Below are 134,749 nucleotides of genomic sequence, written 5' to 3'. Positions count from 1 at the left end.
ACCTATATCTACTTTGCACCCCACACTTATTGTTGCCCTTTATGACACAATTTGCAGTGCAGAATCTGCAAATGTGTGTTGCACAGAATGGAAACACAGGTGTCATAACATGTCATACATGAATGGCATTGTGATATTGGTCTTGATTCATAAAAGGTTTAGTTGGCAACAAAAATGGCCGCTATTCCTGCTGAGCTCATTCTGCAGCACTTCCAGTCCTCTCCTGGCAAGAAACTCATTCAGTTGGGGTGGTTTTTTGTGTAGTGTGCAATTCAGCAGTGTTCACACTGCCAAGTTTGTGTTTGTGTTTAATTCCTATAAAAGCAGAACCATTTTTACACAAATGTAGTACTGTAAAGGAACACAACTTTGAACACTAGATGAAGACTGAATTTTGTTAAGTTTGGTTGTGACATCTAATTGTAATTATCTTGAAGTGGTATAGCTTAATTTTTTTTAAAGTTATTAGAACAGATAACAAACAGAAGGAAAGCTGAATATACTGTTTGTAGAATTACCTAAAAAAAACATCAACACTTTCCCTTAAAAAATGAATTAAATTTGCTCTAGTAGCATTTTTCACATCTAGTTCTACAGGAAGTGAGAATCAAAGTGTTACCCACTATAGAGGAGTCTTAGCAAATATTTTAAGAAATCATTAGGAAAGGTGCAATCCGGTTGTACCAACAGTTGTAGCAGTCTGGGACTTGGCTACAGTGGTGATGTTATCAAATCAGCAGCATGCAAGCTTACACAATTTCACTTCCAATTTATTCAAGCAGAACATAACACCCTTCCAAAAATGACTCTTGTACATGGTTGGAAACATCACACATGGGATCATCAGAAGCTGGCAGCAAATGCTTTCCAATGAAAGAATATTGCAATATGCCTGTGGTTTGATGGAACAGAGCAAGGCACTAGGAATAGCCCAAATAATTCCACAAGGTATTTGCGGCAACCCTGTTAATTCATCATTCAATCTAATTACAATGCCACTTCCTTGTGACTTTCCCCAATGCAAAAGTATTTATCCTGTAGAAGAGTTATGATTTTAAATAGCAGGCAGAAAAATATTCTAAAAATCTTCAAAGAATTTGGCCTATTATCTATAATTAATATAATATTCATTTATATAATATTCATATATTAATATTCATTTGTTCCACAGTAATCATATGTAAAGGACAGGATTAGGTCTTCTAATTTGTCTCTAAGCAATTAGATGGAATGAAAGTGCAAAGAACAAATAGTTCAACATGGACAGCATAATAATACCACAAAAAATGGAAGTTTTTTTTTAAACTTTGAAACCACACATCTGAGGATATTTCTTCCTGTATCCAGTTCCAGCTTCTTTTTTGAATTATCAGCTTGAAATTTCCTGAAAACATGCACTGAAACAATGGCATAATGCCGATTTTCAATGCAAAAAAATCGAGGAATTTCAAGCGTAAGTGACTTATCCCTTTTATCATGCTACGCCCAATTTCCTCGATTTTTTACATTGATTCCATAAAACTTACACCAAACCCCCGTGCTGCTGATTAACATAGCTCCGCCCATCCATGCAAAAGTGCTGGTTAACAATGCAAATCAGGGTCCTCGCCGGTTGTAGGACCCCAATTGCAAAATTCCCCGTGCACACTCCACCTAGTTGTATCAGGCAATGAGCAGCCTAATCAGCCATCCTTAGAACGATCGCTGGAGGCAGCTGAAAAAAAGCCCATGAAATTTTCAGTTTTTATTTTTGTGGGCCCTAGAGAAGCAGAAGTGTCTAGCACCCATTTGGCGGCATTTAAATGAGGCCTGAAACTGAATTTGTCTTGGGCCTCAGGCATGCAGAACAGTCGCTCCGTCAGTTTATGCCTGTTTTGGGCGCAAGTCAAATTTGTCCCCAGGCTTATTTATGGACAAGAGGCTTGAAACTTTTGGATATTTTATTTATACTTGGGTTGTTTTGGGATACTTGCAATATTTTTAGATGCAGACAAGAGAGACTGAAAATAAATGCAATCAGTAAAGGTGTTTTTGTGAGCATGTGTATGAAAGAGTGAAGAGGAGAAAAGAGGACAGAGAGAGTAAGCAAAAGCAAGCAGTGATCCTTCAGTAATAAAAACAGGCAATGCTGGAAACACTCAGTGAGTCAGTCAGCATCTGTGGAGAGAACAGAGGAATTAACATTTCAGGTGTAGATTCTTTGATGTTAACTCAACTCCAAAAATGTTCCATATTTAAATTAATATTTTAATGCTGAATCTTCATCACTGACATTTCAATTTTCTTTCATCTGCATTCAAATCTAAATTGCTAGCGTGCCTGTGCAAGAGTCAGAAGATAACAGACTTATAAGAGACATGAAACAGCAGATTTAAGAAGGGTTAATCAGATTACCATTTTACACAGCTTCCTGTGTCCTTAGCGGGCTGCAATCCACTCTGAATCCCAGACCAGAAACATAGAGTAGAAAAAATCACATTAAAATGAATTTATATTTTCTCATAAAAGCATAATTGAATAGTAGTAACAGGCAGAAGGTCAGAGGGAAAGTTATCACTGAGGGTAGGTGAGGACTTGACCTGATGGAGCATTCTCCCACATGGCCATTATTTCTCAATTTTAAATTAAACAATGAGGGAGCACAGTAGAGCATTAGGAATGTGAAAGAGGCCATGCAGATTGGCAATGTAGTGACAACATAATTTGGTTCAGGCATTATGGTCATTGCCTGCCTGGAGATTTTCATTACTGTCTCTCATTTCTACTGAGCTTCATAATGGCCTCAGAAATTATGTCAATGCATCATACTAGTGGGACTATGATAAGGGAGCAGTCACACAATAAATGCAGAATGAAACAAATCTCAACCACAGAATGTTTTTATCTTCAGTTAGTATGCATAGTACAACATTCAGCTAGAGTAGGATATTATATATACTAAAAATGTATGGTGAACTTATGATAGGCAAATTGATCTGTAACACATGACACAGTAGGACGTTTGTTTATATCTAAGGTTCCTCACACATTTAGTGGCTGATCTCAACCATCCTGTTGTGGGGAAGCAAAGCATTTCCAACAAGGAGAGAGAGAAAATAGAAATGCTGATTCCCTTGGGTTACTCCCACTCACCTCTGAGCCATTTAAAGAAGGGGAAAAGGCGAATCTGCTATCCTGTTTGTCATGTGACATTATTTAGAATAAAAGGGCAGAAGTTTTTGTTTCCATTGCATCGCACCCCATAGGAATTTACACACTTTGAACCAATTTAGTACAGAATTTGAAATGTAACCAAATCAATTCTACTTTCACTTGCTTACATAAGTTTACTTTAACCAACTTAACTTAATGGTAATCTTCTCAAAAATGAAGCCGAATGTTTATTTTACATGAATTTACATATAATTAAATTTAGTGTCAGTTAAATCCTCCTAAACCTAAAGCAGTTTCAAGACCCAAGTACCTAAGCTGCTTTGTAGACATTTACTCAGTATATGCATTCACTAGGACTCTGATGAATGTTCATTTTTTTAAAAAATGTTGTTGCTTCATATCTGATGTATTTTCCCTCTTTTATTTAATTCCTTCCTTTTTCTACCATTCCCCCCTACCCCCCCCACCACCGCCCTTCCACCTCTCCTAAAGGCACTGACTTCTTGCTAGGATACAGTTCCACTGGGGCTATGCACCTTCTGCAATCTTGCCTAAGCAGCCATTCTTCATATGTGAGCTATCACTATTCCTCACATCCTACATCCGAGGGTTCTAAAAGAGGTGGCTGCAGAGATAGTGAATGCATTGGTTGTGATCTTCCAAAATTCCCGAGATTCTAGAACGGTCCCAGTGGATTGGAAGGTAGCAAAAGTAACACCACTATTCAAGAAAGAAGGGAGAGAGAAAACAGGGAACTACAGGTCAGTTAGCCTGACATCAGTCGTCGGGAAAATGCTGGAATCTATTATTAAGAATGTGGTAACGGGGCACTTAGAAAATCATAATATGATTAGGCAGAGTCAGCATGGTTTTATGAAAGGGAAATCGTGTTTGACAATTTTTAGAGTTTTTAGAGGATGTAACTAGCAGGGTAGATAAAGGGGAACCAGTGGATGTAGTATATTTGGATTTTCAAAAGGCATTTGATAAGGTGCCACACAAAAGGTTGTTACACAAGATAAGGGCTCATGGGGTTGGGGGTAATATGTTAGCATGGATAGAGGATTGGTTAATGAACAGAAAACAGTAGGAAAAGAAATAAAAACAGAAAATGCTGGAGAAGCTCATCAAGTCAGGCAGTATCTGTGGAGAAAGAAACAGAGTTAACGTTTCAGGGCAAAGACCTTTCGTCAGAACTGGAAGATGTGAAAGAGTTAAAGTTTTTAAGCAAGTACAGAGCCAGGGAAAGTTGGGGGGGAAGGGAGGGGAGGGGAGGAAAGAACAAAAGGGAAGGTCTGTGATAGGGTAGAGGGCAAGAGTGCAAGGGAATATGGTGCAAGGCAAGGAAGGTGGTAATGGAACAGGTTAAGAAACAAAAGATTCGTCAGGAGTAGCTGTAAATGGCAACAGCAGAACCATTACCAGCACTTGCTATCCAGAAAAATGGGAGCAGTGGTTATGATCTGAAGTTATTGAAATCAATGTTGAGTCCGGAATGTTGTAAAGTGCCTAAACGAAAGCTGAGGTGCTGTTCCTCGAGCTTTCATTGAGCTTCACTGGAACAGTGTAAGAGGCCGAAGACAGAGAGGTCAGAGCAGGAGTGGAAAAGAGTAGGAATAAACAGGTCATTCTCAGGTTGCCATGCTGTAACTAGTGGGACACCGCAAGGATCAGTGCTTGGGGCTCAGCTATTTACAATTTATATTAATGACTTAGATGAAGGGACCAAGTGTAATGTATCCAAGTTTGCTGATGATACAAAGCTAAGTAGGAAAGTAAGCTGTGAGGAGGACACAAAAGGGTCGATTTTGCAATGGTGGCGGGTTGGCAGTGGGGGGGTGAAGGTGCACGTGGCAAAACCTGCATGAACAAAACTTACCATTTCCGACGCGATTGCGTGGTGATTGCTGGTGATTAACGTCCTCTCCGGGTTTCGGGCCCGGCAGCCAGCCTGATTGACAGGCTGGCTGCCGTCAGGAGCTGCAATGCAAGGTTGGGGGAGAGAGAAAGAGAGAGAGCGAGATGTCATCCGGCACTGGAATGGAAGACTGGGAGGGGGGGGGGTGAAGTGGAAGATTGGGGGGTGGGGGAGAGGGTAAGGTCAGTGGGGGGGAGAGGTGAAGATCAGGGGTGAAGACGGGAAGATCGGGGGGAGAGGGAAAGATCGGGGAGGAGAGGGGGACATTGGGAGGACATCGGGGGGTGAAGAGGGAGACATCGGGAGGACATCGGGGGGTGAAGAGGGGGACATCGGGAGGACATTGGGGGGGTGAAGAGGGAGACATCGGACATCGGAGCAGGGCGCAAAGGTAGTTTCATTTTGTGTTTTAACTTCCTTCTATTATGTTTTATGTAATTTATTTAGTTTATTTTTCCCTGATCCAGCCCTTCACGCCTGGTAAGTGGTGGGCAAGCCACCCAGGTAAGTTAAAAATCGTTACAATTACTTCATCTGTCACAGGTAAAGTGCCTTAAGTACTACATTTGGCTCTTTAACTGACATCTAGCCGGCTTTAATTGGCAGCGGGACTTCCGTTTTCGGGTCGCCCGCGCGCACACAGGTGGGTCCCTGGGAAACTCAGAAGTCAGCTAGTTGGCCAAGTGAGTGGGCAAGACAATGGCAGATGGAGTATAATGTGGGGAGGTGAAGTTATTCACTTTGGTAGGAAGAATAGAAAAACAGAATATTTTCTAAATGGTGAGAATCTATTAAACGTTGGTGTTCAGAGGGATTTGGGTATCCTTGTACACGAAACACAGAAAGTTAACATGCAGGTACAGCAAGCAATTAGGAAGGCAAATGGTCTGTTGGCCTTTATTGCAAGGAGGTTGGAGTACAAAAGTAAGGAAGTCTTGCTGCAATTGTACAGGGCCTTGGTGAGACCACACCTGGAGTACTGTGTACAGTTTTGGTCTCCTTATCTAAGGAAGTATATACTTGCCATAGAGGCGGTGCAATGAAGGTTCACTAGATTGATTCCTGGGATGAGAGGGTTGTCTTATGAGGAGAGATTGAGTAGAATGGGCCTATACTCTCTGAAGTTTAGAAGAATGAGAGGTGATCTCATTGAAACATATAAGATTCTGAGAGGGCTTGACAGGGTAGATGCTAAAAGGCTGTTCCCCTGGCTAGAGAGTCTAAAACTAGGGGGCATAGTCTCGGGATCAGGGGTTGGCCATTTTGGACTGAGATGAGGAGAAATTTCTTCACTCAGAGGGTTGTGAATCTTTGGAATTCTCTACCTCAGAGGGCTGTGGATGCTGAGTCGTTGAGTATATTCAAGATTGAGATCGATAGATTTTTGGATACTAAGGGAATCAAGGGATATGGGGATCGAGTGGGAAAGTGGAGTTGAGGTTGAAGATCAGCCATGATCTTATTGAATGGCGGAGCAGGCTTGAGGGGCCGTATAGCCTACTCCTGCTCCTACTTCTTATGTTCTTATGTTCTCACCTGCCCCCTCAGTGACATCATCCACAGGCACAGGGTCAGCTTTACCTTCCCACCACCTCTCTTGACCCCTGGATTGCCCCTGTACTGTTAGACTGCTTGTTCAAATCCAATCTTAGATAAATCTCAACTCCTTCCAGCTCAACATGGGAAGAACGAAGCCTTCCTCTTTGACTCCTGCCGTAAACTTCACTCTCAATGGCATTTTTAAAAATTTAGTCAAACTCATTACCAGTCCAACCCCCTCCCCATTTTATTTTGAAACCTCCAACAATTTTACAAGTTTAGTGACAGGAAGGCTCAAATAACATGAGTTAATGCATTCACATCAAAGAACATCCTCCTTAGTTCAAAAAGTAGCTGCAACCACTCTTTAAGAAAATAAACCATCAAATAAGACAGTAGTCCAGAAAAATTTGCAAAGCTTCATGTTAGCAGCTTATTCATTATATGCATCTTCTTTGGGAATAAACACTGAAAAAACACAGCTAACTATAACTTTATGAAACCAACAGCTCATTTTTAATTTTTCTGCCTCAAGTTTGTGCGTAGCAAACAATGGGAGAAAGTACAGCCTGATTTATTGATTCCAATCCTGCCTTACAACCGATCTGAGTACTTCAAACAGCTTTCGGTCCCACCTTCCAATCTATCTGATTGATGCTGCTTACCTCCATTCCTGCTCTCCAATTATCTGGTTCTAATAGCCTTCCGTGCCATACTGAAGCTGATCTCATTGGTTCTGACAAACTTCTCTCCTACCTTTTAAACAATCAGGTTAATGGTGACAACCTCCAATCCCAGTGAAAAAAGTTGAGGGGCGATTTTAACCTTGCCCGCTCGTAGAAACCTAATGGGTAGGCAGTTAAAATGGCCTGTGGGACTCACCCACTGAGGTCCCACATTGATCCTGCAGGTTCCGATTTTACTGCTCACAATGTGGTCTCCTCTACATTGGGAGACCAAACACACAATCTGCTTTGCTGAACACTTCCGCTCAGTCCGCAAGCGTGACCCTGATCTGCCGGTCGTTTGCCATTTTAATTCCCCGTCCCACTCCCACTCTGACCTCTCCATCCTCGGCCTCTTACACTGTTCCAATGAAGCTCAACGGAAGCTCGAGGAACAGCACCTCATCTTTCGATTAGGCACTTTACAATCTTCTGGACTCAACACTGATTTCAATAACTTCAGATCATAACCACTGCTCCCATTTTTTCGAACAGCAGGTGCTGATAATGGTTCTGATTTTGCTATTTACAGCTCTTCTAGACCCATCTTTTGTTTCTTTATTTGTCCCTTTACCACCCTCCTTGCTTTGCACCATCATCCCTTTTGTCATTTAATCACTCCTGCCCTCCACCCTATCAGAGACCTTCCTCTCCCCCTTTCCCTGGCTCTGTACTTGCTTAAAAACTGTTTAATCTACAACTTCTCCCAGTTCTGACGAAGGGTCATCGACCTGAAATATTAACTCTTTCTTTCTCCACAGATATTGCCTGATTTGCTGAGTATTTCAAGCATTTTCTGTTTTCATTTCTGATTTTAACCTGCACTTCTGAGCAGGCGAGAGGGACATCCACCAGAAACTGGCAGAGTTCTTGTTTAAATATGCAGATCAGGTTGCGATGACGTCATCAGGTATCCGACTGCTATTTTAACCATGGGCCAGTGCGGGGAAGCCATTGTGCCTTTCCCGCCAGGCCAACCCAGTGGGAAGAGGAGTTGGGCCCAAAAAAGTAAGTGTTTATAATTTTTTTTGGCTCCTCTTGTGGCGGCAGGAGGAGCAGGAGTGCTCCTCTGGGCCCCACAAGGAAAGTTCAAGCCTCCCCTGCCCCGAGCTTCTCTCCCCTCTCCCGATTGCGATGTGCTCCCAAACCCACTCTCTGTGACTTACCTGAGTGCCGGGGACCAGTCCTTTGGTATCCAGCGCCGGCCTCCTTATGCCTGACATTGTGTCAGCAGCCGCCTCCTGCCGGTTTCGGGCAAGAGACCGACTGAAGATATGCAGAGGAGGTCTGGGAGTTAAAACCTCCTGGGCTTCACGCTGCTGAGGTCAGGACGGTTTGTTGGTTGCCTCAGTCCCTGCCGCCTGACTCCCGCCACCAGTTAAAATCGGGGCTCTGATTTTTCAGGTGAAAAGCAGATGAACTGTCACATGGGTTAAAACTTTGATAGTTGGCATGTATGCAAAACTTAAAAGAAAATCTCAAGTCTATTATAATAGAAATAGAGAGATTTGGCAGGAAGCAGTAAACATATCAACTTTACATAGGTTACATAATACATAGTTCAGTTTAGAACCTTTGACAACATTTTTAGAAAAATATTGGGTTGACTTGAACCATGCGATCTTGTTCAAATTCTGACAAAATACTGCAAAATAAATAAAATTAGAAGTAGCTTTTAAACAGAGGATTATGATGCCTTAACAATTGTAAACCAAAATTAAATGAATTTTTTGATACTATAATCCGGTTAGTTTTTTACCACAAGCTCATTAAAATGAGGAATGGCTGAAATGATTTAATACAGTGAGATTTAGGATGCCAATTAAATTAAGTGTAATACAACAACATATCTGATCAAAAGCAAAATACTGTGGATGCTGGAAATCTGAAATAAAAACAGAAAATGCTGGAAATACTCAGCAGGTCAGACAGCATCTGTGGAGAGAGAAACAGAGTTAACAATTCAGATCGATGACCTTTCGTTAGAACTGAAAGAAGTAACTATAACTTCTTCCAGTTCTAACGAAAGGTCATTGACCTGGGACATATCTGACCAGTTTATTTTTAATGTTTTTGTAATATTGTGGCATTTATTAGTCAATCAAAAAAGCAAGCATCTAGTTTAATGATACAATTTTAGCTGCATACATTTTTTCCTTCATCTGTCATACTTAATTTATGATTTTTTTAAAATTAGAACAGTAAGTTCATTTATAAAGGCTTTCCTCTGTTCTGCTTTCAATCTGTGTTGATATAAGTGCCCTGTAACCGTAGCTCTACTTGTCTATGTTAATTTTATAGATCTGTGATACATACTTCTATTTCAACCGTTGCTGGCACCAAATAGTTTGTTACTTTCTTAAGGCTCAGGTCTACTCTTATTTCAATTCCTACTTTTTCTAGCTGACTAGCATAATCATGACTAGAGATAGATTTTTTTTAAGCTTTATAGCTTGACTGGTCCTACTTTTCATCAGGATTGGTATGAATTGTAATATTTTGCAGTCTGTCTTTGGTGTTCAGGATGCCAAATTTATTTGCCAGCTCAGTTCAGCATTGATGAACGTTGCCTCATGTCAGAAAATAATAGCATCTTTCATACCATCTTTCTGATGTTAAAATATGGCTACAATCGTTACAATAATAGTTACTAATTTGTACGTACACTGCACCCACACAAATACAAATTAGTGCTCAGTATGATGACTGGCAATGGTCATAAGATCTATGGCTATTTTATTACTTTGTTAAAGACAGGAACCAGGTGAAACATTTTTAAGAAGTGAAAGAATGTCACATATAGAACTGGATTCCACCTTCCTCTCTGAGCACCGTTGATGAGTTTGACTCATTGGGCACGGTCACGTTGGAGAGACTTTAACAAGTATACTCGATAACAGCAGCCCTTTCAGCTGTGATGCATTTTTATGTGTCGAAAATTGACCGGGTCACATTGATGACACATTATCAGGTGAGTGTTCAGAATCTGGGCTTTTTATTGGCTAGAAACTGAGGCTTTAAATTCTTTTAGTCTAAAAAAAACTCCGAGGTATACATAGGAACAGGAGTAGGCCATTCAGCCCCTGAAGCCTTTTCCGCCATTTGGTAAGATCATGGCTGATCTGCACCTCAACTCCATTTATCCGCCTTTGTTCCATTTCCCTTGATACCTTACCTAACAAAAATCTATTGGTTTCAGTCCTGAAAATTTCAATTGACCCAGCATCCACAGCCTTTAGGGGGAGCGAGTTCCAGATTTCAACTACCCTTTGTGTGAAAAAGTGCTTCCTAATTTCACACCTAAATGGCCTAGCTCTAATTTTAAGATTAGGCCCTCTTGTCCTGGATTCCCCCACCAGAGGAAATAGTTTCTCTTTACCTAGCCTATCAAATCTCTTAATTATTTTAAATATCTCGATTAGATCACCCCTCAACCTTCTAAACTCAAGGGAAATACAAACCAAATTTCTGCCTCATAATTTAACCCCTTAAGCCCTGGTATCATTCTGGTGAATCTGCGCTGTACCCCTTCCAAGGCCAACATATCTTTCCTGAGGTTCGGTGCTCAAAACTGAACGCAGTACTCCAGATTGGGTCTGACCAAAGCTCTGTACAACTGAAGCCTCACTTTTGAATTCCAATCCCGTTGAGATAAAAGCCAACATTCCATTAGACTTTTTGATTATTTTTTGTATCAGTGCACTAGCTTTTGGTGATTTGTGTACATGGACAGCTAAATCCCTTTGATCCTCCACAGCTCCTAGTCTTTGTGATCTACTATGGAAATATATTATATAAGATTACTAGTCCTTTAACAAAAACTACATTTCTTTATTTTACTTTAAGAATGTAGAAACATAAATATTGCAGTGCTGTAATAAATACTACAGAATTACAATTAAGTCGCCAAGTACTTGCCCTCACATAATTTTCTGCTTTCATTTTATTTAACAAACAGTTAAACAACGCTGCCCTCTACTGTAATATATTTATCTGCACTTCAAAAATAACATGCAATAATGGTGCCATCTACAGTATCATACCATGTTATGGCATTCTTCCATTTACCTACAAAAAAATTACTATTAGCTAACACTTGGTGTATATATAAGCACTTTGTGCTGAAACCTAGATCAAATTTAAATCTGCTAACCTAGTTAGTTCCTGATGTCTACTTAAAATGTAATGATCTGGACTTTGCTTGGGACAGTAAATTTATTTTTCTCTCTCTTTACCAATTTTCTCAGCAAATTCTCTTCCATCCGCTCCTCTCCTGAAGGCATTGACCCCCTGCTTGGGGTGTGATTCTATAGGTACTGATTGTGCTCTGATACGTTGTCCGAATAATCATTCTTAATATGAGTCTTCGCAGTAAAAAGAAACACTTGCGTTTATGTAGCACCTTTCACAACTTCAGGACATCCCAAAACGCTTTACAGCCAATTAAGTACTTTTGAAGTGTAGGCACTATTGTAAGGTAGGAAACGCGGCAGCCAATTTGCACATAACAAAGTCCCACAAACAACAATGTAATAATGACCAGATAATCTGTTTTAGTGATATTGGTTGAAGACTGGGAGAACTTCCCTTTTCTTCTTTGAATAGTGTCATGGGATTTTTTACATCCACGTGAGAGGGCAGATGGGGACTCAGATTAACGTCTCATCCGAAGGAGGTCAATGAGTGCCAACAGGCTATCAAATTTGTCCAAAACTGTTCTTACCTCAAATGCATATATGCACACTCCTAGCAGGGGTCACTGGACAGAAGTCAGATCAGGATCCTAACCCAGAGTGTGAAAGTCAACTGTAGCACTTCCAGCACCACCTCAACTGAATCAGCTATCCTGGTATAGATCAGAGAACTGAATCATTAATTTTAGAGCACAGAAGCAGGCTATTCAGCCCATCCTGGCCGTGCTAGCTCACTAAGAACTATCCAGTTAGTCTCATTTCCCTGCCCTTTACCAATACACTTTTAAATTGTTCTTTTTCAAATATTTATCTATTTCCCTTTTAAAAGTTGTTGTGTTTCAAACACTGTTTATGGTAGGGTATTCTGGGGGAAAAATTGGATAGGACCTGTTTTTGGGCGGGGGTAGCATGATCCGCTATTACCCCGCGTCCGATGGCCCCTGCGCAGGCAGGACAAGACTTTGGTCACGCCTGAGGACTTACCTGCAATCTGTGTTGGAAATCAGCATTGAACTAGGATTCAATGCAATTTACACTTTCCACCAGCAGAGGGAGCTCCAAACTCTTAAAGGCAGGCTGCCTGTTAGAAATCTCTTAAAGGTGGCTGGTGCCTGTTATTTGCTGAAAATAACAGTCTGCTGTCTGCACGGAGTCTGAACGGAGATCAGACATCGCACATGTAAAACACAGATGCAGGTCCCGTCCCTATGTTTACACACTGATGAGTTATGTTAAAACATTGAATAAAGATTGCGCACCACTAAATCCCACATCCTCCAATCTGCACGCCAGACCTCACCAATCTGCCGATCTGAGTTTGTAGCAGGCCTGCGAGAGTGCGTGCACCAAAGTTCTCTGCTGATGCACCAGAGGCATTGGTGCAAGAGGTGGACAGAAAGAGGGACATCCTATATCCGCAGTGGGGGGGGGGGGGGGCAAGAGGCCCTCCAGACATATACCCAAAAGGCAGTGGGAGGCAGTAGGGGATGAAGTCAATGCCAGGCGCACAGCATCATGAACATGGATTCAGTGCAGGAAGAAGTTCAATGCTTTGACATGAGTGGTCAAGGTGAGCGAGGACAACTGTCAAGTGGCGTCTCCTACCAACTGAACCAAGTACTACACACCCCCATCCCCCACATACCAACAAACTCCTTCCATCAGTACTCAACTCTTCCAACCAGATGCTTCCTCTCACCCTTACACATTACCACTGTTTCAAGCCGCCCACCCACAACTCACAGGCCACACACACTGGCAGCTATTCAACCATGACCGGCACATCATCCAGACACACATCCTGCTTTCTTGCAGAAGGTGGCGCATATCAAGAGGCAAGAGGCAGTGGCATTTTGCCCCTCGAGCCTGTTCTACCAGTCAATGAGATCATGTGACCTAACTCCATATAGCCACCTTAGCCCCATATCCCTTCATACCCTTAGTTCACAGAAATCTATCAATCTCATGTTTAACTTTCACAAGGGAGCTAGCATCAACTGCCATCTCAGAAGAGTGTTCCAAACGTCTCTCACCCTTTGCGTGTTGAAGCATTTTCTAACTTCACTCCTGCACGTCCTGGCTCTAAATGTTAGGCTATGTCCCCGCGTCCTAGTATTGAAGTCTAGGAGACCTCCAAAAACAGTTACAAATATCTCGACAGCCAGAAGCAATAAACCAGCCACTAATCTGTAAATCCTGCATGGTCCCTTTAAATAGCACCGGTGGGGGTTCCTCCAGGCACTCTAAGACACGTTCACATGGTCGGGGTTATGACTGTGTGTTGAGTTGAGCGTTAAGTCCCAAAATGGGGTCTATCACTTTAAATCAGCATTGCACACTGATTGAAGCCATTTTCTCCCTACTTGACATGATTTCAGGGTGCGTTATCTTCGCCTGCGCCAAGTCCTATACCAAGATGGCATCTGGGGCACGTCACACTGGAAATGTGCGTACGCATCCAAGACACTATCTTGGATGTCGGAAAGGCCTTGTAGCGTGGAAACAACGGGCGCTACATGGCCCAATTTAACACCCTTTATGTCCTAACAACCCTGGGTGTAAAAAATAAAATTCTCCCAATCCCTTCTTTTGTTCTTTGGTGATGGTCTTAAATTTATGCCCTCCAGTTATCGACTCACTGATTAGTGGAAAGTTTTTGCTGATTCACCTTATCATAATATGATTAGGCAGAGTCAACACCGTTTTCTGAAAGGGAAATCGTGTTTGACAAATCTATTAGCGTTTTTTTGAGGGTCTAATTAGCAGGGTAGATAAAGGGCAACCAGTGGATGTAGTATATTTGGATTTTCAAAAGGCATTCAATAAGGTGCCACACAAGAGGTTGTTACATAAGATTAGGGCTCACGGGATTGGGGGTACTATATTAGCATGGATTGAGGATTGTTTAACAAACAGAAAACGGAGAATAGGAATAAATGGGTCATTTTCGGGTTAGCAGGTTGTAACTAGTGAGCTGCCGCAAGGATCAGTGCTTGAGCCTCAGCTGTTTATGATATGTATCAATGACTTAGATGAGGGGACTGAGTGAAATGTATCCAAGTTTGCTGACGATACAAAGCTAGGTGAGAAAGTAAGCCGTAAGAAGGACACAAAGAGGCTGCAAGGGGATATGGACAGGTTACGCGATTGGGCGAAAAGGTGGCAGATGGAGTGTAATGTGGGGAAATGTGAAATTATCCACTTTGGTAGGAAGAATAGAAAAGCAGAATATTTTTTAAAAAGTGAGAGACTAAGAAATGTTGGTATTCAGAGGGATTTGGGGGGTCTTTGTACACGAATCACAGAAAGTTGATATGCAGGTACAGCAAGCAATTAGGAAGGCAAATGGTACGTTAGCCTTTATTGCGAGGGGGTTGGAGTATAAGAGTAAAGACGTCTTGCTGCAATTATATGTGGCTCTGGTGAAACCACACCTGGAGAACTGTGTACAGTTTTGGTGTCCTTATCTAAGAAGGATATACTTGCCTTAGAGGAGTTGCAACGAAGGTTCATTTGATTAATTCCTGGGATGAGAGGATTGTCCTTTAAGGAGAGATTGAGTAGAATGAGCCTATATTCTCTGGAATTTAGAAGAATCAGAGGTGATCTCATTAAAACGTATAAAATTCTTAGAGGGCTTGACAGAGTAGATGCGGAGAGGCTGTTTCCCCTGGCTGGAGAGTGTAAAATTAGGGGTCATACTCTCAAATTTCTTCACTCAGAGGGTTGTGAATATTTGGAATTCTCTACCCCAGAGGGCAGTGGATGCTGAGTCGTTGAGTATATTCAAGACTGAGATCAATAGATTTTTAGACACTAAGGAAATCAAGCGATATGGGGATAGGGCGGGAAAGTGAAGTTGAGGTCGAAGACCAGCTATGATCTTATTGAACGGCAGGCCAGGCTCAAGGGGCTGTATGGCCTACTCCTGCTCCTATTTCTTATGTTCTTATCAAATCTGCAGCTTTCCTGGTCTGTGTAACGCAATTGTTTACTTGATAAATGCAGCCACTGTGGGATCTTCTAGGCAGTAGGTTCACCACCCTGATTTTTTACAGATATTTAGGTGGTATTAATGGATACCATTCGGTAAAATGACTCATTCCCCTCCCCTTTCCCAACAATAATGGATTACCAGTGAAAGGCAAATGTAAATTACGGTTATTGAGGGAAGAATTACCTGCATCACCATTGCCTGCTAATTTTCTAGTGTTAAATTATTTGCTGTAGATATGGCCAGTCATAGGTAGGCTTCAATTCCAAAAGCCAATTTTTGATTTATTCACTTTTTTAAAAAAAAACACCTCTCCCCTTAGATTTACTTTTTCATTTTCACAATGCACCAGGATTATTCATGTTTATCTTTCTTTCATGATTCATTTGACTGTGTTATGCCAGATGCAGAATTGTAATCTCACAACTAAAACATCTGACTGGCCTGCAACAATGAGAGAGAATTTTGAAAACATCCACATAATCTTTGAATGTGGCAGTTTTGTAGATTTGCACACAAACACTGGTAGCACATGGTGTAAAAAATGACCAAAAAGGAATTATGTGTTGAATGGATAAGTGATACAGTGCACCACTACTACTATTATTACTACTACTATAACAATAAGCATTTATATGATATTACTAATGTAGAAAAACATCCCAAGGCACTTCATAGAGGCACAATCAGACAAAAATGGACGCCAAGCCAAAGAAGGAGATATTAGGAGGGGTGACTATAAGCTTGGTCAAAGAGGTGTGAACAGGCTGGTTCCACCTGAGACAGTAGCCAGGGAGAAGGATGGAATTGATAGCAAGGATATAGAGTGTGTGGCAGGGGCTAAAGATGATGGCTTCAGACTTCTCAGTGTTTAAGTGGAGGAAATTGAAGCTCAACCAAGACTGGCTGTCGAACAAGCAACATGACAGCACAGAGGCAGTGGAAGGGTCAAGCGAGGTGGTGGAGAGGTAGATTTGGGTGTAAAAAGCATGTATGTGAAAGCTGACCCCACGTGAATCACTAGAATTAGCAATCCAATATAAACAATATTTTTACACAGTGAATTGTTACGATCTAGAATGCACTGCCTGAAAGGGTGGTGGAAGCAAATTCAACAGTAACTCTGAAAAGGGAATTGGATATATGCGTGAAAATGAAAAATTTGCAGGGCTATGGAGAAAGAGCAGGGGAGTGGGACTCATTGAATAGTGCTTTCAAAGAGCCAGCACAGACATGATGGGCTGAATGACTGCCTTCTGTGCTGTATGATTCTTTAATTCTATGAAGATATTGAATTGCATCAGCAGAGGGATAGATTACGAATCAAAAGCTGCTTTCATTTGGGTTTAATGGGGTGTGGGGTCACTGGCTCCCAATATGCAGGTCTTGTGCATGTAGCCAGTAACAATTCCAAATAAAACTTTCCAGATTCACTAGAGCCAACTGTCATGAAGATCCATTTTTATCGCCTGGCTTCAGCAAATCCTGTAAATTTACGCTGGGTTGCCACTGGCTATGCAAGACCTACACTTTGGGAGGCAGTGGCCCATAGATTCCACGACATGAAGTATAAAGGCATATTTTACTTCTACTTGCAAGTTATTTGAGAACTTCTGGCAGATTAAACTGGCTGAACCTGTTTCACTGGAATTGCAAACATATTTTCAGTCTCCAGCAGACAGTTTTTATAAATGGAACCATGCAAAATTAATGTATTTTTAGAAGTCTGAAATTGCTGGTTGGTCTTATAATCAATGGAAATATTGCCTATGAGTTATATAACAATAGTTGACACTCAACATTACTAGTGGCTGCCAAAAATCAGAAGTTCCATTGTCAATTAAAAAACTTTTAGCCCAAAATTTCAGAATTCTGAACCTCTCTCAGAAGCCAATTTCAACTGCCTCCACCAGCCAGGAATAGGGCAGTAGTGCTCTGTAATTCATGGTGCTGCACTTACTTCTACTCCCACCCGATCCGCCGTCATTTTGATGGGAGCTTTCATAGGCGGGTGCCCTATTAATGTATTTAAATCGGGGGGGGGGGGGCGGGAGAGGAGTGGCCAGGCGGAGGGAGAGGAGAGGGGGAGGAGAGAGGTTGGGGATGGAGGGAAGGAGAGGGGAGGAGAGAGGTTGGGGATGGAGGGAAGGAGAGGGGAGGAGAGAGGTTGGGGATGGATGGAAGGAGAGGGGAGGAGAGAGGTTGGGGATGGAGGGAAGGAGAGGAGAGGAGGAACGAGGAGGGGAGGGGAAGAGCAGGGGGAGGGAGGGAGGGAGAAGGAGGGGAGAGGGGGTGGGCGAGGGGAGGAGAGAGGTTGGGGAGGGAGGGGGAGGGGGAAGGCGGGGAGAGAAGGAGAGGGGAGCGCAGGGCGGGGTAAGGGAGGAGGGAGGGACTACACAGTACTCAATAGTGCCATCCTGGTCACTCTGATTGGAAACAATTTTACAACACCAAGTTATAGTCCAACAATTTTATTTGAAATTCACAAGCTTTCGGAGGCTTCCTCCTTCCTCAGGTGAATGTGGAAATGAAATAGAGTCATAGAGTCATAGAAGTTTACAACATGGAAACAGGCCCTTCGGCCCAACATGTCCATGTCACCCAGTTTATACCACTAAGCTAGTCCCAATTGCCTGCACTTGGCCCATATCCCTCTATACCCATCTTACCCATGTAACTGTCCAAATGCTTTTTAAAATACATAATTGTACCCACCTCTACTGCTGCCTCTGGCAGCTCATTCCAGACACTCACCACCCTTTGAGTGAAAAAATTGCCCCTCTGGACCCTTTTGTATCTCTCCCCTCTCACCTTAAACCTATGTCCCCTCGTTATAGACTCCCCTACCTTTGGGAAAAGATTTTGAATATCTACCTTATCTATGCCCCTCATTATTTTATAGACTTCTATAAGATCACCCCTTAACCTCCTACTCTCCAGGGAAAAAAGTCCCAGTCTATCCAACCTCTCCCTATAAGTCAAACCATCAAGTCCCGGTAGCATCCTAGTAAATCTTTTCTGCACTCTTTCTAGTTTAATAATATCCTTTCTATAATAGGGTGACCAGAACTGTACACAGTATTCCAAGTGTGGCCTTACTAATGTCTTGTACAACTTCAACAAAACATCCCAACTCCTGTATTCAATGTTCTGACCAATGAAACCAAGCATGCCGAATGCCTTCTTCACCACCCTATCCACCTGTGACTCCACTTTCAAGGAGCTATGAACCTGTACTCCTAGATCTCTTTGTTCTATAACTCTCCCCAACGCCCTACCATTAACGGAGTAGGTCCTGGCCCGATTCGATCTACCAAAATGCATCACCTCACATTTATCTAAATTAAACTCCATCTGCCATTCATCGGCCCACTGGCCCAATTTATCAAGATCCCGTTGCAATCCTAAATAACCTTCTTCACTGTCCACAATGCCACCAATCTTGGTGTCATCTGCAAACTTACTAACCATGCCTCCTAAATTCTCATCCAAATCATTAATATAAATAACAAATAACAGCGGACCCAGCACCGATCCCTGAGGCACACCGCTGGTCACAGGCCTCCAGTTTGAAAAACAACCCTCTGCAACCACCCTCTGTCTTCTGTCGTCAAGCCAATTTTGTATCCAATTGGCTTCCTCACCTTGGATCCCGTGAGATTTAACCTTATGAAACAACCTAGCATGCGGTACCTTGTCAAGGGCTTTGCTGAAGTCCATGTAGACCACGTCTACTGCACAGCCCTCATCTATCTTCTTGGTTACCCCTTCAAAAAACTCAATCAAATTCGTGAGACATGATTTTCCTCTCACAAAACCATGCTGACTGTTCCTAATCAGTCCCTGCCTCTCCAAATGCCTGTAAATCCTGTCTCTCAGAATACCCTCTAACAACTTACCCACGACAGATGTCAGGCTCACTGGTCTGTAGTTCCCAGGCTTTTCCCTGCCGCCCTTCTTAAACAAAGGCACATTTGCTACCCTCCAATCTTCAGGCACCTCCCATAACGTCCTGGGATACATTTCATCAGGTCCCGGAGATTTATCTACCTTGATGCACGTTAAGACGTCCAGCACCTCCCTCTCTGTAATATGTACACTCCTCAAGACGTCACTATTTATTTCCCCAAGTTCCTGAACATCCATGCCTTTCTCAACCGTAAATACCGATGTGAAATATTCATTCAGGATCTCACCCATCTCTCGTGGTTCCGCACATAGATGACCTTGTTGATCCTTGAACCCTTCGCATTTATAAATCACAGAACAATACCTGGTGATTACAGATAGTCTTTTCAACTGCCCGTTGCCAAGGCAATTACAGTGTGCAGACAGAGAGGTGTTACCTACAAGGCCACCGAATATACAAACAACCAAAAAAAAACAGAGAGAGAGGCAGAAACATAGAAACATCCGGAAGGAAGAGAAAGACAGCAAATGACCCGTTATATTAAAAACAGATAACATTTGTTCACTGGTGGGGTTATGTGTAGCGTGACATGAACCCAAGATCCCAGTTGAGGCCGTCCTCATGGGTGCGGAACTTGGCTATCAATTTCTGCTCGACGATTTTGCGTTGTCGTGTGTCTCGAAGGCCGCCTTGGAGTACGCTTACCCGAAGGTCGGTGGCTGAATGTCCTTGACTGCTGAAGTGTTCCCCGACTGGGAGGGAACCCTCCTGTCTGGCGATTGTTGCGCGGTGTCCGTTCATCCATTGTCGCAGCGTCTGCATGGTCTTGCCAATATACCATGCTCTGGTGCATCCTTTCCTGCAATGTATGAGGTAGACAACGTTGGCCGAGTCACAGGAGTATGAACCATGCACCTGGTGGGTGGTGTCCTCTCTTGTGATGGTGGTATCTGTGTCGATGATCTGGCATGTCTTGCAGAGGTTACCGTGGCAGGGTTGTGTGGTGTCGTGGACGCTGTTCTCCTGAAAGCTGGGTAATTTGCTGCGAACGATGGTCTGTTTGAGGTTGGGTGGCTGTTTAAAGGCGAGTAGTGGAGGTGTGGGGATGGCCATAGCGAGGTGTTCGTCGTCATTGATGACATGTTGAAGGCTGCGGAGAACATGGCGTAGTTTCTCCGCTCCGGGGAAGTACTGGACGACGAAGGGTACTCTGTTGGTTGCGTCCTGTGTTAGTCTTCTGAGGAGGTCTATGCGATTTTTCGCTGTGGCCCGTCGGAACTGTCGATCGATGAGTCGAGCGTCATATCCCGTTCTTACGAGGGCGTCTTTCAGCGTCTGTAGGTGTCCATCGCGTTCCTCCTCGTCTGAGCAGACCCTGTGTATTCGCAGGGCCTGTCCATAGGGGATAGCCTCTTTGACATGGTTAGGGTGGAAGCTGGAAAAGTGGAGCATCGTGAGGTTGTCCGTGGGCTTGCGGTAGAGTGAGGTGCTGAGGTGCCCGTCTTTGATGGAGATTCGTGTGTCCAAGAAAGAAACTGATTCTGAGGAGTAGTCCATGGTGAGCTTGATGGTGGGATGGAACTTGTTGATGTTGTCGTGTAGTCTCTTTAGTGATTCTTCGCCGTGGGTCCATAGAAAGAAAATGTCGTCGATGTATCTGGTGTATAGTGTTGGTTGGAGGTCCTGTGCAGTGAAGAAGTCCTGCTCGAACTTGTGCATGAAAATGTTGGCATATTGGGGTGCGAATTTGGTCCCCATGGCTGTTCCGTGTGTTTGGGTAAAGAACTGTTTTTCGAAGGTGAAGACATTGTGATCCAGGATGAAGCGGATGAGTTGTAGGATGGCGTCTGGAGATTGGCTGTTGTTGGTGTTGAGTATTGATGCTGTCGCAGCGATGCCGTCATCGTGGGGGATACTGGTGTAGAGTGCCGAGACGTCCATCGTGGTGAGAAGTGTTCCTGGTTCAACTGGTCCGTGGGTACTGAGTTTTTGTAGGAAGTCTGTAGTGTCGCGACAGAAGCTGGGGGTTCCCTGTACGATGGGTTTCAGGATGCCCTCGATGTATCCGGAGAGGTTCTCACACAGGGTTCCGTTGCCTGATACGATAGGACGTCCGGGTGTGTTGGCTTTGTGTATCTTTGGGAGGCAGTAGAAGTCTCCCACGCAGGGAGTACGTGGGATGAGAGCGCGTAGGATGCTTTGAAGGTCTGGATCGAAGGTCTTGATCAGTTTGTTGAGCTGGTGGGTGTGTTCTTTGGTCGGATCTGCGGGTAACCGTCTGTAGTGTTCCTGGTTGTCCAGTTGTCGGTATGCTTCTTTGCAATAGTCCGTTCTGTTCTGTATGACGATGGCTCCTCCTTTGTCTGCTGGTTTGATGACGATGTTGCGGTTGGTCTTGAGAGCGTTGATGGCGTTGTGTTGTGCTCGGGTGACATTCTGGACTGTCTTCTGAGTGCGGCTGATGAATCTGGCATTGATGTATTTCCTGACAGCTTGAGCATACATGTCAAGCTGAGGGCAGCGACCCTCCGGAGGAATCCAGTTTGACTCTTTCCTCTTCGGAGGAAGCCTCCGAAAGCTTGTGAATTTCAAATAAAATTGTTGGACTATAACTTGGTGTTGTAAAATTGTTTACAATTGTCAACCCCAGTCCATCACCGGCATCTCCACATCACTCTGATTGGAAGAAGAGCAGTAGCATCAGAGAAACAGTTTCGGCCAACCTCAGAGAGCTGCAGTTGTGGATCTGTGGAGATCACAAAGGAGGAGGGCTGCTCACACGTGTCCTTACTCTGCCCATAGGGTCTATAGGACCAGAGTCACCCACCTCTAGCTTTCCAAGGAGCAGTGTGTCAGGAGTCTGCATTTCTCCAGAGAGGCTGTCACAGACTATTGCAGTCTCTTACAGCAAGACCTGAAACCTACTCTCCCAGTCTGTGGCAATAAAAGTAACTATGGCCTTCAATTCTTTCACCTTGGGCTCTTTTCCAGGATGCAGCAGGTGACTGATGCCCTCTTGGCCAAGGCCGACCAATTTATAACATTCCCCAATGAGCGAGCAGCCTTCATGAACAGAAAAGGCATCCAGTCTGTTAATGTTCACTTGGTGAGTGATCACCACCAGTGCATTATACGGGTCTGTGCCCACTTTCCTGTTTAACCACATACTGCGCTAGTCCTCCACCCCCTCACTCTTTAACCCAGCTCAGCTCAGAGATTGACTGCTTGGGAACAGGGCTATCCACTTTACACCTGGCTCATGACACCTTTACGAAACCCATGCTCGCAGGCTGAAAGGAGATACAACCTGAGCCATGGGAACACTGGAACCATCATTGAGCAGTCCATTGGAATGCTGAGGGCAGATCATTTGGGAGGAAAAGGTCAGAGGGGATAGTGAAAATATAACAAGGAGTGAGATTGGAGGGAGGGATGGGGTCAGAAGAAAGTGAAGAGAAAGAGGGATCAGGAGAGGCATTGGCATCCAAGACTCATTGGAGCTAAAGATCCTTGAAAATCAGGTCCCTCTCCTCTACTCTGAGCATCCTGCACTAATGGGAGAGTTTTCAGAAGCTGGGCTCCTAAAATTGGCAGCTGTGTCCTTTCCAGTAAACCCTGCTCCTGCTTACTTGCGCTCCATGTGCAGACCCTTCTCCCTCTATATCACCTGTTTCTGTGCTGGCTCTTGGGAGGGATGGATCAAGCTGTGAAGCCGTGAAAGGTGCTATATAAATGCAAGTTCTTTATTTCCCCCTCTCCCCTCCCCCAGTGCTGTTGCTGGTAATGGAAGTGATTGTGGTAACTGCATACTATAGACAGGAACTCCTGACCACAGTATGCCTTTTCTAATAAAACCGTAAGGGGATCTTGGGTTGCTCCAGTCTCATCAAATGAAAGTGCCCCCTTTTTAGATGGGCACAACTAATAAGATACTAAAAGCATAAAACAAAGGATAAGCAGCGGCTGAAAACTCTCCCATTCGTGCAAGATTCTCAGAGAGGAGATGGCCCTAATTTGCAGGATTTTTTTTTGTCAGTTAAAAAGCTGATGGTTGTGTGCAAAGCATTTTTTCTTTTTATTTGTGCTACTGAAAGTTTCTGAGACCTGTGCGACGATGCTGTATAAATGTAAGTCTTTCTTCCATCGACTGCAACTTGGCGTGCAGTTTGTTGTAAGCTCACACATGTTATAAACGCGCACTCTGTCCGGTTCGGGCTGTCAGTCGGGGACACTTTAATCCCTCCCCCAGCTGCTGGAGGGTTTGTTTCAGGCGAGGCACCAGCTTCCTGTCGGAACCTCCAACATGGCAAGTGGGGAGGGCGCTGAGCGGCGGCGGCGGGGCGACAAGTACTCGGTGCTGCTGCCCACCTACAACGAGAGGGACAACCTGCCGCTCATCGTCTGGCTGCTGGTCCGATACTTCGATCAAAGGTACCCGGCTGCGCAGTAACCCGGCGGTGGAAGGGACAGCGAGCGACGAGCTTTAGCCTAATCCGGGGCCCAGCAGGGGACAGGCGGGACAGGCTGTTGGAAAGCAGGGTGCGTGTGACGGGCCTGGGCCTGGGAGGGGAGAGGGGGAGAGAGAGAGAGAGACCCTGGAGACCGACCGACCGACCGCTGCCTGTCACAGACAGGGACAGGCCCTGGGGACTGCTGGCACAGGGTGTTGAGGGTAAATACAGTCAGAGACCGTCCAGTAGGAGAGGGAGAAGGAAAACTGCTTCAAATAAAATCAGAAAAAAATGCTGCAAATAGACAGCAGGCCGATTGGGAGAGAAATATCTTTTAACGTTTGGGGTGTGATCCTTCCACCAAGATCTTTCTGAGGTGGGTCCCATCCAAAATGTTCAACTATTTTTCTCTTTTAGATGCCGACTGATATTAATGGCCTTTCTTTTTATTGAATCTTGGAAATGCCTTGTCATGGAAGTCAAATGGTCACGGGTGGAAAATATATGCTGTCAGGTTAGTCAAGTACTGTATCGCGGATTGCTGGTTGATTTACTTTTGATGCGAGGCAGGGAGACAATTTGTAGGGTAAATTTCCTGTGCCTTAAATGCTCACCCCAAAAGATCGCCTATTGGAAAATGTCCCATAAATGGGTTGTAGGGTCCATGACAGAGTGGATTGTACATGTACAGTGGAAGGAACAGACTTGCCTTGATGGGTTAATTGGGTTTTCTTATTCCGTTTTCTTATATGTGATCAAAAAGGTTGACCGATTGCAAGCCCATTTAAACGCATGAAGCAGTGTTTATTTCTCTGACTGATATACACGAAAATAGATTGCATTTGTAATTTGAGAGTCTTGCTCTAAATGAACAATGCTTGGCAAATCCATAAAATATTTTCTAGACCAAGAAGATGCAAAGATGGTAAGTACATACCAGAGAGGCCATTTAATCTATCTTGCTCAATGTTCTATAGAAACCTATGATTCCCCCATCACAGCATCTAATTGCTTCTACTACACTACCCAAAAGACCATCCCAGGTATTTCCTGTTATCAGTACTGAACTTGCCTTTCACCAGTTTGTACCTATGTTTTCTCTGTCCTGCAGTTGTAGTTTAACTTGTCTCTCTCCTCATTAAGACACTCCTTAAAACCTACCTCTTTGACCAAGCTTTTATCTCCTTATGTGGCTTGGTGTCAAATTTTGTCTGAGCCCTCCTGTGAAGTACCTTGGGACATTTTACTATGTTAAAGGTACTATATTAATGCAAGTTACTGTTGTTGTTGATTAACCTTTTCTATTTCACGTAGTATCTTGTATACCTATGTAATAGCCCCCCTCATTTGCCTCCTTTCAGGGCTGGAGTGCAAGGTTTTCTAACCTTTCCTCATGACTCAGTTCTCTGACAATAATGATTAGCTTCATGGCTGTTCTCTGCACCACTTCCAGGCTTGGATGCTTTCCTTATGCTTTGCTGATCAGAACCAAAAGGATCTAAATGGGAGCTGCTGTTGAGTATTTTATAGTGGCTGCTATCAGGTTTACATTCTATAGTGTCCTTTCCAGACATTACTGATTTTGATTTCCATATCTCAACAGTTAGTCCTCTACCAGTGTCTTGATTCAAAATTGTAAAGTGATAGCATTTCAAAAATTTAGTTTTCAATTTCAGTTGCTCTACCAATATCATTGGACTTTTGCTGTAGAAAGAACAGTATTTAGTACCTTACGTGTTAATATATTTCAGAAGCACAGGGATGTTAGCAAGAAGTAATCTTAGTACCGATCACCAATCTCAGCCATGATAATGCATGCTGTACTCTAACCTTGTGTGCCATGTGACCTAAAAAATCTGATAACCTTGCCGCTCCCATAAGGTCCACAGACTCTGGTTTTGTGGCATTCATTGAGGGAAGAATTTTGCCCAGGACACTGGATGAGTTCCCTGCTCTTCTTACTTGTAGTGGGAACATTGCAGCAAAATAGCATTAGTGTCAAGATTATTTATTTTAAAAAGGAAGAAATAACACAGTATCATTGGGTCATATAGTCGTACCTCTTTACAAGAAAAACCTACCATCAACCGTATCACATGATGTATCTTTTTTTCTAGCTGTAAAAGTAAGAATTGTGAGTCAGTTTTTGTATTGTTCCTCCAAAGTTGTTTAACAGGACTGTTATGAAAGAACTGGAGGACTGTTTAAAAAAATTGTTGAAATTGCATAACCTCAACATATGTGTACATGACATGTATTTTGATTTTCTCTAGTAATATTTTAAAATATTTGTATATAAACATTCTGAAAGTCCTCCCTTAGTCTTTTCAAAAGAATTTATGATGTTCAGTGGTTTCTTTGTATAGTGTGTCGTCACTAGGACTTTAATAAAGTGCAACGGCTGCTGTGTGACATTTTTATACTTTAACTGCAAAGTATCATAGAAACAGGAGTAGGCGATAAAGCCCTCGAGCCTGTACCACCATTCAGTTAGATCTTGGCTGATCTGTAGCTCAACTTCATTTTTCTGCCTTTGCTCCATATCCCTTGATGCCCTTATCTAACAAAAATAAATATAGATTTTGCCCTTTCAAATATGGCTTGTGTCAGAAGAGAGCATTTTGAGCTGAGTAACATTAGGGTGGAGTACTGATGGGTGCAGGTCTGTATCACAGAATAAAGGTATTGGCACAACATTAAAGTCTACTTGCTTTTCCTCCTCTAAACCTAATAGTTGCTTGATTTTTTTTAAAAAAATCTTTGTACTCAACAAGGTGATCAAGGATCTTAGTGCTGGAAAATGGAACACCTTCAATTTTGTCAGCAATGAGCACTCCCAGGCCAGTAAGACTTCCTGTGCTGCAGCCCAAACCTCAAGTGAGCACTCCCCACAGCACCAGTTTTTCATTTGCTATTCTCTGAGTTAGTCCTGCTTTAATGCTGACCTATATTCACATAGGAACCTTTACAGCCAACAGAGAAGACACTTTCATCCCATTAGTCAGGGCTGGATTTGAACCCAGGTCCCAACAATTCAAAGCTAGTGGCTAACCCACTGCACCACCCAGTTCCCCATATACACTGTTTTTTATATTTGCAATTTCATGTGAAAGGAGTATCAAACCTCTGCTAGTATGATGTTGCCAATGTAAACCATCCACGAATAAAATTTATAAAATTAATCTGTAAAGATTTGGCTTTAAAATGGCTTCCTACTGGTTTTGTACTACTGCAAGCAGCGGGTGGCCGTATATTGTTTTTCTTTTCCCAATAAACGCGTAAGAAAGTATGGCAAAGGCAACCTTTTTCCAAATGCAATGCTCAAAATAAATTTACAAAAGTGTCAACTCTATTTAGATGGTAACAATCTCACCTCCTGAGATTAAAAAAAAGTTATGGTTCCAAGCCCCACGCCAGGATTTGAGCACTTGATCTAGACGGAGACCTCAGTGTAGTACTGAGGAAGTGCTGCATTGTTGGAGATGCAGTCCTTTAGATGAGATGTTAAACAGAGGCCCCATCTACTTATTCTGTTTGTTTAATATGTATGTTAAAGATCTCATGGCACTATTTCAAGAAGAGCAGGCAGTTCATCCATTATCCTGAGCAACACTTCCCTAAATGAACGCCACCAAAAACAGATTAACTGGTTAATTATCTCATTGCTATGTGATTTTGCTGTACATCAGTGGTTCTCAAAATTTGTGTATGAGGGACCCCCTGGGAATATTGACACTTCTAGATGCCTTTTCCTTAACTTCTGAAAAACATTGTTTTCCACTGAGTAGCAAACAATGCTATCATTGCAGGAAATGTTTTATTAGTAAATAGCAACAGAATTAAGTCAACAAAAACAGGAAAAAAATATAGAAGTTTCATGACACTGTGTGTGTGATATGCCCAGCCCCAGATAGAGCGAAATCTAATAACCTTGCAGATTCCCTAAGGTCCACAGACCCCAGTTTGAAAATCTATGAAAATAGTTTCCATGTTTGCCTACATAATATTCATTACACTCAAAGGAATTCATAATGTCAAGGCTTTGATAGCTTCAGAAACATCATAAAGGAATATATAAATGCAAATTTTTCTTACTTAAGAATGTGAAAATTCATGCAAAAAGAAAACATTAAAATCTTAAATTTATGTGCTTAGGAAGAACTGCTACAGTGATTGAAGTAGCGCCATTCGTGTGTGTTTTTTTGTGTAAACAGTGTTGTTATTCAAACTATTGTGGTGGAATTAGATTGTTTACAATTACATTGTCGCAATTAGATTGTTTACATATGGGTTTCTCTCTTTCTCTCACCTCCTTGTTAAAGTTCTGTCACTTGCTGGTGTAAATAACTTTTAATACTTTATCATTAGTATATGTCAGTCTTAGCTCTGATTCAGAAGATTGTGGGTTCAAGCCCCACTTCAGAGACTTGAGCATTTATTGCTACTCTCTGTTTCCTGTCTGTTAACCAATTTTCAATCCATGCCAGTATATTACCCCCCATCCCATGCGCTTTAATTTTGCACACTAACCTCTTGTGTGGGACTTTATCAAAGGCTTCTAAAAATCCAAATAAACCACATCCACTGGTTCTCCCTTATCTATTCTACCAGTTACATCCTCAAAAAACTTCAGTAGGTTTGTCAAACATGATTTCCCTTTCATAAATCCATGTTGACTTTGTCTAATCCTGTTGCTATTTTCTAAATGCCCTGTTATCACATCCTTTATGATAGACTCTAACATTTTCCCTACTACTGATGTTACGCTAACCGGTCTGTAGTTCCATGTTTTCTCTCTTCCTTTTTTAAATAGTGGGGTTACATTTGCCACCCTCCAATCTGCAGGAACTGTTCCATAATCTATAGAATTTTGGAAGATGACAACTAATGCATCCACTATTTCCATGGCTACCTCTTTTAGTACTCTGGGATGCAGATTATCAGGCCCTGGGGATTTATTGGCTTTCAGTCCCATTAATTTCTCCAGCACTTTTTTTTTACTAATACTAATTTCCTTTAATTCCTCCTTCTCACTAGTCCCTTGGTTCCCTAGTATTTCTGGGAAGTTATTTGTGTCCTCTTCTATGAAGACAGAACCAAAGTATTTGTTTAATTGCTCTGCCATTTCCCTGTTCCCCATTATAAATTCTCCTATTTTTGACTGTAAGGGACCTACACTTGTCTTCACTAATCTTTTTCTTTTTACATACTTGTAGAAGCTTTTATCGTCCACTTTTATGTTCCTTGCAAGTTTACTCTCATACTCTTATTTTTCCCGTCTGAACCAATCTCATGGTCCTTTTTTCCTGAATTCTAAACTGCTCCCAATCCTCAGGCTTGCTACTTTTTCTGGCAACTTTATGTGACTCCTCTTTGGATCTAATACTATCCTTAATTTCTTTTGTTAGCCTTGGTTGGGAAGAGAAGTGGAGTTCTCCCAGGCAACATTTATCCCTCAATCCACACTACCAAAACACATTACCTGGTCATTCATCTCATTGCCATTGCCTATATAGCAACAGTGACTACACTTCCTTAGCTTGGGATGTCCTGAGGACATGAAAGGCACATGTAAATGTACGTTCTTTCTTATAAGAGTAAGTGTAGTCTTCAGGTGAAGTAGGGTTAGATGGCAATAATGGGATGAGGGCATGCAGATGTAAACCAGTCCACATTTAAAAGACATGCATTCTGACTTCATTTTTATTTTTCTGTTATAAATTCCTATGTCCACATTTATAATGCAAACTATAAATTTGTCACACCAATTACACCCTCCCAAAAGTTTACATAGGCAGTTTCCATCATAAATGTGGACATACGAATATATAATGGAAAAAACTAGCTGGAAATGCATGCAGACATAAGATTTTTATATTATTATATTAATATTTGGTTTCTCATGACATTGCTCATGGTAAGTCAGAGAATACACTATTTTATAAGGACAGGACTATTATAGCATGTAATGCATAATGTATTATTTTGATGTTATTATGATCTGTCCCTTTTAAGGCCACAAAATCTAATAGGATTAAATAGACACGACCTGAGGTTAATTAGAAGTTAATTGCTGTTGGCTTGTCTTTTGAGTCACAGGAATTTGTAAATTGCTGATTCCTTGGAGGAACAAGTTTGTGAAGGTCATAAGTGGATTTCCTTTTTCAATACTTCTTTGTTCAGTTAAGATTCAAATTCCAAATTTCCTCTCTTCGGCTGCCAGCGGAATGAGCTGGACCACCATTTCTCTAGAACTATGATTAACTCCATTCTCCAATTACATGAGTCTGATCCTGCCAGTTTTTCTTTCCAATCCTCTTGCACGAGATCTATAGGTGCAACTACATTCTCATAAAAAACTGATAAAACTTGCCCAAATTTGGATAAAACTTGCCCACTGAGAACAGAATGAGTTCAAATGACAGTCAAGAACTTGAACTCTGGTTGGGAAACTTTAAGAGTTATGAGGCTATTTCAGGATGATCTGAATTTTAATGTACAATATCCAAAGAGTCCCATCACGAATAGAAACTCTTCCTGACTGAACACACTGCTGCTATGGACTGCACACATTCCCACAATGCAACATTACACTAAGCACAACAAACAAAGTTAATATCTATCATAAAGGCTGCAAATCCAATTTGTCATTCCAAAGGATAAGCAGAGAATAGTAATCATGTGCCTTGGAGATGTTAGTGACAGAGAACTAATAGCATTAGAGTTAAACTAATGCAAATAATGGAAGGATTTGTTTCTTACCTGGGCTGAAGATACCATCTCTTCCTATCTAGCCTAAATCTCCCTCATCACCTTTAATACAGCTTCTTCCACGAGTATGAATCTCCATATGTATAGCTACACTGGCGATAACGAATAAGAGTGCAAAACAGAATAGTATTCAATAAGGGAAAGAACACTTGTGTTTGCTTTTCAGTCCTATTTCAAATTGTAAAAACAAAAAACATCTTCACATAATTTTGCCAGATCTGTAAACACAGGAAAGTAATCCATGTTATTCTAATGTCTCTCTCACTGATCCCTTCCACCCTGCTGAATTGACTATCTTTAAGAACACCAAAGTGATGCAGCAATTCACAACAGAGCATATAGGCATCTCCTACAGTGCATTGTTACCATTAGTATTCAACTGGCAAATGTTCAGTAGAGCTTTCGACATGGGCAATTCCCCAGTGCTCCAGGATTGCAGCTGATTTGAGATGTCTGACATAGCATACCTGATATTAGACACCTGATATTTCCATGCTTAATGATCCCAATCTGATTCAATCCCTCTATTGTTACAGTTACTGGCAGCTGTACATTTTCTGCTTGCATCAAACATAAGTGCAACAAAATCACACCTGATTCTACTCCAGTACATCAGCAACGAGAAAGGGAAAAAAAAAGCCACCTGTGATTAAGCATACTGCTGATTCACCACTAAACAAAACAACAATCATGATTCCCATATTGCAACATTTCCAGAAAATTGGCTTCAATTTCAAACACTAGCTCCTCACCTGAAATTTAGAAACGAGGAAGCCGAAAGTTGTAAATTTGCCCTTTATCTCACCATGATATGTCTTTTTTTAAATGGATTTTTAGGTGGAAACAAAGTGATGTTAAATATTAAATTAAATACAATTGTTCTGGGTGTTAAAATTAAAACCCACACTTGGCTTTCTAGCAAAAATATTAATACATAGGTGGTGGAGGAGAGAGCGTATGGCAGACTAAACCTGTACTTTTTGAAACAGACTTCCACAAAAATACGAACAATATGCCAAATATGAAAACTGTATATGACAAAAAAAGTATGATTAAATGTGACAACAGAAAGTGAAGTAGTGCAGACAGAAAGTGTGCACAAATGTAAGACCTTCAACATATTAGATAGAAAGATGAGCAAACTTCATAATTGACTTCCCCATACCAGACAGTGACTGTCTTTCACAGATACATATTGGGTTTTGTTTTGATGGTAAATCCCTAGCAATTAGAAGGTTGATTAACACCTACAAATAATTTGGCCTAAAACCCAGTTGGGACACTTTTTTAAACTTATTGTTACAAATTAATTATAGCTATTGACAAAAATACTTTTTTGATTGGTAAACCATACTGCTATCCTGTTTTTTCTGAGACATTGTTCTGACTCTTTCTGTCATAATATAGTCTCAGTTACAGCAACACTTTTTTCTACATCAGTCCACTGTCTTTAGCTACTGATACCGTTGCTATTGCTGCATATATGCAATACAACTATGCTGATGGGCAGCAGCCAGCAGTACTTTTAATTGTGTAATAAAAATGGCAGGCATTGGTTGTTGTGTTGCTATGGTCCCAACATAGCAACCAGTTAGAGCATACACATCTCCAGATGTGGTAAAGCTGAATAATAGCAAGCACTAAGTCTGTTTAAACAAAGAGAATGACTAAATGGATCCAGGCACAGGTATATGAACAAATTTCTCCAGACATCATTTTCAGTTTTCTTGTTATTTTTAAAACCCTTTTGAATATTCTGTTTCAGACCTGTGAAGTGTATTCCTGTATGCATAGACGTTTATTTAAACATTTTAAATCATTAGTAATAATGTAATGATAAGCTTTTTAAAAGTTAATCATTTTTTAAATTCAGTTTTTAAAATCTTATTTTTTGAGGGTGACTTTATCAAAGCGATAGATGTAAAGTGCTTGAAAATGGAATGCTACTCCATTTTGGCCACCCACTGTCACATCAAGTGCTCTCCGTTCAGGTACAGCACAGGTTAGATGCAGGGCAAAACTCCCCATACTCTTCCACAACCTCAGAAGAGCGCCTCAACTGCACCAGTGTGGCATTTCCACCACACCCTGACATCTTTGAGGTTTTTCTGAATGAAGCTGTCAATTAGACCCGTTGTGGATCCACATGCATCACCCTAATTCAATGGATAGGTTGGGGAAGGGGGAGAGATAGACAGACGCATACACACAGATTATAGAAGGGAAAAAAACTTTAATACGGGGTCTTAGAGGTGGAAGGACACTGCCTCAGAGCACAATGTCATTGAGTTGTGCTGTTTTCAACAAATTTGAATTAACTTTCACACCAATTTCCATCTTTGCCTGCAACCCCATGTGATCAAATAGTAGATGGATGCTCAAAATATCCAATTAAATGCACCTTCTGAAAATTGGAATACTACATGTCTGAGGTTTGTCACTACAATTTTTCTGTGATATAGTCAACTCTTAATTCAAAGTTGTTTTTTCCTCACAAAAAAAAATAGAATTAGCCATAGTACAAATTAACCAATTTTAATGAAACAGCACACCAAATAACTAAAAACTGCCATTAAACATCAAAGCAACTATATTTGAATTTACATAATTAGAACTTGAGCACTGTACAAGATGCACAATAATAGTTCAGTCACTTTGTAAGAGTTCTGTGTTTGTAGTTTGCTTCCTGCCGATAGCGATAGCATGTTCATCCACAAAATTTTCCACTTAGTGCTGAGAAAAACTCCATCTGGATATTTGGCTTAATTTCAGTCACCAGCCCCAACCATAACCATCAGCATTCACTTATTAATTGGAAGGCATGGTTGTGGTGAGAGTTGGTTTCTCTTCCTTTATCTGCTTACTGGATCCACTCATTTGGGCTTCTTCCTCACTCTCAATCCCACATCTACGAGCATATCCTCCCGCACAGCATCAAAAGTTTCCATGTTGGTCAGCAATCTGGCCCTCAGGATTTTGTTATCAGTATTGAAATGAATTCAAAACTTGCGTCTGCCGGCAGTCGCAACAGCACTCAAAAAGGTTCTCTGCTTCAGTCAGTCGTCGGTGCCTATGTGGAATCCTCGGCTGTCGTATGCAGTTGCTTCAACTGCTGCTGGGATGAATTTACAGTGCTAAAAACAATTTGCAATGATTCTACTTTCAGCTCCTCCCAAGATGAGTGGACCATGTGGACTGCCTGCAGAATATCCAATGAAAATGGCAAACCAGCATCATGCATGGCAATCACTTTTTGCACCAAACATTTCTTTTAGTACTGTTTCATATTATGAATCACAACAGCATCCATCGGCTGGATCACGAATATCACGTTGGCATGAAAAGTACTAGCTCTGGAGCGTTTGCACATGAATCCCACACTTGTCAGCTGTCAGAAAGATGACTTTCTTGCCTTGTGATACCATGCTTCGCAGCCATTCCTGTCAAAGAGCACCAATCATCTTAGCCTTTTTGTAGTTAAAGTAAGTTACAGGCAGAGCGACAACACCACAAAAACATGGGGAGGGCGTGGTTTGCATCCCTGATCACCAGTAGTGTTCTTTCTTCCTCAGGTATGCTACCTCAAACCATAACTGTACTTTGCTACTTATCTTTTTTTTCCCCCACCTGAGCAATTTTCATCAATGAAGCTAGGAGAAAGGGTGTGGTTCACCAGCAGTAAAGATGTCTTCAGGCTTATGATGAAATACAATTTCAGGAATTTTATTACACGCCCAGATGTTTACATGGGAACATCCTGTAGACCTGGACTTGATCGCGTGATGGTTTTTGAAGCAGCTGATCCATGATGCAGGAGCAGGGCCAGTTTAAAATTCTTTGGTGAATCAATTTGCCTTTGACATTAGGACAAGTTGCAGTGTGCAGCCTCTTCCTTTGGTTGAAAAATTCTTCTGGTAGATCAGCGGCAATGCTCTTGTTTTCGTGTGATGGGAGGGATATTAAATTTTTGTGCCACAACTTTCTTCATTTCTCCAGGTTGCTCCTCCACATATTTGATCTTGTATTCTTCCTCAATGGTAAGGGGATGGTACTTCTCGCTAACCATCTTCTCAAATTCCTCTCTTGATTTGACAATGCATTGCGCAGAGGTGGCAAGTGCTGTCAATCTTAAACACCTAATATTGATCATGGGGTTGAATTCGAATTAAACAGTGCATTTCACCGATGAGGTCCTATTTGAATTTGGAAGTTGAATTAAAGTTAACCAATAATTAAAATTAAGAGGCACAAATTAAATTATAAACTTCAATAGATTTTTAATGAGAGGAATATATGTGATTTTGATTCAAATTAACAGACAAGTTGAATTAAGAGTAGATTATTAGTTTTAGGACATCAATTAAAATGGCACCAGTTCTACTTGATCGTAATTTCCATAACTGTTATACTGATTAGAATAGGAGGAGCTGAGGTTTGTCACTTATATAGAAATATAGTGTTGGAACAAGCAAGTCTATTAAAATGACTTCAGACTCAGTTGGTTGACAGTTTTGTTAAATGTCCTTTTATGCAGCTGTCCAGCTGTGTGTTTTCTTGTTGGAAGTGGCAAGGCAGTGACAGAAGTTTCAAATCTTTTATCAGTTCTTATCATGTGTTTTTGTCCTAAAATAAGCTTCTGATTCAAATATTACTTACAATGATACATAGCTGTTATAATTAGTGTCACTGTGTATAAATGTAGTTTCTGTAACTCAGCATACTACAAATTACACTAATCCATTTCTGTGATGCATACAATGCCATTACATGTTGTGGGATAGCATTTCTCAGACTGCAATGCCGAGTTTCATCATAAAAGTTGTTCACATTTATTCCACTAGATTGACAATATTAAACCATTTTGCAACAGAGATCAGTTATGTACCTCAGATTTTCTTTGGCTGGGTACTAGCAGATGGGAATAATATTTTCCACACTTGCCATGCACAGAGATGAGGGCAGTTTAATCCAGTTGGGTTCTCTTATGGAAAAAATAAACCATACTTGGTTTTATTTTCAAATTTTAGTTGCAAAATTCAGTGTTTTGATTCCGTCACCTTGGAGAGGGTGCAGAAGAGATTTACTAGAATGATACCGGGGATGAGGGACTTCAGTTATGCGGAGAGACTGGAGAAGCTGGGATTGTTCTCCTTGGAGCAAAGAAGGTTAAGGGGCGATTTAATAGAAATGGTCAAAATTATGAAGAGTTTTGATAAAGTAGAGAGGGAGACACTGTTTCCACTGGTAGGAGGGTTGATAACCAAAGTGAACAGATTTAAGATAATTGGCAAAAGAATCAGGGGGGAGATGAGGTGAATTTTTTTTAGGCAGCGAGTTGTTATGAACAGAATGTACTGCCTGAAAAGGTGGTGGAAGCAGATTCGATAGTAACTTTCAAAAGGGAATTGGATATATACTTGAAAAGGAAAGATATGCAGGGCTATAGAGAAATAAGAACATAAGAAATAGGTGCAGGAGTAGGCCAATCGGCACCGCGAGTCTGCTCCGCCATTCAATAAGATCATGGCTGATCTGATCCCAACCACAAATCTAAAGAACACAAGAAGTAGGAGCAGGACCCGGCCACTCAGCCCCTGGGCCCACTCCGCCACCCACAGGGCCTTGACCGATCCGAACTCAGCTTCATGTCCAATTTCCTGCCCGCTCCCCGTAACCCCTAATTCCCTTTACTTCTAGGAAACTGTCTATTTCTGTTTTAAATCTATTTAATGACGTAGCTTCCACAGCTTCCTGGGGCAGCAAATTCCACAGACCTACTACCCTCTGAGTGAAGAAGTTTCTCCTCATCTCAGTTTTGAAAGAGCAGCCCCTTATTCTAAGATTATGCCCCCTAGTTCTAGTTTCACCCATCCTTGGGAACATCCTCACCGCATCCACCCGATCAAGCCCCTTCACAATCTTATATGTTTCAATAAGATCGCCTCTCATTCTTCTGAACTCCAATGAGTAGAGTCCCAATCTACTCAACCTCTCCTCATATGTCCACCCCCTCATCCCCGGGATTAGCCGAGTGAACCTTCTTTGTACTGCCTCGAGAGCAAGTATGTCTTTTCTTAAGTATGGAGACCAAAACTGTATGCAGTATTCCAGGTGCGGTCTCACCAATACCTTATATAACTGCAGCAATACCTCCCTGAATGGCAGGGGAATCCGACTAATTGGATTGCTCTTTCAAAGAGCTGGCACGAGCACAATGGGCTGAATGGCCTCCTTCTCTGCTGTAACATTCGATAATTCCCGGTGACATTCTTTAGGGGCTTTTATATCAAAAGTTCCCCAACAGGAAGGAAGTGCTGCACGTTCGCCACTACTTTTTGATGGCTGCTTGGAACTCAGGAAAAATCAGGACCTGGATGGGTAAAGTTTGCCTCCTTTATACTGTTAGATGCTGGGGGCAACTATACTCTTCAATCCTGTTCTCTTCTCTACCTCTTTTGCTGGCCCCCCCCCCCTCCCCCCTCCCCCCTCCCACTCCCAATTTCCTTGTACAAATGCAAAGGCTGGAATGCTGGAAGTAGCACCAGAGATGAGATTAAAAACTTATGTCTGAACTGCAAATCAACACGAAGTTCAGGGCTTCCAGCCTGAAGGCAATGTGATGTGGCAACAGATCAAAATTCTGATCGGCATCGCAGCATGAATACAATAATTTAAATTAGAAAATACAATTGTTGCTCATTATAGCATTTCCATAGTGTACCTTCCTCCTACGTCCTGTATTATACTAAACTAGTTACTGTGCTTTCAGAACCCCAATTCATGTACTCAAATTACTGTAATACAAATTAAATCTTGATGTGATAAAAAGGTGATAGGTTCTGGCTATCACTCAAAGATAACATCTAAAAAATCATGTAATGACAAAGTTTAAACATGTACTATATTAATCTGCAGTATGTGAAATTTGATCTTGATTCACAATTTGAGCCCAGGGATTTTTTTAAAAAAGAAATTTATTAGCCCCATGGTCATTGAAACATGCCTACTGAAAAATGCAATATGATTAGTCATTGGCAAACTTTAAGTATTGTGAGCTGGGGTTTTAAGATTTTTTTTTAAAAGAGAGGGATCAACTTTGAGTTGTTAATTGCATAGCTCCTGACCGTTACATATACTGTAGATCTCCAGACAGTTTAGTTAATATTCTGCCACACACACAATGTCTAAATCCATTGAAACTCCTCTTTTCAACTTGATTTTCTATCATTAACGTGTTTTCATGCAAAACTTCTGCTATTGAAAGATGGTTTCAAATCGTGAACCCAAATACAAAGTCTGGGATCTGCACATTTGTGGTGCAGTGTAGAATACCAACTCTACTGAACTGAATATGTGCGAGTCTGCACCAAAAATCTCCATTTCCAAATTATTTTTGATATCCACTTTGTTAAAACCTGAAAAGATGTAGCTTAAAGGAACTCTATTCCTTAATTTGGCATTGCTGGCAGTAGACTGTTAATATTACAATAATGTACTGAATAAATATTTAACATTACCTTGTAATGCTACACAGGATTCACTCAATTTTCCCTAACTGACTCCTGTTACTTTTCAACCACCCTGTCTAAGATGTACTTTGTTATAACATGCCATTTGGCTGGTTCCCAAATAGCATGTTCCAGCAGGAGTCTACTGTAGTTAGTTGCACAAACAGTTAGATCACTCCATTATATGAGCCCCATTCTTTCTATTGCTAACATGTGCTAAAAACCTACATTAGAAATAGTGTACATCCCAATAAAAATGTCATGCTACCTGAATATTCAGAGTAGCATTCAGGATTTTGAAAAGCAGCTGGTTTGTATTAAGACAAATATATATTAGCAGTTAGTCATCTGACAGCATTAAACCACGAACTACAGTTTTGCTGTCTGTGTTTTCTGTAAGTTAAAATATTGAAACCCATGGCATAATGGGTGAAAACTGTGTGCTTTTGCTTTCTGAAAAGTGACAGATGCACTTTCTTTTATTGGCCACATGTGCTCCTGCCAAACTCTCAATTAATTGTCTTTGTCTTTGTAGTGAAAGTGGGCTGCACAGAGGGGAGGCATTACGGTATACGATGTGGGCAGTCAGAAAGATGGAGTCTGCGGACTAATTTGTTTCATATCAGAGCCACGCAGATACGTCAAACTGTGTACACTTCACTGTATTTAACTCGTTTCCATATGGGGTATGACAGTATAATACAGTGCAGTTTTTAAGTCTGATAAAACTTGACTCGAAATTGCTACATAACTGTAAACATAGAACTTTAAAAGTTTTAACTGTTTCATCTCTTTAATTATCATGTCTGTTTAGCCTTTGAATATAGCATCTTTTAAATGCAGACTGGTTTGAGTCCACAACTCCCCATAGGAGGAGCCCTGGTTGCAACTTAGCACTGGTAGAGGCATTGCCTGGAGCTGACGCACTTTGTCAAAGTGAGGTAGCGAAAATTGAAGGGCAGGTAACCCAGCAACTCTGATGAGCATTCCAGCCTTTAGTTACGTGGCAAAATTGACCAAGCCCTGAAAGCAACTTGGCTATCTGCCATCTTAGTCAGAAAACGTGGGACCTAAAATGGAGGAAGGAAAACCATGGGAGGAAAGTAGTTTTTTAAAAATAAACTGATAGGGTCTGAATCTCAGTTGTGTTCAGATCTAATTGTTTAGATTCTTGTAGATTGAGTAAACGTGTACCCCGAGAATATATAATGTGGCAGAAAGAGAAAGATGAATTACAAATAGAGACCTATAGTGTTAGTATTGGGATGAGATTCACTCTGTGTTACATCTATGTAACTGGTTACATTTTCGCATCCATAATCCTTCTCAGCTGTATTATACTTTTGTTCCTTAAAAAATAAATTTACCACCATCTAGATGGGGTGCAGATTCACAGGCACCAAAAGCCTTCTACTACTACCCAAGTAACCATTGTTTGTTTGTGAGCCTAGACAGAAAGTGTCAGCAAGCTATTGTACTGTGGAGAGTACTGCAGTCAAAAATGCCATCACCGGATGTTCACACAAGAACTTTCCACCAGGCAGACACTGGCAAGCAATTAGGAGTAGCAACTGTATTTTATTTCTCCTTCCCTCCCTCCTCCCAGGCATGGAACACTAAAGCTAGTTGGAACAACCCACCCCCCCCTCCCCTCTCCACACTATTTCTACTGAGGTCAGCTAACCAAGGACTTTAATGGTCTACAAGGTTCAGTAACAGTTGTGTTACATTTACGCACTTTGTTACTGCAGTGGTGAATTTTTGTAAGCTTGTACGGTTGAAAGATTATTGAGCTTAATTTATGCGTCTCACATTTGTAATCTATTATAAGTAGAAAGAAGGAACTTGAGTTTTATCATGTGTTCATGATTTTTTTTGAAGTGCAGTCACTATTGTTGGGTTGGAAAATGTGTAAGCTAATTTGTGCACAACCAAGTCTTACAAACAGCAAATGAATGGATGAATGAACAGATAATCTGTGGTTGGTACAGTTGTTTGAGGGAACACTGTTGACCAGGACACAAGACAAACTACCTGCTTTTCAAAGAGTGATTTTTTACAAACATCTGAGCTTGCAAACAGGGCCTTGATTTAGCATCTGTTCCGAAAGATGCCACTTCCAGCTTTGCAGCATTCCCTCAGTACTACATTGGAGTGTCAGCTTAGATTATATGCTGGTCCAAAGTGTGTCTTGAACCCACAACCTTCTGGCTCTGAGGCAAGAGTGCTACCAAATGAACAAAGCTGACACTTGGGTAGAATCAAGTAGTGCTTTGCTTTTTAAAAAGAAAGTCAGCAAAAGGGAACAGTTTGAAATCAAAATGTAAGTAAGGAGGATTGATGCATGTGCTGGAGGTAGATGAGAATAGGTTAATTCAGATCCGTTTGTTCAGCTTCCTGATACAGTACATGAAGTCCATTCATTATGATCCAACATTTTTTTGTAAACTTTGACGATATCTTCCCAATTTTGTTCCATTGATATGTGCCACAATAAAAACCATTGTCATTTATTCAGCTCCTTTAACGTAGTAAACATCCCAAGGTGCTACACAGAAAAGAAACAGATGTCTAGCAGTGTAGAGTTGGAGGAGATGACCGAAAGTACGGTCAAACAGAGGTTTGAGGAAACTTTTAAAGGTGGGGAGAGAGACAACAAAGTGCAGGTGTTTGGAGAGGGAGAGTCGGGTAATGAAGGTTGAAAACTCCCTGGTTGATGATGGAGTGGAGGAAAGCACAAGAAGCCAGAGTCAGAAGACTGAAAGGCATGGTCTGGGCTGTAGGAGTTAAGGTTGCAGAGGTAGGATAGGTCAAGGCCATGGAGTGAATTGTAAAGGAGGACGAGTATTTTTAATTCAATGCATTGGGGAATAGGGAGCCAGTAGAGATGACAGGTGGTGGACGAGTGGGACTTAGTGTGCAACAGAATGTGGACAGTGGACTTTTAAATGAGTTTGACTTTATGTAGGGTGGAGCTAGAGAGCCTGAAAGCAGACCATGAAAGAGAGGCAGTGACAGAGGTTGGAGTGGTCAACACTGAGAGGCTGAGGGGGACAAGAATAATGCATCACAGTGCAGCCACGAAGGATATCATTGATGGCATAAGATCTGAAATGGGGATGTTCACTGATGATTGCACAGTGTTCAGTTCCATTTGCAACCCCTCAGATAATGAAGCGGTCTGTGCCCGCATGCAGCAAGACCTGGACAACATCCAGGCTCGGACTGATAATTGGCAAGTAACATTCACACCAGACAAGTGCCAGGCAATGACCATCTCCAACAAGAGAGAGTCTAACCACCTCCCCTTGACATTCAACGGCATTACCATCGCCGAATTGTCCACCATCGACACCCTGGGGGTCACCATTGACCAGAAACTTAACTGGACCAGCCACATAAATACTGTGGCGACAAGAGCAGGTCAGAGGCTGGGTATTCTGCGGTGAGTGACTCACCTCCTGACTCCCTAAAGCCTTTCCACCATACAAGGCACAAGTCAGGAATGTGATGGAATACTGCCCACTTGCCTGGAAGAGTGCAGCTCCACTAACACTCAAGAAGCTCAACACCATCCAGGACAAAGCTGCCCACTTGATTGTCACCCCATCCACGACCCTAAACATTCACTCCCTTCACCACCAGCGCACCGTGGCTGCAGTGTGTACCATCTACAGGATGCACTACAGCAACTCGTTAAGGCTTCTTCGACAGCACCTCCCAAACTCGGGACCTCTACCACCTGGAAGGACAAGGGCAGCAGGCACATGGGAACAACACCATCTGCATGTTCCCCTCCAAGTCACACACCATCCCCACTTGGAAATATATCTCCATTCCTTCATCGTTGCTGGGTCAATATCCTGGAACTCCCTATCTAACAGCACTGTGGGAGAACCTTCACCACATGGACTGTAACAGTTCAAGAAAGCGGCTCACCACCACCTCAAGGGCAATTGGGGATGGGCAATAAATGCTGGCCTTGCCAGCGGTGCCCACATCCCATGAACAAATTTAAAAAAACATTGACCAGAGCAGGTGAGAGCATAGAAACTGGGCTGAAGGGAGTAGTGGGAGAGGTGAGCATGGAACTGAGTGGCAACATTGTGTTCAAAGACCTTAAGAGGGGAGAGAGAAGCTAAGGTGCACAGCGTATTGTGTGGGAGAAGATAGTTTAAATGCTGTACAGTTGTTTTCAAAAATGTAGTATTCAGCCTGCTGAAATACTGTATTTTTCTGGTCTGACCAAAACGTTTGTAAACAATTCTTAGTTAGTTCTAATCACAGGGAATGAGGCAATTTATGTAAGGGAATCCATGTGAGGAAAGCAAGGAAGTTCTTAAAATGCTTGTGTAAATGATGGAAGTATTAAAAACACATGCTTCAATGGAGGAGTTAGACTTAAATACCTCTGAAATGTGGTTGGATCCTAAGGATGGTTCTGAAGTTTAGTTGAAAGCGTTCAGGGGGTTCTGAAAGGAAAGGTTAGGTCAAAAAGGAAAGTGAAGCTGTATTTGTAAAGACCATGTAGTTACAGTAAAGAGGGAGGATATTAGTCAATAGGAAGGAGCTGAAATGTTCTGGTGTAGCTGGTCCAAAGTTGATCCTTGGCACCTATAGTAGATGCAGTAGCAATGGTAAAGCTTTTTGCAGTTCTGTCAAAAGCAGAAAATGATTAAGGACCACCTAGGTCCTTCTGAGAATTTTAGCAGGGCAGGATATGGTTGAAATGCTGAAAGTTACTTTGCATCTGTTTTCACTATTGAAAATGGTACTGGATAAGAGCGACTCTATAGAGATAAGTGTAGAAATGGTCTTAGCTACAATTAATGGTTGATGGACATGATACCATTTAGCCCAAGGTGCTGAAGGAAAGGGAGAGATATGTGAGCCAAATGGTTCATACATTCAATAGCTCCTTGAGGTCTGGGCTAGTTCCAAAGGACCCGGGAATTACAGACCTATTAGCTCGCCCTTGATGGTAGGGTAGATGCTGGAAGGCGTTATAAGGGTTATTACTTATGATCATCTGAAGAGTTTGGCAGTTACTAAGGAATCTCAGCATGGTTTTCAAAAATCGAGATCCTACCTGATTGAATTTTTTGAGGCAGTGGCCAAATTAGTGGAAGATGAACTACACCTTGATTTCCAGAAAGTTTTACTTTTTCTTTAGATGTGGGCAATGTTGGCAAAGCAGCATTTATTGTCCATTCCTAGTTGCACTGAGAAAACGGTGGTGGGCTTTCTCCTTGAACCACTGCAGTCCTTGGTGTAAAAGTGCTCATGCGATGGTGTTAGTTAGGGAATGCCAGGATACTGACCCAGTGACAATGAAGGAACGGCATTTTATGTTCAAGTTAGAATGGTGCATGACTTGGAGGAGATGGTGTTCCCATGACATTGCTGTTCTTGACCTTTTTAGTGGTGACGGTTGTGGGTGAAAGAGGAGCTGTCAAAGTGACCTCAGTGAGTTGCTGCAGTGCTTCCTGTAAATAGTACTTACTGCAGCTTTAATGCCCTGATGATGGAGTGGATCAATATTAGTGGCAGGGATGCTAATGAATTGCTGTGTTCTGGGTGGTTTTGACTTCTTGAGTGCTGTGTTATCCAGGCAAGTAGTGAGTATTCTATCACACTCCTGATTGGGATTGGTGGTCAGATATTATGTTAGATAGGAAAATGGTTGCAAACTTGTGAGCAGAGGGTCATTATCAATGGGAGTAGTTCTACATAGGCCAGGTCAAGAACAGAGTTATGTACGAGTTTACGATGGGGCCTTTGTTGTTTATAATCTTTATTAATGATTTGGATAAGCACATTAATGGAATCATCCACAGATTTGCAGATGACACAAAAATGTGCACGGGAATTGGGATTTAGACCAAATAAATAGGTTGCAGGCCAACTTAGATAAGGTAAGGTAATAGGCCCATGTGCAGCAGATGTTCTTCATTGTGGATCAGTGCAATATTATGCATTTGGAGTTGGGATAATCAAGGTACATGCACACAATGCAGGGGTACTTGCTAAAAATTACAGAACAGGAGAAGCATCTGGAGGTCATAGTTCATAATCATTGAAGGCCTATAAACAATGTGACGAGGCCATTGGGAAAGAAAATAAGGTTTTGGGTTATATTGCTAAGACTATACAATATAAAACTACTATACTTGAGCTGTACAAAGCCTTGTTCCAGCATCAGTTGGCGTATTGTGTCTAGTTTTGGTCCCCACACTTAGCGGGCAGTATTGAGTCTGCGGAGAAAAATGGAGAGGAGAGCAACTAAAATTATACCCAGTCTTGAGGCTTGCTTATCAAGGTAGGTTCAAAGAGTCGGGGCTATTTTCATAGAGAAACATAGTCATGGAGAAGATAAGATTAAGGTTTTTATAATGAGAAAGGGATTAGAATCCGTTGAGATGGATTCTTTTGAGACGACGGGAGAAATAGAGATGCATGTATAAAACGTAGATAAAGAGTTAGGTTAGACATTAGGAAGTATTTCTTTTCACATCGTCACTGCGCTCTGGAACAGATTACCAGAGCATACGGTGAGTATGGATTCTCTGCGGTCCTTCAAAAAAGGAGCTAGACATCCTCCTGAAAGAGGAGGACATTTTCAGATATCGAAGGTAAGTTGCAGGTTGGTTGGGTATTGTAGGATTTATGCATTACCATGGTTTCCTGGCGCTTTGCTTGATTGCCTTAGAGAGTTGGAGAGGAATTTTCCAGAGTTTTTCCTAAATTGGCCTCATGTTTTTTTGCCTCTCCCAAGAGATTGCATGACTAATGGGGTGGATAAATGATGTATGTGGCTGTACCTTGTCTGGATTGGATGGACTTGATGGGCCAGATATTTTTTTTGTAAGATCTTACAACATTATATATGCTAAACATTTATAATCGGCAAAATATATATAACTATAATTATTACAATTCCACTTATAAAAATTGTTCATTTTGATTTTAATGAAACCTAAGTTTCAATTTCATGACCATTTCAAACAATACACAGACCCTGATTCTAACTCCAGGCAGATTTTGGGATGGTGGGTGTTGAGGTGAGTTGGAAACTCACCTCCTGATCCAGAAATGAGGATGGGTTATTTTAACTTTTTTTGCTGGGGGTCTCGCTTTTGGGAAGGGGAGAGTCCGGGGCATGGGTAGCGTAAGCTATCTTTGTGGGGCCCAGAGGAGCATCCCAGCACCCCCTGGTCCCATAAAAGAAAGAAAAAAATATACCTTTTTTTGCCCTCTTCTGGGGTTGATCTGCTGCGATTGGTTCAGCCTGGTGGAAAAGCCGCTGTAGCTTCCCTGCTCGAGCCTAGGTCAAAATTGCAGTTGGTTCTCAATGATGTCATCGAGACCCGACATGCAAATGTAAAGAGGAATCCCTCCAGCTTTTTACAGTTGAAAAAATCTCTTGTCTGACTGATTGATAAAAATTGCTTTTTTGCTATGCACTACATTATTAGTGATGTGTGTTTTGTTCTTGTTTGCAGTGGATTTGACTATGAAATTATTGTGATTGATGATGGAAGTCCTGATGGGACACTTGAGGTTGCCAAACAGTTGGAACAGATTTATGGATCCGATAAAATTGTAAGTATTTGGGTAAATCTGTAAAATAGCCATATATGCTGAGTCTTTTTCTTCTGGAAACTGAATGGTCTGTTGGTTGGTACAATCCTTTCACCTCTGGGACTTTTCTGAAATCAGTGCAAACTTAAATTGATGGGATAAAAATCACCTGTCTGGCAGCTGCTAAAGGTCCTAAGGGAACTGAGTTTGTGGCCAGAGTCGCTAGAGCAGAATATCCCATAATTTGGCACTGACTGGGCAGTTTTACTGAGAGAGCCCATAAGGATGGCTCTTATGGGAAATGGAAATATTATACTGTAGCAGTAAGAACTTAAGAATTTAAGGAATGAAACAAGGCGACTCAGCTATTCAAGGCCATCAAGCGAGTTCCATCTGATGTTTTTGTGGTGCTGTAGTTAGTCTCCATATACAGTTCCCTCTGAATCCTTCAACCCCAAACCACAGCACCTATCACCATTCTGTCCTAGATTTAAACTGTGTTTTCAGAACCAAAACATGTCTAGTTCTCTTTTGAAAGAATCTACTGCTTCATCATTCACTGGACAAAATGACAGCTTTTTCAACACTACATTCCTACTTTTCTATGTTATTTATATTGCTTAATTCAAATTACCGGATAATTCAATTTTCTAGTGCAAAAAATGACACAGTTATCAGTGAGTAGACTGTATATTTCCCTCGTCAGTTTCAAATCTTGAATCTTGTCTTGTTCCATTGTTTATATTTCTAAAAAGAATCATCTTAATTCCCTAAAATTATCCTCATAATAGTGTTCCAAGTCAGGAAATTATATCCTTTCTAGTACATAGATGTCTGATTCAAAGTATGATGACCAAAACTGAATTCAATATTTTAAGTAAACTAAAGTTTAGTATAGAGTTAATGCTTCTGACCGTGCAAGAGTTTTGCCTTATTAATCATTTTCTACTGCAGAAACATGTTTAAAGGTTACCTTGCATCTCTTGTAGGGCTTCTTCAATTCTTCATGCATGTAGTCAAAGTTAATGATATCCATATTATCTTTCCCATATAAACATTAAATATCTGGTGTTGGAATTCTCCTGAGTGGTCTAGGAAGAAGAGGGGCAGAGGCTGGGCAGATGGGAAAAATGCTGAGATGGAGGATTAATGGACGGGGAAGCAGAAATTATATAATATGATTGATTTGTTGTACAACAAAGTTAGCATAGAAAATGCCAGCATGGACCAATCAGCAACTTTACACACTCAATGTTGTATTATGGATACACAGCCACAAAACTTGAATATAGATAGATCATTCTTTGGATTCTTCTTTATTCAATTTGGCCCTGATATTGTACTTACCCTTTCGCCTTGCAGTAGTATAAACTTAATTGATCATCATCTAACTTTTCTTTGAAAATATTCCATTTGTTTTTCTGTAACTGTAATTGTCCTTTCCTTCGTAGTCTCAGTCTTTCCTGGCGTGACACTTGCCACATTAAATTTTCCACTAATCATCAGCATGTCTAATCTAATAATATTATGATTGCTTATGCCTAAATGTTCTTCTGCCTCCAGGTTACTGATTCCCTGTTCACCATTAAATCTAATGTATCATTCACAATGGCGTATGCAAAAGCAGTCCTAAACTGCCCAAATTTATTTAATTCCTCCCCAGTCCAACTACTTTATGGATGATTGAAATTGCCCATGATCCCTGCCCTCTGTCTTTCAATAGCATCTTCTACTTGTCCAAATTGTTCAATGGCAGCTTGTTCACTTTGGCCTCACAAAAGGCCGCTAGTTGTAGGATAATTAACTTACAGTTCAGTGTTTCAGTCACATTTGTAAACCAAGGATGTGATTTGAGCAGGGCAATGCATTTTGTGTGACTTTTGGCAGCTACTGTAAAAATCTCACATTTCATGCCTACAATGGTGCAAGTGATACACTTGATTTTATGGAATCTATAATAATATTTCTACCATTGGTTAGCCCTGAGTTACCCCCAGCTTGATTCTGATGGTTTGCTTTCCAGGGAGAAGCTGTTTTTTTTAATACACTATCAACACAACTGGAACAATAAAGTTATCCTCTGCCATTCTATTAATCCTTTCTGAACATTCTAAAACCCACGACATGCACCTAATTAGTAGGTCAACTTTTGAGTCTGTGATTAAGGTGTATTGTTAGAGGAGTGTACCACATTCTCTGAATAACATCTACCTTAAGCAATGCCTGATATGGAAGTACTTAATCTTGACACTGATTTCAGGGAGGGAAACAAACTTCTCTTTCCTGGTGCTTTGTCGTTTTTACCCTGATGGGTCTACATAGACTTGAGGTTGGAAACCGGACCAAAACCCCAAAAAAGCATTCCTGTTTTACATAAAATCAACGGAGCTTTCAGGATTCATGTTTTTCCTCCTCCACCGCACAAAAAACTGCAACAGCATTTTGAGTTTCATACTCACTGTATTTTTTACCTCGGCAGAACTAGTGTTGATGGAGCACAGTGATTTCAAAAAAAGACCTAATGAGAGATCCTGCATTGCCAGCAAGGAGCCAAACACTCAGGGTGCACAGATGGGAGAATTGGGGATACAGTGTTGTTATTCATTCTGTGACCCTCGTTTCTTCCAAGTGTTGCTCACTGCTGGGAGCTTGGGATCATGGAGTTACCCCAGCACTCAAAAAAAAAGGAAGTGCACGAGTCCTTTTTAAACTGAATTCTGCAATCCCTAAAAATGAAATAAATCCTCCCTTGAAAAACTAGGGCATCCAAGTATACCCCAACACCATAAATAAAATAAGAGTAGCACATGAAATCCATTTTCTATAGTTACCTGTGCTTCTACAGTATACATCCTTTCTGTCATCTCCAGCCGTACCATTAAAATAAATCTCTTGTAACATATGTTCATTAAACCAGCCTTTCTGAAATCAATCCTTTTATTGTCCACAGTGGGAGGGGGCATATTTAGGTAGTTAAATGCTTTACAGCTGTGCCTTTATTTCATTACAGCCTTGGTCCAAACATGGACAAAAGAGCTGAATTCCAGAGGTGAGGTGAGAGTGACATCAAGGCAGCATTTGACCGAGTATGGCACCAAGGAGCTCTAGTAAAATTGAAGTCAATGGGAGTTAGGGGGAAAACTCTTCACTGACTGGAGTCATACCTAGCACAAAGGAAGATGGTAGCGCTTGTTGGAGGCCAATCATCTCAGCCCCAGGACATTGTTGCAGGAGTTCCTCAGGACATTGTTGCAGGAGTTCCTCAGGGCAGTGTCCCTCCCGCCATCATAAGGTCAGAAATGGGGATGTTCGCTAATGATTGCAGTGTTCAGTTCCATTTGCAACCCCTCAGATAATGAAGCAGTCTGTGCCTGCATGCAGCAAGACCTGGACAACATCCAGGCTTGGGCTGATAAGTGGCAAGTAACAGTCGCGCCATACAAGTGCCAGGCAATGACCATTTCCAACAAGAGAGAGTCTAACCACCTCCCCTTGACATTCAACTGCATTACCATCGCCAAATCCCTCACCATCAACATCCTTGGGGTCACCATTGACCAGAAACTTAACTGGACCAGCCACATAAATACTGTGGCGACAAGAGCAGGTCAGAGGCTGGGTATTCTGCGGTGAGTGACTCACCTCCTGACTCCCCAAAGCCTTTGCACCATCTACAAGGCACAAGTCAGGAGTGTGATGGAATACTGTCCACTTGCCTGGATGAGTGCAGCTCCAACAACACTCTAAGCTCAACACCATCCAGGACAAAGCAGCCCGCTTAATTGGCACCCCATCCACCACCCTAAACATTCACTCCCTTCACCACCAGCGCACTGTGGCTGCAGTTGTACCATCCACAGGATGCACTGCAGCAATTCGCCAAGGCTTCTTCGACAGCACCTCCCAAACCTGCGACCTCTACCACCTAGAAGGACAAGGGCAGCAGGCACATGGGAACAACACCATCTGCAAGTTCCTCTCCAAGTCGCACACCATTCCGACTTAGAAATATATCGCCGTTCCTTCACTATCGCTGGGTCAAAGTCCTGGAACTCTACCTAACAACACTGTGGGAGAACCTTCTCCACGTGGACTGCAGCGGTTCAAGAAGGCGGCTCACCGCCACCTTCTCAAGGGCAATTAGGGATGGGCAATAAATGCTGGCCTTGCCAGCGGCACCCACATCCCATGAACGAATAAAAAAAATAATAGGTCATTTGTGGACCAACTCTCTGATTAGAAACTCGTGGCAAACTTCAGTGAATTAATGGTTGTCTGTTCGTTCTTATGCTTTTGAACATTAATATCATTATTGGAATTGACTAACCTTGATTTTTCTTTTTAATAAAAGCTGAAAGGTATTTAATAAATACTGAAAAGTTTAGAGAGAAACAAATAAAGGCAGAGAAGAGGAAGATGGAGTCAATGTACTCTGATACAATGCTGTTGCCCAAATCTTTCCCAAGTGCATTTGAAACAAGCAATGTACCCATGAAAGGGCAGAATGCTCACCAGCTTCAGGCTGCTGCATGCCTTGTGTGCCACTTCAGGTTCTGTACTCTGACCTTTCATGATTTGATTCCTCTGTTATTTGGCATATGAGTGATGCCTTAGCTGTAGTTAATGCTGAAACCCCATTTTCTAGGATCTGAGAAAACTCTGGATCTTCATTTCAACTTTCTACACTGTATTTCTCTGTTCCTGTGCTCTCACTTTTTTTTAAAAAAGGATGCTCACACAGACAGACATTGATTGACCAGGCCGCACAGCTTCAACTACCAGAAACACACCTTCAATTCCCACCATTGCCACTACTCAAGCCCAAATCCAGGACCCCCCTCACTGCTTTCTATTATCCAAGACTGGGCCCTGAGTCACTGCAGCTGCTGTGCTATTTGAGATATATAGACCTGTATCAGTGGTGATTTAACCTAACACGCCAGGCAGGAAACCCACAGGATCGGGTACAATGCTGGTTTTACACCCTGCCCGATTTTACTCTCTGTTGAAGCAGTGTTGCTCCGGATCTCGTCAGTTTTCCGACAGGCGGATTAGGTTAAAATTGCCCCCCAAGACTGTTTAGAAGGAGAGGAAAGAGACGTTAGGGCTGCTTTTAACACTGCCCGCACAGCGGAAAACGGGCGGGCAGTCTAAATGGCCCGTGCGACTTACCCTCTCCGATCCCGCTGCCTTCCCAGTGGTTGCAATCTTCTGAGCAGGCGAGAGGGACAGCTGCTGGAAGGCAACAGGTTCCTTCTTTAAATATGCAGGCCGGCTGTGACAACTGTTCCATCAAATCCCTAGCAGTGTCCTACTGCTGCCCGACATTCTGCTCCCGTCCGCTGCCAGCTACCACTTCCCGCCAGGTTAGAGTGGAAGACTGACAGGGACTATACAGATGAGGCCCAGGAATTAAAATCTTCCAGGCCTCACGCTGTGAAGGGCCAGGCGGTTTGACGTCTGCCTCGGCCTCTCGCCTATAGGACTCGCAGTCGGAAGTGAAAATCGGGGCTTTTGTGTTTGGATGAGGAGAGAGAGATTCTGTGGTGGGGAAGAAGATTGAAAGAGAAATTGTTCGGAGAGAGTGAGAGATTGTGTGGAGGGCGAGGAGCATCAAGAGAGAGCCTGTTGCTTGGGGATGAGGGGAGACAGAGCAACTGTGTTGAGAGGGAGAGAGACCTTGTTTGGAGGAGCAAGAGAGACTTTTCTTTGCAGGAGGAGAGAGGAAAAGATGGAGATAGAAAGGAGGAAGACACCTTGTTAATGGGAGGAAAAGAGAATTAGAGAAATCCTTTTGAGAGAAGGTGTGTACAAAGAAGGAAAAACGCTTGTTGAGGAAGGAGGAGGGGAGAGATCCTGTTTTTGGGAGGAATATGGAGAGTGACCCGGTTCAGGAGGTGGGTGACACAGACACACACAGTGTTCTTTTCTTTTTTGGGGGGGCGTGGGCATGGTTGTATATATTCAAGTTATGATTGGACTTGGTAATATCTATCGCTGAGTCAGACAATTGTGTGTTCAAGCCCCACTCCAGGACTTGACCACATAATCTAGGCTGACACTAAGAGAATATTGCATTGTCAGAGGTGCATGAGATGTTAAACCGAGGCACCATGTGAACATTAAAAATTCTGAAGCACTGTTTGAAGAAGAGCAGCATATTCTTCCAGTGCCGTGGCCAATATCTATTCTCAGCTAACACCACCAAAAATCCATTGACTGGTAATTCACTTCATTGCTGTTTGTGGGATATTGCTATTGCAAAATGGCTGCCACATTCGTCGTTTTTAACAAGGGCTGTACTTCAAAGTAATTAATTGATAATGAAGGGCTCGGGAACACTTCTGACAGATGTGATAAGTTGTTATGTAAATACAAGTTTGTTTCTTTTTTAAAAAGCTCTGAATTTAAGTGTTTCTTAAGCAAAACCTTTTAGTAATACTAAAAATTGTTTTAGAGCTATTTGGTAAAGGGGGAAGATGCAAATAGTTTAATATCTTTTTAAAAATTCAAATATTGCTTGGCTTTTGCCATAAGAACCCACATAGTAAACAGATGAACAGTAAAGGCTTTCCCCTGTTACATGCAGAGATTAATTCATATAACAGTGATGTGTGAGGGGAACACATTTATTTATCTATCTACTTGCAGTGGGTAAGGAAAGCACTATTTATTTTCCAGGAACCAATTTAAATAAACATTTACTCCACTGTTTTGGAGCTGATCTATTACTAACTTCTTTCTAAATCCTTTTAGTGGAGATGTGAATCGTTTATTTCCGCATCACAGCATCCCCTCTCCTTGTGACAGTGTAGCCTCTGACTCACTTTGAGCAATGCCATGGAGGATCTGCCAGTATTGAAAATAATGAGTGTAATCTCTGTGTAATACACAAAGTTGCCTATAGCTTTCTAGTAGCTTAAGAACAATGGCCTCTCTATAAACTGTGCCTTACTGTAGCATGTGGCTTCCAAGTGGAATTCTTAGGGATTTTGCTATAATTACTGTTTAATGTTTTCACAGCTGTTGAGACCTAGAGCAAAGAAGCTGGGATTAGGTAAGAGCTATGCTGTCCTCCTGTGTGGACATACAAAAGCTATTTTAATCAGCAGTTTGTATATCAGGTTACTTGATTTATGTATAGTGATCTGTAATGAAAATAATTTATTGAAAATTCAATTTATCATTTACTAATTTCAACATTCTAAATGTTCTGATCATTGCTAATACTCAAAATGGGACAACACTGCTGTATTGTACAGTCTTTTAAATCCTTTTAAGCAGGGCTTAGTGCTTTTTTTTGTATTTCGGGTGCTGTAGTGTAGTGGTTACGTTACTGGACTAGTAATCCAGAGGCCTAGATTAATAATCCAGAGAAGCCCAACTGGTTCAGTAATGACCTTTAGAGACTGGTCTATAAGTGACTCTTAACTGTCCTTTGAAGTGGCCTGGCGAACCACTCAAGGAGGGAATGAACAATAAATGTTGCCATTCACATTAAGGTTTTTTGCAAGCCTTTATTATCTCTCCAAATTAATAATGAATTGTCACCAATTACTTTTTTTTAAATGGATTAGTTGCTAGGATATGAATGCTGCATTTTTTAAAGCACTATTTAGGGCCTATGGTGTGTGTTCATAGATGGCACAATAATATCTTTCTATACAAACTAGAAAAATATGCAAGAAAACATTTGATGCTAGCTATGGAAAAGCAACAGTGTTAACATTCAGGTCGCTGACCCTTTGTCAGAAATGGAAGAAGTTGATGATTAAAAAGTTTTTAAGCAAGTACAGAACCAGGGAAAAGGAGGGGGGTGGGGGGGAGGAAAGAAAGGAGTGATTATGGTAATGGGACAAGTAAAGAAACAAAAGCTGGGTCTAGAAGAGCAGTAAAAGGCAACATCAGAATCATTCTCAGCACCTGCTGTCTGAAACCACTGAGGAAGGAGGAAGCCTCCGAAAGCTTGTGAATTTTAAATAAAATTGTTGGACTATAACTTGGTGTTGTAAAATTGTTTACAATTGAAAAAAGGGAGCAGTGGTTATGATCTGAAGTTATTGAAATCAATGTAGAGTTCCAGAAGGTTGTAGCTTCATTGGAACAGTGCAAGGGGCCAAGGACAGAGAGGTCAGAGTAGGAATGGGACGGGGAATTAAAATGGCAATCTGCGTTTGGGTGATCGCTTTGCTGAGCACCTCTGCTCAGTCTGCAAGCGTGACCCTGACCTGCCGGTCGCTTGCCATTTTAATTCCCGGTCCCACACCCCCTCTGACCTCTCCAGCCTTAGCCTCCTATACTGTTCCAATGAAGCTCGAGGAACAGCGTCAGATCTTTCGACTAGGCACTTTACAACCTTCCAGACTCGACGTTGATTTCAATAACTTCAGATCATAACCACTGCTCCCATTTTTTCAGACAGCAGGTGCTGAGAATGATTCTGATGTTGCCATTTACAGCTCTTTTAGACCCAGCTTTTGTTTCTTTACTTGTCCTATTACCACCATCATCCCTTTTGTCATTTAATCACTCTTGCCCTCTACCCTATCAGAGACCTTCCCTTGTGTTCTTTCCTCCCCCACTTTCCCTGGCTCTGTACTTGCTTAAAAACTATTTAATCTTCAACTTCTTCATTTCTGACGAAGGGTCATCAACCTGAAATATTAACTCTGTTTCTTTCTCCACAGATGCTCCCTGACTTGCTGAGTATTTCCAGCATTTTCTGTTTTTATGTTGGTTTTGATTTGATGCTATCTGTTTGGTGTGGCAAAAGTTCTCCTGTTTATGTACAAATCTGAATTCTACCAATTCCAATATTTATTATATATAAGACACTTAAAAATCCCATTTGGCTCTCAGACTCAAGCTTGACAATCAGACCAACTGAGTTTGTGTTAGGAAATGTATCTACTCGGCTCACTCTGCAATCCTGAATAGCTTAAGAAAAATGCCCCAATTCTTTTCTCTCATCTTTCCATAGTCAGCTTGGACTCTTGCACAGCAGTTTTTTTTTTTCTCCAGTTGACTTTGGCTGCTATACAGAGCAGACTGAAGAAATCTAGAGTTAGAAAGAGCTTTAAGGAACATATATCCACAAATATTGTTCATACAAAGTAGTTATAGAAGCACACAATTTTTTTTTTCTCTCCCCTGTTCAAGTTTTCTTCAGCTGGTTTGCCAACCCCCTTCTACTTGACCAGGAAAGTGTTGGAGGAGGATTGTAAACTGGCTTTAGTAGGGTTGGAGCTGCTGGGAAAGTGGATGTCTTTTACTGCAACTGAGAATTGCTCTAATCCACTTGGCAAGACCACTAACATCTAATTCATCCTTGAATGTCATCAAAGGAGATTACAAAATTAAATTATATTCTATACTTAACTCAGCACTACTTGATATTGACTGGGTACAAAAACTGGGAAACATTTCACTCCCAAAATTTATGCCACCTACTTTGATTAATACAAAAAAAGCTATCTATTAAAATACTTGATGGGTTGCAACATTCCATTTCAAATGCATTTGAAATTCCTATGTCAAGCTTGGATGTCTATGGCACAGTCCATTTTAAAAATGTCAACATTTGGGTGTAACATACCTATAATGCCTGTAGGTGGCAACATGATAGGACTTTTAATATTGTAAAGTCCTATCACGTAACGTTAGCGGCTATAAAATTAACTTAAATTGTGTACTGGTGATTTGAGTTAGCAGTGGAGAACCATAGAAGTTTATACCACAGAATAAGACTGTTTAGCCCAGTGTCTGTATTGGCTATTTACTAGCACAATTCAAAACAAACCTTAATACCCTGCTCTCTACCCATAGCCTTGTATTTCCACCTGCTTCAAATTTATAGAACCATAGAAGTAAATATATTCCGCAGGGTGGCTCGACAACTATGTGTGCTGTATTTTAGAAGATTATTATTTGGATTGATTTTTCTTTGAATTGTAGGTATTCATTGTGATGTAATTATACTAAAATTAACACTTTCAGCACCTCAAACTGTTGTTTACTGGGCCTGTGGTCCTGAACCCGTAGCTTGTGCTCTTCACAGGCACCAGTCGTGTTATCGCTGCCCATCTCTGAAGTCTCCTGGCCTGTCAATCATTGGTGATTGATCCTTTAATTAGACTACTCCCAGCTTCACAAATGCGCAAAAGAAATTTAACAGCAACGAGGCTACCTGTTAGCCTACTCGATTGCCTGATCAGAGCTCAGAGCACATACCAGTAGAAGTGTAGAGAAACATACTATGCAACCATCCTCACACCATTGACCAGTGAGAGCTCGCTCACTCCCCTCATCCCTCTCCTCCTCCCCCTCCCTGACACAGCTTTAACTATTCAGTGTAAGAACATTAGAAATTAAATAGTGTTAGTGAACACTTTAAGTTTTAAAATATTAGGCTTAAAATCAGATTATGCACCCACTACACTTAATGCTGCATATCATCTGCAGTATAACAGTTGGTGTTCCTATAGAAGACTAACATTTGATTTTGCAAAATCAGCAATGTTGTATTCTTGAACCAGTGGTAGATGTGCAGTATAACTACAAGAATGGATCATTATGGTGTACCATAGCTATAAATGCAAAAACAAATTTGTAAATAAAATAAAACCTCTTCTTACTCATTTCTGTATCAGATTGGAGCTGCAGTAACAAAAAAAGTGATGCAAACGTTGTTAAGCACGAACTGCTGCAATCCATCTTGTTCTTCAAGGAATTGTATAGTTTTGTTTTAAAAAGCATCCAGTAGGCTGAAGTTAACCATCAATGGAATACTTTGCAATAGCATTTTCTTGTAGCAAGATCCATTTTTCAGCAACTTGGTAAATTGTGATTTTAAAAGAAACTATAGACTACTGTGTTGTTGCACTTCATGTTCAATGGGAGAGCACAGCTATTTGGAGATCTGACTTCAAAATGGTGGTCCTGGGAATGTTGGCAAACAATCAGTTTTATTTTTTCCTAATAAAGAAATACTACTATTAAAATACAATGTTCAGACTGAACAACATCAAAAAAGTTTGTGAATGTACTTCATTTTTAGTGGGCTACCCTCTAAAACTGGTTGATAAAACCTGCTTTGTATATTAAACTGCTTTTTTAAAAAAGTAGATTTTGTTGTAACCATTTTTAAATGGATCCTGGAAAATCAACAAATTAACTGTGCTCAACATATTTATTCTGGGTATTTGTTTTACTTTAGGAACGGCATACATCCATGGGATGCAACATGCCACTGGTAACTTTGTCTTTATAATGGATGCTGATCTTTCGCACCATGTAAGTTTATTTTCATTTTATTAGTGAATTTTTATATTTAATATTTAAGTAACCAATTCCTTTTTCTTTCAATTTTAGCCAAAATTTATCCCTGAATTCATAAAGTGAGTATTTTTCTTTCTGCTTTTGTAACCAACTTATTACTTATCAGTTATACCACAGGTGATAAGGTAATCTTCTCAAATATTTGGTTCTTCATGGACATAGTATAATTGATGAATAACTCAGTTCATGACAACATCAGTATGTTTCCAATTACATTAGTGTAATTTTATGCCTGTGATATTTGGTTCACAACAATTATAAAAATAGTAACTTATCACAAAAAAGAGATGAGACATGAAATAAATAAATCCTGGCTCCCATACAACTATTTACAGAGTTATTCAAAACTGCCCTCCCATCCATCTTCAACACAAAAGCATCACCATCATACACGCCTCCCATGCAAAATAGGAGTGCTGCATTTCAGCTAACTAGGAATAGTTTAATATTGTAAAACAGTATTCTCAATGATATTAATTGCACTATAACTCAGAGTTCAGAAGGTCACAAGATATGAAACTACTGCTTATTCAACATGGAAGGAAGTTAGTACCTCCTGAACATTTTAATCTACTAAAATTATGTTACATCTAACACACTACTTTTTTTATGTACTTCCAACTTAATTTTTCTTAGTAAACTGTTCGTTAAATTTATCATGTGACTACACAGCTTACATTCTTTAATTAGAAAGTACCCTCCCAACTGTTAAAATTGGATAGCTACGTGGTGAAAGATAGAATACTAGAGCCTGGTCTTGAGTTGTTTCCAAGCCTTTATTCAGAGATTCCTCTTACACGCATGCACCACACCCTAGCTAAGCTCTCTTATGAAAAGGATACAAGAAAGCCCCCAATTGATACTCACCACCTGAATACAATTAACACTAATTGATATAAATCGTACAATTAACTGATTCTCTTTTTAAAAAAAAATTAAACTTTATATACACACACAAATATAAACAAAAATTTCAAAAATCGAAAACTTCCATACTCTTTACAACTTATACTATTCACAGCATTACATTGTGAGGTGACCCTTCTCCAGGATCCCTAATAATTTCTTTGTACATGTACCTCCTAGTAAAACAATCTGACACTTGATGGCTTGAATGCAGCCATTTAATTTTAGAGATTTCCTTTCTCTCCATTTGTTTCAAGCCAGCAAGGTCACTCACATTTTTCGTAGAGTGTAAATTATCCCACAATGATAGATAGTATACCCATTGAATGTTATGTAGACAATCTCCAGTACTCCCATTATATAGGATGTCACTCAAAATATTTGCCAAATAGAATCCCATATCCACTGAGTCGACAAGAGCCAGTATTTCAGCAGCCAGAATACTTTTAACAACCCTTTTTGCTTTTAGCTTCCCAAGCTAAAAAGGACAACATTTCCCATTCTCACCTATAAGAAACACTATGAAACCAGCTACACTAGAATACCCATTAGGAAGATTAGCATGTGAAGCATCACTAAAGATAACTAGCTTCATTTTCTTTGGGTCACCCAAGGATGGGAACTTAAGTACACATTTATCGATGTTTAATTTTCGTAATTTTTTATTTGCCGGTAAAACATTCTCTACTATGGGGTGTTTCATCGAAGTACTTAACTCCAACATGTCAAAACTAGCATTTGGTCCAGAGTGCACAACCAGTTCAACTGATCAGTCAAGCTATATAATTGCTCTGTTTCTTCTTTTAGATATAACATCACCTTTCTGTGATGATGTAATATGATTCACTGGGATGGGAGTAACTCTCTAAATAGGACTCTGATTTAAAGTTATACCAGACCCACTCTGCTTAATACCTAAACCAATATATTTAATGACTAATTTCTCAAATTCTGCAGTACCACCCCATGAGAAATCATCAACATGCATCATGAAGATGCCTGAAAGTTTTCCGGAATGGTACCAATAAAACATGGTGGGATCTGCTTTTAGCTGAACACAATCTACTTTCAGCAAAATAGATCTCACCGAAAAATACTATACCCTGGAAGCAGGGCCATAGATGCATTTGTTTAGTTTCCATAGTTTTCCTTCCGCATCTGTGCCTCTTTAGGCGGTTTCAGAAACACTTCTCTCTGAAAAGTATTGCCCTGCAGGAATGCGGCTTTTATGTCAATTGACCTACTGTCCCGTGAATATGTTGCCAAAAGAGCCAAAAATATTTTTAAGATTACCTTTCCAGCAGTGGGAGAATCCACTTGAACATTTGTATCACCCAGTTTCTCTTCAAAACCCCTAGCTACCAACCTCGCGTTAGCCTTAAGTCCCATCGGCAAGGACTTTTTCAGTACAAATCCATCTATGCGACAAAGCTGGTTGACCCTTATCTGTTACCTCAGAATAAACTCAATTCTTTCCAACTATCCAACTCCCTTTGTTTTGCTTCTCTTACTCGTTTATCCTCAAGTTTATTGGCACCCACCAAAACGTCATGATCATGAGGACTTCTGCTTCTAGTTCTGTTACAGGACTGTTCTGTGGTCTTTGTTTCATTGTCTGACCTAGTCAAGCTACATCCTCTACTTCCACTTTTGTGTCTGTAGGGACTACTACTGCAAGACCTCCTTCTTTCATCTCTAATTCGTGATAGTTTTCCGACGTGAAATTCATTTTCACTACTTGTACTCCGCTTTCGGACTCTCCACTCTTTACCCCATTCTGCCAGTCCATCGACCTCAACATTCAACCAAAATTCAAACCTACCAATAGCTTCGCCTGCATGTCCCAAAATTGTTGCATCCCTCCATTCATTAGTCTCTTCTGGAATATATGTCACTCATGTCCCCACTTTGGGTAATTATTCTGTGGATGTGATAGCTCTGTCATGTGTTTCTTGATCACTGACGTAAGAACTTAAGAAATAGGAGCAGGAGAAGGCCATACGGCCTCTGAAGTCTGATCTTCAACCTCAGCTCCACTTTCCCACCCAATCCCCATATCCTTTGATTCCCCCTAGAGTCCAAAAATCTATCCATATCAGCCTTGAATATATTCAATGACTGAGCATCCACAACCCTCTGGGGTAGAGAATTCCAAAGATTCACAACCCTCTGCGTGAAGAAATTCCTCATTGTCTCAGTCTTGAATGGCCGACCCTTTATCCTACGACTATGCCCCCTAGTTCTAGACTCTATCCAGGGGAAACAGTCTCTCTGCATCTACCCTGTCAAGCTCCCTCAGAATCTTATGTTTCAATGAGATCACCTCCATTCTTCTAAACTCGAGAATTTTGGCCCATTCTACTCAACCTATCTTCATAGGACTGCCCTCTCATCCCTGGGATTAACGTAATGAATCTTCGTTGCACCGCCTCCAAGGCAAGTATATCCTTCCTTAGATAAGGAGACCAAAACTGTAAGCAGCACTTCAGATGAGGTCTCACTAAAGCCCAGTACAACTGTAGTAAGACTTCCTTACTCTTGTGCTTTGTTTTAAAAAAAATTGTTTATGGGATGTGGGCGTCGCTGGCAAGGCCAGCATTTATTGCCCATCCCTAATTGCCCTTGAGAAGGCAGTGGTGAGCTGTCTTCTTGAATGCCACAGTCCGTGTGGTGAAGGTTCTCCCAGTGTTGTTAGATTGGGAGTTCCAGGATTTTGACCCAGCGACGATATATTTCCATGTCGGGATGGTGTGTGACTTGGAGGGGAACGTGCAGGTAGTGTTGTTCCCATGTGCCTGCTGCCTTTGTCCATCTTGGTGGTCGAGGTCGCGAGTTTGGGAGGTGCTGTCAAAAGAAGCCTTGGCGAGTTGCTGCAGTGCATCCTGTGGATGGTACACATTGCAGCCACTGTGCGCCGGTGGTGAAGGGAGTGAATGTTTAGGTGGATGTGGTGCCAATCAAGCAGGCTGCTTTGTCCTGGATGGTGTTGAGCTTCTTGAGTGTTGGGGCTGCACTCATCCAGGCAAGTGGAGAGTATTCCATCACATTCCTGATTTGTGCCTTGTAGATGGTGGAAAGGCTTTGGGGAGTCAGGAGGTGAGTCACTCGTCGCAGAATACCCAGCCTCTGACCTGCTCTTGTACCCACAGTATTTATGTGGCTGATCCAGTTAAGTTTCTGGTCAGTGGTGACCCCCAGGATGTTGGAGGGGGGATTCAGCGATGGTAATGCCGTTGAATGTTAAGGGAAGGTGGTTAGACTCTCTCTTGTCGGAGATGGTCATTGCCTGGCACCTGTATGGCACGAATGTTACTTGCCACTTATCAGTCCAAGCCTGGATGTTGTCCAGGTCTTGCTGCATGCAGGCACGGACTGCTTCATTATTTGAGGGGTTGCGAATGGAACCGAACACTGTGCAGTCATCAGCGAACATCCCCATTTCTGACCTTATGATGGAGGGAAGGTCATTGGTGAAGCAGCTGAAGATAGTTGGGCCCAGGACACTGCCTTGAGGAACTCCTGCAGCAATGTTCTGGGGCTGAGATGATTGGCCTCCAACCACCACTACCATCTTCCTTTGTGCTAGGTATGACTCCAGCCACTGGAGAGTTTTCCCCGATTCCCATTGACTTCAATTTTACTAGGGCTCCTTGGTGCCACACTCGGTCAAATGCTGCCTTGATGTCAAGGGCAGTCACTCTCACCTCACCTCTGGAATTCAGCTCTTTTGTCTATGTTTGGACCAAGGGTGAAATGAGGTCTGGAGCTTAATGGTCCTGGCAGAACCCAAACTGAGCATCAATGAGCAGGTTATTTGTGAATAAGTGGGCTTGATAGCACTGTCAACAACACCTTCCATCACTTTGCTGATGATTGAGAGTAGGCTGATGGGGCAGTGATTGGCTAGATTGAATTTGTTCTGCTTTTTGTGGACAGGACATACCTGGGCAATTTTCCACATTGTCTGGTAGATGCCAGTGTTGTAGCTGTTCTGGAACATTTTGGCTAGAGCCGCGGCTAGTTCTGGAGCACAAATCTTCAGCACTACAGCCGGGATGTTGTCGGGGCCCATAGCCTTTGCTGTATCCAGTGCACTCAGCCGTTTCTTGCTATCACGTGGAGTGAATTGAATTGGCTGAAGACTGGCTTCTGTGATGGTGGAGATATCGGGTGGCAGCCAAGATGGATCATCCACTCGGCACTTCTGGCTGAAGATGGTTGCAAACGCTTCAGCTTTGTTTTTGCACTCACGTGCTGGACTCTGCCATCATTGAGGATGGGGATGTTTCCTCCTCCCGTTAGTTGTTTAATTGTCCAACACCATTCACGACTGCAGAGCTTTGATCTGATCTGTTGGTTGTGGAAACACTTAGCTCTGTCTATAGGATGTTGCTTTCGCTGTTTAGCATGCATGTAGTCCTGAGTTGCAGCTTCACCAGGTTGGCACCTCATTTTTAGGTATGCCTTGTGCTGCTCCTGGCATGCTCTTCTACACTCCTCATTGAACCAGGGTTGATCCCCTGGCGTGTTGGTAATGGTAGAGTGAGGAATATGCCGGGTTACAGAGGTTACAAATGGTGCTGGAATATAATTCTGCTGTTGCTGATGGTGCACACGCCTCATGGATGCCCAGATTTGAGCTGCTAGATCTGTTCTGAATCTATTCCATTTAGCACGGTGATCGTGCCGCACAACACCTTGGATGGTGTCCTCAGTGTAAAGACCGGACTTTGTCTCCATGAGGACAGTGCGGTGGTCACTCCTACCAATACTGTCATGGACAGATGCATCTGCGACAGGTAGATTGGTGAGGACGAGGTCAAGTAGGTTTTTCCCTCGTGTTGGTTCGCTCACCACCTGTCGCAGGCCCAGTCTGGCAGCTATGTCCTTCAGGACTTGTCCAGCTTGGTCATTAGTGGTGCTACTGAGCCACTCTTGGTGATGGACAGTGAAGTCCCCCACCCAGAGTAAGTTCTGCGCCCTTGCTACCCTCAGTGCTTCCTCCAAGTGGTGCTGAACACCACTTGGAGGAAGTGGTTTACTCTAACCCCGTTCCAATAAAGGCCAACATGCCATTACCATTGCCCAGCTCTTGATCTACCTCATTCTGTATCTCAGGTACCTCATCCAAAAAACATGAATATCGGAGGCACAAGGTGCCTCATTTACTTCTATCCACTGCTCAGAGTCTGAGATTTTATAATTATTTTCAGTTAATCGTGAGGATTGATCCTTAACAGTTTGATTGCCATGTTGGACAAATACTGTCCTACCATCACGACCTTTCCACTCTGTGACCCTCTCTTTTGTAGTATACCAAATCTCCTGAATTCAACTTTTTCAGATGGTCTAATATGATGCCTCAGTGCTCTCTGAATTTTCTCAGATACCTCAGCCTTAATAAAAGCCTGTCTCCCTGCATGCATAGCATTTAAACACTCAGAGAAAAAAAATGGCACTAATTGTAGTACCTTCTAGAACAGGAGGATTATCACAAAGAACAGAAGGTAATTTGGGATTGCGCCCATAGGCTAATTGGTAAGGGCTATATCCTCCAACCAGCTGAAGAGAATTCTTTGCATGTACTGCTTATGCTAGGGCAGCTGACAATTTACACTCTGTCCGATCAGCCAAAATTTTATGTACCGTGCTATCAATCACAGCATGATTCCTGTCACAATGACTTGCTAAAAGTGCACTCAGCTGCTGTATTCATTGCAATTATAGTCATATTCTCACACATATCTTTGAACTCAGCATTAGCGAATTCATCTCAATTATCGGTCAAAATCTTTGCTGGTGTCCCAAGTCCAGTCCCTATCCATTTTTCCATAATTTTATCTATAATAACCTTCTTCTCCTTACTATATATGTTAGTATAGAAATCTCGTAGCCAGGTCAATAAAATGTATGATGAAAACATTTCTATCTTTGTCCCATACTTTTAGATCCATGGCAACTACCTCGTTAAAGTCATGTGCTAATGGAACGCTTACAATAGGATGTGAGGGGCGTCTGTCTATACTACTTACAGATTTCACAGTTCTCACTAATCTCAGCCTCGTATAGTCCTCATCAACTACACCTGCATCTTTTAGCAAGATCTTTAAACATAGACAATTTGCTCACCCTACTTGTCAATGTAACTTTAAGCCAATTTTTTTTCTCTCTCATCCTTATCGCCTGATGCCGTTAATACTTGCCTAACACGTTGATGAGAAACATCAGGTTTTATTAAAGGGATACAATAATGCCCTGACTGGGTAAACTACAAATCAACAGATTTCCCAAAAATGATTGCCTCATCGTGTTCCATGTCAAGTTTCACTTTTGCCTTTTTCATGGAAGGTTTACCCAAAAGCATTGGTTTCTCACTAGAGACTACACCATACTTATAAAATGGCTTACTTCAGCTATCGTACATGGAATTACCACTCGAGTGACCTCAAGGTGTTGTCATCTCCAAACCTAAGACATGTAAAACTTTTATATTCCTTAACCTTGCATCGATCCTCATTACTTAGTGAATCAAGATGACAATTTAACCAATCTACCCCACATACAGTTGAAACATAAGCATTAACATCTCACAATTAAAGGAATCTGCGACTAATACATTCATCACAGCATTAAAACTCCTTGTGACCAGTATAATCTGTTAATGTTCATCATTATCTTCATAGTCTTCCTCAGAACTACTTTCTTCATGTCAGTTCAAAGACATCTTTGCCCTGGGCAATTTGCCTCAATGATACTTCATCACATCTAAAGCATCTCCTGATTTTTCCTTGGGCATTCCTGGAATTCATTCGCCCGTTATTACTACCCCAATTTTGTCTTCTGTTGATATAACTGGATTTGCTGTACCTGATTTCATCACCAATCTGGCTGTCTTTAATCCTTCAATCATATTGACGCCTGCGTCCGGTCTCTTAAATTTTGAAAGCTGGACTGGCGCCTGCGTTTCGTATCTGGAACTTTTTGAAACCTGGTAACAATCAAATCTTCCATTCTTTGTGTCACAGCAGAAGACCCCATTTGTCCCATGAAGGCTGAAGGGAGTGACTGTTTCCCCAGGAATTTCTTTAAGGCAGCAGACATTTGATTCAACAGCGTCTCTTTTTCCGAGAACTGGACACCAGTTAGGACCATTTGCCTGTACATATGAGAAACCTTAGCACAATCTAGCAATTTAAACGCTAGTACCGATCCAGGGATTCCCAGTTTGTGCTTTGTCAACCTTTTGTACAATTTGTTAAAGTCCATGATACACACTTCTATTGAATGATCACCTGTTTTCCAAAATCTATCAAATACTGACCAGGCCTCTTAGGCACTTAACAGTTCATCTTTCTTGTAGATTTTATCCAAAAATTCTTTTAGAAAGGTAAAACTTATATCATTATCCAAAAGATCTGCATCCATCTCAGAAAATACCTTCTGATTTTACTTCGTTCAGGAAGCGACAATGCCGAGGCTATGCCGTGTTTTCTCTTTGGTGGTGTAGTAACCCGTGTACACATATCAACCTCATTCTTCCACTGGTCATAAGGTTCAAACTCAGAACATCAGAGGGAAATCATACCTTGACGATTTAAACAAATATAAAAAATAGGAGCAGGAGTAGGCTACACGGGCCCCTCGAGCCTGCTCCACCATTCATTCAGATCATGACTGATCTTCAACCTCAACTCCACTTTCCTGCCCAATTCCCATATCCCTTGATTCCCCTAGAGTCCAAAAATCTATCAAAGTCTTGAATATACTCGACTCAGCATCCACAGCTCTCTGGGGTAGAGAATTCCAAAGATTCACAACCCTCAGTGAAGAAATTCCTCCTCATCTCAGTCTTAAATGGCTGACCCCAGATCCTGTGACTATGCTCTCTAAGTTCTAGACTCTCCAGCCTGGGGAAACAGTCTCTCAGTATCTATTCTATCAAGCCCTCTCAGAATCTTAAATGTTTCAATGAGATCACCTCTCATTCTTCTAAACTCCAAAGCGTATAGGCCCATTCTACTCAACCTTTCCTCATAGGACAACCCTCTCATCCCAGGAATTAATCGAGTGAACCTCCGTTGCACCGCCTCTAAGGCAAATATATCCTTACTTAGATAAGGAGACCAAAACTGTACACAGTACTCCAGGTGTGGTCTCACCAAAGCCCTGTACAATTGTAATGTGGAGATGCCGGTGATGGACTGGGGTTGACAATTGTAAACAATTTTACAACACCAAGTTATAGTCCAGCAATTTTATTTTAAATTCACAAGCTTTCGGAGGCTACCTCCTTCCTCAGGTGAACGATGTGGAAAATCGTTCCACATCGTTCACCTGAGGAAGGAGGTAGCCTCCGAAAGCTTGTGAATTTAAAATAAAATTGCTGGACTATAACTTGGTGTTGTAAAATTGTTTACAATTGTACAATTGTAGTAAGACTTCCTTACTCTTGTACTCCAACCCCCTTGCAATAACGGCCAACATGTCATTTGCTTTCCTATTTGCCTGCATGCTAACTTTTTGTATTTCTTGTACCAGGACAACCAAGTATCTCTGGACACCAACAGTTAATAGTTTCTCACCATTTAAAAAATATTCTGTTTTTTTTATTCTTCCTAACAAGGTGAATAAGCTCACATTTCCCCACATTATACTCTTTCTGCCACCTTCTTGCCTACTCATTTAATCTATCTATATCCCTTTGCAGACTCTGAGCCCTCCTCACTGTTTACTTTCCCACCTAGCTTTGTATGGTCAGCAAACTTGGATACAATACACTCGGTCCCTTCATCCAAGTCATTAATGTAGATTGTAAATAGCTGAGGCCCAAGCACCAATCCTTGCAGTACCCCACTAGTTATAGCCTGTCAACCTGAAAATGACCCGTTTATCCCTACTCTCTGTTTTTGTCCATTAACCAATCCTCTATCCATGCTAATATGTTACTCCCAACCCCATGAGCCCTTATCTTGCACAACAATCTTTTATGTGGCCTTTTGAAAATCCAAATATACTACATCCACAGGTTCCCCTTTATCTACCCTGCTTGTTACATCCTCAAAAAACTCATAAATTTGTCAAATACTATTTCCCTTTCATAAAACCATGTTGACTCTGCCTAAGCATATCATGATGTTCTATGTGCCCTGTTCCCACTTCCTTCATAATGGATTCCAGTATTTTCCCGCCAACTCATGTCAGGCTAACTGGCCTGTAGTTCTCTGTTTCATCTCTCCCTCCTTTCTTAAACTTGCTTTCTGCTGTTTCCCTCCCTTCCCCTAGCCCACCAAGTCAACCTTCCCTTATGGTTTCCCCCTACCCTAGCCCTGAACTCACATCTTTCTCTAGTTTCTCTCCAATCTCCCCTCATGCCCTCTCCGAGCTCATCTTAACCATGAGACCCACCTCTTGCTCCCTGGACCCCATTCCATATGAACTGCCAACCAACCAACTTCCCTTCCTGGCCCCCACATTAGCTGATGGTGTTAACGGTTCCCTCTCCTCAGGTACTGTCGCCATCATCACCAAGCCCCCTCCCCCCCAAAAAAAACCCACCCTTGACCCCTCTGTCCTTGCAAACTACCGCCACATCTCCAACTTCCCTTTCCTTTCCAATGTCCTTGAACTTGTTGTCGTGTCCCAAATCTGTGTCCACCTTACTCACAACTCCATGTTTGAATCGCACCAATCAGGTTTCCGCCCCTTCCACTGTACTGAAACGGCCTTTATCAAAGTCACAAATGACATCCTGCGCGACTGTGACGATGGTAAACTAGCCCTCCTCATCCTTCTCGACCTGTCTGCAGCCTTTGACACGGTTGACCACACCATCCTACTCCAACGCCTCCTCCATCGTCCAGCTGGGTGGGACTGCGCTCGCCTGGTTCCATTCTTACCTATTGTCTTTGGTCCCAGTCACAAACTCTGTTCCCTAGCCACCTACTCCACGCCTCTCCATAACCACCGTCTGTGGCTGAACCAAACCGTTTGCAAACTTGATGTCCTATTTGACCGAGGTGAGCTTCTGACCACGTATCCGCTCCATCACCAAGACCACCTACTTCCACCTCCGTAACATCACCCATCTCTGCCTCTGCTAATCTGCAGCTGAAACCCTCATCTATGCTTTTGTTACCTCCAGACTGGACTATTCCAGTGGTCTCCTGGCTGGCCTCCCATCTTCCACTCCCCATAATCTTGAGCTCATCCAAAACTCTGCTGCCCGTATCCTAACACGCACCAAGTCCAGTTCTCCCATCACCCCGGTGCTTGCTGACCTACGTTGGCTTCTGGTCCTGGAACGCCTTGATTTTAAAATTCTCATCATTGTTTTCAAATCCCTCTAGCCCCACAACTCTGAGATCCCTGCACATCCCCAATTTTAATCTCTCCACCATTGGCAGCTATGCCTTCAGTTGCTTCGCCTCTCTGCCTTTCTACCTCTTCCTTTAAGACGCTCCTTAAAACCTACCTCTTTTGGTCATCTGTCCTAATACCTCCTTATGTGGCTCATTGTGAAATTTTATTTGATAACACCCCATGAAGCACCTTGGGCCATTAAACACACTATATAAATGTAAGCTGTTGTTTACACACACCACACCCGAACTAAACTCTCCTATAAAAAGGATACAAGATAGTCCCCAATTGATACCCATCACCTGAATACAATTAACACTAATTGATATAAATCATACAATTAACACCAAGGCTGCCTCCAAGTCCCTTTAATTATAGAAATGCTGTTGTGTTTCTACATTATTTCTTTAGTTCTAGTGATCAGTTCATCCCAGAGTTGTGACTAAGACCGTTGGTTGTCATCTGGAGTGTGTAAACTTCATCCTGCCCATGTGTCTGAGGGACCATGATGAATCTACACAAGTGCAACAAACATTTACCAAACTCGGTGAAATCTTTAAAAAGTGGGACTGAAAAACCTTCACCTGCTTATACAGACAGCCTTAAAAAAACCTTTAGTGAGGGCATAGTTTTGACTAATCTATTAAATAGAGAGCCTAAGGCACAATGGGCCACCTGCCACTGATTGCACCAACTAACTTGTTGGCTTGCTTGCAAAAATAAGTGAGTCTGTGGTATGATGTGTTGTCATTGTGGAATGATGGCTTGTTAACTTTTCAAATGCTACATGTTTCAATGGATTAATACTAAAAGTAGAAAAGATTTGCTTTTAATAGTTTTCTGGATGAGTTACCTGTGCCCTCGTGCTATTTTGGCATGCATATAGAGTCATATATGTAAGATGGCAGCTTTATATTACTTTGAAAGATACATTTTTTCACTAGATTCAGATTAATTGCCATACATTGATTTCTTTAGATGTATCTTAGTTGAACTTGCTAGCTCATCAAATGCTTGACTTTTTGTTTTGTGCAAAGTGATTTAGTGGATTGCTTTGGAAATATGACTTATGTTTTATCATGCTATAACTTGACAGCATCTGGAATTAGGTGTAGTCACATACTTTTCAAATTAAGTCAAGTGCTGTCGACGAATATGGTTGCCCTTTCTTCTGCTTATGTTAAAAATCCACTTTAAATGAAATTCTTCATCTTTAGTTATTAATATATACGAGATATACTGAAAATACATTTTAAATGAATCTTTTCTCAACCAAAACACTTATACTTTCATTGTTTTTCAGTGCAATTTGAGAAGGTACTTTTTTGGGGAAGTGAAGAGCATAGCTAATGAGCAGTTTGGAAATGAAAACCTACTAATGTATTGCCCATAGAATGACATTGTTATTAGCTTTCTGTTTCAGAAACCTTAAGTTATTCTGTAAATTTAGTTGTAATTATGGTTTTATAATACATAAACATTACAGAAAACAAAAGGAAGGAAATTATGATGTAGTGTCTGGCACCCGCTATAGAGGGGACGGAGGAGTATTTGGCTGGGATCTGAGAAGAAAACTCATCAGGTATGAAGCAGTACTTCATGAATACCATGGACATCTATCTAAAAGAGTGATTGCAGCATTAGTAAAACAGCATTGTAATTTAGTTAGAAGATCATTCTCTTAATTAGGCTTTATTTTATTTTTTGATCCCAGCAGTTTCCACAGAAAATAGTTTTGGAGTCTTCTGTTTCAGTTCTGCTTTTGATCAACCTCAGCTGCCCAAAACTGGAAGTGACATGGGTCAAGGGGGGACTCCTGGCTAAACTGTGTAGTCTGCCTATAGAAATGTAGTAATCCTGAATATGAGTGTAACAGTGCTGATATTTGTTCTTCTGAGTTATTACAAATTACATTTTTTCTGAAGTCCCGTTAGTATTATCAGTTACTGGAAGATGCCTCCCTCCAATTCTGTATGATCAAGATTACCGCAGTGATGATGTTTTGGTTGTCTCAGATGGGTTTTACGTAGAATTACATAGAATGTACAGCACAAGAACAAGCCATTTGGCCCAACTGGTCCATGTCAGTGTTTATGCTCCACACTAGCCTTCTCCCACCCATCTTCATCTGACCCTATCAGCGTAACCTTCTAAATCTTTCTCCCTCATGTGCTTTTCTAGCTTCTATCTATTCTCCTCAACTACTCCTTGTGGTAATGAGTTCCACATTCTAACCACTCTCTGGGTAAAGAAGTTTCTCCTGAATTCCCTATTGGATTTATTAATGACTATCTTATATTTATGGCCCCTAGTTTTGGTCTCCCTCACAAGTGGAAACATCTCTACGACTACCCGATCAGACCCTTTCATAATCTTAAGGACTTCTGTTAGGTCACCCCCAGCCTTCTCTTTTATAAAGAAAAGATCCCCAGCCTGTTCATCCCTGATAGATATAACCTCTCAGTTCTGGTATCGTCCTTGTAAATCTTTTCTGAACCTTCTTCAGTGCCTCTATATTTGTTTCATAATATGGAGACCAGAACTGTGCACGGCCTGAGGGCTTGAAGGATAGTTGGAGGGGAGTGAACTTTGAGGACAGGGATTTTAACTTCTGCTCTTCTATAGATGACCTCTACTCTTGATTAGATATGTTACTGATTCCTGAAAGTCTTTATAGAGAACAAGCAAGCAATAGGAGCTACACTACAGTTCTTTTTCAGCTTCCTCAATTTACAAATTCCTGCAGACTGTAGGAAGGGGAGACACACAACCATCAAGTTACACAAAATATTCCTTGAGTGGATCATGATCAAGGAACCTCATATTGACTTGGAAACATAACTGTAATATACTGATATCCTAGGAAGTTAGGTTGTGTTGTGCTAGCAGATCTTTCATGGTGTGTTGCACTAAAGATACTATCCTGTCTGTCTTTGCCCAGAGGACCATAACGGCAAAGGTTTGCGATAATTGTACGTGTGCCAATAAGAAACATCAGTTAGACGTTGGGACTGAGGCCACTGTCTTCAGCACCGGTCACGAACTTTGTTCCCTCGCCACCAATTCCGTCCCTCTCCTTGGCCACTGTCTCAAGACTGTTCTCAACCTCGGCATCCTATTTGACCCTAAGCTGAGCTCTCGACCACATATCTACTTCATCTCAAAGACCACCTACTTCCATCTCTAACAGTATCCATCTCCGCTCCTGCCTCAATTCATCTGCTGCTGAAACTCTCATCCATCGTTTTGTTACCTCCATGCTTGACTACTGTAATGCTCTCTGGCCAGCTTCCCATTTTCCAGGTTCCATAAACTTGAGCTCACCTTAAACTCTGCTGCCTGTATCCTAACCTGCACCAAGTCCCTCTCACCCATCACCCCTGTACTTGCTGACGTACGTTGGATTCTGGCCCACCAAAGCCTCTGTTTCAAAAATTCTCATCCTCGTGTTCAAACCTCTCCCTATCACTGTAACCTCCACCAGCCCTACAACATCTCTGTGTTCTTCCAACTCTGGCCTCTTTTGCATTCCCCAATCCCTTCGCCCCACCATTGGCGGCCGTGCCTTCATCCGTCTAGGCCCTAAGCTGTGGTATACCCTCCCTAACTCTCTCCATCTCTCCACCTCTCTCTGCTCCTTTAAGATGATCCTTAAAACCTAGCTCTTTGACCAAGCTTTTAGTCACCCCCCCTAATATCTCCTCCTTTGGCTTGCTGTCAATATCTGTTAAATTATGCTGCTGTGAAGCGCCCTGAGATGTTTTCCTTCGTTAAAAGTGGTATATAAATGCAGGTTGTTGTTGTTGATTCTGTCTAAAGGTTTCTGATGGTGATTTGAAGTGTGCCTGGGTGTGCTTGGTATCATTTAGATTGTAATCTGTTCTGAATGCTTGAGTGCTGTTTGGCATTCTGTTGGTGCATTTCTGTCTTGATTCCATATTTAAAGAACTGTGGAAGTGACTTCTGCAGGCCGTTGGTAGCTGTAGACTGATGTCTTTTGCTTCATTTAACCCATTAAAGCATTTTCTCTTGTTCTCCCATTGGAAAACAACATGGTTATATTAGAAGAATTCAGAGCTTTAATTGAGTTAATCCTGATGTTGCTTTTAAAGTTAAAATCAATGTGTTTTTGTTCGGAACAAGTATTGGGCTTCCTGTAAGTCATTCAAATTAAACACACAAATCTTTATCTAAAGCTAAGAAGTACATCTTCTCAAAAGTTTGTTTTTCTCCATCAAGTTGCTTTACTGTATTGTATGGAAGGCTGAAACGAGAAAAACATTGATCCAATGTGCTCCCAAAAAAGTACCAGATGGAATGCATTCCAAGAGAATATAATATAAAAATAATAACTTTATTATATCTATCAGATTATGCCTCCAGCTTTCTGATCTTTTTAACCTGCCAGATACTGTGAAAAAGAAAATTCCAGCTCCCTTTCAGCCATCCTAATGGTTTATGTTTCAATGTCCATAGCCAGGCCTTCAAAGATAGGAAAATGTAGGTCATACTACAGGCTGAACTACCTACACTCTCCCTCTGAAGCCCTCCAGCTTCCTGAACCTTTCATCATCAGTACTGTCTCAGTTGTAACTCTTTCACTTGTTCTCCAGGCCTCAAGGTTTCTGGACCTTAGTCTTTGCATGCTACCCTTCCTTGGATTGTTCTTTCACTTGTTCCTGGGCCTCTGCTCCTCGACCTACAAGCAACACTCCAGAAGATGTACAAGAATATGTATTTTTTTATAGTCTGTCAAAAATAAAGATAACTGCCGTGGGAACTTATAGCAACTCATTGGCACATGATCGAAAATAACTGTTGTTCCAGTCCTTTAAAAAGGATCAGAAACACAGTGCTAAAACTTGAAGGCCTTTTAGCTTGATATCTATGGTGCAAGAAACATTGTGCTTATTATAAACAAAAACTATTCAAAAGCAACAAATGATAACGCAGGTAGTAAATCCAAGCCAAAATGTATTTTAAAGATAGATTGTGTCCAACAATGCATTTAAATTCTTTTTGGATATACTTGGGTCGGTGGATGATAATGTGGTTGTTATTATACATCATTTCAAAACCAAGGGTAGTTGTCGATGACTGCAGTTCAAGATTGGCAGCTGCAACCATCAAGAGTCCACCAGGGATGCTGTGCATAATATTAGCAACCTTAATGAGGATATTGTAAGCAGAAGGAGTGTAAATGATACAAAGTTGTGTGGGAAATCAGGATGCTGTGAGAAGATGCATTTTAGACTTAGCAAATGCCTAAACTAATATTGGGAACCATTTAATATTAAGAAGTTTAAGGCAGTGCATAAAAGTAGAATATATAAGTATATGTGAAGGAGGAAAACGATTTGAACATGGTAGTTAACCACAGGTTGAAAGTATTGTATGTGTTAGCTATTACCAAGAGAATTAATGTTTAAACATATTCAAGTTCCACAGAATATAATTTTAAGGACATTATCTTGATGCTGTGAAACTATATATAGATTATTGTGTTCAGTTTTGGATACTGTGCTTATGAAACTACATTGAGTAGCAAGATTGATTCCAAGTCTTGAGATGAGCTATGAAGAGAAGCAATGGGAACTTAATGTATTCACATTGGGGAAAGAAATCTTTTGTTTCCAGAGGGAAGAAAGGATAAAAAATCAACTAGGGTCATGTTTGAGAGACTGTCCTTGTTACAACTGGTTGCCCACTTGTTTTTCAAGTCTGTAGGAATTCCCAATTATCAGTGAAAAGGAATTATCACTTTTTTCCCCTTCTGCCCAGATTTCTACCTAAATTAACTCCTAACCCCATCTTTCAAAGCTAACTCGCTTTTCCACTCTTTTTAAGCCCTCCCCCTTAATTGCAATGCTCAGCATTGGGTCACAGAAGAGAGACTATCTGTTTCTGAAGATGAAAGAGACCTTTGTCTTAGTATACTTAATGCTTAATACGTCTAACCAATGCATAGCAGTAATCAACAAAGTCAGTATAATGTTGAACTATGTAGCCAAAACAGTAGAAGCTATGATCAGAATATAGTGCATGGCTCAGAATACACGTTGAGTACTGTGTCTGCTTCTGGCCACTGTGACTATCGAGTGCTGGAGGCAGTGCAGAGAAGAGCCATGAAGCTGACCCCTAGTGTCAAAGTTCTGAGTTATAAGGAAAGATTGGAAAAACTTGGGATTTTCAGCATTGATTCTTCAGAGTCATTATAGAGGTTTATAAGATAGGTAAGGGTATGAAGAAGATAAATCTGGAAAATACTTTAACTAAATTGTGAAAGCAGGTCAAAGGGACACATGTTCAAACCAGTGAAAGGTAAATTTAGGAGTGGTATTAATACATGGAATAGACTTCTAGATAGAGTAGGATAGAGTAATAAACCTTACCATAATTTCAAAAACAATTGGATGCTGCAATTGGGGGTGGAGGGGGGAACTTTAGGCCTTTTCTGGATGGATGAACTAAGATGGGCTGAATGGCTGTTCTTATCTGTAATGACCTTGTGAAGATGATGGACAAAAATCTCAATGGCGAAATAAACTGGATAGGCTGAATTAAATTTTTCATCCCCATTATCTGCACTCAAGGTCAAATGACTGAACTTAAAAATCCAAATCTAAGTATAATAAATCACAGACATACTATTAGTGCTGCAGTCACTCTTTTAAAATATTAAATGCAAAATACCTTAATAGCTAAGTAAGTCAGTGTTTAAAATAAGCTACAGATTTACCTGTGGTTTAATTTTGTAGACTTTATACTTTGTCTCTTTTTTGTCGTCTTTCAAGAAAATACTAATTACGATGTTTACATGCACATTTTACGATGGGTTAATCTATTTTACTGTTTTGTGTTTAAATCAGATTAACTTACATCGCTGCTAAGTGAGGAATTTAAACAAGCGTTGGTTCTAATTCTCTAAAAGTTATGAAATTACATCACTTTGTTTTCAGTTTCTATTTAATCACGTTTCTTTTTTAATCTAGCCGAGGAGCAAATTTTGTCACTCAGGTATTATTGAGACCAGGTGCTTCAGACTTGACAGGTAGCTTCAGGTAAGAATGTGGTTTAATATCTTTCGCATATCTACATTTGTTTGGATGTAATTCTGTAATTTCAGGGCATGTTCAGGATTATATATAGTTAGCAAAACACAGCCAAAAATACAGTCTTTCTAGTAAGTTCCATTTTCACATCAAGCACATTGTGTACACTGTATTGTGAGAGTAGTGAAAAACAAAACATAACCTTTTTTAATAAATGTAATAAAAAGTATAGGAAGATTAGCCCCAAAGTTAATTTTATACCTCACTAATCTTGCAGAACAGTTTGCTGAAATACATCTGACACTTATTTGTATGTAGTGGTAGGTTTCTGGTGTGGGTAGAGTGGAATGACCATATCAGTACTTTTATGTTTTATTGTACTGCAATTATGATCCACTAGCTATGAACTCAAACTTGAACCGTTTGATTCTTCATCTCATCTATACATTAATATTATACTATTTGCAAAGATAAGCAAACAGTTTGGATTTTTTCCTTCACTTCCCCCTCGTAAAACTATATTTTTGTTGAAGTCGTTCTACTTGACAACATTGAAGCAACATAGCTGAGCCCTAATCCTGTCCTTCCCCAATATCACATGAGCACTAAACATTTTCCAACACGAGATCAACAACAACAACTTGCATTCATATAGTGCCTTTAACGTGGTGAAACGTCCCAAGGCGCTTCATAGGAGCATTATCAAACAAAATTTGACACCGACCCAAATTAAGGGATATTAGGACAGGTGACCAAAACCTTGGTCAAAGAGGTAGGTTTTAAGGAGCATCTTAAAGGAGAGAGTGGTGAAGGGAATTCCAGAGCTTAGGGCCTAGGCAGCACGGCCACCAATGGTGGAATGATTAAAATTGGGGATGAGCAAGAGGCAAGAATTGGAGGAATGCAGAGATCTCGGAGGATTGTAGGGCTGGAGGAGATTACAGAGGTAGGGAGGGTTGAGACCATGGAGCGATTTGAAAACAAGGATGAGAATTTTAAAATCTAGGCGTTCCTGGACCGGGAGCCAATGGAGGTCAGCGAGCACAGGGGTGATGGTTGAACGGGACTTGGCGCGAGTTAGGATACGGACAGCAGAGTTTTGGATGAGCTCAAATTTATGGAGGTGATGGGAGGCCGGCCAGGTGAGCCATTGGAATAGTCAAGTCTAAAGGTAACAAAGAGTTGGTGAGGGTTTCAGCAGCAGATGAGTTGAGGCAGGGACGAAGATGGGCAGTTTTATGAGGTGCAAGTAGGTGGTCTTGGTGATGGAGCGGATATGTGGTCGGAAGCTCATCTCCTGGTCAAATAGGACGCCGTGGTTGCGAACGGTCTGGTTCAGCTTCAGACAGTGGCCAGGGAGGGGGATGGAGTTGGTGGCTAGGGAATGAAGTTTGTGATGGGGATCGAAGACCATGGCTTTGTTTTTCCCAATATTTAGTTGGAGAAAATTTCTGCTCATCCAGTATCGGAAAGCAGTGTGACAAATCAGAGGCAGTGGAGGGGTTGAGAGAGATGGTGGCGAGGTAGAGCTGTGTGTTGTCAGCTTACATGTGGAATCTGAAATTGTGTTTTCGGATTATGTCTATGATGACAACTGTTTTTGTTGAAGTCATTCTATTTGACAACATTGAAGCATCATAGCTGAACCTAATTCTGCCTTTCCCCAATATCACATGAGCACTAGGCACTTTCCAACAGGAGATCAGTGGATAGGGATTAGAGGAGTGAACCATGGCTGATTTCTCTCCCTTCCTTTTCTAGTTAAACTACACTGTCCTACTGCTGCCCTGGTTGAGACCAACTAACTCAGTCTGAAATATGGATCAAAACTTTGATTTTTCTGCTTAGATTGGCTCAGTACAATATCATGTACTACTTTTGCCCATTAATCATTTCCTCCGTACCTTTGTTTCCACAGATGAAAGGTTGGAATTGCACTTTTCTAGTTGAAGCGATGCTGCTTCCAATTTTGGGTTAGAAACTGGAGGAAGCACAGGAGTTTGTCCTGTTCTTTCCTCTCCATTTTCTGTTCCAAGTGGTGCATTTAAATATAGTTTAAAAGTATTTGTATCCACAGATTATACAGAAAAGAAGTACTGCAGAGACTGGTTGAGAAGTGTGTATCAAAAGGCTATGTCTTTCAAATGGAGATGATCGTTAGGGCTCGCCAGCTGGACTACAATATTGGGGAGGTATGAAATGAGCATGCTAAAATAAATCTTAAAAATTAACTTCTGAGAATCAACTGTTCTCCATTACAAAATGTCCTGCATAAATGTATCAGTGCTATAGAACATAATGTGTTGAATTAGGTAAACAGTCTTTTAAGTAAAACTTGATGAAATACATTTAATGATTAAATGTACGGCTGCTACATAAGATAAGATAAAACATGGGAAATTGCAATTCTTCCGTTCTATTTGATTTGTTTTTAATACTGCAGTTCACAGTACGTATTGTGTACTAAAATCAGTTTGGTTTCCTACTAAATGGCTGAATGGCCTACCCCTGTTCCTATTTACTATTATTTTTTGACTTTGCATATTTATATCTTTCTGCTATTTTGCTTGCCTGGCTATGCTATATATCTCTCAGGTTTCTAATAATTGGGAAGAAAATGTTGAAGTCTCCTCAAAATTTATTTTCACATTTTGATGGGAATTTTTATTTATATTTTTGCAGCCTCCTAAAAAATCAGTTGTGTCTCGTTGTCATTGTGACATTATGCATTGTTGTGGTCATGTGCTTATCAGGGACCAATGAACAGCAACTACCAGAGACCAAAATGACAGAGGAGATTTTTCATTGTTTCTACAGACCAGTCACAGTGCTTAAAAGAAAATAGCTGCATTTTCCATGGAATTGGTCACATTATTACCAGGAACCAAACAAAGCTGTCAAATCTCCCCCACCAACCTTAATCAACCTTCCCAGCATTGCTCCAGACACCTGCCAATCCAATCGGGTCTATCAAGTGATTACCTACAGCCAGTGACAATGCTAGAATGTGACATGATTAGAATGGTCATTTGATCACCATTGGCTGATGAGATTGCTATAAAGTGTAATTTTGTTGGAAAAATTATAATCATTTGGTTCAAAAAGGACACTTTTTATATTACGTATAAAATAGGTGTAGCATATACAGCATATTATAAGACAGTCTCAAAATTGATAATCTGCTGGTGTTCACAATCCATATTTTGAGCCATTAATTTCTAAATCACAATGACAAGTAGATATATGGGGCTCAATTTTCAAAGTGAAAAACGGGTGGGTTGGGGCATTGAAAATTGCCACCATTTCAGACCTGCCTATTTCCGGTTTTCACTGGGGCGGGCGACCATCCCGCTCCCAGGAGGCGGGTCGGGCCTTAAAACCTTTCAAGGAGGCTTCGGGCCTCCATTTTTCTGGTCTTCCTGATTTCAACTCCAGGGGGCCGGGATTCCCGGGCCTTCTGTTTTACACCTTGTGAAAGAAGGCGAGAAGGCCCGAGACTAACAGGTAGGTGCCTTGAAAGACACAGCTTGTGGGCCCAGAGGAGCAGGCGTGCTTCCCCCAGGCCCTACAAGCCTACCTGCACCAAAACCTGACACCCGCCCCCATGACTGACCCCTGATCCCATCCCCCATGACTCACGGCCCCTGTGCCCACTCACGGCCCCTGTGCCCACTCACGGCCCCTGTGCCCACTCACGGCCCCTGTGCCCACCCATGACCCCCACACCCACCCATGACCCCCACACCCCCCATTCATACAAACAAAGACTTACCTGAAGACGTCCTCTCCCTGGCTGGTCTCCCGTCTGACAGGCTGGTCTCAGTTGGTCAGTCGGACGGGAAACCAACAAAAAAGAATAAAAGATGTCCTTACGTCAAAATCGCAATGACATACTAATGGGTTTCCCAACCTCAATTTGACCCCGCCCCCGCCTCCGCCCCCTCCCCCTCCGCCCCCTCCCCCCCCTCCCCCTCCGCCCCCTCCCCCCCCTCCCCCTCCGCCCCCTCCCCCTCCCTTCTCGGCTCAGTTTTAGAATTGAGTCCATGAAGTTTACAATCTGTGGTAAAGAATGGATGCAGTTAGGTTTTTTTTATCTCATAATATGCAAACACCTGTGACCTGTGTTTCTTTCAATTATAAAATATACTAATCGACAATTTATCAAAAAACATTTACTACTTGCTGGGTATGATTCCACACCAGCCAGTTTTCTCAAAATCTCACTCGAGGCATTATTTATATGTAGACCTTGATGATGTGTGTGTGCAAATTATTTGAATTTGGATGACATCACAACTGAGGTTGATAATGACGACACCAATACACTAAGGGAGTCGTGTTTCCATTGTTTATTACAGTTTGTAAGCTTAATATATCTGCTTCAGTCATTGTAATTTCAGCAAGAATCATTTGATAGCATCAAAGAGTAGGAACCGTGGCTATTTTTTCTCCTCTCTTGTATAGGGACACTAAGGCCATGTGTAGTACCTCAATTAGTGCCCCAACTAAAGTCAGCTGATCCTGCTTAGACCAGAGTTCGAGCCTGGGATCTTCCTGGTCCAGCTACTCATTGTGTAAATTTGCTGAGCCATTAGGGAGCCCATTGAGTTATTTCCTTTTTCTTCAAACTTTATATGCTACTTCTATAAGAAGCAAGTTGCAGTATTCAGTTGTTTTCAGTTCTGTTTGAATTTTGTTTAGTTTTTAATTAAAATACAGTTGTAGCTTACTGATATTTTTACATTTGCTATAGGTAAGTGGCTCTGATTTCATGTGAATTTTATGTTTTAAAAAACAAGCAAAGAACAAGTTGGGAAAGTGTAGTTCAGTGTATTGCCAATTTATTTCAGCATGCCTGTGGTACCATATTCCAATTATTCATCCTCATTCAATAACATTAAAGAAGGAAGATGGAATTATCCTAAAATTAATACCCTACATCATGAGAGCGTGTTTACAGTGATTCTTGTTTGAGCAAGAGGTGCTTTTTAAAAAACAAAAATAAATTGTGCAGAGTGTGAATGAGTATGTGTGTGTGTGTGTGTATATATAATATATACGTGTATATATAATATATACATACATACAATATATACATACATACATACATATCAGTCATTCTGATCTCCATATGACTATAATAGTGAATGACATCACACAATGACACATTTACATCACAAAGCAGTTTCAACTGATTTTTATTGGGCAAAAGCAATTCCTTTGAAATTATGTTACCAGTGTCCTAAATAGGCAAAAAAAATATTCCCAGTGATAAAATTGAGATGTGTAGTACAGGCAGATAATACAATAGTAACCCATTTCTTACTGCTATATGGCATTCATATGTTAGAATATATTGACATAGTTAATTCTTGATAGTTCATTTTGTTCTGTAATGCTCATTTTTACATTGAATTAATGTATCTTTCTCCCCCTCCCAATTGTTACAGGTTCCTATAACATTTGTGGACCGTGTGTATGGTGAATCTAAACTCGGAGGAAATGAGATTGTTTCATTTTTGAAAGGACTGCTGCATCTCTTTGCCACTACATGATCAAAACTAATATTTTGCACTGAAATGTTACATGTCGAGAATGTTTTAAGTCTAGATTTGTGTATTATTTCCCTATTTCACAATCTCATTGTAAAGTCTAATTTTATGTGTACAAATCTGTAGTACACCTCAGTGAATGAAAAATTGTAAAATATAATTTGAAATAAATCATTCCAGTCTTTGAGTAAGTCTGCTATTAAATATTAATTTTGCTTGTCTCATTTTATGCTAATATTTCTACTTCCATAGATCATATTGCTGTAATATTTCAACTATTTTATAACTAGTTACAAACATAGTGATAAATCATAATAAGCCTATGCCTAACACAACTTGCCATTACCAATATTTTGCTTTTTAATCCTCAGTAGAACCAGAAGAATTTATGCTATGGTAATGTCTGTTTAACACATTCATCACATCAGATGTGATTTTAATCAAACTTTCTGAGTAACTTCCTTTTAACAGGTACACATCATTACCATGGTATTTTGGTGTGCAAATTTACATATGTAGATTGGGATATAATTGGCAATTCATTCTTCTATTCTGAAAAACAAAGTATAGAGGCAGGACATTCTAAGAGTTATAAGAGTTTCTATGTAACTTAATTTGCACATATAGAATTTCCAATTAACATAATATGTTAGTATAACAATTTTGCTCAAGTTTTCTGAAGGTAAAGCTTGTTTTTCACTTTAGTATTTTCATTAATAATTTGCTTTTAATTGGGACAATTTATATATTATCATTCCTAGATTAACTGATCTTTCATTTTTCACACAGATACAACTAATTAAAATGTGCAAATGTCCATGGAAACATCTATGCAAATGTCATGTCTCCTATACTATTACACGCAACAGGATCTGGGTTTATCTAGTTCATTTTAGTGTCCTCGGACACATTTATTGCCTCAATAATTGCAACTGCCGTGATCCCCCTTGTGTCCTTCAGGGAACCTACTCTAAGGGATATTCCAATGCTACTGTAGAACTAACAATGGGAGCTACTGGGTATGTTTTTATTTGGTTTGTTACTTCATCCTCCATCTGGTGAAGTTCCTGGAATCCACTTGCCACCTCCACTAATCTGGCTATGGCCAGAATCTTGTCATGGAGGAAACAATAGATGTAAACCAGTGCCCTACCTCTCTGTGGCACCATGTGTTAAAATATTTTTCAAAAATTAGTAAGGGTTTTACTTTCAAGTGAGCATGCTTGGAACTAACTGCATGTGTGCAGTCACTTTTTTTTTCATATTTTTCTAAGTTGATTATGTCTTCAAATAGGGTCCAGAATTTTTAATCTTTCAATTTTGCATTATTTCAGGTTATCATTGAAAACTGCACAGGTATGTTTACTGCGTAGTCTCATTAGAAAAGCAGATTGCATGTTCACTTAACTGATCTGTGCCGTGTTTTTAAGTGGTGTGTGTATATTGTAACTCAAATTGCTGATTTGTTTCAACCTCTATTCGGTTGACATGAAACTTTCTTCATATTGAGTTCTGAGCTTTTTGATACAGGCTAAACCAAATGAATGTTTTATTAGATTCTTATCACATTTGGTCAGATACTGGCTGCCTGTTTAAAAATAGGCAGCCAGTACATTTACCTGACGAAGGAGGAAGCCTCCGAAAGCTTGTAGATTTCAAATAAAAATTGTTGGACTATAACTTGGCGTTGTAAAATTGTTTACAATTGTTTAAAAATAAGCATTCTGGGATCTGTTATGTGCTTTGACTGTGGGTGAGTAAACAAATTATCACCTCAACAACTCACAAATACCAAACTCTTTGGATTTTTACCAAACATAATTCCTGACTATCATGATATTACAGGTACTTATTCAGAATGGCTATGCTAGGTACTGTCTTTGCACTGATCACATGTCTGAAATGTGAATCAACATTGTTGTTCCAGTGGGAAGTGAGCAATTATCGTAACAGCCAAGATAACCTCCACTGTTAGCCACAATGCTTGGCAGACGGCAGGCCACTAAAATCTTTCCACTAATCTCATTTTTGAAGACTATAAAAAGAGCAATGTTTATTTACCAGCTTCTATGTGAAGACTTCAAGAAATAGTGCTGTGTAATTTTACCCTAAATAAGGTTTTACTAATAGAGTGTAAATTTAATGAAAAGGCTGTGTGTTAGAACATGGGTTTGTGCCTACAATTCTCGATCTAGTCAGTTCACATCTCAAACTGAAACTATAGAAAGAACTTGCATTTATATATCAGCTTTCACAACCTTGGAATGTCCTAAACCCGCTTTACAAGCAATGGATTACATTTGAAGTGCAGTCATTGTTGTTATGTAGGCAAAAGTAGCAAGCAATTTATGCACAGCAAAATAAATGACTAGATAATCTCTTTTTGGTTGTGGTGTTTGAGGGTGGAATGTTGATCAGGACAGAGAACTCCCTACTGTTCTTTGAATAATACCACGGGATCTTTTACTTGCATCTGAGCTGGCACGCGGGGCCTCGGTTTAACATCAGAACTGGGGGGCAGCACCTCTGAAAATGCAATGCTCCTTAGCTGTGCACTGAAGTGTCTGTGTGGATTATGTGCTCAAGTCCATAGTGGGGCTTGAACCCATAACCTTCTGACTCAGAGACAAAAGTGCTGTGTCTGAGTTAGAAGTTTCCCACAGGGAGACAAGTGCACATGTCTTTGTGGTCAACTTGACTGACAAAGGTCTGGGACCAAGTCACCTGCTCAGTCTTGATTGGAGAATTGTGGTGTGAGGCCAGGGAACCCAATAAAAGAAAAACATACTTGTATGTAAAGAACCTGTATTTAATTCATATTTCATTTTCTAAAAAAATATATAATTTTAACATGTCACCCCAAACATACTTTGTGAGTTCAGCTGAAATCCACAGAATTGCCTCAGTGCTCTTCTCACTACTTTCCCCTTTATTATTGATAGTACTACACTCGGCATGTTCTCTGTGATCTGAACAACTTTACAGTAAACTAACAAGACAAAACACCTCATAGGCCTTTGTTGCAATGATCACAAGTATCTTTGTATCAGAACACCTAGAATTTTTGAGCCACTTAAAATGACACACTTGATTGTATTCTAAACAAAGGGGGACAACATTACAGAGACATTGAAATAGAAGATGGACAGGCTAGATGGTGGTACAGAATGTTAGAGTCTGAATGCAAAGGCTATGAATGATAAGCTATGGATATATGTTTATGATCCTCCAAGCTGAGTTCCTAATCTTCCATTGTACTGTTGTAGAGAGGCGTTCAGCCAGACCAAAATCTTCCCAATAAAGAAAGGGAGAAATATTACGGTAACAGCTATCTAAAGTCATACCTATGCACTGTTGGTGGAGCCAGAGTAGCCTGTAAGTTGTCAGCGTGCTCTCTCCAGAAGTATATTTGATGCCAACTGTTAATAGGTGAGGAGAGAATTTGTTTGAGGTCTTACTTTTCTTCCCATTCTCTTTTCCCCCCACCCCCAAAAAAAAGCTAGTTTGTAAATGTAGTAAAACTTAAGTTTGCTCTGACTGTTGGTTAGCTCACTGAAATTATTACATAGTAGTTACTTTAAGCTTTATAGTTACTACTTATTACAGCACTTGTGTAATACTATATATTTTGTGTGTTCAGGTGCAAAATAGTATTTTGTTTACTGATTTACTACAATGACCTGTACAACCATTTGAGTACCTGAATTCTTATAGGCCAGTTGTACTAACACATTTGCCTTGATGTAAAGCAGTTTGAGATGCACATTGACACAAAACCAGTAGTTTAACTTGGGTGTCAGGTTGTATATCTGACTGCAGACTGCACTAAAGGCGAGGGTCCAGAGAGTGGTTTCACACCAGTTGCAGTATATTTCCAGTCTATACTGATGTCAAAATTTATCATTTCATTAAGTCAAAAAACATCAAATTTGAAAATGATTTTGGCCTCATTATACTAGGATTTATTTTAAACACAGAAATACTTAAATGACAATTGATGTATGTATGAAGTGAGATTTTTAAGTGAATTGTAACCACTTAAAAGTGAATGCTAGAACCTATTTACGTCAACTCTATAACAGGAGAACTTTACATTCCATGATGGTATCTATTGGGAGAAAGTCACCAGATTTACAACCAATACTTGTTAAATTTTGGAGATTTAAATTATCTTTAGCCTGCTTTTGTTTCCTTAGACATGAATAAAATTAATCATCTGAGCCAATTCAACATGCCCTCCTCACTGATGTGATCTAAGTACATAATTGAGGAAAAAAACAAAGTCCTTGCTTGAATCACAATTACGACCTCAGAAGTATTGGGCATAGGTTACTCTTCATTCTAAAAGTAAAAGACAATGTGATTTGGAGGTAAATTGGCATTTAATATAAGAGGGACTGCTAAGCATTTCAACATTTTTTCTCCAAGTTAGTTTCTGGTCAAAACTTCAATGAAAACCACAGAAGTGCCAATGTCCTTTTTATTTAAAACTTTTCCTTAATGGAAGAAACTAATCAGATTTGGCATGTTACATGTCAAGACATAAGCAGGCATACCCACTGGTCACAAATTTGTGCACTTTTTAAAAAAAAAATCACATGCGGCAGCAGATTGGCAGTCCAACGAATTTGGCCACTGCAGCCCCTGATCTTCTTACTGCTGATGCAACTGCAGCTTTGCTCCAAGGAGTGGAACTTGTGCTACAGACTGCAAGTGGGAATTTCTGATCTTGTGATCGATCGTTCCCATCTCTAGCAAGAGGTCTGTTCCTGGAACAAAGCAGCATCGGGTAGGAGTTGCTGCTGCAGTAAGAAGACCCAACAAGGGTGGTGGGGGGGGGGTTGAAATGTAGAAAAGTATATATTTCTGAACTGGGGCGGGGGTGGTGGTGAAGAGTGCTATTTTGAACTGGAGCAAATTGGCAGGGTAAGAACCTCTGAGAACTGGGGGTATGAGGGGGCAGAGAAAGTGTCCAAGTAGCTTTTGAGGAAGTGATTGGTTGGCAGTTGGACATGAATAAACCTAAATGTCACTTTTTCCTTTCATTTTTTAGATTAAAAGTATCAATTGTGGTTAATTGTCTAAAATTAACCAAATTCACCATTTTAATATAAAAATCCAAACATTTCTGGTGGAACATGTCCTTGAATTCCCTATAGATGCATGGGACACCGTTTGGAAGGAGGGTGTACAATTCAAAGTTTGTTGCACATGGCCGTCTTTCACATCACTTTGTTCTTAATCTTTGCTTTGAAATTATAGATAATAAAAGAAATTTCAGACTTTCTCACGAAGCCACATAATATTGGACTTCTTACATAGGATTTTAGAAGAGATCACTATCATTTGTATTGAGACATAACCTGACAACATTAAATATGAAACTCCCTTTTTAATGTAAATCATTTATTTGCTTGGGATAATTTATAACCACTCAACTACAGGTATTTCCTCAATGCACATGGTGAGTTCAGATGGTGGCTGGAAGACAGACATCAAATACCAGTCAGTTTCTACTACTTTAGGACAAGTTCATATTATTGGTGTATCTTATTTGTTTTCTCTTTAAAATATTGTAAGCTAACACTAAAGACATTTCAAGTTGACTTACAAATGCTGTCATATTTTGAAACAATTATTTCAAACAATGGGTGGCACTAACTGGTAGATTATTATTGGTATTAAAGTTGTAACTTATAGAAATCCTTTTACATTTTCAAAATGATCTGTTAACCACTGATAGTTGCATTCTACCAGTACCAAGCTAAGTGTCACCCCTATCCATTTTTAAACAGATACAAAACTTTTAAATTTACAATTAGAGAACACAGCTGTCATTGGAATCATTAAAAAAAATCCACAATCTATTTAATTTCAGATAAGGTATCATTCTGAGAAAGCTAGTATGGGAGAATCAGAATTTTTTAAATTAAAAAAAAAATTGCTTATGCTCAGTTTCCATATATTTCATACCTTTTCAGGAATTGCATATTGATGTAGTATTTGAGATGTTATTCACTTTCACCATGCATCATCTAATAGTGAATATGAGTCCAAATTTCATTTGAGTTAAAAGTTAACAGCTTTTTCATTGAAAACTACGCCATGTTAAAAATTGTGGTGTGGTGGTGAACCTCTGTTACCTCGTCATTTGTATATGCTAGAACTTCAGACGTTGACCACTTGCTAACCAATATTATGTCATTCTAAGGATACCTTTAATACCATATTGCATGATCTCTAACCATTTAACTTTTGGCCAGTCTGATTTCTTACCATTCATAAATGGCAACCATACATTTCAAACTACTCAAATGTTGGGCTTTCATAAGTTGAATTGTACAATGCTTCATCTTCCCATAGCTCACTGTGAAGATACTTAAGCTTGTAACTGTTTTTACACTTATGTGAGCCAATGACTCGCTGAAATAAGACAAGTCACGTGTCTAAAGTAGCTGAACCCCAAAGTTTGAACATTAGCATGATTTTCCATGCAACTTTCTGGTGTGACAAAATGGATAACTTCCCACCAACATCTCAGAAAGTAGTGCTGGACCAGTCGTGAGGCGCAGTGATAACCCAAATGCTGAATCAGGTTGTGTGTACATATGTGTGCTTAGGTTTGTGACTGCACGCCGAGCAGATGGAGGCGCCAGATGCCCTAGTTCGCACCTGCGCAGTTGTATGCCTCGCCAGCAACTAAAGGGCGGGTGACAGATAGCGCCCCCTACTGGAAGCACAGGAGCCTCGTTTTCACACGCCTTGTTCCAATTCTCGCGAGAATACAGCAAGGGTGCTTATGCAACATAAACTATTCCTATTATTACACCAACTTTGCCCCTTTTAACCACTTTTAGCAGAAATAGGGCAAATAATAGGGGGCAAGAACCTCGAAGTTTGGGGGAATTGCCCTCAAAGTAATGCTCAACTCTGCTCTCTATTGGACAATAGTCCCCTATGCAAATAAAGTACACACGTCACTTCCGTTCTTTCTCGGACGCCATTTTGGCCAGGGAAGGCTCAGTGAATTATTGTCCGAAAGAAATTGAATTTTTTCCCCCTTTCTTCCCTTCGAGGTTTGCGCCTCAAAAAGTTTTCGATCAGAAAAAAAGTTGGCTCAGTCGGTTTAAGTTTTTTTTTCTCCAGAAGCCGTTTGTTCGGTGGCGTTCAGTTGTCTTTTTTTTTTCCCCCCTCTCCCTCTCTCTCCCTCTCTCTCTCTCTCAAAAAACAGCTCCCTCTTTCAGTGAGCGCTGGAAGCACCGCCGCGGCCGCCGCTCGGGGTTGATGTGAGGAGATTGAAGCGGCAGCAGGAGGAGGAGGCCCTTTGTTTGCGGCTCGCGCTCTTCTCTCACTGCTGCCGGTTCGGCCGCCGGCTCGCGCTTAACTGAACAATTAAAACAAAATAAGAAAAAAAAAAGGTGAGAACATTTTTTTAAGTCTTTATTACCGTGATCTTATGAATACAAACGATTAATAGTCCAAACCCCCCCCACCCCCCACCCCCAAAACCAATTGCATTTTGCAAAAAAAAAAATTGGGGGTGAAAAAAAAACTGGAGCAATGTGTGTGATGCATGCAAGTAGTTCTCCTTTATCTTTAGCAATATATAAAGTACCGATTGCTAAAGATGCATCGACCTAAGGTACAGAGATCCATCTGCAACGATTGCTTTATCCTATTTTTATGTTACCTATTTGCATGATTAAAAAATACACTAACGCCCGGATTTTTGCTTAATTTAACAAATGCACATTTTTTTAAAAACAGAAATTAGTTGTACTAATCCATCATTTGTAATTGTAGTCATTTATTTGTTTATTGTACTTCAAAGCTAGGTGCGGGTTCAGATATTAGTATAATTTACTATGTATCGATTTGATGCATATGTGATAGGTCAAGTCACCCAATCGATGTTAGTGTTACCTTTCTTAATCGCGGAATACAATATTACCTAAAAGTATGTCTCCAACTGGATAGATCGAGGCGTTTTAGGGTTTTTTTTCCAGAGGCTTTTATGTTTTACGGGTTGTTTGATTCACCGGTAAATTAGTTCTGTTAATTTCGAGCTCCTTCGAAATAGTCTCTGTATCGGATGCCTAAAATGTAAAATAGCAATTGTCACCAGCTATTCTGTGTGCCATCAGTCGTGAATCTGATCGAACATTTGTTTACACATTTGCTCAATACCTTTTCTAGTGCTCTGTGGTCTTTAGACAGCATGCTCAACCAATCCAGACAGCAAGAAACGCCCTAGACAGAAGACGGGGTGGATGGAAACTGTGATTTAATTTATTTGTTAATTTACATATAGGGATTCACGTGAGTTCACTCGGTGACAATTCTGGATATTTTATGATGCTCATATTATTAGGGATGGGATAAGTTGTTGGTGATAATGTTAAAATGTGCACCTCTGGACCGGTTGCCGGCTGTGACGTTGCTGTAAAATGGCGCGAGTGCTGCTCTACTGCAGACATGAATAGATTTAGGGATTCCCAGTTTTGCAATTGCCTAAGTAGAAATGTTTGGCACGTGTTCTTTGGAGAAATTTTACCGGGACCCAACTGTTATCAGATCCATTATGTTGCAAACCACGACACCGAAATGTAGGAAAATGCATTTAGAACAAATAAAATAGTTTAATATTTTTTGTAGGCCTTGTATTGGAAATGTATTTTTAAATAGATTTAAGTTTGATTGTTTTTTTTATTTTCTGTGTAGTAAGCTAATAGCAAAACATTTCCACTTGCGTGCACAGCCGCCCCCACCCATGTTGTAGTGCAGCCATGCAGAGAATGAAAATCAATACTCGGTGCAGCAGGAGGCGCTCTTCAGAGGCTGGTTTTGAGGCTTCAGATGCAGGATAAAGAGCTGTTAGTGAAAGAAGTGCTCCATTAGAAAATGCTGACGCTCCTAGTACAGCGCCACCTATAGCTTAGGCGCCGAATGTAGTGACTGAAAACTTTGGGTAACACACAACACAGGCTGACATATGTGCAATTCAAGTATGCAGTTACTTTAATAAGCCAAAATTTCACCAGATGTATGTTTCCATTGGTACTGTTTCAGGAATATGTAATGCAATGATTACTTCTGACCAAGCTGCATGTACAAAATATCCATATTACTGATATTTTGTGTAACTAGGTGCATTTAGTGACCACCAATGCAAGGCAAAATGTGCATTAGTGAAAAATGATGGTAAATGTGAAATTAAGTGCATTTGGACATTACTTAAAGAATGACTAAACGGAGTTGTGTTCGTAGCGATCTGCCAACTCAGCCAAGAAATTGGTTCTTGATGATTAGTACTATTGTCCAAATAAAGCATCTGTGACTTGTAGCATGATGGCTTGAGTTCGATGTTTGAAAAGGTGGTTGTGAGCATCAAAATTAGTTGGCTTAGTGGGATATAGAAATTGGTGCTGTAAACAAACTTCTTGTTTATCCATACATCCTGGCTGTTTGCCATAAGGTTATCTTTCGAATGTGCACTCCTTAATTTAGAAGGTACTTGAAGTTGTTCTGATGGCACCTTGTGCCACCCCCCATCAGCTTGAATAGAATAGGATAAATATCTCCTGTCCTAATAGCTGGAAATGCTCTTTCGATTCAGGTACCCAGTCACATTTTGGTTCTGTTTGAATAGTTTAAATTTGTCTAACCAATCAGTTGGTCAGATTTTTTTCATAAACCAATTTAGGTTGCTACATGGTCCACAATAGTGTACTGTACCTTTTTAAAGAACAACAAGATAAGGCATACTGTACATCTGATGTAACAGGATATATAACCCTTTGCATAGCGAGATGATTCAAGTTAAATGCCTTGAATCCAGTAACAATTTGTAATATTTCACATTGCTATGGATGTAGGTTACATTAATGGGAGAGGATGATGATGCTCCAGTGTTTTTGTAAGTGTGAAGACTTACCAATTTTCAGTTAAGGCTGTAGGTGGTAAGGTTCCACTTGTTTTTTTTACTTTTATAAATCTTCATTGACATGCATCCTATATTATGTTTGGGAAGCTTCACAAAGACAAAAACATGGTAGATTTTGTTTCAGGTCAAATACATTAGGATTTTGGAGTGAAGCACAAGTACATGTTGTAGTACAGCTAGTCACCATTTCCCTCCAGCACAGAAGTTGTTTTCGGTAGTGATGCACATAATTTCTTTGTACTTAGTTATTTTCCTCCTTTCCTTCCTGTATGAATATACAAGGTTTCAGAATGTATTGTGAGCTTAATGTTTCAATTGTTGCAGAAGAGGAAATTGTACTCTGAAAATGTACCAAGGAAGAGTACTATGTTTGTTTTTATGGGGGGGGAGGGAGAAAGAGAGAGAGGAGACTTTATTGTGCATGCCTTTTTAAAATTATTGTACACTTGCATCTGATTTTATTATAAAAGCTTTTCTCTTATTTTTGAAGATGCTGATCTGTGCTGAGGTATAGGACTCGACAGGTTCTCTGCTGTTTAGTCTCTTGTCCAAGTGCTTAGTTTTCACAATGAACTTTACAGGCTAAGTCTGATCTTATTGACACCTGATGTCTATCCACATGTACCTTCCAGCGGGGATTGCTGGGAAGTAGTGAGGAGTAGGAAACTGGTGCCCCCCCCCCCCCCCCTCCCTCCAGCTCAGGGTGAAATAATTGTAGTCGCTCTACTAATGCCTGGCTGAGACCAGCTAACTCGGCATATATTTGTGATCAAACCTGAGACACCTCTGGCCTGTATAGCTCAGTAACACTGCTTTACCAACTGAACCATTGGGGGAGCTGAAGAGCTAATTCTCAAATTCCATGTATGCATTATTGTTAACCATTGGGCTACTGGCAGCTCCTGGGAATTGTAATCTTCCTAGTTACTTTGTTTTCAGATTGCACTTTGTGGTGGCAAAACAGATATTCTGGTGTCAGGATAAACTTTACTACTGTAATAGGGGGCCAGAATTTGCTGTCAAAATAATGGTGAGGTTAATGGTACTGCATTATTTATGTGCAAATGCGACAGCAACTTCAGACGAGGGACAGATGCGCGGTTAACTGTGTATATCTAAAAGTCGCTGTCCGAGTTGCGCCACTCCACCGCTAACTTTGCGAAAACGACATCTCACTGTCTGCCTCACCATTGAAATGGATTGAATGGCGTCAAGTTGCTGTATTTGCGTGGTAGATACGAAGTAAACACACCGCAGAAAGTTAAGTCTTGTCTATTTCAATCTAAGTGCCCTTTTAACAATGTGATAAGTGTTAATTACTGCCAGTCAACCCCTCTGACACTGAAAATTAACTGTTGTAAGTGTGACGTCTCATTCCTTCAGATTTTAGTTGTTGGAGATTTTAAAAATGTAAAAAAATTTGCTTTTCCTGTTTTTTCTCTCTTTAATCCAATCTTCATTTTTCTTTCTGTATGTAATTTGACATTGAATTCACCCATTCTAATTTACAGTTCCTTCTCAGTCCTTGTAATGTTAATTTCATACTCCTTCAATCTGACTAGTTAAGGAGATGCACAGTTGCTTGCCCTGTTCACTCAGATCCCAGATGCCCTGTTCCCTTACTGCGATGTTATCAGCTCACACTTACAGCAACTTGCCCCGCAAAAAATTTTAGAATCTAAAACTTGCAAGGGCAAGTCTAACTAATGGTAGATGCCGTTAGGTGTCCTGCCACTGCAAATTATGACCCATTATCTTTGTTACTGTAATCAGTTTTAAATATTTCTGAAATTCTTTACTTGGCTCATTTCCCCATGTTTTCTTTTTAACTTTATTTCTGATATATAGCATTTATTTTTTTCCAATTTAAAAATTGTTGTCCTGACCTATTTTGGAAGGGACGTATATTGTTTAAAATTGGGCTCTGGCTGAAAACCAACTGGAGAGACTGGCTAGAAAAAGAACAATTGAGCACAATTTAGAATTAACTTGGTGCTGCCATTGATGTGATGAGGTTGACTTTTGATGAGATTTTCAAGCATCAGATGAGTTCATGGCCACAGCAGTGGAATTTCACCCTAACGAGAGAACTCATTGTTAGTGCTCCAAAGGTTGCACAGATTTATTGTGAGCATATTTTTTTTAAATCCTAAAATTAAGGTCACTATCTAGCATCATGTTCCTTCACCTTGTGACTCGTAAATTTCTGCTTCTCAAGTAGGTTCTAATTTTCACATTGGGCTCAGATAATTGAGAGGGTAGATTAAGTGCAGAGATAGTGTTTCATTAATAGTGGACGGTCTGAATATTAACTTCTTTGCCATTCTAAGTAAAACAGGCTTCTTGTACTAGTATTTGTATACAGATGGGATATTTATGTAAAAGGTTTCAGTTGTCAACCACCCATTTCACTAAAAAGCTCTTTGATTATTGGAAGTTCCTGTAGTATGCTTATAATGCTTCCAATATTCTAGTGCTGCATTGTGCAATCATCAAAAAATAATGCAGCTTAAAAAGATGAGGCTTTGCTGTGGTCCTTTCACTTGTGTCAGGGCAGGATTACATGTAATAGCAGTTCCAGCATTAAAGAAGGGGAAGTTCATGGGGATGGGTATAAGATCTAATACCTTTTGGCTTATGGAGGGAACATACAGTTGATGTATTATTTATCTAGAAGGTGTATTTGTTGAACTCCTTTTAAGTGATTGTCCATAGTGATGTGTAAACTTGAGTCTGATCTCTTGTAGTAAAATATAACTATTCTAGGACAACATCGATTCATTATACAGGCTGTACTGTGCACAGATGAAGAATTAATTTCTTTCAGCATCTTTTAAGTTCTTAAACATAATATAGTTTTAAGTCCAGCAGTTTAAATGTATTAGAAACAATTTTGGGTCTTGGAGCTTGAAGATTAATTAAGTTGAAGCTTAAAAATGGACATTTTCTGGTCCCAAAAGAATGTGAATACTTTTTAATGTACAGTGGATGTCTGCAATGTGTATGGGCTACAAATGGCTGCTTTTCCAAATTCTGTATTAGAAACGTGGACAGTTTTTTTTGTGGGGGGAGGTGGTTATTCAGTTATAAACCTAATCCGGGGTGGTAGTTATTAGAAAATTAAAATTTTAAAAGTTGCCAGTAAAAACTAATTACTTTAGAAGTAGTTATGCAGGTGAAATGCGTTAGGTGGTGTCTATTGTTGGCAGCTATCTGGCCACTTTGTAGTTTGCAGTCTGTGCTATAAGTGAGCTTGTAGGCATTTAAATTCCTCAACAATAAAGAGGAAGGAGAGAGTTTATATAATATATACTTTATTCTTACATTTGGAATTTGGTAGAAATAGCAGAGAGGAAATTTGCATTATGTGCATTTGTGTGGTAGCATGTCTTGTTTTGCCCAAACTTAGAATCTGAAAGCTATTTGCTTTAGGAGTATATGGTTAATGTACATTTACATTCCCTCAGATTGAAAAATTTACTGACCTCAAGCTTAATGATTTGCAGTGACCAAATCACTGCCAACTAAAAGAAGAATGCTAAGTGGGATGTAATGTAATGATGGTACAACTCTGCATCAATGTGAATTTCTTCTATAAGGACTAAAATCCCAGGTTTGATCCCTGGTTTATAAAGTTAATGATCTCATCCAGTACAGCAGTAGGTGTCTTACAGTTGCCCTAAGTTTTTTGGATAAGTATGGGAAAATATTAGGCAGAGTTCCTGATCATTTTCCAGTAACTCCTATTGGGGTGTGTGTATATGCATGCACACCTGCTGAGGATGAGATTGTACTTAGCAAATGTTCCTGCTCTTGGTCATTATCAAGTGATCCCTAAAGGAAAGTGCCTGAATGTGGATGTTGGTGAGGCAAGATTAGGCTTGGGTCTAATGCTTTATCATTACACTTTTGGGGTAGTTGGCATATAAGTTAGAGGAAACTGAGTGCATCTAATCTGTGGTGTTGGGGAGAGAAAGAGGAAGAATGGTAGAAAGGAACTGGCAGTGACATCAGATGAATTGGAACATTGGAAAAAGCAGCAACAACAATATCTGATACAATAAATGAAATCCATGATGCATTGCAAATAGCTATCTTTTACAAAATTGCATAAATATAATAGAATCAAGTTTATAAAAATAATACAAAGAAATTGATGGGGGTGTGATAGCAGTTGCAAACGAGCTGACAGTTCAAATACCCTGTACCTGTAACCTTACCTTAGTTTGTAAATGGTTCATGATAAAATACATTGTTTAGAAATTCAGTCATTACACTCTTAATTCAGTTCAAAACAATAAAAAATTAATATAGTGCCGTAGCCCCAAATCAAGGCACATGCTGGACAGTATCAAGACCATCTGACACATGAACTTAGATATAGAGCAGGAATTTAAATGAAGCGTTTATTCCTTGCTCAAATTGCTGCTGGAATTGTCTACACTGGAAATGAGACCGTTTGCAATTTGGAACCAGCATAAGACTGTGTGGTTAAAAGCTCAGGTTTGGAAATAGATATAGGGAATGGTGCCAGCATGTCCTGTTGACTTAGACTTTAGCAAATTTAAGTGTATACAAAGGCTTTTAATAAAAATACAGATTTAATTACAAAAAGCCCTTTCCTTGGTACCTCAGTAATGTACAAATAATAATCAAGATTGTCCCATTTATCTATTAACATATTTGTATTCTCATTTAGTAAACCCCTCAAACAATTTTTATTTATGTAACTGCTGAGTGATTTTTCACCAGTCAAAAAGTCAATGTTATGCAGACTTTCAAAAAAGTTAGTCATACAAAGTAACAATTTTTATTAATTTATTATTGAAGTTGTATTAAACTGCATATATTTAACAAATTTATGATTGTACTGACTCTAAATTGAAAACCTAGTTTTGCTTCATTGATGTGAGCAATCATTGTGTGTCCTGGATGTTTTGTTGAAGTACCAGTACTTGGAGGAATTTTCATGTAGCAAAGTAACTGCAATATGTGGTTTGGTATTCTGCCTGTCTGTGTATGTTGAAGTTAAATCACTTGGGTCAAAAAAGTATGATAAAATTTCCACACAAAGAAAAGATGTCTAAATTATTTGTTGGTTTGTTGTGCAACTGAGATTGTCCCTAGTCTAATCACTTTTTGCAGACTTAGGGTGGGACAGTGAGATCATGAATAGCAGACATAACCTAAATTGATGTAAAAACAATGACAAAACAAGTCTGAATGAAAAGATAGGTTAAATTAAATTGCAATTTAAAAGCCACTGGAGAAAGCGTGAACGGTGTCAAGTATCAGGCAGCAGGTACTGTGAAAGCAGTTAACTTTTCTGCATTTTGGACTTCAGGTTTACTAACTGTTTAACCTAGCAGTGTAGACCCTTCCTTTATACATTTTTTAAAAATGGCACTGTAATTAGCTGATTTGATGTGCGTAAACTCTGCAATCCAATGATCAGAAATTTGACTTGGCAATCACATCACAAACTTGATGAACGTCGGTGCTTTCATAGGAACGTTGATCAGAGTATTAATATGATAGAAACTGGGATGAAAATCTCTTGACATTTGTGTTCCCTTTCAGTTTCAGGTGGTTTCCTAAACATTCTTCTGGGGGAAGGAGGGAACCTTATTGTAATTTAGTGGACAGATTTGATTGCAGATCACATATTAAAGCTGGTATTTATGCACTTGTAAAGAAATTCTTTTAAAATTTAAGCAAAATATAAAAATCAACTTTTCATAACGTTTTAGATGTTTGAGGGTGTTTAATAATCAACCTTTTCCCAACGTGTTACTGTTGCTTGCAGAGTAAATCCTTCTAAATTAAATATATATTTTTAAATCCAGTACATATAATGCAAAATGATTTCAGTGAGAAATTAGGTGGTGTGTAAGTATCTATCATTTTCCCTGAAACCTGTCATTGTGTCAACAGAAAAGAAACTCCATGAACGTGTAGGCAAAATAGTAAAGCTAAAGGACAACAGTTGCATCAATTAATGTCTCATTTTGGGGTGAGCAAACAATTCTGCTTACTTTAATGAGAAAACAGATTTTTTTTCCCTTCTATAAATGCCTCAACATGGTTATTATGAGTTTGTAAAGCTACAAAATAAAAGTCTTTTCCACAATCTCAAACTGCCCTTGTTACCTGAGATAGGAATGTGTTCTAATTGATCTGTTGTTCTTAACTTCCAGTCTCCTAAATATGAGGCTAATTTGAGATGATTTTTATGGCTCCTTCGATCCTTTTAAATAGAAAAGGAAGCAGTGCCCAAGGAATCATCCACTGATATACACAATACTGCCTTGTGTGCAGACTGGAAAGTTCTGGATGCAGCATAGCATTGTTTGGGTCCCTTGCTACGGATTTCAGCTCCATGAGAAGACATTGATTGTGTGTGTACATAGCATAAAAAGGAAGTAGTAAAAGTGTTCATAAATAAATCCTTAGTCACATGGTTGTATTGTACATTCTCAAGTAAATTAACCAATAGGAAATGAAAGTTATAATTTCTGTATTTATAAATTGCAGATAATGGTGCCAACTATAAACTTTTGAGAGAATTTAGTATTCTGTTTTGTGATATAAATGTATATCCTTGACTTAAATTTATTTAAGGAGGCTGTTACTTTTTTCTTAGCTAGAATCTGCCATCATAATTTTTTGGGCTGAATCCTAATAAATTAGGATTGGTGTCATAAATTTGTGAAATGTTTTGCTTGAACAAAGTTTTCTAATAGACTTGTGCATTAGAATTTTAACAGAATTGTTTTGGGTTTAGGGATACATTTATTCAAATTTGACTATGCTAGCAAAATTACTTCAAATTGTTTTCATTCATGCTGTGTATGAATGGCTAAAGGAGGATGAAAAATTGTTGACAAGGTCCATTGTAAAACCACTTCTCATACATATATAATTCTGAAATCAACTGAAGTAGTAGATGGGATCAATACATTAAGCAAATGTGGAGCATAAACCAACAACTGTATGAAGATCAACATAAACTGTGTGCGTACAGCTATAATGTGAAATGAAGTTTCTTGCGGTCCATCACACACTTATTATGTGTCTCTGATTATGATTATGCACACAGTTGGGTCAGAATAATGCATTTTAGCGATTAAGGTGATGTGGAATTTTGAGATTGGTGATGGGATAACTTCAATGTAATTTTGCTGCCAAACACATATTGGTGATTCCAGCAGCTGCTTTTTGAGGGAAGGAAAAAGCACTCATTCAAGTCTTCATATGAGAGTTCTTTTGTTCTGGTGTTTGAGCTAGCCATTTTGCAAGATGTCTGCACTTATGGTGAAGTTCAGTTTAAACTTCATGCTGGATGACATTGTGATTTGGTTTGCTTAGGAAAGGTATACTAATATGCAGCTAAATGTTTGACTTGTGACCTCAGTTAGTTTAAATATTCTTGTAAATTGCTTAATCTTACCAGATATTGGGTTTGTTACAATAAATTAGCATGCTAGGAACAATAGCAAAACCTTATATACGTTATGCAAATGCAATGACGAAAAACATCCCAAGGTACTTCACGGAGGCATAAGAAAAATGGGTGCCAAGCCAAAGGGATTAGGAAGGATAGCCAAAAGCTTGATTGAAGAGGTGAGTTTTAAGAAGGATTCTTAAAGGAGGAGAGGGAGGGAATTAGAGAGTGGGACCTGTGCAGCTAAAGGCACCGACTCTGGTTGGGGGGGGGGGGGTGCGGTGGGGGTAGGTTACACTAGATGCTGGTGTCAGAAATGGAGAGTAAGGGCTGGGTAATTGTTGGGCAGAGGATGTTTGAGATAGGGAGGGGCAAGGCCATGGGGGATTTTTAACACAAGAAAGAGAATTTTAAATTTAAAGAGCTGGGGCGGAGGAGGGCACTGGGAGTTATTGTACATCAGCAAGGGTGGGGATGATGGGCAAGTTTTACTTGACATGGGATAGGGTATGGGTGACAGAGTTTTGGATGAGCTGAAGATTAGAGGGTGGAGTTGGAGGTTGGCTAGGAGAGCACTTGAGTAATTGAGTCTGGAGGTAGCAGTGGAGGAGTTGAAAAGTGGTGGAGAGTTAGAGGTGGACATCTCCAGGATACGTGTGCAAGATGACATGTCTGTGGATGATGTCGTGAAGGGGCAGCATATCGATGAAGAGGAGTAGGAACTCTGACTTTTAAGATAACCCATAAAATTTCCACCATTTCAAAAATGGTCTGAATGTTCTGTGCTAATTTCAAATGCGCATTTGTAAAAAACCGAACTCTAAACAGATTGTGCACACAAAACTGCTGAAGCAACTTGACTGGACTTGTGAAAACTGAGCTCTTTAGTTTAGTGACATAGCAGATCTGTTTGAACATGAGAAATCTTTTGAAACAATTTTGAATCATTTTAGATTGAGATTTATATATAAATAATTGACATGTTTGATATATGCACATATATAATATCCCCAAATTGCGGGGTACAGTTAATCCGAGGAGGGTTGTGACAAAATGTAGGAAGACATTAATAAACTTGCAGAATGGGCGTGTAATTGGCAAATGAATTTCATGTAGATAAATGTGAGGTATTGTATTTTGGTAGGAAGAATAAAGGGGCCACATATTGTTTGGATAATAGACTGAATGGGGTAGAGGAACAGAGGGATCTGGGGGTACAGACACACAAACCATTATAAGTAGTGACGCAGGTTAATAAGGCCATCAAAAAAGTAAACCAAGCACTGGGGTTTATTTCTAGAGGGGTAGAATTGAAAAGTAGAGAAGTTATGTTAAACTTGTATAGAACCTTGATTAGACCACACTTGGAGCACTTAACAGTTCTGGTCTCCAAAAGAATATAGAGGCACTGGAGAAGGTACAAAGAAGATTTACTAGGATGACACCTGAACTGAGAGGTTATACCTATCTGGAAAAATTGAGCAAGCTGAGGCTCTTTTCTCTAGAAAAGAGAAGTCTGAGGGGTGACCTGGTAGAGGTTTTTAAGATTGTGAAAGGGTTGATCGGGTAGATGTAGAGATGTGTTTCCACTTGTGGAGGAGACCAGAACTAGGGACAATAAATACAAGATAGTCACGAATAAATCCAACAGGGAATTCAGGAGAATTCAGAGTGGTTAGAATGTGGAACTTGCTACCACAAGGAATAGTTGAGACGACTAGCATAGATGCATTTAAGGGGAAGCTAGATAAACACACGAGGGAAAAAGGATTAGAAGGAAATGCTGATACAGTTAGATGAAGTAGAGAGGAGGCTTGTGTGGAGGCTGTTGGGCCAAATGGCCAGTTTCTGTGCTGTACATTCTATATATTATGAATGATATGGAATGTGACTGTGCAGAAACATGCCTCTTGTCTCATCGATTCTGCTAAATGAACCACTTAGTCTAATCCTACTCTCCTGTACCCTTTCAAGCAAACTATCTAATTCATTTTTCAAATAGTTACCATAACAGGGCAATACTACTTTTAAACTTCTACATATCAGTTCTTTTAGAGTTGAAGGGAGGGGGGGGTGCAAAGTATTGCCATTTGTTCCAGATAACTGCGAGCCAATGTCCTAATGGGCAAAGCAGTCCCAGCTGAAGTGACCGTGGACAGTTTGCTAGTTTTGAGATACGGTATTATGGAATTAAACTGTGGGGTGGGGGAACTTCAATTTGTTTTGGCACACTCTGGTTCCATTGCACTCTTTTTTAAAAAAAAATGCATGTTCAATAGTTTTGCCATTGAATATCAGTAAAGAGTGCTTGGTTGTGCTTTTGACAAAATATTTTTAATCTTTACTTTGCTTGCAGTTCCCTTGCTGGCCAGTGATAGTCATTATTGAGCACAGTGACTTGCAAGCTAAAGTGCTTAATTTGTTATTTTCTCCCCTCCACCTTTGTTCTCGCCCACATGTCACTCAGTGGGCAAGTGTCTGCTGTGAGGCTGTATCTCATTTTGGGAGGTGAACAAGAGCAGCCAGAGATGACTCTTCTTGGACTCCTTCATTGGCATGGCTAATACCTGGAACTCAAAGTAGGTGGAAGCCCACATTGTTATTTTGCTTCAGCATGTTGTACGTCAGTATGCTATTTGCATCTACACAGCTTCTCTGGGGCATGTAATTCTTTAGCAAGTCTTCCCTTCCCCCCCCCCCCCCCCCCCTTCTTGGTAGATGCAATTTAATGTGGATAAGTGTGAAGTGATGCACTTTGGGAGGAAAACATGGAGAAGCAGTATAATCTAAATGGTACTATTTTGAGGGGGGTCCAAGAGCAGAGGGACCTGGGGGTGCATATTCACAAATCTTTGAAGGTGGCAGGGCAAGTTGATACGGCAATTAAGAAGGCGTATGGGATACTTGGCATTGTAAATAGGGGCATTGAATACAAAAACAAGGAAGACATGCTAATCCTTTACTAATCACTGGTTAGGCCTCAGCTGGAGTATTGTGTACAATTCTGGGCACCACACTTTAGCAAGGAGGTTTACCAAGGTAAAACCAGGGATGAGGGACTTCAGTTATGTGGAGAGATTGGAGAAGCTGGGATTGTTCTCAGCAGAGAAGGTGTTCAGTAGAGCTGCTCAAAATTATGAGGGGTTTTGATAGAGCAAATAAGGAAAAACTGTTTTCTCTGGCAAGTGGGTCGGTAACCAGAGGTCATAGATTTAAAGTAATTGACAAAAGAACTAGAGGGGAAATGAGAATTTTTTTTCACATGGGATTAAGATCTGGAACGCACTACCTGAAAGGGTGGTGGAAGCAGATTCCATTGGAACTTTCAAAAGGCAATTGGACATGTACTTGAAGAGGAATAATTTGCAGGATTATGGATAAAAGGCTGGGGTGTGGAACGAAATTGGACAGTTCTTTCAAAGAGCCGGCACAAGCACGACTTGCCAAATGGGCTCCTTCTGTGCTGTGATTCTATGAATCTATCTTGTGGCATCATAATTGTGATGGTTTTTCTGCTTTAACTGCGAAGGAAAGCTTTAAAATTCTACTTGCCACTCAGCCATGGGTGAGTTACTTTATAGCTTTGACAAGCTGAAAAACAGGCAATCTCCTCTCTCTCAAGCTTTCAGAGCTTTGCTCCTTCGTCAGGTGACTCACCTGACGAAGGAGCAAAGCTCTGAAAGCTTGTGATTTCAAATAAAACTGTTGGACTATAACCTGGTGTTGTGCGACTCCTTACGTTTGTCCACCCCAGTCCATCACCGGCATCTCCACATCATCTCACAAGTAACATTGGTGTCTTTTTAACCTATAATTTTCGTGCCTCCAGCCCATGACTCTTCTGTAGTATAATTCCACCCATGTTAGCAAGCCTCTGGTATTTCACCCAAAGGGTATTTATCATCTGTGATGTGAAGAGTTCCAACCCTCATTGCAGCAGTGTGAATGAAAATGATATGGGCAAGAAGAGGGGGAAAAAAAATTTGCCCCACATTGAGGCATGAAAAAGAGAAATGGCAAAAAGAAAAATCTCCTGAGGAATAGGACTGCCCAAAAGACAGCTTGTAGGATTGGCCAATCTGTAGTGAGTAACAGGATCAAAGCAGTGTAGGTATTTATTTAGCTTTTTAGGATTTAAGTTTGACTTTCAGTTTCAATTAAACTTTGTATGTAATTGTGTTATGATGCAGTGTTTCTACCACAAAGGGTAGTGCAACCAGGCCCTGTTCTCACCCAGTGTCCACACATGAGTTTTTTGTTATGGAGGGTGCTACTCAAAGGTTATTCTGTGCTTGGAGCGCCATGTTATACAGATAAGATTCAGAACATTCTTTCAAGAAAAATATCAGTCATCTTTAAAATGAGTAGCATATCAAGCAGAAGCTAGTGCATTTTTTTGAAAATACTGCTTGTTCTACAATTCTGATTCATTTCAAAGATATAAGGTACTGGGTAAATTATTGAGAAAGAATGGTTCACATAATGTTGACAACTTGAGGAATGTGCAATTAATTTGGTCAATGAATGCATAGATTTTGTTGCCTACTAATAGTTTAAACTTGGCTTGATGGTGATGGTGCTGCTTTGGGATGAGAGGTATTGAAGATAACAACTGATGGGTACTGACTGAGATACCAGTATATCAGTTGGAACTTTTTTTTGGATCAGTTGGCCATTCCTAAGTTTCTTTAAAGTTGTGCTTGTATGTGACATTAACTTCATAGCTTGGAAAATTACACGTTAGGCAATCAACGACCATATGTTTCACCATTTTCTTTAAGGAAATTCTGTTTTTTAGGCCTTGTTATACACAAGAGCATTATCAAGATATATATATCCTGTTGGTGCTAATACCTGATGCAATAATCTGGGCATTGTATTTGAATACACTGGTTCTGATTTTGTACAGCAATTCTATTTATTCCACTGAGCAGCCCCATTAGAGTGCATCCAAGTTTGCATGCTTATGCATATTTGAAGATACATACATAAGTAGTTGTTTACTGATTTAAATCTGGCTCACTATTTATACTGACAAGTATACATCCAAATTGGCCTAGTTTTGTGACCTGCCTTTAAGACAGATAATGTTTCTGCAAGTGCAATTTTGGGAAACATGTTTGCTGTTTGTGGTGGCAAATGGGTGAGTTTGTTGCTGAATTGGGCTTTATTTTGCCTCTGTAAATGGGACTTCCATAACATTTGCATGCTTGCTATGTGAAGTAATTCTTGCACGTTCCAAATGTTTAGATTTGGCTGCAAAGAGAGAATCTTGGCCAGGGTGCTTTTAACTCCGTCCATGAATCCTAAATAGATTAAGTCTGCCTCTTAAAATGCTTTTTTTGGGTGTATGTTGTATGAAGGTTGCTAACTGTCCATTTCAGTCATTGCTGTTAAATTTCAATTGAATTAAATCATGCTTCTCATCCCAACATTTTATCCTTCTCACTGCTTTGTATTGTGAAATTGATTCATGATTCTGGATTTACTAAGTTGGGCTTCACAATTGTGTGGCTTTATTATACGTTTGTAAAATATTTTTTGTTACTGATCAAATTATTCAGCACTTTTTGGGCTGGGAATAAGGGTGTGTAATAAAAAAAAATAGTTTCTGTCCATAATCTCATTTACTTAGCTTCCTTGGTTGAAAAAATCTGATAAATGTCACTATGGTACTGTTGAGGGTGAAGGAAGAGAGAAATTGTACACTGCAGAAACAGATCTCTTGAAGGTATACTCTTTTTGTGGTTTCCAGTATGGAATTGTCTAATTTATTCATGGTATGTAGATAACCTAATTGGGTAATCTACTTTTTCATCTAATCTCCCGTGAGTGGGTGTAGTATGGAACCTTTGTTCTATAAACTGAGGTACAGTAGGGTCCTCCTTTCTTCCTGTGTCCTCTCATGTTCAACTCTATTGCTAATTAATCATAATTGGTCTTGTGTTAGGGTATTGTGGTATTCCTCAGGTTATCTGAAACATGCTGTTTATAAGACTACAACAGACTGATGTAATTTGCTTTTGCTACATTATACAAGCATGTGATATTTATGGGGTGCTTATCTAAGTTACAATTTTATAAATAGTTTTTTTTTTGGTCAGCCAAGAGTCTGGCATTCATGGAAAGCTCTCACCATGCTTAAAGTTGTCCAAAGAAAGCTACAGAATTAGAATTTTCATTTGTCTGATATGAAGTACGTAAACAGCCAAAGCTCAGGGAGACCAAGTGTTTGTAGCTGGAGTTTAACTGACTTAGACTATGCAGCTTACTAGCACAGAGCACTCAAGTTTCCTGCTGCGTGTTTAGGTAGGCTCACTCTGCTCATTAAGATCATAGTTCCAGATAATTCTAAAAGCCAAGTGGGGAGACTCCTAGTCCCCAATGGCAGCTCCATTGCATTCAGAGGCTGACTAATCAATCAGGAAAGGTGCCCTGAGCTCCAAAACTAGATCTAACAGAGACTGTACTTAGTGCCCCCATACCTCAAGTAGGTTAGTCACTATTTGATCATTACACAATTGATGACCATGGTTTTGAGCCCTTGTTAGGACAACAGTTACCAGGCGCTCCTCCTGCGTGATATACTGAACAGCACAATTTGCCACAAAATGTGAATGTATTGTTACCCTGATGCATGTAATTTTTCATCAAGTGGTGATCCCACCAGAAGGGGGGAGAACTTCAGGAGTGACTCCTTGTTTCTCCAATCCAATCAAGTTAGGCATGAAAGTCTAAATATATGAGCAAGCCCTGCCTCCAGTAACAACTTGCAGCATTTGTTGTCCCAAGCTTCAGTTTCCATACCAGCTTTATGATGAATATCTGCCGTCAGAGTGCTAAAAGGATCTATGCAAGATAGATAGATCATCAGTCATCTTCATGTTCTTGATGTCCAAATGCAGTGCTGTGTACTAGTTATCACAGGTGCTGGTCCTGAAGTAAGGGATTTGGTCAAGCCTGACTGTACCTCTGCGGCCCTGTGATAGATTGGTGTAGGCTGGAGCTCGCGCTCTCTCCCTGCTACTGTTAACTTTTTTTTGCCACAACTCCACCTCAAGTCGGGTCCCGGATCTTTCATTTGGGCCAAATGAAGACATTGGTTGCATCCCTCAGCTCTCTCTCATGCAGGCAAATGCAACAAATTAAACCTACACTGGGACTCTGTTGAAGCAAAGAGCTGTGTTCAAGCTATAGTTGGCATCCACTAGAACTCTCATATGAATCAACAATTGGGCTAGATATTTGTATCTTCCAATCATTACCTTTTTGAGATCTCCTCTTGAGCCATATAGAACCATAGTACCAATCTTTGGCTACCCATCACCATATCCCACTGGCTCGACCTTTAAAATGGCAAGTGTAGCACACTAGATCCCAGGTGGGCTCACCAACAATGCATCTTTGAAAAGAGTGGAGCAATTCTTTGACCTGCAGACATCCCTTATGACTCTGTCCAGCACATCATTGAAGATGAAAGACAAACTTGCCTCAAATTAGTTTCACATGGGTGCAGTTTAATAAGAACATAAGAAATGGGAACTGGAGTAGGCCATATGTGCCTCAAGCCTGCTCCATCATTTTTGTTATTCATTCATGGGATGTGGGCGTTGCTGGCAAGGCCGGCATTCATTGCCCATCTCTAATTGCCCTTGAGAAGGTGGTGGTGAGCCGCCGCCTTGAATCGCTGCAGTCCGTGTGGTGACGGTTCTCCCACAGTGCTGTTCGGAAGGGAGTTCCAGGATTTTGACCCAGCGACGATGAAGGAACGGCGATATATTTCCAGCATGATCATGGCTGATCTTAAACCTCAACTCCACTTTCCCAACTTTATCGATCAGTGTTCTCTCTCCGGCTGTAACTTTCATTTTAATTTCCCCAGTGGCTAAGGCATTGTAACTTTGGTACTTGTGTTTCTCATCTGTATCTTCATCTTTTACTTTAATAGTATTAGTCAAAAGTTGTACTTTCTTTCCTACAGAAATCCCCTCATCAGAAAACTGGTAAATCTGGGGACATACGTTCAGGTGAGATGTTTTATTTAATGTATAAATATATTGCAGCCTTAACTATGGACTACATCTGATCCGAATATATTACATTTTCTGGTGCATGTGACCTCCAGGGCATGCATACTGATTGCTAATAAGTACACTGCATATGTGGAAGAAGCTTCTATAAGTTCCTGGCAGAAAAATGTTTCTCCAACTGAAATTTGGAACTTTGTTTGATTATGTGGTCATTTTCCATTAATCAGTAATGATTCCTTCTCTGTTGTAAGCAATTGGCATTCATGCTCCCCTTAAGTTTGAGCCTAGGTTAAATTCCAGGAAACTTGTCCTAAATGTAAGGACACAAAAGTCTGCCTTGTGCTTTTCACAGGATTTTAAACTTGGTATAAAATCAGATTTCTACAGCTGTCTATAAGATCATTGAAGTGCTCTCATTTTTTTCCTGTTTCTGCTCTGAGCATGGTGGAGTATGGTTCCAGAAGCACTAGCAACCTCCAGTACATTGCCTAAGTGGTTGTTCTTCATGCAAGTGCCTGGGCAGCAGACTCTTAGATGTGGCGAGCATCACACCCTGAGCCTGAATCTGTCATCACACATTGTCCACACATATGTGCTTTCCAGCAGGGAAAACTTGATTGGAAACCCTGGCTGGATTTTTTTTTTTTCCCCCTCCTTCCTTGTCTGGGACATTGAAGCTAATTATAGTACCCACACTGTGCCCCAGCTGAGAGAGCTCATCACATACCAATAATCATACCTGGGACCTTTCTGGTCTGTATCTCAGCAGACACCATGCGATGATTTTACACATTATAGATTTTCTTTTGAGCTATGTACAGTTCAGTGATTTTAATTCAAGGAGAATTTGACTCTTTTAAATTTTGTAAATTTCAATCATTTGCTCATAAGCCTACTTTATCTTGTGTTCAGAGAATATGTGCTATGCATCTCCCTAGGAGGGAGGGGAACATTGATCACATCACTTGCTCTGAGGCTTCTGCATATACTGCTGACCAACCTAGGGGGTATTAATAACAGTATGGAAGATCGTTAACACAAACTCACTGTCTTACTATGTCAATTTGGTCCACCACTGGAATGGTTTGTAATATTTCTGTAAATAGATATGCTGTACTCCATTGTCTCTCTTTCCACCCCCCCCCCAATAGTTTTGTTTTACGTTTCCCAACTTTTCTCTCTCCTGAAAGTGGTTAGGTTTGGTATTGAGGGTACTGGCAGTGCTGTGCTACCTCACTGAAGTGACCATTCTTCATGTGTGAATCTAGACAGTGAGTTTTGTCGGGCTGTTGGAGGCCACTGCATACTTGGCCAATCCTGTTCTGGCTAAATATCCTTATACACAAACTTTGTAGCAGTGACACTAGATAGTAATAATGAGTGGGTACCCTGTGATTATTCCCCACCATTAACGTGGGGTGATGAGGCAAATTGTTGTCTCTGCTAACTCAGCACAAACTAGAATCAAACCTGGTCAGGTCTGTACAGCGTAATTCAATTTTCAACAGAAGCCTTGCTAAAATGAATACATTAAAACCACAAAGCTGTTTAATGCAGGAGTTGTAAATCACTTGATTTAGAAGTGCAGTACTGTAGTATCTAACATACAGATATCTGACCTGTTGTACAGAAAAGGTATACTTTGTAAAACAGAATCCTCTAGAATTTGTAAATGTTTTTCCTGTTCAGTGACCTATATTGCTTTTACTGCTGTCCTTAGTCAGATGTTCCCTTCCTCCCTAATCCATGTGTGTTGAGTGTCATCTGTGTGCTAACACAGATATCCAAGTTTTTGTGGGCTCCATAGGCACATACCATGGAGCCTCGGAGGTTGTATAAAATGTACTGCCATGTTCCCTTTAATTTGCATATTTCTCAATGTGCTCATACTAACCAGTCTATTTAGGATTTGTTTACCAATATGGCAACAGTGCTAAGAGCTGCCATTTCCAAACTTCAAAGCCCACAAAATTCAAATGGGACAAACTAGGAAATAAGAAATGTAAACACAAATATTACTGAGTTTCCTGGTCTTTCAGGGCTGAATTTCTAAGATTTGAGTACCATATGTGGAGCCCATGGGTTGCATGTTGGACAGCCCTAAGGGAAATTAAAGCGGGGACTCTGAATAATACTTTGTAGTCAAGAGCTGATAAGAGAAAGGGAAGGGGGAGGAAATAAGCCAGTAATTAAAATTAGAGGTGCGGGTAGATTCAGAATATTTTGAATGCACACATTTAATGTTGGGCTTATGTCCGTGTTTTGATTGTATTAAGCTGTATTTGCTATAATATTTTGTGATTTCACCTACTTACCCTGGTTTGGTTATTTTAAAACACAGATACATGGCTAGAATTGTGTTTTACTTTAAAAGCCAGTATGCCAATTTTGTTAAAACTGATGGCAAGACTTGAAAGTCTGACTAGTTTTTGATTTCCCTGATGCCTGCAATATTATGTTTACCTATAACTCTATTCAAGAAGCTGAAAATTGAGGTTAATTAAATGCTGCATTGTGATTCTACCTGGTCACATCACTTGAAGTGTGTTCTCTGTTTTGCAAAGATAGCATTATTGATGAAAGGGTACATAAGAACATAAAGCATGGAACAAGAAAAGGCTATTTGGTCCATCAAGCTCGCTTCCTCCACAGACCATACACAATCTACCCTATCATGGATTCTACCCCACCCATTTAATCTCCTGAGGGAAAGCTCTGCATAAATATTCCCCGATTCCAAAAGGTAATCAAACAAAACTCCAGAATATTCATCCATCCATTTATCTCCACCACTGAAATCAACAGCCAATATGCTGAGCCACAGCAGCATTGGGAACCATTGTTTCCTGTGGAGTTTTTATCATTTCAGATTATACCTATTCCTTTGGTCTCCAACCTCAGTGCCTATCAGATATTTATTCCACTCTTTGAATTGAGTTATTTGAAAACATAAACTTTTTTTTATTGCTGAGAATCTGTTCCACTTATCCAATACTTTGCCTGCCACAAAACAAGTGTGTTGGACAGTATGGGATCCTACTCTCAATCCTCTGCTAGTGCTGCTGTGAGCCATCCACTTGAGGTGTAGGAGAGCAGAGCTTTCCTGGATTTTCCTCATGCGAAAGATGTTGGCCTCTACTTAGCATTTCATCGCAGCAGTGAAATTAGCCTTGTAGTTGAATTGCCTCATCATTTTGTGACACTTAGTATTGGTGGTCACTATCCTTCAGATGTACCAAAAAGTGAAAAATGCATCCCATGACATGCCATTGTGATATCATAGCTTGCTTCATCGCCATTGAAATCCACAATGCCAGTATGCATCTGTGTTGTGCAGCTTTTTACTTCCAACGCCCACTTTCAACTGAATTTGATTGGTCAGTTTTCACCTGACACCAGTGTGCAGTTCAGCACTGTACATGAATCAGTTAACTCTTAAAAATTGAAATATCTGATGTTGAAGTGAGGGTGGTGGTCAGGAAATTGAAGAAAGCAGAAACAATGCAAAAAAAAAATTGTACGTGCAAGTTACCTGTTTATTACCTTTACCATACAGTATTTTCACTTGCTTTTCATAATGATTAAGCATGCTCAGTTAAGTTGTATCACACTAACTGTACATTGACAATAGTGCTACGGAGGCTTACCTGTGATCTTTTTCTCCCAAACAGAAACTATGTACCAGCTTCCTGTCAACAACCTTGCAAATCTAAGAAAGGCTCGTAAAACAGTGAAAAAGATCCTTACAGATATTGGCTTGGATTATTGTAAAGATCATATAGAGGTAAGTAGAAATTCATGGTTTTGGAGGATGTGAAACTGGATTCAAATCCCCTCACATACTGATATAAAACTCCCTTTTGGTAGCTTTAAGAGTTTAAAAAGCAACGAGTTTGAGTAGTTTCTGGAGGCCTAAGTTCATAACACAATAGTTTATAATTTACCATTTTCAAGTTGTAGACTTGCACAGCCTAGCTACAAAGGTAGCTGATGTGGGAATATGTTACATTAGTGAAATAAAGGGTGCTCTTCAGAGTTAAATGTATTGTTATTATCGAGAAATTTACTCTGCTTGATACTCCTTACGTACATCATGATTACAGAGAAAATTGCATCTTGGGGTGCATGTCATGAGATTATTTTCTTTAAATTATTTCCTAATGGTTGTTGTCTGTATAATTTTAAGTAGATCAGGACTCTTGCTGCCTTGCCATGCCGGCAAACTACTGTGTACTCCCACCTGAACCCGTTGTAGTGTGCAATGACTTATTTGCTTTTGCATCCGTTAGTCTAGCTTATTTTGGGGATAGAGCTTGGAAAAACATGTCCAGTTACATTTGAAAATTGATCTTACTTTTTGTATTAAAATTTAAGGTGTTTAATAAAACTATACCTTCATAAAGATGGGTTGAATTTATAACTTTGTTTTTGTCAGAATAAGCTGAAGTGCTTCCCCCTTTAAATTTAGATATGTATACAGATGTTATCTGTTTTATTGCTAATTGATGAGCCTGAACCAAGGATAACAATTAGGGAAAGTGGCATGAATACATAACCACACAACTGAATTTGGTATCTGATGAAAATATTCGTAGCTTGACATTTATTAGAGACTGCATGTGCTCCAAAGGCTCTTTTTAGCTAAGCATTTCTGTCAGGAGATGAGAGTGAGGATAAACTTAAGGTAATGCATGTTTCTTCTCCACAAAATAAACAGTAAGACCTGATTTGATCAGGAGCCAAATTAAGTTTTGAGAATTAATGGTAATCCTTATTTGAAATCAATTCATGTTATGCTCCCATTAATTTCAAGCATAGGAAGTTTTCAATAATTTTGAGTGTGGGTATTTTTTGAAGGGTAGTCACACAATCGAGGGGCTAAACTTTCATTTTTGTCCTGAGCCCAGAATAAGCAACTAGCTTTGAACTCATGCACTGATTTGTACACACACACTTAAAGGAATTTACTGACTGTTGAAGGAGTTGCTACCCTGTAAAGCAGTACTGCACTATATGAAGTTTATTGTGACATGTCGGTGCTTGGTCTGTTTTAAATGATTGTGATTCATACTTTTTGCATCTGCTTTGGGAGAGGATAGAGAAGAAAATTAAATGTTGCTTTGATACAAAGTTTCAGTGGAAGGTTTTTACTTGATGACTAATAAAGAATAAAATAATTGTGTAGTATTAAAAATCTATTGACTATTACTGTTCTTCCAGGATTTTAAACAGTTCGAACCAAATGACTTCTACCTGAAGAACACTACGTGGGATGATGTCTCACTTTGGGACCCTTCTTCGACAAAGCTACAGGTTAGTTTAATTTCGATACTGGAAGTGTTCATTCTTATATTATGTTCAGTTTCCTTAATGCTTCATTCAGAGTTATACCTAACTAGCGGGGTGAGCTTCATTGCTTAAAATATATTTTTTTTACTAAGTTGTAAACTTATACACACATCCATTGTGCATGTCTGCAAATAATTTTTTTAAAACTATATTATAATTAGTGATTTTGATGAGTTGAAACTTGAGGCTGTAGTTTAGTAAATCTACAGTAATGCTGATAGATCAAAACATTTAGATTGTTTCTATGGTGGATTTCAGATTTTACATAATAAAATTGAGGCTCTTTATAGCAAATTGTTAAAAGTACAAAGAGCATAAAAATTGGTTTTTTTCAAATACGTAGCTTCAAAACAAAAGGAATCGGTTGTTAAAGCAACATGTATTACCTCGTGTTGCCTTTAGCCTGTGCAGTGATGTGCTGTCAACTTTTTATATAATTAATTCACACTTTGGATAGGTTCTATGATTCTATGAAAACTTTGATTACCAAAAAGCAGATTTTTTTTAATTGGCCATAAATATTTTGCATTTAAAAATAATCTTGTTTGTAAGTTTGTATAGAAAGTAGTGTATTTTCAACTAGAGTATTATTACAGAATGTTATATACTTAGCATCCTAATGCCGATTCATCGATGTATAAATGAAACACAGTAAAATGTAGCTGCAATAAATTTTCAGGTGTTTCCAGCCTTTGCACTAAACGGAGTGTAAACACAATTTGTAAATGTACAAATAGTATCAGTCCTATTCCAGTGTAGTGACTCAGACTATAGCACTGAATAGGATGCTGTGTAATCTACCTTAGAGCAATTCTTTTAGCATATTTAAAATTTAAAAATATTCTACCCATAACATTTTTGGGCAAAGGAACAGTTACAAATACATGTATGTCAAGCAATCTATGGGTACCTTTGTTTTAATCACAATGAAAACAAAATAGGACTAATTTAAATTGCACCTTGAACAATAATAACCACTGTTGTTTTGCATTTTCAGGATTATCGTACAAAACCATTTTGCTGCAGTGCTTGTCCTTTTGCATCCAAATTTTTTTCTGCCTACAAGAGCCACTTCAGAAATGTTCATAGTGAAGATTTTGAAAACAAAATTCTGATAAATTGCCCTTATTGTCCATACAATGCTGACAGAAAGACCCTGGAGACCCATATCAAGATCTTTCACGTTCCTCTATGGAAAGTACCCAGTGGAGGCAAGAATGCGCACAATGAAAAGTCAAAGCAGGATGGCAATCTTAAACTGAAACATGCTGACAGTGTGGAGCAAGCAGTCTATTACTGTAAGAAGTGTACCTACCGAGATCCTCTGTATGATGTTGTCAGGAAACATATTTACAGGGAACATTTTCAACATGTGGCAGCACCTTATGTGGCGAGAACGGGAGACAAGTCAGTGAATGGCACATTTTCTGCCCCTAATGGACGAGAGGATGGGACTGTACATTGCAAACGTTGTCTCTTCATACCTAAGACTTACGAGACCTTGGTGCAGCATGTTATTGAAGACCATGAACGAATAGGCTACCAAGTAACAGCAATGATAGGACATACTAATGTGGTAGTACCAAGATCAAAGCCCTTGATGCTGATAGCACCAAAGCCACACGATAAGCCTTCTCTAGCTGCCGCAAATTATCAGAGTATTAAAACTTCAATGCAGCAGAATATGAATCGTGTATCCATGTCCAAAAACGCACAGAATTCTGCAGTCAATCTTATGTCAAGTACTGCTCGTCTGCCACCAAAATATGCCATTTCATCAATGGCACATAACTATTCTTTGGGACAACAAATTAGACTCCCACTGCCAGGTGGTTTACCAGTTTCTCTTCAGCAGCGGTCACAAACAGTAAAACAGTTAATCTCTAGTGGCAACGGAAGGCCATATGGTGTTAGTGCTGGAGAGCAGAGGCGGCCATCTCAGATGCAATATAGTGTTCAGTCGGGAAGCTTGACTGGTGGAAACAGTGCATCCAGTCAATTGTCAATGAAACAGTCGCCGTTCAGTATTTCTCAAGCTCAAAGGATGCAAGGATTATCCACTTCAGCGGTAAAGTCATCTTTAACTTCCCCAGCAGGCCTCACTAATTCTGCTACACAGAGCTCTGCATTAGCTGGTTCTGCTGCTCAGAAGTGGAAGATCTGCACAATGTGTAATGAGCTTTTCCCAGAAAGTGTGTATAGTATACACTTTGAAAAGGAGCATAAAGCTGAAAAGATCCAGGCTGTAGCTAATTACATTCAGAAGATCAACAGTTTCACAAGCAAGTGTCTCTACTGCAACCGTTATTTACCTAGTGAAACACTGCTTAACCACATGCTTATACATGGACTGTCATGTCCTTACTGCCGTTCCACTTTCAATGATGTTGAAAAGATGGCTGAACATGTACGAATCCTTCACATTGATGAAGAAGTGGGACCTAAGACTGAGTCAACATTAACTTTTGATTTGTCTACACAGAAGGGTAGTCGCAGTAATATACAACTCCTTGTAACTACATACAGTATTTCTGAGAGTGCCTCAATGGAGAATGCAAACTATCGACCCCAGAGTCAGAACTTAGCATTCAGAAAGCCAGAAGGGCAGTTGCAGCAGCCAAAACCACAGGTCAAATCTAAAATAAAGCCAGATTTGAATTCTATACCTCAAACCCAGATACCCTATAAAAATGATGTTGGAAAAACCCTTTGCCCATTGTGCTTCTCTATTTTGAAGGGCCCAATATCTGATGCTTTGGCTCACCATCTGAGGGAACGGCATCAGGTGATACAAACCATTCATCCAGTGGAGAAAAAACTGACCTATAAATGCATTCACTGTTTGGGTGTCTACACAAGTAACATGACAGCCTCTACTATAACATTGCATCTGGTACACTGTAGAGGTGTTGGAAAAGCACAAAATGGTCAAGACCGAAGTCTTGCTCATGCCAAGGTAACGCACTCACCAAGTGTAATGCCCATGAAACGTGAATATGAGTATGAATATGGAGACTTTGCTTTAATGAAGAAAAGGAAATTGGATGGTGAGGAGACAGTTCAAAGTTTTACCTTGGGAGAGGATAAACATGAAGAGCCAGTAGTTTTAGCTATTGATCCCAAGGGCTATGAGGATGAGTCCTACGAGGCTAGAAAAATGTTCCTTACAAACTACTTTAACAAGCAACCCTATCCAAACAGAAGGGAAATTGAAAAGTTGGCAGCTGGCTTATGGTTATGGAAATCAGATATTGCCTCACACTTCAGCAACAAGAGGAAGAAATGTGTTCGAGATTGTGAAAGGTACAGGCCTAAGGTATTGCTTGGATTTAACATGATGGAATTGCGAAAGGTAAAGCACAATATGGACTTTGGGCCTACTTGGAATATGTTAAATAACAAAGAAGTAGATGGCAAAGAATCTGCCAGTTCAAAACCAAACTCAGAAAAAGTGAATCAGAAGCCAGAAAAGGAGAGAAGAGATTTGAGTCTGGGATCAGAAAAAGTGGAGGGAAGTGTTTTAGATTTGAGCTCCCAAATGGAGGAAAATTCAAATCCCAACACAGAAAAGGTGGAGGGAAGTGCTTTGAGCCAGAGCGCTCAAAAAATGGAGGGAAGTGCTGCTTTAGATTTGAGCACTCAGATGGAAGAAAGTCCTTCAAATGCGAGCTCTGAGATGGTGGAGGGAACACCATTAGATTTGAGTGCTCAGATGGTAGATGAAAGTCCTTCAAGCAAGAGCGCTGAGATGGTGGAGGAAAGTCCTTCAAATGTGAGCTCAGAGATGGTGGAGGAAAGTCCTTCAAATATGAGTTCTGACATGGTGGAGGGAAGTGCTTTAGATTTGAGTTCTCAGATGGTGGAGAAAAGCCCTTCAAATATGAGTTCTGAGATGGTGGAGGGAAGCCCTTCTAATATGAGCTCTGAGATGGTGGAAGCAAGTCCTTCAAATATGAGTCCAGATATGGTGGAGGAAAGTGCTTCAAATATGAGTCCAGATAATGTGGAGGAAAATGCTTCAAATACTTGTGCAGATGAAGAATTGCCATCAACTGAAATGGGTGGTGAGTCTAGAGAAGAAAGTTCTGAAATGGTTCCTGAAGAGTTAAATAACGAATTGCAAAAACCTGCATTTGCAGAAACAGCATCATTGGAGCTGAAGGATGATGAATCAAATATGGAAGAGGAGCAATATCCTGAGCCATCTTCAGAATCAAAAGATAAAGAATCAGAAAGTGAGGATTCTGAAGAACTCTCAGAATGTAAAGACGGTGCTTCTCCGGCTGAGGATGGACTAGCATCTCCACAAGCATCTGATCAGGAGGATGTTTCATCTGAACTCAAACAAGAGTTTTGGATCAAACGACCTTGGACAGATGATGCATCCCAAAGTGAAGAAGAGGAGGAGCCCACACGGCCCTCTGAAGCAAAAGCTGCATTAGAAAGTGATGAACAGAACTGGGCAGAAGGACCATCTGAGTGGAGTGGAGAGCCATTCCAAAATGAAGAGGAAAAGTGGGCCAAAGAACAGCCTGAATGGAAGAATGTTTCGCCAGAGAATGAAGAAAGTTTGTCTAATCCACTGTTGGAGTGGCAAGGTAACACAGCAGATAGTGAAGGTGAGGAGCTTGATCAGCTCCTCGATCAGTCAAACGATGGTCTCTCAGATAATGTGGCAGAACCTGTTTGTGGCTCATCATCTGGTGTTGGGCTAAGTAGCCAGCCTGCATAGAAGTTTGACTTATTTTGGAGTCTCTCTTGCTGTGAAATGTGTGCAGTATCTTAAAATGAAAGGAGCCAGTGTATAAAATTTGAAGGACTATTCAGAGGTACAGAATTACAGACAGAGGAGGCATTAAAATGCAGCAGGTTTAGTTGCATTTTGCCTTTGGGTTGCTTTACAGTTGTACAAAAGTGGCATATTGTAATTTACTTTCTAAATGTTTTCTCATTTACCTATGGTAGTGAAAGGCCAACATGTACTTACTGGTTAACAGTGTACTGTACTATAGATTTCAATAAGACCTTTAAGTTTGTTTTATTCATTTACTCGGTCTGCGTAGCTGGAATGTATATTTCTACAGTCTTTTAGAGCCATTCTAAGTGAAGCTTATCGTATAGGTCTTGTGTACTTGTTCTAGATTTACTGTATGATTCACCTTTTTTTAGTGATACCCCTGCTGTTAAATAAATGCAGCATTTAGTTCACTTGATAACTGCTTGAAGGAGGTTGTGCTGTAGTGTCTGTCAACATTTATTATAAACTAGTTTTTATTGCACATATCCTTATACAACTTTGGTAGCATTTGGCCAGTAGCTTACTGAACATAAAAACTGGCCTTACTGTAATATGGCAAATTGCTGTTTAATGTATCCTTTGCTCCAATATTGATGGTTACTGGCATTTCAAATGTTAATGCATTTTTAAAGTCTCCCTTCAACCTAAATTACTTACAGAACTAGAAATGAAATTCATAATATGCTGATTTCACTAACTTATGTTTTGGATCAGCACACGTGATGAATTAGGTAAAACATGGCAAATATTTAGAAATGCTGGGTTTTGCCTATTTCAAGGTTACATGTTAGGGATAAACACCACTGGTGTTTGTATACATTGTATCATCTATGTAATAGTGTCTGTGTAGTAAATTTCATTTTTGTGATCTTTATTTTCCTTTGTACTTTTCATTTACACTTCTGGAAAATAAAATGCTTTATCGTACTTAATTGTGTATGATATTTACATGCATTTAACGTTATGGACTTGAGATAGTGGGAAGTTTTTTTTAAAAATGCAGCGCCCCTTAACATGTTTTCACTATGATCCATTTAATTAAAATTAACTGCATTTTTTCAACTCAACAAACCTTCAAAATAAAAGCTGTAAGTGTGAGACACTAACTTTTTGGATGTGCTTTATAATAAACTTGCAAATCAAGCTGTTTTGATGCAACAACAAATAGGCAAGAATTACATTCTATTTGCTTACATTTTGGGTTTTTTAGCATCTTCAGTTTTTAGCATCTTAGTAACTTATGAAGTCCTAATTTGTTTTTATGAATTATAGAATTGTATAGATTCAAAACACACGTGGGGGGTTAATGGGTTATAATATTGTCTATTTATAGATAATTATTTGTATGATTGGTCCAGCAGATTTATAATTTTCTGTGAAGTTGGGTGCATGTATAAATGCTGACATTTTCTTCCAAGTTTAATCATACTTAATAACTGCACCACCTTTTGAAAATGGGCACTAGTTCCTCTGACATGGGAATCTTCCCTTGTAATTTTTAAGTTCACGCCTTCAGGAACTAGGGAGCGTGCTAACCTGCAACTTTGTTTCACACCATTAAGATCATGATCGTAATTAATTTTCAGTTAACACATTCACTTGTACAAACCGATACTTAGGTTTGTATAAACTGCACCATTCTTGATTTTTTTTTTTGGAACTGCTCAAATTTTTGTTTGTGAGGGATACTTTTCATTAAGAATCTTGACAAAAGTCACAGATTAATGTCACACCACTAGTGCATTGCATAATGAAATGGTTAAAAGAACCAACATTTTGGCCTAATTGGCATTTCTGGAATGCAGCATTTTAGCATCCTACAGCAAAAAAATACATTTTTAAAATAAAATCATTCATAAAAATGTAGGTTACATTACATGAATGGATATGGTGATCGCTAGGACCTGATTTCCAAAATTGTGATTCTGGTAATATCGGAGCAATTTCAAAAACTACTAACCAAAGGGGTACTATCTTTATTTTTAAAAACAAATTGTTAAGTAATGAACAGCTAGTAATGTGTGGTTTTAGTGATTTTTAATTGTGTATTATAGTTTACTGTAATTTGACAGTATTTTTAAAATTAATCACAAATGAACAAAAATTGCGTAGAGTACATACTTGATCATCACTTAAAAACTGCCTGTTGAACATCAAATCTGCAAGTTCAGTCCTAAGAGTTTGTTTTCTCTTGAACTTTCTTGGTGACATTCATTTTACGTGGTTTATACTTTGAGGCATAAAGTAACATGTTTGAGTACAAATGATGCAGAGTGCCTTGGTTATAAAACACTAAAACTTAAGTGGAATATCTTGGCTCATTTTAACCAATTCATCTGTAATGTTTGTTTTCTAACAAGTCAGCAATGCTACTTGGTGAGCTGAAGCTTTGATGTTGGTTGACTGCAGTTGCTTTTGGAGATGTGAGCATAAATGACTCCTAAGTAGTGTCAAAAGTGTTAGCTGGCTCAGTTGCTAACACTTTCCCCTCGCACTCAGAAGGGTCTAGGTTCAAGCCTTACTCCAGGACTTCAACATATAGTCTATGTTGACACTCCAGTGCAGTGTGTAGCTAATAGAGGTGATGGACAGGCTGAAGAAACTGAACAGACTTGAAAAATATAGACTCCCTGCAGAACAGGCTATCATTTGAGAGCTATCTTTATCCTATCGGCTGGCCTGAACCTTTTAAAAAAAAAAACGGAGCTCTTAATCAATGGGATGTGACATTGAACTTGACTGTAGACTGACGAATGATGTGCACTATAATTCTGTATTTGGACATTCTGGTCACTGAGGTCTTTGTCAGACAACCAGAGCAGGTCAATGTCCCTTTCTCAAAAGTCTGGCACAAGTATCAGTCAAGCCACTACTCTAGGCCAGGCCTTGTTTGGTTTGTCATGGTGGCTTGGGACCACCCAAACACAAACACCACTTCCAGTAGAAATGGAACATCTTGCAGCCTGATTGACTGAAGAGAATGACACTTTCTAATATGTCACAGTGTCCTGAATTGGATATATACTTGAAAAGGAGAAATTTGCAAAGCTATGGGGAAAGAGCAGGGGAATGGGACTAATTGGATTACTCTTTCAAAGAGCTGGCACAGACACGGTGGGCCAAATGTCCTCTTGTGCTATATGATTCTATGAAATCTGAAATGACTCCTTAGTATGCTTAAAAAAAAATGTAACTTGCCTGTATGCAAGTTTGTTGGTTATCTTACAGTAAATAACTAGCCATGGCTGATCTTACTCTTGTGTGACCTATTTTAACTCCTTGTGTGCTGATTCAAGCCATAACGAATTCATCAATAATTGAATGCGGACAGAAATTTGTGATGTGATTTCTGAAATAGATTTAAATATTGGCTGAAGCAGAGGAAGCTATAAATGGTTGTACGCAGAGCTGGATTAGCATGGAACGAAGTAAGTAGCAGGGTGCCTTCGGGATCAGTGTAGGGTCATTGATGTTTATGATGTACATAAATGACTTGGAAGTGGTAACACAAACAAAACTCTCCACCTTTTCAGATGTTACCAAATTGGGAGGGACTGCAAACAACTGGGAACAGAACAGGCTAATCAAATACAGGGCCTGGATAGAATGGAGGCTGGAGTGATGAGTGGTAGATGCTGTATTTAATATGGGCATATGCAAAATCATGATATTGGGAAAGGTAATAACCAATGCAATGTAAAATAAATGGTATTCTACAAAACAACAGCAGATAATTGGAGGATCTCATAGCATCATAGAAATTTATGGCACAGAAGGTGGTCATTCAGCCCATTGTGCTGGCCAAAAAAGAACTATCCAGCTTAATCTCAAAGTCCAGCTCTTAGGCTGTAGCCTTGTAGGTTTTGGCACTTCAAGTACACATCCAAGTACCTTTTAAATGCAGTGCACCTCAGCTAATAAAGGCAAGTATCCCATATGCCTTCTTAACCACTTTATCTAACTGTCCTACTACCTTCAGGGATCTGTGGACATGCACTCCAAGGTCCCTGTCTTCCTCTACAACTCTCAGTATTCTCCCGTTTATTGTGTATTCCCGTGCCTTGTTTGCCCTCCTCAAATGCATTACCTCACACTTACCAGGATTAAATTCCATTTACCACCTGACCAGTCCATTGATAACCTTCCTGCAGTCTACAGCTTTCCTCCTCACTATCAACTACACGGCCAATTTTTGTATCATCTGCAAACTTCTTAATCATGCCCCCTATATTTAAGTCTAAGTCATTGTTATATATACCACAAAAAGCAAGGGACCTAATACTGAGCTCTGCGGAACCCTACTGAAAACAGCCTTCCAGTCACAAATACCCGGCGACCATTACCCTTTACTTCCTGCCACTGAGCCAATTTTGGATTCAACTTGCCATTTTCCCTTGGATCCCATGGGCCGTTACTTTTCTGACCAGTCTGCCATGTGGGTCCTTGTCAAATGCCTAGCTAAAATCCATGTGGACTATATCAAGTGTGCTACCCTCATTGACCCTCCTTGTTGCCTCCTCAAAAAATTCAATCAAGTTGGTCAGACACTACCTTCTCTTAACAAATTCACACTGATTGTCCTCGATTAATCTGTGCCTTTTTAAATGATGATTAATACTGTCCCTCAGAATTGTTTCCAGTGATTTGCCCATCACTGATCTGGTCTGGTGTATAGATTGCTGAAGCAATTAGCAGAGTGTGGCAGCAGTAAAGAGATCAAATAGGATCTTGGGGTGTATAGCCAGACGAATAGACTACAAATAACAGAAAGTGGTTCAGTTTGTAAAGAGTGTGGGTTTGGTCTCATTTGAAGTACTATGTACAATTCTGGTCACTTATGAAAAAGACAGCAAGAGATTGGAAAGGATGCAATGAAGAGCAATTAAACAGATAGCTGGGGTTAGGCTGTTAGATTCTGCAGCCTTTCCTAATATCACAAAGTTCAAGGTCAAGACAAACTGGGGTAGAGTTTCCGCATTAGGCGCAATTTGCACTGGTTAGGTTACAGTTCAAGTTATTGCTAATACCCGTTTGCAGAATCGCAAATGTAAAATATTCATATGTACAGTACTGAGGGAGTGCTGCATTATCTGAGGTCCCATTCTTCAGATGAGACATTAAAACTGAAGCCTTGTCTGCCTGTTCAAGTGTATGCTCCCACGACACTTTCCCTGTTCAGGTGTATGCTCCCATGGCACTTTGTGAAGAGGAGGGAGTTCTCCAGTCCTGGCCAATATTCCTCCTCAGCCAACAATAACATAATAACATGTCTCCCTCAATCAACACGACCAAAAATAGATTAACTAGTCATTCAGCTAATTGCTGTGTACAAAATGGCTGTTTGACTACAAACCAACTGCACCTCAAAAGATAATGGGAATGATAAGTAACACTATGCAGCCACTTCTGGTTTCAGGCACCTCAGATGATGGCACTTCCAGAGCTGGGCCTCTGATGTCACTCTCTTTTCTCCCCCCCGCCCTGCCCCCCCCCCCCCCCCCCCCCACCATGAAGTTCAAACCTGAAGAAGCTCAGTACTTCGCTACTTTTGCACCTGTGATGTCTTTATGCTTTTCTTTGTATAAATCTGTCACTACCACTTAAAAATAGCTACTTTTGGCGAGTTTGCTTGTAATTTGTAATGCTGTAATTGTAACCACTTCAGTTTTATAATTTTACTACTAATATAATTGTAGTGGTATTAATCTCTAGTGAATCATAGTAGTGGCAGGCATAATTGCATTAATCACAGTGGTGATTCGTGGGTTTCTGATAGTTTCACAAGACTGGTGCTATGCTTCATGTGGCCTCTCATTGTACTCCCGGTGCAGCCAGGAAAAGTGAGTTGTGCTGAGTTCATCTTGGGGAATCCTTCAGTTCTCCAAAAAGTCCATGGGTATGGTCTGCTACATACTACATGTTGAGTCCAGTGCAAAGGACAAAGAGCACACAAACAAACGATGTGAAGCTTCACACGGAGCACATCAAATGCACTAGTCTCAACATTCGGGGGCCTATACTCACGGACTTCCACATAGTGAAGAGTTGAAAGATCTCCAAGATGAATTTGGCATAACATACTATACTCATGTGGGTTAGTGCAGCCAGGAAAAGTGTGAGGCCACATGGAGCACAGCACCAGTCTCATGTAACTAGTAGAAGACCATGAGTCACTACTATGATTAATGTAGGTATTAGTATCGAGGTTAATAGTACTGCAATTATGCAACCAAAGTAATCAATTGTAGCATTACAAGAACACATGGTGCATAGCACCATCTCATGCAACTCCGAGGAACCCACTAACTACTGAAATTAATACCACAACAATTATACAACAAGTCTTCAACCTAAAACGTTAACTCTGTTTCTTTCTCCACAGATGCTGCCTCACTTGCTGAGCATTTTCTGCTTTTATTTCAGATTTCCAGTATCTGCATTATTTTGGTTTTAATTATACAACTAAAGTAGTTTAGCAATTAATTGTAGCACTTGTGAATTGTGCGCTTGCAATTCATTAAAAGCAGCTATTCTAATGTTAGTAACAAAGCTCCTTAATTTAACAACACATTGATTTCAAGCAACAACTTCAGGCGTCAAGGCACAGGGCTCCTGGAAGGTTGAACTTCGGGGGTGAGGAAGCGACGTCATTATAAGACATGCGTGGGGAGTGACGTTACCAAAGGTTCTGAAAACTAGAAGCAGATGCATAGTGTCACTAATCACTGCATGAAAATACCATCTCCTCTTCTCTTTTAAAATGCTGCTCTGAAAATATGGGGGTGGGTTTGAAATTGGTCTGGCTGGAGTGCAAAACCGTCATGGTGAATTGGCAGCCCATGTTACACGCCCCCTCCCCGATTTTCTTTTCCATTGATTTCGATGGAATTGGAGTAGCTTGGCTGGAGGAGCAGCAAGCTCTGGTTCATGGGTCTTCTGCACCTCCACTGGAATGTTCTCACGGTCCATGACCTTTGTTGTGCACTGGGCTGCTTCCCAATCTCATGTGGAATGAACTGAATAGGCATCACACTGGTACTTCCAATGGCAGGGAACGCAGTAAGAGGCCAAGCAGGATTGTGCACTCAGCAGCTCTGATTGAAGATGCTTGTGTACATAATGCAGGGATCCACCCTGCTTCAGGATGTTGGAGGTTCGTGTAGCCTTCTCCGCTTGTCAGTGTCCAGATTGTTCATCTTTCTCGACAAGGATTGTTCTGATGCATTGGTTGTAGGACAGTTTAGTTCTGCTTAGAGCCTGTTGCATTTTGGTGTTTAGTTTGCAGGCAGCCCTTTGTTAGCTTTACTAGATTTATAGCTAATTCAAAAGTACACTTGTTGCTCCGGAGGTGCCCTTCCACTCTGCATTGCACCAGGTTTAGTTCCCTACCATGACTGTGATCCAAGAGTGTGGCTCATGAGGTTGAAGGGAATGAGAAGGGATAGGGTCATAATGAGTACCTCACAACTTGTTGGGAGTGAAGGGGTAGGATTTAAGGAAATGGTTGGTAGTGAAGTAAAGAAGTGGAGGGTTATCATTGGTCTCCAGGAGCAGCGAGTGGTTTTGACAGAGGAGTCAGACCTGATTTCGCTCGATGTGGTGATGGATGGCTAAACCAGATGTGTGCTGGATAGGCTCAATTCTGCACCCATTGAAGTTGAGGAAGCAAAGATGGGGGCCATACCAAGGGGAATGACCAGGTTGGAACAGAGTAAAGGTTTTACTTAAGACAAGGACCTCAGCCAAAACCCCATCCCAAAATTGGACACCTCGATTCCTGCCTTGATTTCTCTCCCATGACCCTGATCATTGTGCTGACAGCATGCCCATTGAAATCAAATGGGGGTTTGGCTAAATGCAACCACATAGTGTGTGATTCTGCAACATGGTTTTGACTGGGAGTCAGGTCCACTATTTTTTCCACCTGGCGATCATTTTAACCATTCATTCAGCTCCTCTGTGGCTTCCCCTTGCCCCCAAGCAAAACCTTGCTCGAAGCTGCCCCTGCCCTAGCCTCGAATGCATGTATTTCTCTAGTTTCTGTATTTTCCCCTCATGCCTTCTCCAAGCTCATCTTGTCCATGAGACAAAACTCCTGCTCCCATGACCCCATTTTCACTAAAATGCTGACCACCCACCTTCCCATCCTGTAAATGGTTACCCCCCCACCCCTTTCAAAAACCCACCCTCGACCCGTCTTTGCAATCTACCATCCCCTTTCCAACCCTTTCCTCTCCAAAATTCTTAGGTCACCTGTGACCTTTACTGCCACTCCATATTTGAATCTCTTTAATCAGGTTTCTGCCTTTGCTGCAGCACCTAAACAGTCCTAATCAAAGTCACCAATGACATCAGCTGTGACCGAGGTGCAATATCTCCTCAATCGGTCGGCCACTGTCGACCACGCCATTGTGCTCTAATGCCCCTCCTCCATTGGCCTTCCACTCTAGATACTAAATCTGCTAAGAACTTCAGTGTATTCCCTGAAATTTTAAATGTTTCCACTCTTAGCTATCCAATCATAGCCAAAGCATCTCTAGCGATGACTTCTCTTCCCGTCCCACACTGTTACCGCTGGGGTCCCCCAAGGATTTATCTTTGGCCCCCTCTTCCTCAAAAACATGCTACCCCTTGATAACACGGAGTCAGCTTCCATACATACGCTGTTGATACACAGCTCTCTCTCTCCACAGCCCGCCCTGCCCCCTGTCACCCCTTCACCCCTTGACGCCTCCACTGCCTCTGCGTTGGCGGACTGCTTATCTGATATCCAGTATTGGATAAGCCAAAACTTCCTCCAGTTAAACATTGGGAAAACCAAAGCCATCGCCTTTGCTCCTGCCACAAACTCTATACCTTAGCCACCAATTTCATTCCCCCTCTTTCCCACCCACCCCCCCCCCCCCCAAAATTCCCAGGCCACTGACTCAGGTTGAACCAGACTGTTCAGAACCTCTGAGTTCAATCAACCTTGAGCTGGGTTTCCAACCCCATATCTCCATCACAAAGACCACATACTTCCATTTTAGCCCATCTGCTGCTGAAACCTTCATCCATGCCTTTGTGACCCCCTGCCCCCAACTTGGCTATTCCAATGCTCTCCTGGTTGGTTTCCCCTACTGTAAACTTCAATTCTGCTGCCCATCTTCTATCTTGCATCGTCCCTCTCGCCCATCACCCCTGTTCTTGCTGACTTACATTGGCTCCAGCTCCTCCAAATTTAAATTCTCCTGTGTTTAAATCCTTTCATGGCGGTGGCTTTCCCTATCCGCAACCACCTCCTGCGCTATTAAACCCCACCCCGAACTCGCCGTTCCTCTGACTCGGGACTCTTGTGCATCCCCTCCCCTTTGCTCCTTAAAAACAATCAGTCCCCACCTATTCCGCTTCTAACTCATCTAGTGCCATTTTCCCAAACTCTGCCCCCATCACACTCTAGCGGATTGCTCCTGTCTTTACATTCCTACCGTAAAGCATTTAAACATAAATTTTCTGCTTATTTAAATGAATGGACAGAAAATCATGGGCTGTGGTGAGTAATTTCCTGATATGCACTGCTGGCCTGTGCCAGAAATTCTTATACAATCTTTAATAATAAACATAAATTACCATAAATAAAAATTATCTCATAAAATGCACAAAAGTGTACTCGAGGTAATTTCAAGGTTTGACGCCTCAAACGTGGGTGCAGAAGGAAGATTTTTTTAATTGAATTTTCAACAGCAATCCATTCTCTTATAAGCAACCAAATTTGTTGAAGGTTAGAAAAGCAAAACATGGAAACAGGCCCTTCGGCCCAACATGTCCATGTCGCCCAGTTTATACCACTAAGCTAGTCCCAATTGCCTGCACTTGGCCCATATCCCTCTATACCCATCTTACCCATGTAACTGTCCAAATGCTTTTTAAAAGACAAAATTGTACCCGCCTCTACTACTGCCTCTGGCAGCTCGTTCACCCTTTGAGTGAAAAAATTGCCCCTCTGGACCCTTTTGTATCTCTCCCCTCTCAACTTAAATCTATGCCCCCTCGTTATAGACTCCCCTACCTTTGGGAAAAGATTTTGACTACCTTATCTATGCCCCTCATTATTTTATAGACTTCTATAAGATCACCCCTAAACCTCCTACTCTCCAGGGAAAAAAGTCTCAGTCTATCCAACCTCTCCCTATAAGTCAAACCACCAAGTCCCGGTAGCATCCTAGTAAATCTTTTCTGCACTCTTTCTAGTTTAATAATATCCTTTCTATAATAGGGTGACCAGAACTGTACACAGTATTCCAAGTGTGGCCTTACTAATGTCTTGTACAACTTCAACAAGACATCCCAACTCCTGTATTCAATGTTCTGACCAATGAAACCAAGCATGCTGAATGCCTTCTTCACCACCCTATGACTCCACTTTCAAGGAGCTATGAACCTGTACTCCTAGATCTCTTTGTTCTATAACTCTCCCCAACGCCCTACCATTAACGGAGTAGGTCCTGGCCCGATTCGATCTACCAAAATGCATCACCTCACATTTATCTAAATTAAACTTCATCTGCCATTCATCGGCCCACTGGCCCAATTTATCAAGATCCCGTTGCAATCCTAGATAACCACCTTCACTGTCCACAATGCCACCAATCTTGGTGTCATCTGCAAACTTACTAACCATGCCTCCTAAATTCTCATCCAAATCATTAATATAAATAACAAATAACAGCGGACCCAGCACCGATCCCTGAGGCACACCGCTGGTCACAGGCCTCCAGTTTGAAAAACAACCCTCTGCAACCACCCTCTGTCTTCTGTCGTCAATCCAATTTTGTATCCAATTGGCTACCTCACCTTGGATCCCGTGAGATTTAACCTTATGTAACAACCTACCATGCGGTACCTTGTCAAAGGCTTTGCTAAAGTCCATGTATACCACGTCTACTGCACAGCCCTCACCTATCTTCTTGGTTACCCCTTCAAAAAACTCAATCAAATTCGTGAAACATTATTTTCCTCTCACAAAACCATGCTGACTGTTCCTAATCAGTCCCTAATCAGATGCTGCTGTACTACTGTTAATGGGTGTTTTTTTGTTAATAAATTTAAATAAATGCCAGCTTGCAATCAAGCTTTGACAATTTAATGTCTAGTTTCTTTCAAAGTCCTGGTAAAAACAAACTCAAATCCTCATACACTGATGGGCTACACCCGTGAACTCCTGTTGATATACAGATTGCATGCTGCAAAATTCTGCAACCTGCACACTCAAAATGCACAGATATGGTTGAAAGTTCTGGACAAGTGCCATGAGGTAAAAATATCCAGTGAATGGCTGGGCTTGAAGTAAAAACTTGATGAACGTATTCAAATATACAAAAGAAAGTTCTATGGGTAAATTTAATCATGCAATTTTTTTAGAATGTTTTATTTTGTTTAAAACTTTATTTTGGATTTTGATAATTGAAAAAATGGATGAAAATTTTTTTGTAAAAGCATTTTGGGGTGAGTTGATTGGTTCCTCACCATAGTGATAGGTGACTATATGGGGAAATTCAATTAGAAGTGATTACAAAGGGAAATTCATTGTTAAATGGTGACCGAAAAGTCTGACAATACATCGTGGCAACAGGAAGTGCAATTTGTGGATCAGAAATGTGCGCCTACACAAGATTTTTTTAATATATATATAAATATGAAGGGGGGGGGTGCAGTATTAGTGCACACAGTATGAAAGTGCATTTTTGTTCTTTCTCTGGAATATAGTACAAAATAGTACAGGGAGAGTAGCTTCACATTGGATGGGTTAAAGGTGACAAAATAAGCTGCATCTCAAGGTGGCATTGGAGTTGGAGGGATTAGTAGGGTCAGACACAATCATCTATCATTGAGACCTCCTTGCACCAGCTTAGAAATTTGTTTGAACATTGCTCACTAAGGAGAGTGTTATTGTGATGGGATGGTATCAAAATACCCAGAAGTCACATGTAACATAAAACAGAGGCAAATCTACTAACTCAGCACAGCCATCGTTATGTTATCTGAATAAGAGTTGCTAATTTGTGCCAAATTAGGGATAGTTTGTTGCTTTTGGCTTGTGTCTACTGGGAATGTGTTGAGACTACCAAAGCTTATTTCATATTGGATCCTTACAAACTTCCATTGATCTAAGGGTGACCTTGAATCTGGTGTTTGGAAATGATAGTGCACTAACTGAGTAGTACCCTCAACAGTCCTTTGTTTTAACAAATTTTATTTTGTAGGACAAATGATAATCTTATCGGAGAAGCAAAGGAAGGTACTCATTGGAAAGTACTTCCCCTCCCCATGACCCCCCCCCCCCCCAAAAAAAAAGCATTTAGTACTCATTTAAAATACCTAATTTGTAAGAAAATATTCTCAATTGTGCCTGTCCCAGCAATTCATTAAGCTTTTTGTTGGTTTTGTGCCAGCACTGAGGTCAGGATCAGTTTAACTCTGTTCATTGTAATGGTAGCTGACAAGAGAGGGACTCAAAATGGTGGGCTGTGAAAAGTTTGAATAAGAAAAAGCTTTTCTTGGTAGGAAATATTAATTTTGTTTTGAACAGTAGCCTTGCTGAGATAATGTGCCTGTTAAAAACAGTTTTAATTATTTCTTTGGTTACAAAAAAAATGCAGGAAACATTTTATTAATCATGAAAGATGCTATTTGGAACAGTGACATGGAGGCAGAACCAAAGAGATAATTTTCCCACTTTGAACTTGTGGGGTGGCGGGGGAGCCACATTGACGAGGTACACGTAACAAAAATTCAGGCATTGCCATCGTTATGGTTGGAAATTCATGTGAGTGGCAAAACTCCCTGCCAACAGTGCAAAGTTAGAAAATTATCCCACAACTCAGCTTTAAAGCAAGAAAAGCCCATAATCTTTGTCAAACAGCTGTCATCAGCCTAGCAAAGTGAGGAAAAATTCCTTGAACAAGAAAACAAAAATCAGCAAACATTGTGGCAAGTCACAAGAAGTTAAGAGCTTTGAGTATCTTGGATAGCTAAAGATCATCGTTGGCAATTACTCAATGGAAATTAAAAGATGAAATGGGATGGTATGGAAAATTTTCACAGGTTTTGTCACCTGGAACAACAAACATATAAGCATGGAAGTGAAGCCAACATTTTTCAAATCATTAGTTGGAGCAGAGAGCTGGACATAGAAGGCTTAGGGTTGAGAAAAGGATCAGGTTATTTGAAATTTGCTACTCAGCTCCTTAAGATATCTTAGTTAGATCCGCCAATGATTGAATTCTTCAAGAGTTGGGTGTGAAAAGTGAGTTGAAGCCAAAAAGTCTTAGATTGAACACGTAGTTGGTGCAGTAAAGACAAGCTTTCATGCACCATTTTGGATGTACAACCTCACAGAAAAAGGGGAAACTTATGGTTTGCTAACATCGGGCAGTAATCTGAAGAGATTTCATCTCCTACACTTAGACCCGACAACCACATTTGAACACGTCGCAACAGCTTCCAGTCTTCCTTAATGGAGGGCAGATGAATGGACAAATGGAACTAATCTATTATTTTCGTGAGCAAAACCTTTATTTGTCTCAATCATTGCTGCTTTAGTCCAGGATTCGAAGATAATTTTTCTGATTTACACTATTTCATTCAAAGGTAAATGTTCATACTAAAAGAGATTTCTAATGGTTTCAAAATAATAGTTCCTTAAATGCAATTTTAATGATAGCAGCTGATTATTGATCCTATGTGCATTAAATTTCAATTAATGTTGTTCAGATAATCCTCAATTATTTTACATGGAATTGAACTAGAATTTTCACACTTCAGGATTAATAACCATGTTTCCATGGAAAGGATTTATATATGATTTATGTTGAAGTGTTGCTTTTAAAGTACATTCACAAAAATGTAAAACCCACCTTACAATAACATGCTGGATTTACTGGGACAGTAAGGGGATTTTCAGGTTATCCATGATGATTGTGGACAATTAGGAAACTGTAATCTCATCTCTGACGTTTCCAGCTGAAGGATTTTACATCTCGAGTTGGAATGTCCCTTCAAGTTGAGCTTTAAATCTAATTTCAAGGGTGGGGGCAGAAGCAGCATGAGAGCAAGGTTGACTGGCAGCTCTGCTGACCAAGCCCCGGCACGCTCAGACATCAAAGGCCCGATATGACCATGGCGGCGGCTGGGGGGGGGGTGATTGGGCGCGTGGGTAACGCGCCCGGTGAAATCAGTCTGCGCCGTGCGCAATCGCAGGCTGATTGGATCCACTTACCTGTTTTTCCGGGTTCCCCGCTGCTAAGCTGCGCGGCGGGCGGACTGCGCAAGCGCAGTAAGGTCTGTCAGCTGGAGGAACTCTATTTAAAGGGGCAGTCCTCCACTGACTGATGCTGCAAGAAATAGGAAAAATTACAGCATGGAGCAGCCCAGGGGGATGGCTGCTCCCAGGTTTAATGATGCCTCACTCCAGCTCTTATTGGAGGGGGAGGACAGAGATCTTCCCTCTGGCAGGCGGGAGGAAGCGGCCTGCCTCTGCCACCAAGAAGGCCTGGCTCGAGGTGGCAGAGGAGGTCACCTGCACCACCAACATATCGCCCACCTGCATACAGTGCAGGAGGTGCTGCAATGACCTAAGTTGGTCAGCCAAAGTGAGTACACTTACTCATTCCCCTACACTGCCACATCACTGCCCCCACCACACATCTCCTTCTGCACTGCCAACACTACTGTCACATCACCCCTCACACCCACTCAAACCTCATCCTCATCTTACCTGCACTTACTCACCTCGCCAGTACTCATCCCGCCACTACCACTCAACCCAATCCTCATACAATCTCATGGCTCTATCTCATACTCACCCTCTCCTGCATCTCTTTCACAGTCAGCCTCACTCAACCTGCCACTACCTGTGCTGCAGCCACAGGGCATGCATCACATATGTGCAGTAGGCAGCATAAGGCAAACATGTCGTGAGCATGAAGGGGATGCACAAGGGTGTTTGAGGGTTTGTCATAGTTTTTACTTATATTTAATTTCTGATCAACTCACATTACATATTATATTGGCACCACTACTGTCACGTCTTTGCAAATCTTGTCTGGTTTGTGCAATAATGCCCTTTCCTGAGGATCACAATGAAGACCCACAACTGATGCCACCCATTGTGTCACTGCAGAGTGGGTGTCGGTGTATTTGCAGGGCTCTTTTGTGTAGACGACTGAGGCGTCGGTGATGTCCCCGGTGGCACCCTGGAAGGATGCGGAGGAGAAGTTGTTGAGGGTAGTGGTGACTTCGACAGCGACAGGTAAGAAGATGGTACTCGGGCTAGCCGGGAGCAGCTCGGCATGAAGGAGGCTGCAGATGTCCATGACTACATGTCGAGTGACTCTGAGCCTCCGTGTGCACTGCTGCTCAGAGAGGTCCAGGAAGCTGAGCCTCGGTCTGTGGACCCTGTGCCCTCTGCGACGCATCTCTCTCTGCGGTTGCCTTCCCTCCTGCAGTGCAGGTGGATGTGTCACAGCACTGTGTCAGAGGTGGACGGCGTGGCCGGTGATGCTGTTCGCCCTCCGCGGAGGTCACGACTGCAGCTACGGCGGCCCCCATGCAGAAGATGTATATTTGAGGGGACCCGCAAGGTAGGTACATGTGTCTGGACACTGGGGTGTGTGTGAAAGTTGGTGAATTTTGTTGTTCGGAGGAGGGTGGTCGAGGCCAAACTTTGTCCAAAGTGACAGAGTGGCCTCCTGCAATGAGTGAGGGTCTTCCCCTCCACCACCTGTCAAATTGACCTTTGCAGCTGCCACAGGCTGATGGCTGCAACACGTCCATTTGAACTGGGAGTGTTTCCCCCAGTACGGGAAACAGTCTCAGTCAGTTGCAAAATCCCATTCCTGCTAAACTAACAGGTCAATCAGGTCTGTAAACGACTTGAAGTACCTGTTCAATTACTTTAAGTGGCACCGTCGGCTTTAATTGCCGGCGGGTGTCCCACATGCGGGGACTGCGCACGCATGTCAGCGCATCAGTGGGGAACCCGGAAATGGGGCGAGTTGGAGCCGGGCTCCAGACCCGCCCGGGAATCCCCGATTTTCGTAGCCCCCAACCCCCGGCCACGAACGCACCCGATCGCGGGTGCTAAAATCGAGCCCCAAGTCTCTCGTTCTCTGTCCCACAGGAAGTTGGAGAACACAGTACCACATCAGAAGCCAGAAGGTGAGGTTCGCTGAGAGAAAGGCAAGTAAGGTTACCTTAAAAAGAGACAACCATGCAGTGTTGTTGAACATCCTGCGCCTATTCATTTGTTTTAGTTATTCCCTCATTTCTTTGAATTTAGTTCTTTTAAAGTTATATACCTGGTTCCTGGTATATCAGAATCCCAGATCATGTCAAACTTATGTATTCTGTGGTTGATGTTCCCCCCTCGGGCTACACCATTTCCTTTCCGGTCCACTCTATTTTCTGAACACTACACCCCTGCACGTTATATTCATTTCCAGCCTCTGGCTTCAACCTTGTTGCTGATAGTCCCACTGCATCATAGTTCCCTACTGTCTCCAGTTCTGGCATCTTATTTATAATGCTTGTAGCATTCACATATATACACACACACATCTTAGTGTACATTTGCCTCCTTTCATGGCCCCAGTTTTTGCCTTTTCCTGGCCTCTTGCATTCCATACAACTTGCAGAAATAAGCAATGACTGACCTTAAATGTGTGTGTTGTGTTCAACAAGAATCCAATCTTTAATCGAACAGAAAAATGTTTCATTTTTGACACAATGACCACTTGGGCAAGATATTGGAGAGCATTTGTTGAACTGTACCCCAGCAAGAAGTCAACACGTCCCAAAGAGGAGAAAAAAAAATGGCAAATAGCAGAGAGGCGAAAAAAGCAAACCTGGGCCTTCAAAACACTAAAGGTAAAGATTCACAAACGCAAAGATTTTCTTTAATCATAGTTATGCCACTTGCTGTTTATAACATTTTCAGAACAGCAGAGTCCACTAAAGCAGAATAAAAAGGCACATTCTGCTTAATTTTATAAAGGCTCTAGAAAATGGGGGGGGGGGGGGGGGGGGAATATCTGTAGATCACCCACAATCAATGTTGTGTTACAGCAACATTTCTCTGTAAATTTTGAATGGTGTTGCTGGAAATGGCGCAGATAGTGTGGAATGTATGGAAATGATACAAAACAGCCTTATCCTAGAAAGATACTATGGATAGAATCTTGGAGGTGGCCCTGTCTCAATATCATTCTATCCTACATTGGACACTAGCCTAGTACTACTGTAAATATTTAATGTTATTAGTTTGCCTTTTTGCCACATGAAATGTCCAATATACCATCCATGAAAAAGTGGCTAACAGTCATATTGGAATGTCACAATCTGATAACCTGACTTACAGGTTGGCAGGAGGCTTTCCTTTGTCTGCACAAATATGGGAGGATTATGAAATGTGGTGAAAGCCAATTGGTGCCATAATGGTTAAGAAACAGATCCAATATATGAAGCGCAAAAGAATGGAATCACTCAACAACAATTTGCATTTATATATCTTTAATATAGAAAACCATCACAAGCTGCTTCACATAAATGTAATCAAAAGGAGGCGATATTAGGAGCTGTGCTGAGTTAACTGATTTCAGCTAGGGGGGTGGTAGGAGAACTAAAATTGGCCTTAATCTGTGGGCTTGGGGGGGGCGGGGGGCGGGGGGCGGGGGGCGGCAGGTGCAGGGGAGGAAAGATTGGTCAGGATTCCCACTCCTGATTACCATCCAGTGGTCCTTGCTGCGCAGTGTACCTGTGAGGATGTTGGGTGTAACAGGTTCAGTTCAGCTCAGCTGTGGTGCCCACATTCACAATCTGGGCTGATACATAAAAAAAAAACATCTTTGGGGTGGGCTAGCAGCCCCAGAACTCCAGACCAGCAAGAGTTAAGAAAGGAAGAAAAAAAACTGTTTAAATAAATGAAATCATCCTTTTTCTCTTTCCATGAAGCTACAGGACCATACAAAACAGGTGCAGATCTATGACACTTGTTCCCAAAAGGATCGAGAGTGTGGAAACATCATCTTGCCAAAGTAGGAATCTGGTGACGAAGTAGATCCATTGGGAATTTTGGGTGGGTTGGGTGGTGGGGCGGAAAGGAGGATGTCATCCCAATGAATGAATTTTTTTTTTTTAAAAAGGGCCTGATGGGCTCATTACTGTACATTATGCTCACACCCTCCACTTTCAACTATTCT

General features: G+C 40.6%; 2 protein-coding genes across 4 annotated transcripts; both read left to right on the top strand.

Annotated features, from left to right (window-relative positions):
- Window positions 1-23,707: 23,707 nt before the first annotated feature.
- On the top strand, window positions 23,708-82,629 carry dpm1 (dolichyl-phosphate mannosyltransferase subunit 1, catalytic). The gene is made up of 9 exons (XM_068000595.1): window positions 23,708-23,863; window positions 45,665-45,764; window positions 52,767-52,800; window positions 56,959-57,035; window positions 57,114-57,139; window positions 69,832-69,927; window positions 75,338-75,406; window positions 77,475-77,589; window positions 80,848-82,629. The coding sequence occupies exons 1-9, from the start codon at window positions 23,736-23,738 to the stop codon at window positions 80,950-80,952; spliced, it is 750 nt and encodes a 249-aa protein (XP_067856696.1). The 5' UTR covers window positions 23,708-23,735; the 3' UTR covers window positions 80,953-82,629.
- A 5,323-nt stretch (window positions 82,630-87,952) lies between these two features.
- adnpb (activity-dependent neuroprotector homeobox b) lies at window positions 87,953-117,440 on the top strand. 3 transcript variants are annotated; one of them, XM_068000592.1, is made up of 6 exons: window positions 87,953-88,367; window positions 106,318-106,363; window positions 108,935-109,109; window positions 110,038-110,150; window positions 111,587-111,679; window positions 112,713-117,440. In XM_068000592.1, exons 4-6 carry the CDS (start codon window positions 110,043-110,045, stop codon window positions 116,445-116,447), a joined length of 3,936 nt encoding a protein of 1,311 aa, XP_067856693.1. In that variant the 5' UTR covers window positions 87,953-88,367; window positions 106,318-106,363; window positions 108,935-109,109; window positions 110,038-110,042; the 3' UTR covers window positions 116,448-117,440. The 3 variants fall into 3 exon arrangements, with proteins under 3 accessions (XP_067856693.1, XP_067856694.1, XP_067856692.1); XM_068000593.1 differs by having other exon boundaries at window positions 108,931-109,109; XM_068000591.1 differs by lacking the exon at window positions 108,935-109,109.
- The last annotated feature ends 17,309 nt before the right edge of the window (window positions 117,441-134,749 follow it).

This window comes from Heptranchias perlo, chromosome 19 (assembly GCF_035084215.1).
Source record: "Heptranchias perlo isolate sHepPer1 chromosome 19, sHepPer1.hap1, whole genome shotgun sequence".
Lineage (NCBI taxonomy): Eukaryota > Metazoa > Chordata > Chondrichthyes > Hexanchiformes > Hexanchidae > Heptranchias > Heptranchias perlo.
The sequence above is the reverse complement of the archived record's forward strand: the minus strand, read 5'-3'. Positions and strand labels throughout refer to the sequence as shown.

Bases quoted from the DNA above. Each gene is read 5' to 3' on its own strand.
- adnpb (XM_068000591.1), top strand. From the start codon at position 110,043: ATGTACCAGCTTCCTGTCAACAACCTTGCAAATCTAAGAAAGGCTCGT. The intron at 110,151-111,586 runs GTAAGTAGAAAT...CTGTTCTTCCAG, and splicing joins ATTGTAAAGATCATATAGAG to GATTTTAAACAGTTCGAACC. The intron at 111,680-112,712 runs GTTAGTTTAATT...TTGCATTTTCAG, and splicing joins CTTCTTCGACAAAGCTACAG to GATTATCGTACAAAACCATT.
- dpm1 (XM_068000595.1), top strand. From the start codon at position 23,736: ATGGCAAGTGGGGAGGGCGCTGAGCGGCGGCGGCGGGGCGACAAGTAC. The intron at 52,801-56,958 runs GTAAGAGCTATG...GTTTTACTTTAG, and splicing joins AGCAAAGAAGCTGGGATTAG to GAACGGCATACATCCATGGG. The intron at 75,407-77,474 runs GTAAGAATGTGG...TTGTATCCACAG, and splicing joins GACTTGACAGGTAGCTTCAG to ATTATACAGAAAAGAAGTAC.